Source organism: Mesoplodon bidens, assembly GCF_964165515.1.
Source record: "Mesoplodon bidens genome assembly, chromosome: 3".
Classification (NCBI taxonomy): Eukaryota; Metazoa; Chordata; class Mammalia; order Artiodactyla; family Ziphiidae; genus Mesoplodon; species Mesoplodon bidens.
The window spans coordinates 169,507,159-169,649,205 of record NC_138178.1 but is presented as its reverse complement, the minus strand read 5'-3'; the positions used below and the strand labels follow the sequence as shown (position 1 = coordinate 169,649,205).

At 50.0% G+C, this 142,047-nt stretch overlaps 2 protein-coding genes and 1 long non-coding RNA gene across 12 annotated transcripts; 2 read left to right on the top strand and 1 right to left on the bottom strand.

Annotated features, from left to right (window-relative positions):
- Window positions 1–9,009: 9,009 nt before the first annotated feature.
- GLRX5 (glutaredoxin 5) lies at window positions 9,010–18,269 on the bottom strand. The gene is made up of 2 exons (XM_081229813.1): window positions 17,911–18,269; window positions 9,010–9,649 (listed from the first exon to the last, which is right to left on the bottom strand). Exons 1-2 carry the CDS (start codon window positions 18,194–18,196, stop codon window positions 9,471–9,473), a joined length of 465 nt encoding a protein of 154 aa, XP_081085939.1. The 5' UTR covers window positions 18,197–18,269; the 3' UTR covers window positions 9,010–9,470.
- Window positions 18,270–18,644: 375 nt separating this feature from the next.
- LOC308614914 lies at window positions 18,645–30,862 on the top strand. 5 transcript variants are annotated; one of them, XR_014015461.1, is made up of 4 exons: window positions 18,645–18,781; window positions 19,012–19,215; window positions 19,953–20,138; window positions 22,101–22,613. It is a non-coding gene; the product is annotated as an uncharacterized lncRNA (long non-coding RNA). The 5 variants fall into 5 exon arrangements; XR_014015458.1 differs by lacking the exon at window positions 22,101–22,613 and adding an exon at window positions 30,272–30,862 and having other exon boundaries at window positions 18,648–19,215; XR_014015460.1 differs by having other exon boundaries at window positions 18,648–19,215; window positions 22,156–22,614.
- Window positions 30,863–34,793: 3,931 nt separating this feature from the next.
- On the top strand, window positions 34,794–133,927 carry SYNE3 (spectrin repeat containing nuclear envelope family member 3). 6 transcript variants are annotated; one of them, XM_081227850.1, is made up of 20 exons: window positions 35,066–35,130; window positions 36,289–36,337; window positions 59,761–59,820; window positions 74,124–74,281; window positions 83,659–83,831; window positions 85,122–85,431; window positions 94,178–94,339; window positions 96,981–97,328; window positions 99,730–99,866; window positions 101,278–101,452; window positions 104,888–105,070; window positions 106,009–106,152; window positions 107,028–107,162; window positions 110,564–110,725; window positions 110,861–111,033; window positions 111,480–111,609; window positions 113,121–113,282; window positions 115,174–115,323; window positions 116,314–116,352; window positions 127,250–133,927. In XM_081227850.1, exons 4-20 carry the CDS (start codon window positions 74,138–74,140, stop codon window positions 127,505–127,507), a joined length of 2,985 nt encoding a protein of 994 aa, XP_081083976.1. In that variant the 5' UTR covers window positions 35,066–35,130; window positions 36,289–36,337; window positions 59,761–59,820; window positions 74,124–74,137; the 3' UTR covers window positions 127,508–133,927. The 6 variants fall into 6 exon arrangements, with proteins under 6 accessions (XP_081083977.1, XP_081083976.1, XP_081083975.1 ...); XM_081227849.1 differs by lacking the exon at window positions 59,761–59,820; XM_081227851.1 differs by lacking the exons at window positions 36,289–36,337; window positions 59,761–59,820 and having other exon boundaries at window positions 34,794–35,130.
- Window positions 133,928–142,047: the final 8,120 nt, after the last annotated feature.

Sequence of the window (142,047 nt, the reverse complement as noted above, 5' to 3'; positions counted from 1 at the left end):
TGGAGAGATATACCATGTTCTTGGATTGGAAGAATCGATATTGTGAAAATGACTATACTACCCAAAGCAATCTACAGATTCAATGCAATCCCTATCAAATTACCAATGGCATTTTTTACAGAACTAGAACAAAAAAATTTTAAAATTTGTTTGGAGACAGAAAAGACCCCGAATAGCCAAAGCAATCTTGAGGGAAAAAAATGGAGCTGGAGGAATCAGACTCCCTGACTTCAGACCATACTACAAAGCTACAGTAATCAAGACAATATGGTACTGGCACAAAAACAGAAATATAGATCAATGGAAAAGGATAGAAAGCCCAGAGATAAACCCACGCACCTATGGTCAACTAATCTATGACAAAGGAGGCAAGGATATACAATGGAGAAAAGACAGTCTCTTCAATAAGTGGTGCTGGGAAAACTGGACAGCTACATGTAAAAGAATGAAGTTAGAACACTCCCTAACACCATACACAAAAATAAACTCAAAATGGATTAGAGACCTAAATGTAAGACCGGAGACTATAAAACTCTTAGAGGAAAACATAGGAAGAACACTCTTTGACATAAATCACAGCAAGATCTTTTCTGATCCGCCTCCTAAAGTCATGGAAATAAAAACAAAAATAAACAAATGGGACCTAATGAAACTTCAAAGCTTTTGAACAGCAAAGGAAACCATAAACAAGACGAAAAGACAACTCTCAGAATGGGAGAAAATATTTGCAAACGAATCAATGGAAAATGGGTTAATCTCCAAAATATGTAAACAGCTCATGCAGCTGAATATTAAAAAAACAAACAGCCCAATCAAAACATGGGCAGAAGACCTATATAGACATTTCTCCAAAGAAGACATACAGATGGTCAAGAAGCACATGAAAAGCTGCTCAGCATCACTAATTATTAGAGAAATGCAAATCAAAACTACAATGAGGTATCACCTCACACCAGTTAGAACGGGCATCACCAGAAAATCTACAAACAACAAATGCTGGAGAGGGTGTGGAGAAAAGGGAACCTTCTTGCTCTGTTGGTGGGAATGCAAATGGATACAGCCACTATAGAGAACACTATGGATGTTCCTTAAAAACTAAAAACAGAATCACCATATGATCCAGCAATCCCACTACTGGGCATATACCCAGAGAAAACCATAATTCAAAAAGACACATGCACCCCAATGTTCATTGCAGCACTATTTACAGTAGCCAGGTCATTGAAGCAACCTAAATGCCCATCAACAGATGAATGGATAAAGAAGATGTGGTATATATATACAATGGAATATCACTCAGACATAAAAAGGAACGAAACTGGGTCATTTGTAGAGACGTGGATGGATCTAGAGACTGTCATACAGAGTGAAGTAAGTCAGAAAGAGAAAAACAAATATCGTATATTAATGCATATATGTGGAACCTAGAAAAATGGTACAGATGAACCAGTTTGCAGGGCAGAAATTGAGACACAGATGTAGAGAACAAACGTATGGACACCAAGGGGGAAAAGCGGCCGGGGGGTGGGGGGGTTGTGTGATGAAGTGGGGGATTGGGATTGACATGTATACACTGATGTGTATAAAATGGATGGCTAATAAGGACCTGCTGTATAAAAAAATAAATAAAATTCAAAAATTAAAAAAAAAGAAAAAAGAAAAAGTGTCCAACCCCTGCACTGTATAGATTATTTTAAACAAGATAAAGTATGAAAAATGATTGGCACAGTTCCTGACCAAGGACACTCAAAAAATAGTAATTGGGTTGCTGCTGTGCTTATAACTGATAATAATATCAGGATTGGCATTAGGATCAGAACAGCATCAGGTCAGTGTCACCATAAGTATCCCATCAGGCTGCCTCCCAGGAGAAGCAGGAATCCCAGCACCAAGGGGAGGCTGGTGGAGAGATGAGCAAATCCTCCCCCAGCCAACAGGAAGTGCTCCCACTTCTACCAGGTTCCAGCAGAGGTGAAGTCAGTGGCCACTGGCTCCCAAGAGGTGGAAGAGGAAACATCTCCGGGCAGATGGAGTCTGTGTTGTGCAGGGCTGGGGACAGGCTGCAATTACAGCTATTTTTCAATACCTCAAATCTGTGCAGGTGAGCAAAAGTTAAAAAGGGAATCTGTTGACAAAATGATTCTGAAGTTCATGAGGAAGAGGAAGCTAGAAAGAATATCTAAGAAAAATTTGAAAAAGAAAAAACAAAGAAAAACATGAAAGATAAGTGATCCTTTGCCAAGAATTTTAGGTGATACTATCTCATTTCATCCTCATAGTAGTTCCATAAGGTAGAGACTGTTATTAACCCCATTTTAGAGATGACAAAGCTGAGTTCAACGGCGACAAAGGATCTCCAAGGATGACAGATTTAGACGCATCTATAAACTATACATGTACCTATATCTACGTCTATACTTGTGTCAGTGGTTTGAGAGGGCATTTAAATACAGATTTTTCAACCAGATTTTAGACTCTCTGCATTCCCCTTTGATGCCTCCAAAGCTGTTGCAGAAACCCCAGACCCCTGGGAAATGCTATGGGACTGATGACTGATTTCTAAGAAAACCTAGCTCACTGCTAGCAGAGCTGTGATCTCTCTAACAAAAACGGTTGACTGGAAGACATCTATTAATGGGGAAATGCTGCAATTTAATAAATAACCCCCCACATGAAAATTATTTCACACACACACACAGACTGTTTAATGCCAAGGGCCAAGAAGACCTGTGTAAATTCCGCAAGAAGCTTTGTTATCCTAAACCAGAGGCTGAGCCGTGAAGACTACATTCTAAGCCCCCTCTTGTTCCCGCTGTTTATTACCAGGGTTTAGACAACCTCAAAGTGACGGGTCAGTTATTTGGACCAGATGGCAGGATTGATCAAAGACCTCAACAGCATCTATGCTAATGAAAATCTATTCCACACACTAGTGGCAGTTAGGAAGCTGGGGATCACGCTGTGCAGGCTTCCAAGCCCCTCTCACAGGACTGGATTTGATGCATGATTCCTGGCCACCTTCTGATAGCACACGGCTCTCACCATGTACACACTCGGTGGGTCTCATGTCAAGTTTAAAAAGATGCCAAGGTTTACCTCTCTCGCTTCCTCTCCCAAACTCCCCACCACACCCATGTAAATGGGACCACTCCCCGTTGCTTGTGCATTTTTACACTATCGGTGGTCTCTGGTGTCAGGAAGCCCCACACAACAGAAAGGTCTGGAATCCCATGACTGGCACAGGAAATGTCAGTTCCCAGGCCATGGGCTTCATACTCAGGTCTGCTTCTCCCTCATCCCAGCACCTCCAATTCTACCGTCTAAATATCTCTCAGATGATGGGAATGTAAATTGGTGCAGCCACTATGGAGAACAGTATGGAGTTTCCTTTAAAAACTAAAAATAGGACTTCCTTGGTGATGCAGTGGTTAAGACTCTGCGCTCCCAATTCAGAGGGCCCAGGTTAGATCCCCAGTCAGGGAACTAGATCCCACATGCATGCTGCAACTACGAGTTTGCATGCAACAACTAAGGAGCCCACATGCTGCAGTTAAGGAGCTGGCGAGCCACAACTAAGGAGCCCGCCTGCCACAACTAAGACCTGATGCAACCAAAAAAAAAAAAAAGCCAGGATAATGGGAAATGTGCTTCTTGGTTCTCAGGGTTACAGCTTATGTGTAAAAGGAACTGCTGAAGTTCTCCTTCAGATTCCAAGTCTTTTGAGCCTGCCCTGGCTCAGGGGAGGGGCAGGGGTACCTGACTCCCAGCTGAAGGCTCAGCCCCAGACCTGGGGTGTACAGCGGGAAGAGGTCCCATCGCATAGTCTAGGGCTTAGGCCTTAGCATGGATGCCCCAGAAGGCTGGCTCATCCCTGTTGCTGATTACCAAGGCTCATTGTCAGTTTAGGACTAGACGGACCTACCAATAATCTGGAAGTATTATCTGCAGTTCATCACCTAACTTCCTGTGAACCAGGGGACCTATCAACCTCTTATTTCCTGGCAAAATGTATCCCTGTGAAAATTACTACTTGGGTACAGTAGAACTCAGCATCACAATCCTTGTTACTGATAAATTAGAGTTAACTCAAGGTTAAACTGTGTTCTTTCAAGCAGACCTCCACACAATAAAGCCTATTCTAACCTATCAGTTTAGTACAGACTTCCCACTGCATGAAATTGAAATAATGTTAAAAAAATTAAAACTCAGTGGCAATAAGTCCAACTATAGCCTTGGGAAAGTAACTTACAGGGAATTCTTTCTGTCTCAGGGCCCTCCCGACCCCAGCCCCAAGAACGGCTGAATAATGGGTACACTCCACTGAGATGATCAGAAACATTAGATCTTGTCATTGACCTTCAAAGATGAGTCTCCATGCTCTGGGGACAACCAAACAATGGCCTGTTAATAAATATGGACTTAGTTCTACTCCCTTAAGCCTAACAATGATGGTGAGTAATAGACCGCAATCAGGTCCAGATCTAGTCCAAGGTAACCATGGAGGTTAACCTATCTGGAAAGCGTATTATGGGCCTGGCTTTTGATGTGGATTCTCCCGTCTCACAACAAGCCTGACGTAGGTGACGTTCCCCACTGTCCTGTTGAGTAGAGTAGGCAAGGGAGGTTATTCATGTGTCTGAGGCCAGTCACACATCTGGGAAGAAATGGGATGGGAATCCAGGAAGTTTGATCCAAACCCAAGCTCTTAGGGGTTGCCCTGTGCTGCTACCCTGGTGAACTGTAAAGACCTAACACTTCTCGTGACTCATCAGGACAGAATGGAGAAAGAGAATCCTTTGCTTATTTTTTACATATTTTTCTAAGCACTACATATGCTAGGGATAGCGGATCCTCGAGTGAAGCCAAGCAAAAGGGCAATGACAATCTGGTGCCATGGGGACAAAAGGGAGGTGAGGGAAGGCCTTCTGTGGCAACCACCTGGGAGGTCTGTAAGTAGGGGAGTGAGAAGTAGAAGTAGTGTGTCTGTGGAAGGCCATTCTGGCTGCAGTCGGGGAAAAGGGCTTCGAAGCAAGGTGCACTTAGGCTTTCAGGCCAGATCTGTTCCCAGCTCAACTGCACAGCCCATGCAGCCTGAAGACCTGCAGTGACACTGCTCTCAGGAAACAGGACGGGATGCGACTTCCCACAAGTCCACCTGGGCCACGTTGTGGGTGGCTTGACAACAGCTCTTCCCCCTTTCACTGTTCCTCCCCTCTCCCTCAAATTAGCTATCGTATGGGACCCCCCTGGCGGTCCCGTGGTTGAGACTCCGCGCTTACACTGCAGGGGGCACAGGTTCGATCCCTGGGCAGGGAACTGCATTTGGCGTGGCCAAAAAAAAAAAAAAAACAAAACTCAACTGGATTAAGAAATCTATTTTTAAAAATAGCTATCAAATCAGCTCCTTTTGGTGTGACCATCCACTGGTATCTATTTTTTGCCCATCAGTGGCTCTCTGGAACCCACCTGGAAGCTTCCTTGCCTCTGGTTTAAAGGTACTCTAACATAACTTGGCCAGCACGAAGGTCGATCCTCTGAACCCTTAGCCCGATCTCTCCTGTCACGAACACCAAGGGACCCAACCTCTCAAGAAACAATTTTCCTCTAAATAACCAAGCTCATTAATAAATTTACAAGAGTTCTTTCTCAAGCTAGCTGCTGGGGCGTTGGTAATTACAGGGAAGCTTGAGGTCCCAGATTCTACCCAAGTCAGTTCAATAGGGACAATAACAAGAAACCAAGACGCCTTAAAACTTACCTGCTGTTCTAAAATACCTCCCAAACCTAAATGAAGTGTAATGACATTTATGTAACTACCACCTTACAAGACAAAAACTACCTCAACTCATACAAATGTTCTAAAATAACTTCATCTATTTCTAAACGGTCTAATAACACAGGACTGAAGTTGTGACATAAATCAAATCAAATGATACAAGCCAGTGTCCTGTAGTGGAAAGCCATGAAGTGGACCTTGCATTTTTAAATAAATGATGTGTGATATTGCTGTTCGTACAATGAACTTCGGTGTCACTGTTCTAATTCTCACAGTGAATTCTAATTATGCAGATCATTAAAGTTATTCAGACTGACATCAGATAGCATCTTCAATTTCCCAGTTGGCAGAGACTTGTCAAGCATAGAGAAAAAAAGTATTAATTAACTTTGGAAAGAACATTTCCATTTCTTGTAGAACTCAGTGATTCCTTAAACTTTTAAGCTCTCTGGAGACTGATTTGATCTCACTATGATTCGTAAGCATCTGGGTCAAATTATTCGCCTAGCAGCTCTCCCCTGGTGCTAATTCCAGGGAGGTTTCCTACATTGATGTTTCCCTACAAATAAGTTTCTTATCCTTTCATTTTTTAGATGAACCCTAAGGGGACATAGGCAGGTTTAAGGAAAAGCCGAAAGGAGCAAAATTATGGAAAGGTACCCTATTACACACCAGATGTGAAGGCAAGGGACAATTTTGCAGACTCGTGTGTGCCCCACGGCCAGGTACTCATCCACGGACAGTAAAAAGTGGTTTGTTAATGGTCTTCTTTCCAAAGGACAAGGTCACAGCCTCGGCTCGGCCACCACATGGCAGCTGCACAGGCAGCTCTGAGCACAGGGCTTCCTTCCAGTGCCCTCACTCTCAGTTGTAAAGCAAAGTGCTTCCAACAAGTGAGCTCCAACCTCCTCTAAGGGTCTGTGTAAGCTCTTAGCTTAGAGCAGACCCAAAAGGTATTGATGGGATGCAGTATACAATGCATGTAATATAAAACTTTTTTTTTGCCTCCGGACGCACAGGCTCAGCAGCCATGGCTCACAGGCCCAGCCACTCCGCGGCATGTGGGATCTTCCCGGACCGGGGCATGAACCCGTATCCCCTGCATCGGCAGGCGGACTCTCAACCACTGCGCCACCAGGGAAGCCCCGTGATATAAAACTTTTTGTGGCAGTAATCTGCTTTTCTTTTCCCTGAAGCCCTGAGGTCTGTAATTTATGAGGGGCAGTCCTCTCACTTGACAGGTCAGTCCCCACGGATGTGGGGATGGGCTACAACTTGCCTTTCTTTTCTCCTGGGAATCTCACAACCTCTGGGGGGAAGGAAGGAGCCAGGAGCTGTTAGCTACAAGACCACCTGGCAGGTCAGTCCTTACCCCACCAAGTCTGTCTGTTTTCAGAGCTTTTCCAAGTGGCACTCCTGTAAACTCAATAATCAACACAGAACAAGCCTTCAGAACAGCTCCGGGGAAATAAGCCATCCCTCTTTCCTTGCCATTTTTGCTCTTTTCATTAAAAAAATGCAGCTTCGGGTTTCCCTGGTGGCGCAGTGGTTAAGAATCTGCCTGCATTGGCAGAGGAAACGGGTTCGATCCCTGTTCCGGGAAGATCCCACATGCCGTGGAGCAACTAAGCCTGTGCGCCACAACTACTGAGCCTGCGTTCTAGAGCCCGCGAGCCACAACTACTGAGCCTGCGTTCTAAAGCCCACGAGCCACAACTACTGAGTCCGCGCGCCTAGAGCCCGTGCTCTGCAACAAGACAAGCCACTGCAGTGAGAAGCCCGCGCAGCGCAACAAAGAGTAGCCCCCACTCACCGCAACTAGAGAAAGCCCTCACACAGAAACGAAGACCCAACACAGCCATAAATAAATAAATAAATAATAATAAAAAAAGCAGCTTATTCTTACCTCTGCCACTGTAAAGATATGCTTCTAAATAAATGCTCTGTTTAAGCAAGCCCTTGGAGACGAATGAAGGCTTCTGGGGACCCAAAGGTAACACGGTGACCGGATGGGCTTTCTTCCCTCGAGTCGCTTGCTGTAAGGCTTACCTCTAGCTCCACCTCCAGCCTAGGTGGAGAAGCACAGTCTTGGTAAAAGACACCATGTACTGGAAGATCTTGGCTATGATTCCAATTATGTCCTTTTTTATAAAGGCCCCATTTTATTTTTTTTTAATTTTAGGTGTTTTAGGTATCTATTCTTTGTTTTTAATTTATTTATTTTATTTATTATTTTTGGTTGCATTGGGTCTTCATTGCTGCGTGCTGCCTTTTTTCTGGTTGCGGCAAGCAGGGCTGCTATTTGCTGTGGTGTGCGGGCTTATCTTGTTGCGGACCACGGGCTCTAAGCGCATGGGCTTCAGTAGCTGTGGCTCACGGGCTCTAGAGTGCAGGCTCAGTAGCTGTGGCGCACGGGCTTAGTTGACCTGCGGCATGTGGGATTTTCCCAGACCAGGGCTCAAACCATGTGCCCTGAATTGGCAGGCAGATTCTTAACCACTGCGCCACCAGGGAAGCCCAAAGGCCCCATTTTTAAGGAATAAAAGACTCATGAGATCCCATTCTTTGGACGGCTGCTAATGCTGCTCCCTGTCCAAGTGCAGCGCAGGTGGCCTAGCACAGGTCTTCAGAGAAGGCGAGTGGGGCGCCCCCCTCCAGCCTCCCCACCTCACTTCTCACCAGTCCACCCAAGCCTCCAACTGGATCATCAACATCTCTCAGCATTCACAACACTTACTTCCCTTCGAAAAATCAGAGTACAGCTTGATGGCAATTTTTGTGGCAAATTTAACATAAGAGTATGAATGAGAATCACTATTAATTCCTAAAATCAAAAGGTCAGAGGTGCTAAAAGTCCTTAACGACTGAATGTCTGTGTCCCCTCAAAATTCCTATGCTGACATATAACCTCCAAAGGGATGGTTTTAGGAGGTGGGGCCTCTGGGAGGTGATTAGGTCATGAGGGTGGAGCCCTCATAAATGGGATTAGTGCCCTTATAAAAGGGACCCCAAAGTGCTTCTGTGAGAACACAGTGGGAACACAGCTGTCTGTGAAGCAGGAGCAGGCCCTCACCATACACCTGATGTGCTACAGCCTTGATCTTGGACTTCCACCTTCCAGAACTGTGAGAATCAATATTTGTTGTGTATAAGCCATTCAGTCTACGGTATTTTGTTACAGCATCCCAAACAGATGCTGTATTGCTATTCAGATTAACAGCTCACACGTGGTATCCCTGGGTTGGCAGTTTATTTTAAAAAAACAACACCCCGGTTATCTTATTTTCTTCCTTGTCCATCGTTTTTCTTAACAGAACAAGTTACAAAAAATTGGGGATGGGGGGTATATGATCTTTGCAGACTGACATATTTGCAGAGGACTCATGAATAATAATGATGATTCAAGAGCTCCTAGGTTTACTCCTGAATCAATCAAAGAGCAAAGGACAACATAAGAAGGAATTGTGTTTACAGCAATCTTGTCGTACAACATTGATTATGACAGTGCAGTGGTTACAATTACATTCACGATAGGATATTCCTTGCTCAAACACCAGACATGCTAAAATCACCAGGCTGCTTACAAACTGGAGGAATCAGTGCAAACAGTCATCTGAAGAGCAAAAACCAGAATCGGGAAGGCTATTCTGGCAGTGAGATTCTGACACCAGTGGCTTCCTCGCGTGGGCCACCCTCACTTTGAGTCTTGATCTTTCTTTTCATCTAAGAGGGCGGAGCGGATCCCCAGCTTTTTCAGTTCTTCCACCAGGTCCCCATTCTGGTGCATCTGCAGAAGAATGTCACAGCCCCCCACGAACTCGCCGTTGAGGTACACTTGCGGGATGGTGGGCCAGTTGGAATAGTCTTTAATGCCTACGGGGAAAGAACATTTAAGCGTCATTTCAGTGGTCAAATACTTGTATGGCAAAATACATTTCTCTGCTCCTAGGGACACCCTGTAACCCTTCCTGGCTCCCCACCCCTGGGGGACCGTGTACTTGCTACAAAGAGCCTAAGCTTTAGAGTTGAATGGACCGCTGACTCTTCCAATTATAAACAGTGAGGCCTCCATCCTCTGTTTCCACCCTTATCTCACAAAGTTTTTATGAGAATCAGGTTAAATAAGTCTCATAAACTACCTGACACACAATCGACCCTGGATTAATGGCAGAGAACTTGACTGGTTAATGCAAGTGACACAAGATACACAAGGTTATATTCCCCATGCTTGTGTGGGCCACATTTTCAGCAAAACCAACAAATGAAAGAAATGCCACTCCATTCCCAAATGGACTACCGAACATGGATCCATCATGATAACTCACTGGCACGCTGGGCAGCCCCCACCTAATGTTTTCCGTGCCTGTCTCGGCTGGTGAATTGACAGACACTGAGTCATTGGCTTTGATATTTAATAATTCTTTTACCCAAAGACAAATCCCTCTCCTGTGGCTGGACTGTGGCCCTCATCCTATTCAGCCCCTCAGATGAGCTCTCCATGGGACAGCTGATCTGGCTCAGCACAGAACTCGCAGGGACTGAGTGAAATGAAGGAAAGGCCCAAAGCTCATGAAGGTCCACGTTCTGGGCCAGGAGCAGGGCCACGGGGTGAGTGAGACCCACTCCCTGCCCTAAGAGACAATGGCTTTGAGGACACACCGAGATGAAGTACGTTCGGGGACAGTGCAGCCATGGGGTGACTCTGTGCAGTGCTGGGTCACGAGGATGGTGGCTGTGAAGGAAATGTGGTTTCAATTTTAAGGCAGAAAAGATCACTCTTTTCTAAATTCCTCCTTACCTTTTACTTCCTTTTGTACTCAGAGGTTGAGATGAAGTATACTTTTTTAAAAGTACAAATAAACGAAACAGAAAAGTCAACAAATTCTTCAGGCAAAAGACAGTATTATACAAATTTTAGAAATCGGTCAAGTGGTGGTTTTTGTGTAAACAAACTAAAAATACAAAACCTTTTTCTTGATGCCCTATCATTTATTATCAGATGAGTTTTACCAAGTAAGATTACCAATATGAGTTATATTACAAATAACAGTCCCAAGACACCATGTGTTCTTCTCTTTTAAAAGTCACTGCTTTCTAAAAAACAGCAACTTCACTCTAAACAACAGCGCTAGAGGGCTCCCAGTAGAGAGCTTTATCTTTCTTCTGCAGACAGACTTCATGGATAGAGAAATGGTTACAACGTTATAGGCCCTGAAAAGCTCACTTCTAAGCCACTCTGGGTTTCTGTTTAAAAAGAAAATCAGCTAGAGGTTTGGAGGTTACCAATAAAGGGCAAATTCCATTAACCATCAGAATGTCTTTATACTTGAATACCCTGATGAATTCAAGTTTTTTTTTTTAATTCAAGTTTTTCATCACTCTGATGTTTGGTGCTACATAAACAATTACTTAGCATGTAAGCTGTATGTTTTGGATTTTTTTTTTAAACTCTATCCTCAAACACAGAGCCTATCAGAACTTAACTTTACGTTTCCAATAACACACCTTTTTTTACTTTATGATGGGAGGAGACTAAGAAACGTTTAGAATATGAACTTTTTGCTTCTAAACTTTCTTGAATATGTTACATTTATGTACATGAACCATTTATCTGCACAATATTATATCTGGGGTTTTTTTCCAATTAATAATACACTGCATTAAGTTTTTCATGGCAATGAATATCTACTGATTCTTTTGGTGAGTGCCTACAATTTTTGAAACACCCCAAAGGTGAAAACAAATTTGCCATCCGAGGGCCACCCAAAACCACATGTTTAATCCTAAAAAGTACAATTTTTTAAAATAAAATCTTTGTTGAGTAAAAGAATGACTTGCTTTCATCAATCGTTTTTATGGTACTACACTCAACCAAAGCATTAGGCTTGTCCTATTTTATGGTAGCACACTCAACCAAAGCATTAGGCAACAACTAAACATTACACTGTTGCAGACCATACATCCCAACTATAAGGGAAGGAAGGAAATCCATCCTAACCACCAAAACTACCAAAATAAGTGGGCTTTCCACCATCCTGAACATCCAACATACAGTCACATGCAAGGGAGGCTAACTCCTTCCAAACCCCTTGGCCTGTGACTGTCCTAATAACTTCAAGAACTCAGAAGAACCCACCTCAGAACACATGGCTTTCTGACAGCATCCAAGGTGCCTACCAGCGGATAGTTTATCAAAATTAAACTTAACTACTTCTTTAATTTTTAGATTATCAAGCGTTACAGGCGGCTGTTATCAAAGCAAAGCTCTGACATCTCTCCTAAAAACGATGCCATTTTCCATGTTTAAAAAGTCTGATTACAAGTTTAAATATTTAAGGAAGTACCCAAATTGCTTCCTACAGAGTGAAGTGAGAAACTTCCAGTAAGACTACATTCATAAATTGAAAACTAAAACAAATTCTATCAATTCACAATTAATTGTTTAAGCATGGCTAATTTTTCTCACCCTTTAAATTTTCAGCAACTGCAATATACAGTGATAATGCTTTTAGGTATCACATGGAATAACTCAGAATCAGAGAGCAACTCTTGAAAATTAGAAAATCATACCCAAGAATGAATTTTAATGATAACCATATTTTGTAGATGACAAACTGTGATTCAGTTTGGGACAGAAAATGGTGACTGCCAAATTATATAACAGGTAACACTAGGACTGGGAGTTAGGAGGCTGTCTTACAAAATCAGTTCTACATACACCTACTGCCCCACCAAAAAAATGTCATGTTCTAAAGTATCAAGCCAGAGGGGAGAAAATGTTATGGAAAATTCCTTTCCAGAACTTACAAAAGGTACTTTTCAAAATTCATGACATTTCAGAATATTGGACCTCGTTCCTGGTTTGGACAATAATCATAAGAGCGCCATGATTATAGTTCTCCTTATTCCCGGTAGATTTTCAGTACACGAGCTTCAGAGTCTGATGCAGGTTGATGCCAACTCTGCCACTTAACGAGGCTCTGTTCCTCGGGCAACTCATGTCACCACCTCCTGGAATCGTATTTCTCCATCTTCCTTAACTTAAGAGAATGATGTTAGCACTGCTTGACAAAAAGTAAACCGCGGTGCCGAGAGGGACAAGGCGCTGGTTTGGGGGTCAGCAGACTGTGGCTGGCTGGCTTGTAAATACAGTCTCAGATACATCTGCTCATCTCTCAACCTGTTTCCTTTTCTGTAGAACGGGAATAACTCTATGCCTCACATATTTGTTATGAAGATTAAATAAGATATAATTGGTGAAATGAATGAAGCTCCCACAGCACCAGGTGCACCGTGGCTACTCTCTCCACGTCAGTGTCCTCTACCCCACCCTCCACAGGAATGCTTTCCTGACAATGTACGCAACGGGGTAAACGAGGGAAAGAATGCAGGAAAAATACCAGTGAAGTATGCCATGCAATAATAAAAATACCATTTACTGAGCTAAGGGTTCCTGAGTTTCATACTCTTAAGTTTTTCACATATCTAATCTCATTTCATCTTTACAAAATTCCTACAAGTTATGTATAATTATCCCTATTTTACAGATGAAGAAATGAAGGCTCAGAGAGGTTAAATAACTTAACCAACGTCACAGTGCTGGCATACGGTAGAGACAGGATTTGAGTCCAGGTGTCTAGGAGTCTAAAAGCCAGGTTCTTGACCACCAGAGGTGGTTTCTGGCCGGGGGCTGGCATCTGTCACTCCCGCCCCTCCGTGAGCCCCACCTGCACGACACATGGATCTGCAATCCATGGGACTGTTCCACATCTTTAACATTTATAGACACAAACGGCGTTAAGCCACAATTACCCTTTTGCAATTTGCTTTTTGACTAAGCATCGGCTTTTTAGAGAATACATCTAGATCTAATTCTTTTTTTTTTTTAATTTTTAAAATTTTTGGCTGCGTTGGGTCTTTGTTGCTGTGCGGCTTTCTCTAGTTGTGGAGAGCGGGGGCGACTCTTCGTTGCGGTGCGCGGGCTTCTCATTGCAGTGGCTTCTCTTGTTGCCAAGCATGGGCTCTAGGCACATGGGCTTTAGCAGTTGTGGCGCACGGGCTCAGTAGTTGCGGCACGCAGGCTCTAGAGCACAGGGTCAGCAGTTGTGGTGCACAGGCTTAGTTGCTACACAGCATGTGGGATCTTCCCAGACCAGGGATTGAACCTGTGTCCCCTGCATTGGCAGGTGGATTCTTAATCACTGCGCCACCAGGGAAGTCCCTAGATCTAATTCATTTTAACCACAATTTAGTTTTCCATCATATGACTAAGCTACAGTTGCCTTCTTCAGTCTGCTGCTAACAGACCAAGATCTGTTCTTGCCCACTTTTCATTATTACAAGGAACACTGCAGTGCTCACCCTTACGTGCATCTCCTAGCTCACATGCAGGGGACAGTCTCTCTAGACAAAGGGGTGGCAAACTACAGCCTTCAGGCCTAAGCCGGTCCACATCCTTTTGTAAATAAAGTGTTGGCCCACATCCTTTTGTAAATAAAGTGTTATTGGAACTTCGCCCCGCTCATTCCTCTATGTGTTGTCCCTGACTGCTGTACACTGTAACAGCAGAGCTGAATAGGTGTAACAGAGACCACCAGGCCCCCAAAGCCTCAACTATTTACTCTCTGGCCCTTGACAAGGAAGCTTGTCGATCCCTGATGTAGCCTAAATACCCGCGAGTGAAACAGCTGGGTGTTCAGCTCTGTTCACCTTCAACTTGACTGGGCACTGATGGTCACTCCTTCCAAGTGCGGGCACCACTTTATACCCCCACCTGCAGCACACAACCTGCCCACCAGACACCTACGCACACTTGTTACCTGATTTTTAATGCTTACCAACGTCATAGTTCTACTATTGCCTTAAATTCCTTGATACTGGAAAGGCTGGGCATATTTTCAAATGCTTAATAGCCATTCAACAATAGGATGATGGGTATTCATTCAACAGACGCTGTTCCCGATTCGAGGAATACAGTGGTCATCTGAGTAGGCAGACATTCGAGTGTCTATAATGTTTTTAAGAGCAGGGAAGAGAGTTTATGATAAAATGATAAATAAAAGAAGCATTTATTTATTCATTAAAACATGCACTGAAAGCTCGCTTTCCATAAGCATCACACACAGTGCCCAGGGAGCCGCAGAAGACACGTTCCCTGCTCTCGGGAGGGCAAAATGCTATATATAGACATGGGTGATCTCAACTCTGTTAAAAAAGAAAAAAAAAAAAAAAACTGTTAGAAACTAGATCCAAATGTTAATAATAATGGTTTATACGGAATTACAGGGGATTTTCATTTTCTTTAGATTTTCAGTGTTTTCCACATTTCTCCCATGAGCACGTTACTTTTGCAACTGAAAGTAAAGATTAGTCTTTGTTAAGACCAAGAGCAGGATATGGTGACATCCATCCACTGTGACCCTATCCCTTTGTGGCCGTCTTGTGGGTGCTCCAGATTTTTAAAAAGGAACAAACCTTGAGGAAGGCCAAAACGCAAAGCTGCCTCAGTCACCTTGGTTCCTTGGGTCTCAGGCCTCAGGCTGACACCTCTGTGCATCATACTCCCTGGCTACATCAGGGATCGACAAGCTTCCGTGTAAAGGGCCAGAGAGTAAATAGTTTAGGCTTTGTGGGAGAGTAAATAGTTTAGGCTTTGGGTCTCCTGTTGGGAGACCAACAGGACCCTCTGACTTGGGTCCTTTCTAAAACTCAGCCTTCTCTGGCACAAGAAAACAGGAAAGGCCAATTTTGCAGAAGCCCCTATCCTGTTACTAGAAGTGACCTTGGGTCTGGGAAAAGTTCACAGACATATCTTTAGTTGGCAAAAGCATCAGACAGCCTGCCAGTCTCTCTTGGTAAACCTGAAGGTGTGGAGAGCAAAAAGATGAAGAATCTTCATGTTTTAAAGCCTCACGCTGGCTAAACTAATCCCCACTCTAATAACGTGCTTACACCACCCTGCCCTAGTCTAGAGGTTAATACTTACCACAAGGTTTACTTTTCTAGGCAACGAAAGACGTGTTAGGTTCAATATGTATGCAACACATTCACTAACTAAAAGTAATGGTCTGATGAAGCTCAATGGTCAAGAAATTTAAGGGTTAAATTCCTGTTGCTATTGTTTGAACACTTAAGAACAGAAGACTGGAAGTCAGATACATAAGTGCTCTCGGCAAACATTCCTGCTGTTACTTTCAGTTTACTGGCCATATTCCAGTATAGCCCATCTCTGGTTATATTTCAAAAAAATGTTTTAATTCAAGCATAGTTGATGTACAGTGTTTCAGGTGTACAGCAAAGTGATTGAGTCATACCATCTCTGGTTATATTAAACAGGAGAACAGAAATTCATAAACCAAAAACTCTCAAAACTTTAAGCTACGCAAGACACCAACAACACAAAGTCGTTTTACTAAGGACCGCAGTGGCAATTTGCAAGCGGCCTGAGGCAAGGTCCCAGCAGAAAGATTACAGAGTAGTTTCTCCTATCTTATCTTTAAGGCAGAGACGCCACTGCTGCTGCATGAAGACTGCAGATCACCCTGTATGTGAAAAAAGCCAGCAATTGGTAGCATTCCAGCAGTCCAGGAAGGGAGAAGGATCATGGGCGTAGCACGTGGTAATAATATTATATATGCCTCCTGGTAACTCTAAGCTGTCTTCACGCCTTGTTTCCACCCACCAAAACCGAGAGTTCTATAAGGATTAGATTCCATGGGAAAAAATACTTTTAAAACCATAAAGAGCTAATAATAAAAGAGTTGCCATTTAATGATGCCTTCTGAGTGCGAGATAAGAGGACAAGGCACTTTCTAAAAGTTTTATTTTCCCTTTTTTGCTCACAAAACCTTTGCCAAGTGTGGTTTCATTATCCTTATATTATCGAAAAGGAAAATGCAGTCATGGGACTTGCCTCGCGTTGCACAGCTGATTGGCCAAAGGAGTCTAACCCAAAGCCTTTCCCTGACGCCAGCCTGTCCCATCTCTGTTGGAATGCCTATGATTGAAACTTCAAATGTAGAAGAGTAAAATACAGAATTCTGAATGGAGACTACCATAGAACTTGAGGCCCTAAGACACTTTTTAGAACACTGTCACTAAACAACAGCAGGAAACTCAGGGAGAACTCAGTCACTGAAAGTCTAACTGGAATGCCACCCTTCAGGGGGTACAGGCACGGTCCCCCCTATGCCTCCACCAACCCCACCCACCCCAGCCAAGGAGCAGACCCGGGTGTTCTGGCCTCTCTCTCATCCCCCACTAAGATAAAATAGAAGAATGCAGGTATGGTTCTCAGCAAGGTGCTCATCAGAAAAGATGCTAGTTAACTGTACGGGCCCTCCATCCTCCCCTCTGGGCCACTGAAAAGTCAAAGACACTACTGGGTCTGCCCCAGACTCTGACTGGCTCCTGGAGCTCCAAGCTTGAGTGAGCTAGGGCCCAGGAGTCATTCCTCGTCCCTCTCCCCACAAGCCTCTCCAATCCCTCGCCACCACGAATCTCCCCCATCCTTGAGTATCTAAAAATAAATTTCACGTTTTTTTCTCCCACACCAGATCCCAACTAAGACCTGTCCAAAAGCTGTGTCAACCGCTCCTGTAGCAGCAACAGAGAACGGTCCCTGACACCCCGAGACTCGAGGCAAGACAGGCCAGCGTCTGAGCCCCTAGCCTCAGACAAGGGCAACCTCGACCCTCCCCCCGCCATCAACAGCACCTCTCCTTATCCACGAGACAGGGCAGCCCCTCAAAGTGTCCCCGAAGTGCCTACCTCTTAATGGCTCTTCCTGTATCCCTCTCTAGCCACTTCCCCAGCCCTGCAGAGCAGGGAGTCAGGCTGCTGACCACGCTCCTTGGATTCAGCCGAAGGGCACTGGCCCCGAAATGCCTTTTTCAGCTCAGAATGAGGACCGGGGAACAGCTGGGACTTACTCCATTGCCCAAGTTGGCCCAGAGGCCCAGATCCTCGAGATCCAGTTCAAGTCGGTCAGGCCCCCACCCCAGACCCGTGTGGAAGCTCGTGTCTGAACTCCCCTCGAGCCCCCGGACGGACCTTGCCCGACAGACCCTCGACCCCGCAGAGTGGCCTCGGCCGGTCGCCCCCCAGCCCCGCCCCCGCCCCCAGCCGGCTCTGACCTTGCCGGAGTTGGGGGTCGTCCAGCACGTTGTAGGCCGCGTAGTCACGGACACCGTGCAGCCGCAGGATCTGCACCACGGCGTTGCTGAAGCCGCACTGGGGCTGCTCCGGAGTCCCCTTTAGGAAGACCACCACCCTGTCCTTCTTCACCAGCGCGGCCAGGTGCTCCGACGAGCCGCTGCCGCCCGAGCTCGCCGCCCGCACGTCCGGGCCCCGCAGGCCGCCGCCCGCGCCGCGCCCCCAGCGGAGCAGAGCCGCAGCCGCCCGGCCCAGGGACCCGCTCATCCCCGCACGCTGGCCAGAGCTCTCGACGCCCAAGTACCTGGGGTAGCCAGCCGAAGCCTTCCCGGGGCCCGGCCCGCCGAGGCCCGGCCCGCCCCCCGGAGGTCCTCATTGGACCGGCGCCGAACAGCTCTCCGTGATTGGAGAAGACTGGCCCTCAATTGCTGGATTCCACCAATCATGTTACTCGTCCCGCCCCGACAGGTTGGAGGCGGTCCTTACGCCTGAGCCGCATTCTATCGCCTTACCATTGGCCGCCGGCAACCGTTTTGTCAGTTGATTGGAGAGAGTGGATGTCCATCAGGGTCACGCTCCGAGGCAAGGGGAGGCGAAACGAGAGGGAAGACGGCTTCTCTCTGAAGGGTAGATAGGCCTGCTGGGATGCTCCGGGAGGACTTGGGACAGGCGCTGGGCGGGGTTTCGCCGTTCCGCGGAACGCCGGGAAGGGGTCACTTCCAGATGAAGGTTCCGGTTCCGGTGCGGGCGGAGGTTGCGTTGCCGCGGCAGCGCGGTTGGCTGGCCGCTGGTTCTTGCGTTCCGTGTGGTGGCGGGGCTGGAGCAGGCTTGGATCCGCCGTTCCCGGCTTAGGTGAGCTTCCCGGAGCTTCAGTAAGGCCGCGGCTGTTAGCGGCGAGAGCAGGGACTGTGCCGGGCTCTGGCGGCCAGGCCCGCCCGGGGCTACGGCGTCGGGGCCTGGGCCGTGTGTCGCAGCCCTCTTGTGGTCCCAATGCCCCCGTGGGAGCAGAGGCCCAGACCCCTTCCCGTGGTTCCCGCCTCCGCACCGCGATTATTTCACTAAAACAACTTTGATTTTTAAAGTTTGTAAAGAGCTCTCGTCTGTGTGATCGGGGCTTCGCTGACTTTCCAGCCGACCTAAGCCCCTGGGCTTGGGCCCAGGAAAGGTTGAATGGGGAACTAAGAAAGAAATTGGTTCGTTCGCCAGACGTTTTCTGAGCAGCTGCTGCGTGCAAGGCACGGTGCCGGCGCGGGACCTGCGCCCAGAGCTTGAGAAATGAGAAGCAGGTACAAATCAATGTGAGGGTAGAGAGGAGGGAAGGGAAGCCTCCCTAGGCCCACTGCTTTCTCTGTTCTCCATTGTGCTTAGTACATCTTGACATATATTTGTTAGCTTGTTTATTGACTTCCCTCCCAGACTGGCAGCTTCATTCATTGCTGTATCCTCAGTACGTAGAACAGTGCTTGGAACCCAGCAGGGGCTCACATTGGTGGAAAGAATGATCCCAGAAGAGCGGGGCTCAGTGAAATCGCCACGTGGTCTGTAGTCTTGGAGCGGTGCTGGGTTGGTGGTACCCTAGAGCACACCAGACTTGCAGAGAAAGCATTCTCCAGAGGAAGCTGAGGCATGGCTGCTCAAGGGACAGCAGTACCATGTGCAATTTTCCTCTGATAGTTTCCGAGTACTGTTGCCACGGTGATAATGGCTGTGCCACGTCATTATCTATCAACCGACAGTAAGAGAAGCCTTTGCAGTCAGATGTTGTTTAACAGATGGAGTGGTTTCTGTTGGACACTAAGTACTGCTACAGATTACTTTCTTTTTAAACCCTAAGTATTTTAAAAGTTGTGGCTGGAGGTGACCTGGTTCTGCTTTGGAGATGCTCAAGTTTAAAAAGCAGAAAATGAGTACATGTGCTGCCAGCAAGTGAATCTTCCAAATAATCGTTCACCACGAGACTTGAGGCATGTGGGACCCAAAATTGATTAGCTTCTTAAAATGTCCTTTTTTTTCCCCCCTCCAGAGTTGTTGATTCCAGGTAAATCAGAGGAACAAACATCATACAGAAATACACAGGACAGTAATATACAGGAGGCGATGTGATGTCGAAGCTTAACTGTTGTTTCAAAAGTCCAGCATCCGGTGCACCTAACAGTAGGGGCTATATTATTTGCAAAGTCACCTAACTTTTACTCATACTTATGTTCTGGTAAGTTTGTTTTAGTTTTTTTTAAAAATAAATATTGGCAGTTCATTCCAGAAAACCTGAATTGTTTATTGCCTACTCTGAACTGTCTCATTCTGCTCTTGAGTTAACTGGAATAGGGAGAAGAATTTGCAAACTTATGATGTGAGGATCCAGAGACGTAGTGCTAATCATGGGGGGTATCATGTCACTTATCTAGTGTGTGATACTGGCTTTGCCAGTACAGCTGGCAGACATTTTATTAAATTGAGAAAATACAGCTGTCATTAAAGGTTAAGGGTAGTCCTTCAGCAGGAAGAATACAAAGCCTATGTTTTCCAAATTTATAATAGAGTTGCTGTGTACAGTCGAGTATGATGAGGACGTCCATGAAATGCAAGGAAAGCAAGTCGGGGCTCTTTGAGGGAGCTAAGTGGGATGGCTTTGATAGTATTGATCAAGGCCAGGAAAACAGATCATGTATCTAGACCAAAGAAATTGAAACAATGCACCTAAATTTAAGTTTTTAATAAAGCAACCTAAAATGCAAAATGTTGTATGTGTTGAACATACTGCTTTCTGTCTTTGACTTAAAACCACTCATCAAGTATTAGCACCAAACATCAGTGATTTAAAGAATCAAAGAAAATAGTGTTCAAAATATTTCTTCCAAAGCTCCCACTTCTTATATATGATGTGGCATTTCAGTTACGAGCTTTCTCATTAGAAATTCTGCAGTGAGAAAGTATGATAAAAATACACTTCTTAAACAGTTGTAAGAAATCTGCGTTTATGCTCAAATGCATTTGGGTGTTTTGAACATGGAAGTCACCATCTTTATCAGTTGTGATCGCCCATGTGGACATGAATGGGGAGGTAGGGGTGGGAAGTACAGGAAACTTAGGAGAATCCTGGGATTTGGGGTCACAAAGTGTAATTAGACCCCAAACTAAATAATCATACCATGTAAACATGCTGACTCAGGCATCCTAAAAATGTTTTTCTTCCCTGTGCTTATTTATAGATAAGGCTTTACTATATTTAGTAAAATTTCTCCTTTCTCCCCACTCCACCAAAAGCAAATTCACTGTTGAACCCATAATTAAAACCTTATAAATTTGAGATCATTTCTTCCTAGATATCAGCTCTAAATGAAGAGTCAGGATTATTGAACCTAAGTTGAAACTTTGTTTGAACACTTAGCGTGTCAGTGTTTTCATACCCTAACTTCAGTCCTAAAGGTCACGCTGCATTCTGACAGGGTGTGGTGATTGTGCATAGGACACATGACCCAGAAATGTCTAGGTCTAAGCTGGCCAGAGCATTCTGTGAGTGTCATTTTAAGAGAAAAGTGGCTGCAGGTGTTGCACAACGGGTTGAGCCACCAAACATTCCTGAGCTAAAATAGCATTTGAGACCCAGATTTCCATAGACCCAAGCTGAAACTTGAGACCTTTCTCCGTGGTGCCCCTTAGCTATTCAGTCATTTTAGAGCATCACTGCAACCCTGGAATTAACTTGATTCCCTAAAAAATAATTGTTATGTGTGAGAAACAGAGGTATTGCCCAGCCCCCTGAGAAAATTTTTGCTAACCTGTAATGCAAAGATAGAAATGCCTTTGCAGGGACTTCCTGGGGGCGCAGTGGTTAAGACTCCGCACTCCCAATGCTGGGGACCCAGGTTCCATCCCTGGCTAGGGAAATAGATCCCATGTGCATGCCGCAACTAAGAGTTCGCATTGCCACAACTAAGGATCCCACCTGCCACAACTAAGACCCAGAGTAACCAAATAAATATTTAAAAAAAAAGAAAGAAAGAAAAGAAATGCCTTTGGGATCTTCACTACCTCTATCTGACAAGACAGCTGGGTTTATAAATACTTCTCTGGCCATGGGAGTGGCCTCAGTTTTGCTAATCGCAGCTGTGGGCTCAGTCTAGAGTCAGGAAGGGAGACCTCATTCGGCCCCCCTTCCACTGTCACAAAGGTCCTGCTCTCCTCCTCTGGGTAAAATGAAGAGAAATGATGTCCTGTAAATTTAGTTCAGTCTAGAACACACTGTGGGAGGTACAGGTGAAAATGGATTCCTGAAGAAGCACTTACGAAAACCCTGGATGTCACAGCAGAGCCTGATTCTGTCTGGGATTTGGACTGTAGAGGTGGGAGGCCTGGCTTCAGTCCTAAGCATCACTTACGAGCTCTTGGATTTTCCTTGGAATTTTCTGCCCCTTACATCTTCCTCGTCCTGGATTTGTGGAAAATGCATTTGTGTCGTCTGCAGAAGGTAATGCCTATTTCACGATGTCTTTATCTAAGGATTGCAGAGTCTTAATGAATCACTTTGTACTCTATTCCTCTGCTCCTAGACATTTACCCCAAAAATACTGGCATGCATGTGTAGTACAGCAAACTGGTTTTGTGCACATGAATTCACTTGAAACTTGCATTAGCCCTAGGATAATAGTTCTCTGGCATTTTGGTCCCTAAATTAAGTTCTGTTTTCACTATAAGATCGCACATGCTGCGGAGCAACTAAGCCCGTGCACCAGAACTACTGAGCCTGCGCTCTAGAGCCTGCAAGCCACAACGACTGAAGCCCGCACGCCTGGAGCCCGTGCTCTGCAACAAGAGAAGCCACCGCGATGAGAAGCCTGTGCACAGCAACAAAGACCCAACTCAGCCAAAAATAAAAATAAATAAATTTATTTTTTAAAAAAAGAATGCATGGGCTTCCCTGGTGGCGCAGTGGTTGAGAGTCCGCCTGCCGATGCAGGGGACACGGGTTCGTGCCCCGGTCTGGGAAGATCCCACATGCCGCAGAGCGGCTAGGCCCGTGAGCCATGGCTGCTGAGCCTGCGCATCCGGAGCCTGTGCTCTGCAAGGGGAGAGGCCACAACAGTGAGAGGCCCGCCTACCGCAAAAAAAAAAAAAAAAAAAAAAAAAAAAAGAATGCATGAACCAGAAGTTAAAAAAAATGATTGTTAATAACATCTTTTGACGGACTTGAGCACTTTGGGTTCCTCTTTTTACCTTCACAAGCACTTCTTAAATCTTACTGTGGAATCGTAGCAAAGCCAGCAAGTCCCACAGAAAATGGAATATTCCTGAATTATCTCCAGGGTATGTATGTATTGGATACAGGTGTGATTTTTATGCTTTGTGAAACTAAAATGACAACAATTTCAATGCAAAACTCCAATGAAACAAATAACCCATAGCTTTTCACTTGTGAAAGTTTCATTCTCTTTTGTCCCCATGCTGCTTTTTCTCAGTGAGGCCTGAAGTCCCTGGCTATATATAGGCTTTTAAAATCAGACGTCTGCTGGACTTTGTTCTATTGAGAACTTTATTTCGAGGGAAAGAGCCCAAATCATATCTCCTGTCAGGTAATATTAAGAATTAAGTGGTAATCATAAAACATGTTAAGACTTAAGTAAAGATGATGAATTGTTGACTTTTCCTCAGCTGTCTGTTTAGTGAAAGATTTTAATGTTTTGTGTTATGTTTCTTTTTCTTTTTGCAAGCAGATAGATTCCATAATTCAAACTGTTATTACATTTCCAGCGACTTCTGAGAAGGCGCCCAGACCACAGAATTTAGAAAGCAAGGAGCCAGTACTGTTGTGTGTCACACTTGTTAGGAAGATTTATCTGTTGGCAGGAGTCTGTGTCTTTCTGATAATCACTGAGGTTGCAGCCAGGCGAACACTGAGAAAATTTTATTGTTTTCCTTTGAATGATGGCTAAGATGTATTGCCAAGGCCATAAATATTCTTTGAGTCAGAATTTCATTTCATACTTCAACCTTTGAGCCTTAACAATTTCAGGCTTCAAAATTAAATCTTGCTCTCATGGGAATCCACTGCTCTAGCCTACTTCAAAGTAGCTAGCGAAGGACCCCAGTTTCACGGATTGGGGGAGTGGGTTGGAAATGGGCTGACATTAACTGTTCATTTTCCTTTGCAGGAAAAAAACTGGAGGATTTAAAAAAATATTTTTTCCTACTCTTATGGCCAGAAAAATCCCACTTGCTAATTCTAAACTTTACACTTTTTGAAAGTGTACTCTACACTGAGATAGAATTAATTGATGCCAAATTTCTGTGAGCCAGAGTTTTGGAGTTTTAATAAAAGACTGTATTATAAACCAGTTACACTGTAAAAAAAAATAACTAAATAAAAAAAGGGAGGAGCATTTTGCATAGGCTGCACTTGCAAAATTGAGTCACCAAGAGAATTTTGTATCAGAAGCCTTGAGAAGGTGACATATTTGCAGGCTTTCTCCCCTCTCCAGACATCCAGTGACCTGCCCTTAGTGTAACTAAGCACATATGTCAGTCCACTTGGTGAGCTATTCCCATTGGTTCATCTCTTCCTACTGCTCAGCGGCAGCTCTGTGATGGTTCATGCATATCGCCGGCTGGTGGGGAACAGGGCCAGTAACACCCTCCTACCTGAAGGGATTTTTGAATCCCTTCTTGAAAAATAACCCATCTTTCAAAATCATTCTGTCTTTTGAGAAACTTGGAGCATTTCATAATGAGTCTCTGCCTTACCCCACAAGACAGGTAGGGGGCACTAGTCTATCTTACTTAGGAAGCAGGGGCAGCAAGAGCCAGTAAGTGCTGTGGGTGTCAGTGCACACAGTGGGAATTAATCCTCTAGCCGGTTTCTAGGAAGAGGTTCTCAGTTCCCATCCATGTCCTGTTCTTATTTTAGGGCATGGTTTACTCTCTCAGTTTTCTAATATTACAGCCACAACAGATTAGAAGCAGTAAATTTAAAAGGCTAACACTGAAAGCAGGAAGAAGCAATGACTTAACAGGTTAACAGGAGATTTTTTAAATTGAGAAGCAGATATTTTTGGATTTTCCTCTTTCTTTTTTTTTTTTTGAAAAGTCACATTCTGGAAGCGTTTGGTGTAAGCAGGGGCAAACATCCTTCACATGTCACAGTTCCTTGAGCATTAGAGCCTTTTGTAGTAATTCTAAATCATCCAGAAAAGGAAATGGTATTTCATGTGCTTTGGTTAAGAAGTCAAGGAAACGTAGCATATATTAGATTGCCAACAAAAATTATACAGACTCATGGCCTAAGGGGGTTGTGTTCAATAAACTTCAGAGGAATACTTTCTTCCCTCATGCCAGATAAACAGAGTTTTATTCTACTTTTTAAAAAAAAATATTTTTTTATGTCTTTATTTATTTGGCTGTGCCGGGTCTTAGTTGCGGCATTCAGGATCTTCGCTGAGGCATGCAGGATCTTTCGTTGCGGCACGTGGGATCTAGTTCCCTGACCAGGGATCGAACCCAGGCCCCCTGCATTGGGCGCATGGAGTATTAGCCACTGGACCACCAGGGGAGTCCCTATTCTACTTCTGTTATGTGTCTCATATTAGTCCATGATGAGCACTTAGAAATACTTAATACATTTAATTAGGTGGTGAGGTATTGAATAATATGGGCATAAAGTTGGGTTTTTGTAAACTGTATGAATCAGTTTGGGCTTGAGAGCTCAGCTAACATCAGGCCTGGAGACAGCTGCTCATAAAGCAGTTCTGCAAACCCTGACAGAGACAGTCGGTAGAGGGGCTGGTGTTTGAATTGAGTGTTCACGAAGAGGTAAAGAGCTGCTATTTAAAAGGGAAGGACAAAAAAAATTAAAGAAAAGGACATGCCAGGGAGAGGAAACAGCCAGGGCAAAGGCACGAAGGCGCAGGCATGCTCTGGGGACACACCAGGCCTTAGGATTTTGTCCTTGGGTTGAGAGAAGATCACAGAGAGAGTGTAAGCAGCAGAGCTCTTGAGAGATGAGCCTGGTAGGAATGTTGATGAATTGCAGGTGGCCCAGACTGACCGAGGGAGGCCAGTCCGGAGACCCCTGTAAGATGGAACAGTTCCCAGGCTCTGGCTTGTGTGCTGTGGGTGAAGGGCACCAGTGCAAGCCACATCCCATACTTTGATGGTAGGACTGACATCATCTGGTGACTGGCTGGATGTGGGGACGAGGCTGGGAAGGAGAGGGCGGGACTCAGGCTTACTCTCAGGTTCTGGCTTAGCTGCTAGAGCGAGGAATATGGGAAACACGGGGAGGAGGAGGGAGGGTTGAAGGGGTGAGTCCTGGGTTACTTCCTAACATTCTGTGTTTCCAGGAATCTGAGGGGCATCTATCTAAATCATTAGGTTATATCTGAAATATTGGGGGAGATGATTCAGATGATTTCCCTGGCGGGTCTGGACCTGATGGTAAAAGAGATGCGGGCAGGGAGAGCTAGAAAAAGGAAAAACCGGGCTTCCCTGGTGGCGCAGTGGTTGAGAGTCCGCCTGCTGATGCAGGGGACACGGGTTCGTGCCCCGGTCCGGGAAGATCCCACATGCCGCGGAGCGGCTGGGCCCGTGAGCCATGGCCGCTGAGCCTGCACGTCCGGAGCCTGTGCTCTGCAACGGGAGAGGCCACAACAGTAAGAGGTCCGCGTACCGCGGAAAAAAAAAAAAAAAAGAAAAAGGAAAAATCAGGGATGAAAGCTGGGGGCTGTGTGCAGTTAAGGAAGGACAGGCCTGAAGACTGGAAAGGAGGCGGGAGGAGAGACGAGCAAGCGCTTCCAGGAGAGAAGCCCCGTCAGGGCTGTCAGAAGCTGTGAGAGAGGCCAGGGAAGGACCCAGGTGTCCCCTGGGTTTGGCAGTGGAGGTAAGCGAAGCATGGCTGTGGGCTGGGCAATGAGGGCGTTCCCCGACCTTGGGCGGCTCCCTGAGCCTCTCAGAGCCTCTGGAACATGAAGGATCTGGGCCAGTGCATTTATAGTGTCTTCAGGCTGCTATTGGTGCGCGTGCACCTGCGTTTCAGGCCATCTTAGAGAGTAAACTGAGCAGACAGGGTCCAGTCCTTTGCCCAGGTTTGCCAGTGACACAAACAAACATTTCAGCTGGGATGATGAAACAGCCTTGATTGCTGAAGCAGGTGAACTAATCCCACGGGCGCAGCGCCAGCAAGGACCTTTGAAATACCCAAGGACACAGGATGTGTGTGCTGCTTTCTCTCCTGCCTGCTCGTGGGGGCTGCTTCTGTCTGCTGAGTACGGCTTTTGAAGAGCCAGGAGGTGCATTTGGTGGCACGAGCCGTTTTTCTCTGCACACCAACTCGACAGCATCAAAGAAGAAAATGAGGGTTAAAGTTCTGTAAGATTCCAGGCCAGGTGCCGGGGTCTCGCAGTGCAAGGACTTGTGGCGGTCAGTCCAAAAAGCGTTTGTGCCGCCTGTGTCTGGGGCCAGTTGTTTGCAGCAAGATTCTAAGGTTTGCTGGAAAGAAGCTCCTGCAGTGAAACGGCCTTCTCTGCTGGGGAAACACCAAGAATTGTCATCAAGAGCAACAGGTTTCATACAGGTGTGTGGATCCCTTTGACACAAGCCTCGCCCGTCCAGTAGCGGGGCCAGCCGTGCCCCAAGTGTGAGTTTCCCCCGAGCAGAGCCCAGCCGATTGCATGGTGATGGGGGTGGCACAAATGCCCTGCACCATTCTCCTGCCCTAACTTGGGTGCAGAGCCCCCGCTGCCCGTCCTGGGCACCCTGCCTATCACACTGAGCTGATAATATTATCACATGTTCAGAACAGCCAAGCCTGCCGAAAGCAAGGAGAGAACATTTCAGCAGATTTCAAAAACATATGTCTCCAGGGAGCAAAAACAAGAAAAGATTCCTCTTCCTTAGTGGAGACGTCTTCCTTAGCCACAGCCTCTTCCTGAGTTGGTCTGCCATGAACTTTGGTTGGCAAGCCTAGTCGTTGGAGGTTTCATTTCCCATGATAGCACACGTTTGCACAGAACTTCAAGTTCGTAGCACATTCTCATGGTCCTTATTCTCTGCGATCCTCATGACAGCTCCTACGGGGAGCCCAGGGCACGAACTGGCCCCATTTTGTAGATGTGGAGGGGTGGTGACCCGCCCTGCACTCAGCCAGCTAGGGAATGCCTAGCCCCGGAGGTACCACGTCAGGAGATTTCCATCCAATGAGCTTTTCACTCTGCCACGCCTCCCCCCTCCCCATGCCCCTCTCTCCCCGCACCCCACCCACCCCTGGCTTCGCAACACTGACATTATCAAGGCTGCATTCAGGTTTCAAAACAAAATCAAACAAGCCGGGTTCCTAGTGTGCCCCGTGCCATTGTTTCAGCCAAAACAGTGAAGCTGGAAAGCTGAGCAGCTGTCAAGGCTGTGACAGAAGAGTAATCACACATCTCACCTGTTTAGCACCAAGGAAATCTCTGAGCATGGCTGTGACTTCCCTGGTACAGAGCAGTTCAGAGAATTCAAAACCACAATCATCATACGAGAGGAGCTCAGCCAGCCCTGCGTGTTTCATGGTACAAGTGAAACTGAAGCTCTGATGTTTTTCTCACTGAATGTGCAGGTGATCAGTGTAACTGGAGGGCTCAGCCCTGCTGTTTACACACACACACACACACACACACACACACACACACACACACACACACACACACACACACACACACACACACACACACACACACACACACACACACACACACACACACACACCTCTCCAGGCTGGTCCTCTTCACACACACACACACACCCCCTCTCCAGGCTGGTCCTCTTCATTATGTGCAGACGTGGCCCCCTGCTATTGCTACCAGGCAGACAGAAGGGGCAGTGATGATTAATAAGAGTGTGGGCTGAAGCCAGAGTGCCTGGGTTTGTACCCCAGGGCAGTCACGTGATAGCTGTGTGATGATGAGCAAGTTATTACCCTCTCTGTTCCCTCATTTGTAAAATTAGATAATAGTAGCTGCCTTGATGAGGACTAAGTGAGTTAATATAAGTCAAGTCAGAGGACAGTGCTTGGCACACAGTAATCCCGTAATAGATGTTAAATATCATTATTATTCTCCATCATTCAAGATGTAGCTCACATCTCACCTTATCCACAATGCCCTCCCCCAAACACTCGAGGCTTCCCTCCGCTCCCCCGTTTCTGGATTCCACTGAGAGTCAGTTCTGTACCGTGCTGTCTAGCATCTGATGACCTGCACTGCTGTCTTGTTAGTTCAATGTTATTTCAAATGTTTCAGTCTTAATGTTGCTTCCCCAATAGATTGTAAATTCCTGATGGTAGGAACCATGTAGTTTGCTTTTGTTGAATTTCCACAACTCACAACTTCCTGGTCCTGGACAGTTACTAGACACTTCAACATCCTTGGAGTGTGTTCATCACTACAAATAGGAAAAATTCTGGTGGCGTGGTGTTGTATACAGGTACTATAACTAACAGTTAAAACTTAAAGCATAATGACTTACCTTGAACCAAAAACCTGTACTAAATGTTTATAGCTGTTTTATTCACAATAGAACCCAAGCTGAAAGCAATCTTGAGGTCCTTCAACAGGTAAATGGCTAGACAAACTATGATCCATCTAGACTATGGAATACTACTCAGCAATAAAGAGATATGAACTCTTGATACAGTGACAACCTGGATGAATCAGCAGTGAATTGCACTGTGTGAAAATAGCCCATCCCAAAAGGTTACACATGATTCCAAGGTTATAAATGATTCCATTTATATAACATCCTTGAAATGGCAGAATTATAGAAATGAGAACAGGTTAATGGCTGCCAGGGGTTAAGGAGGGGATGAGGGCAGGAGTGGGGAGCAGCATGAGGGATCCTGTGGTGATGGAAATACTCTGTATCTTGATGGCATCAGTGTCAATATCCTAGTTATGATATTGTACCAGCTACTTTTGCAAGATGTTACCATTGGTGTAAACGAGGTAAAAGGCACAGCGGACTCTCTCTCTCTGTATAATTTAATACAACTTCATAATCTACAATTACCTCACGTAATTTTAAAAAACCACTTAAGATGTTCCTTAAGCAAATGCAGAGAGAATAGATCGGCTTGCCCACTGATGAGCAGAATATAGCAAGGCTCTTTCAGAAGGATTTTATTTTTTAGGAATAAAGATGGCGATTTTACCTTAACATTTTTATTTCTGTTATTACTTATTCCTTGGACTATAATAATAGTAGTGTTTAATAGTCATGCTAAATGACATTATTATCCAGTACATCAAGATTCACATTGTTTTTTAAATTGGAAGGAGTAACTTAGAGATGATCTTTTCCAATTCTCTCATTTCACAGATTCAGAGACTCAGAAGTGACCCAAAGTTACACAGCTAATTAGCAGCATTAACAAGGGCTACAACCCAGTCAACCCAGGATCCAGTCCTGTGCTTCCGACGCACGTTATATTTTTATTTTATAAAAGCAGAATTCAGAAAGAGAAAGACAAATACCATATGATATCACTTATATGTGGAACCTAAAATATGATACAAATGAATTTATCTACAAAACAGAAACAGGGGCCTTCCCTGGTGGCGCAGTGGTTAAGAATCTGCCTGCCAACGCAGGGGACACGGGTTCGAGCCCTGGTCCGGGAAGTTCCCACGTGCCGCAGAGCAACTAAGCCCGTGCGCCGCAACTACTGAGCCTGTGCTCTAGAGCCCGTGAGCCACAACTACTGAAGCCCGCGCATCTAGAGCCCGTGCTCCGCAACGAGAGAAGCCACTGCAATGAGAAGCCCGCGCAGTGCAACGAAGAGTAGCCCCCGGTCGCCTCAACTAGAGAAAGCCCGCGCGCAGCAACAAAGACCCAACGGAGCCAAAAATAAATAAATAAATAAATTTATTTATTTAAAAAAAAAAAACCCAGAAACAGACCAACAAGCATAAAGAACAGACTTGTGGTTGCCAAGGGGGGATGGGGGAGGGGTGGATTGGGAGTTTGGGATTAGCAGATGCAAACTGTTATGTATAGAATGGATAAACAACAAGGTCCTACTGTATAGCACAGGGAACGATATTCAGTGTCCTGTGATAAACCACGATGGAAAAGAATATGAAAAAGAATGTATATATATGTATAACTGATTCACCTTGCTGTACAGCAGAAATTAACATGCTGTAAATCAACTATACTTAAATAAAATTAATTTTTGAAAAAGCAGCATAATTCGTGTATGTAGCGGAATAGCCTGAATTACTCCAGTTACCGTGCTTAGTGCTTGAGATGACTGCCATCCGGCAGGGGTGCCCCTACTCAGTTACTGGGTGGCAGCTGCCAGTGGGGAAGGCAGCCAACTCAGAGAGGTTGACAAAGCAGGCTGGTGGATCCGCTCACCCTACGAGCACACAGTAGGACTGGAGGGGGAAAAGACAGACCAACACTAGGAGAACTGGCAAAGGAGGAAACAAAGAAGGAAGCAAATGAGAGCAGAGCCAGGATGAGAACCAGCTGTCCACGTCCAGATAGGGATATCTCTGATGAGGCGTCACAGAAATGGCTACCCCAGTGCAAGCTTTTCATCTACGCTTAGCCAAGAGCACTAGGTAAGTCGTCACCAAGGCGGAAGCCAGGCTAGGGATGGAGAAATGGGAACATAAATTTCCAGAACACCAATTACCACTCTTGGACCCTGGGCAGGGTCCCTCCTTCCTGCCCTCTTGCCTCAGTTTACCCATTCGCACACGAGGGGTTGAATTAGTCAGAAGAGCCATTCCGGCTTTCCTTGTTATCTTTCTGTAGAGACTGAACACACAAACAACTAAGAATCACACAAACTAAGACTTGAGGATTGCTGTTGAAGCTAGCTAGCCAAGGCAAATGTGAAACAGACCTGAATAACCTCCCCAGGCTTTTTAAGTTGGCCCCTGCTTCCAGGTGAGTGGTGGTAGAGATGCTGGACGCAGGGAAGAGGCGTGGAGAAAGAACAGAAAAAATTTCACTCTTGGGGAGACTTTTTGAAAGTTGCACAAACAACCCCCATCGCCAAATGAGTCAGTTTCCAAATGGCATCATTTTAGGGCCTCCTTGTGGCTCCTTCTCTGGGCCACGTCTGAAAGGGAGGCTGGGTGGGGTTTCCCGTGCTCAACTGCAGAGATGACAGAGGGGCTCTCCCGCCTGCCTTTGCCAGAATGTTCTTTCCAGATAAGCTTTCATTTCCACTCCTTTCTGTAGCAGTGGGTAATGCTGACGACAAACTGAAGTTTTTATAGCCTTCCTACTTGCAAACTCCCCCATTCTCCCGCATTGTTTATTCAACTTTTTTCCCTTCCATATGGACTTAGTGCTTGAGATGACTCTGCCATCCGGCAGGGGTGCCCCAACTCAGTTACTGGGTGGCAGCTGCCAGTGGGGAAGGCAGCCGACTCAGAGAGGTTGACAACCAGGGTGGTGGATCCGCTCACCCTACAAGCACACAGTAGGACTGGAGGAGGAAAAGACAGACAAAAGACTGCCATAAAATGAACAAAAAGGAAGCTCCTGTTTTTATGGCAGGCTTAAGGAAAGCAATGGAGGACTATACTGAAAAGCACTAAGCCCTGTAAAACTCAAGCTAATAATAATAATAAAACTAGTAATGTCTGCATGGTATTTTGCAGTTTATAAAATATTTTTATCCCATGTATTCTCACCTATGAAATGTTATTGCTATCGCCATTTAACGGATGGGAAAACCAAGGTTCTAAGAGGTTACCCGGCTTGCTAAGGTTCCCTCAGTCAAGCAGCAGAGCTGGGCCTGGGATTTGGGTCTCTCAGCTCTGACAGGTGCTCTGTAGTGGGAGGAACAGTCCATCTCTGTACCACACTACCCTGTTCAGGCTACAGCCCCTTGGACACAGAATTGCTGCCCTGTGACCTCCTTTCGGGTGATCGTCCGAAAGTATGACTCATTCTTCTCCATATTCCCAGGGACTAGCACATAGTAGGTGCTCAGGAAATGTCTGATGAAAGACTGAATAGGGAATTCCCTGGCGGTCCAGTGGTTAGGACTCTGAGCTTCCACTTCTGGGGGCCCAGGTTCAATCCCTGGCTGGGGAACTAAGATCCCACAAGCCACACAGCTCAGCAAAAAAAAAAAAAAAAAAAAAAAAAAGACTAAATAGCTGTTTCCCAGGAACCATAGTGATCCTACTATCTCCAGAACAGTTCACCTGAGCTGGGTGCTCACAATACCAGGCACAAAACCATTCAAGAGAGGTTGTTATTATTAGACCCATTTAACAGAAGAGGAAGCCAAAGTTGAGTAATGAGCTGAAAGTCGTTAACTTGGGCGGTTTGGCACCAGAGCCTGAGCTCTTGACTCCCCACTGCATCAAACTGTCTCTCCCTGCAGGAAACTGACTTGAAGGGCCTCACCCTTTCAGGAGCGTTGGTGGATCCGTCTTCATCCTCGTGCAAATCACCTGACCTGTTTCTGTCACGAGAGAACTCAGGAAACTTTTCTTAATGACCTGGGGGGATCTTTGCAGAGATTTCACGAGCAGATACATGTGACAGCATTTGGAAAAGCAAAGCACATTATCCAGATGCCCAGTATTATAATAATTGTTGACCGCTGTCTGTACCTTCAGCTAGACGGCTGCAACCCCAAAGCCTGCAGCAGCATATCAGCTGGAGTCAGGATGATAATGACGAACATAACTGGACACCTAGAACAATCAAAGGGCAAGGATGAAAGAGGCCCTTTGTGTGTATCTCCTCTGACCCTGTGAATAATTACAACTTAGTGAATGGGTTCTGAGTTAAGGAAGTGTGGCTGACACTCAGGCATTCAGCTCAGGCTAGGTCTACCCAGCGTTTACTCTGAGCTTTGGCATCCTTCCACGTTGCCCTCCATTTGGAAAACACACACACACACACACACACACACACACACACACACTCTATTACTATCTGGTCCTGCTTTACAATTTAATCTTTCTCTTAGGACGCTGATTTCTACACTGATGTATTCAACAAACATTGATAGAGGGTTGGCCAGCCTCACTAAGGAACCAAAGAGGAAAACACCCTCAGGGAAGCGTTAGATTTGGGACATTTACTTAACTCTTCATCTGCAAAATGGGCGTAGCCACACCTGAATTGTGAAGACTGGAGTCCACGTGGTACAGAGTTCTGCAAGTTGTATCCTTCCAGAGCGGCTCTCATCCCCATCCAAAAGAGGCGGACCCGATCCTGCAAACCTGTGATTACTCGGACAAAGATCAGCCCTGAGGTGGGGGACAGTCCAAAGGCCTGAATGTGCTGGGAGCACAAAGGCGGAGGCAGATAAGATTTAGACATTCTGCTGTAAGGTTAAAGACTTGGAGTCCCTGGATCAGGGGTTTGCGAACGAGTGGGAGGAAGTGTCCGCTGGGGGGCGGGTCGCGCGGGGAGACCGAGGGGAGGCACGTTCTAGCACCTCGGGTTTGTAGGAGGTTGATTATGGGTAGGATTCATATTCCTCGTGACTCACCCCCCCATCGCCTCCCCTCGGCATCCTGGGGGTCTCCCATCCGAGCCGGGGGCGCGAAGATCCCTCGCACGGTGGCTTCTGGGACTGTGGGGTGGGAGGGGCCGGATGGGGCGCCCCCTCTGTCAGGCTGGCTGATAAGTGTCACTTCCTCCTTGGATTTCGCGCCTCCGGGAGGGGTGCCCCTGCCTTTGCCCCCATCTCGGCTCCTAGAGGGCAAGACCTCCCAGGCCCCCAGCCTCCTCCCCAAGGCTGGACGCACAGAGGAAATCCTCAGATCGAACTTTCCCCCGGGGCGCGGCAGCTCCGCGCCAACCCCAAGGATGAGACTCGGGCGGAGGCAGGCGCGGGGCGGGGCTCGGGGCGGCTCCCGAGCCGGAGAGGGCAGCCCCGGGCGCGGGGCCTGGGGTGAGAGTGGCGGCCCCCCACGGCAGCGCTCCTTCCGCCCGCCAGACTGGGGACGAGCCTCGGAGGCCTCCGCTGAGCGCGCGGAGCCCGGCGCGTCCCTCTCTCGCCCCGCCACCTTGGCGGGGCCTGGGGGCGGCTCCCTTGGCGCGTCCCCAGAGGACTGGGCGGGGCGGGGGCGAGTGTCCGGGTCCCGCCCTGGCCCCGCCCAGCCCGGAGCCTCTCCGGACGCAGGGAGGGGTAGGGCGGTTCGGCCCGGAGTGCCCGCGGCGCCGCGCTCCTGCAAGCTCCCGGCCGGGTAAGTGGCGCGGGGCCGGGAGGCCGGGACGGGGACCGAGAGGGTCGGGTCCTCAACCCCCCGGCCCAGCCGTGGCGCGTCCCCCAGGGATCGGGGTAGCTGAAAGTCAAGGGGACCTGGGGAGGCGCGCCCGGCGCGGGGGCGGGAGCTCTGGCGTGACAGCTGCGGGCGGGCGGGTATTTTTAGTTTAAACCCAACCATTTCCTGCCGCCTGCGAAATCCCCTAGCCTTTCTGCTCCCCAACCCTGGAGGTTAGGTCCCCAAGAAAAAGCCCGTAAGCCCCGGGCAGCGCGTCCGCGGAGGGCTGGGCGCCGCCTCCAGTCTTCGCTGTGCCTCCGCTTGGGGCGAGCGGACCTGTCCCTGCGGGCTCGCGCCGCCGCGTGTCCCCGGACCGGGCGGTAAACGCCGGCAGGAATACCCCCTCCGGGCGACCACGAGCTCGCTCCGTAGTGCCTGAGAGAGCCCAGAGCCCACGGTAGGAAGAGGAAGTCGCACCCGCAGGCAGGATCAGTTTCCTTCAGAACCCCCGGCTGTGCAGCCTTGCGCAAGCTTCTCAGCCTCTCTGAGCCTCATCCCACATCTCTAAAGAAGGGGAGAGTGAGGGCAGAAATCTCCTGTAGGGCTTGAAGGAGCCCCGGATGGATGCTGACTCCTCTTAGAATCTTCAGATCTTGACTCCAAACAGTGGATCTGGTGGACGTGGCCTGTTGGTCATCCCAGGAGCAGTGAGTGCCCAGCGCAGCCCACTGACCTCCGCTTCAAAACTCTAAGGCGGGGAACTCCAGCTGCAGTGGGGTGATAATAAATGTTATTGTTTTATCACTTTGGCCCTGAAGCTCTGGCCCAAGGCTGCCCTGGGACCCTCTCCCAGGTTCCTCCTGGCACTAATGAGGGGCCTTTTACAGCCAAGGGCTGCCAGTGGGGGAGCCTGATGTGCCCGGGGTGGAGGGGGGGTGGGCATGCCTCGTTTCACATGAAGGAGGGCAGGAGGAGACAGTGGGGAAAAGTGACTGTCCTCCCAGTAAAGGGAGCATGTCACAAAATTGTTGCCCTTCTGAGCTTGACAGGACAGCCTCCTTCATCCAGAGGAAACAGGTCCAGAGAGGGGGAGTGATTTGCCAGAGCCACACAGCCAAAAACAGAACTTGTCTCTTGAAGGGTCCAGCCCTGCCTCCTGCACAGCCGGGACAGCCAACAGCTATCAGAGGTCAGGAGCTGGGAGGCAGAGGGGGAGTGCACTGTGCCAACAGGCTGTTTTGCCCTGTTTCCTGTAACCATGCCCCAGCGGAGCTCTCTGACACGTGTGGGTCTGTGCATTCCTCAGGCAGACGGCCACAGCTGTGCCAAGCCTGCTGGCCCTGGGGCATCATTTGCAGCCAGAGAGGCCCCTTGGAGGGCAGCTGGAGGGGGTGTGGGCTGCAAGGGCTTATTTCTGGAACTCATTCCTCTCTTGTTGGGGTTCCTGAGGAGGGGACCTGAGGATTTGCTGGCGGCACTGAGGGAAGTGGTGAGAATCTGGGCTCAGGTTTCTGCCCCAGGGTGCAGGCTGGCCTCTGTCCCATGCAGGCACCCTTCAGGGGACGTTTGAGTTCCTTCTGTCTCCTTGGGAACAAACCTCTAGCCCGGGTGTTTTGCATGTTTTCCCACAGCCAGGGACCTGTCCTTGCCTGGGTGGCCACTCTGCCTTGTGATGCAGAAACCTGGGGTGGGGACTGTTGGGGGAACGTGGCTTAGCTACAGGGTGATCTCCATTCTGGGGAGGCAAGACCGGGCAGGTCCAGCACAACCTCCAAAGCGCCCTGGAGCCCCTGGGTGCCCAGTGGGCAGTGGGGCCTCCCGTATTGCTCAGCTGTTAGAAATGAGGGTGGACGTCAGATTAACTGTTCCAGCCCTACCTTAGCCTTTTCCCAGCTGTATGATCGTGGAAACATTACTTCACCTTTCAGAGCTTCAATTTGCTTCCCCACGAGACGGGATGACCATAGCACCCGCTGAGAGAATGAAATGGGACTTCCCTTCAACAGTGTTCTGTGCGGTGTCAGCCTCAGCACATGGGAGCAGGTGTCACAGTTTGGGGTGATGGGGTCTGGTTAGGACATCTGAGTTTCCTGCCCCTCAGTTCCAACCTCTCCCCCTCTGTCTTGATGTCCCCATGTCTGTCAAATGGCGGGTGGCCTTGATCATCTCCCTCCGAGCTCTTCTGGCACTGAAAGCTGGTCCTTGACCCAGGCAGAGAGAGATTTGAGAGGCACCAGCAGGGGACTCTGGGGGACTGTGGGCTCTTAGGCAGCATTTCCTGTCTCTCACCTCCTAGGATTCTGACCGCAGGCAAGGCTGCCACTCCTGGCCCAGGGACAGCTGAGGAGAGAGATTCAGAGGCCAGGAGTGGTGGAGTCAGGATTTGAACTCGGGGCTTTTTTTTTCTTTCCTTTTCTTTCCTCCCTCCCCTTCTTCCTCTTCTTCTTCTTTTTAATTGAAGTTAGTTGATTTACAATGTTGTGTTAATTTTTGCTGTACAGCAAAGTGATTCAGTTATACATGTATATGTATTCTTTTTTTTTTTTTTTTGGCTGCGTTGGGTCTTTGTTGCTGTGTGCGGGCTTTCTCTACTTGCAGTGAGCGGGGGCTACTCTTCGTTGCACTGCGCGGTCTTCTCATTGCAGTCGCTTCTCTTGTTGCGGAGCACGGGCTCTAGGCACGTGGGCTTTAGTAGCTGTGGCACGAGGGCTCAGTAGTTGTGGCTCACGGTCTCTAGAGCACAGGCTCAGTAGTTGTGGCACACGGGCTTAGTTGCTTTGCGGCATGTGGGATCTTTCTGGGCCAGAGCTCGAACCCGTGTCCCCTGCATTGACAGGTGGATTCTTAACCAGTGAAACACCAGGGAAGTTCTATATATATATTCTTTTAATATTCTTTTCCATTATGGTTTATCATAGGATACTGAATATAGTTCTCTGTGCTATACAGTAGGACCCTGCTGTTTATCCATTCCATATATAATAGCTTACATCTCCTAACCCCAGCCTCCCACTCCATCCTTTCCCTAGCCCCCTCCCCCCGGCAACCACAAGTCTTGAACTCAGGGCTTTTGACTTGATGCTCTTCACTCCACCACACTGCCTGTCTCAGACAATACAAGGACAGAGTTATACGTCAGTTATCAGGAGGACAGTACTGATGAGGCAGGATCCAATCAACATTAAGACATTGACATTTGCTGGAAGAAGTGGATTCCAAACTTTTTTTTTTTTCCCCGTAATATCTAAAAGTAGCCCAGCTGGATCACAGAGAGAGGAACCTGGGAGGAGCCGATGGAAGTTGGGGAGGTGTCTGTCCACCCTCTCAGCCCCTACCCACCAGCCAAGGAATCTTTGCTTCAAGACTTAAGGATGAATTCCCTGGCAGTGAGCAGCTAGGAAGGAGATGGGGAGACGGGCGGTCCTGGCAGCAGAAGCCTTGATTTTGTCATCATCAAAACAGACTTAAGGGCTTCCCTGGTGGCACAGTGGTTGAGAGTCCGCCTGCTGGGAACACGGGTTCGTGCCCCGGTCCGGGAAGATCCCACGTGCCGCGGAGCGGCTGGGCCCGTGAGCCATGGCCGCTGAGCCTGCACGTCCGGAGCCTGTGCTCCGCAACGGGAGAGGCCACAACAGTGAGAGGCCCGCGTACCGCAAAAAACAAAACAAAACAAAACAGAGTTAAGAGGCCCCAACACCTCCCTGTGGGGTTGCTGGGAGGATCAATGAGACAACTGGGGACAACACTCAGCAGAATGCCCAGCATGGTGGGGACACACCAGAAAGAGGCGTTATCATGGTTTTATTATTACTAATCCTCCTAATGTCGCTGCAACAATGTAGTGTGGCCTGCACCTCTTGCCTGGATTTCTAGGCTGCAGATCTGGCAAAGGGAATCCTAGCATACCCAGAATACTTTGAAAGACTCAGGGGAAGGCAGAGGCTGCTCAGGAAATTAGAAAGATCAAAACACAAGCACACTAACATGAGTTGATTAATATATATACATCCCATGTAATATATACATGAGATGTAAAATGGTGGCAGAAAGCAAGAAGGTGATTACCTTAAATAAAAGTCAAGTGTCACCTTGGGCTGGGGGGAGAGGAGATTGGGATTGAGAGGGTCATGGTGGGGGGGGGGCGGGAGTTATGAGGGAATTCACCTTGTAATTGTGAGTACAGGTATGTTTCATGCACCCCTCTATACCTAGATCCTGTTTCATAAATTTAAGCAGGTTTAAAAAAAAAAAAAAAAGGCAAGGGAATGATAATGCAAAATCAAGGTGGCCATCTTTGGTGGGGGAGAGGGTACAGGGTCAGCCTGCTCCATTCTCAGTGGGATCCACTGTTTCTGTGGGCTCGTGGGCATTATTTAAAAATATTTTTATGGGGGCTTCCCTGGTGGCACAGTGGTTGAGAGTCCGCCTACCGATGCAGGGGACGCGGGTTCGTGCCCCAGTCCGGGAGGATCCCACATGCCGCAGAGCGGCTGGGCCCGTGAGCCTGCGCGTCCGGAGCCTGTGCTCCGCAACGGGAGAGGCCACAACAGTGAGAGGCCCGTGTACCGCAAAATGTATATATATATATTTTTTATGCTTCATCACTTGCAAATAAAAAACATATATACATATACAATGTATATAATATGTAAATATAATACATATGTAATGTAATACAATATATATTCCATTGTTTATATATGAAATCATACATACAAACAAAATTAGAAGGTAATATAGAGCATTTTCACAAAGCTCTCTTAGCAAATCACACTCTTCCCAGAGATCCAAATGTTAATCTGCCTGGGTTTAAAAAATGAAACCAATACAAATCCTGTTGTATAACAGATACATGGTTTCTCGTTCAGTAGAAGTAATCTCCCTCTTCCGAGGTCATAACAAGAACGTGACTTTCACACTCTGCCATCTCAGATGATAAACAGGATTTTTTAAGGTCCTGGCCTCATGATTTATGCTTCTGAAATCAGAAGATCCTGACATATTTGAGCTGGGAGGAACCTCAGGTCCCCTGGACCCATCTGCTGGTTTTACGGCCGAGGGAATGTGAGGCACGTATTTAGAGAAGACAGTTCGCTCTGTGCTGCTACACGGATGTGACTCTCATCAGGACACCACCCACCACACCTGTGCTGCTACTCCTACTAGTACTACAAGGCAGGGAAATGGGTGGTCTATCTGAGATTAAACTGATACTATCCTTTCAACTTTAAAAAGTCAGAAGAGAACTACAACAAGCGGTGACCACAGCACTTCCAGGACGTACGCGGACAGAAACATACAAGCAGTGCCCTTCCTCCTGGAAGCCCTCTTAGGGTTCCTCCTACTCTTTGCAGGGCATGCTGGATATATTTATCAGTTATCAAAGCAATTTCGTGCCATGGATGTGGTGATCCCCAGTTTTCAGTCGGGGAAACAGGTTCAGAGAGGTTAGCCGTCTTGCCCCAAATCACATGACAGGTAATTGATGAGGCAGGAGTTTCACCCCAAGGGAGTACTAAAGAGACGAGAGCCTGTTTTAAGGGTGCTGTGTGTGAGCACACCCTTCACTCCTCAGACGCCGAAGCCCACCGTGGCCGCTGCTTGAACTCTAAGTCAAGAGTTGTATTTGAGATCTGGAAAGGGCTGACCCCTCCCAAGTGACATTTGCTGAAATAATGCAGCAGGGCTGACTCACTGGGGGAGACTCTTCCCTTGCTGTTGCAAAGAGCTGGCCTTTCTGTGCTGCTAGGAGGCGCCCTCATTCACAGACTTGTTTGACCTTCACCTGGGCGGGTCTCCGTTTCCTGCCCTTTAAAAAGGGAGGTTGGAATTAGGAGATCTCTAAGGTGCCTTGAAGTCTGAATGTTTCCTCTCATCCAAGAACCACAGCCTCACAGTAGGTATTTGGGGACCTTCAGTCTGGCCGCTGCAGTCTGCCCCCCTGCCCCTCCCAGGAGGGGTCAGGTCACTTAATCAGGTGATTCCCTGTTTATCTGCTTCCAATGCCCCTCCCCGCCCCACCCCCTTGCTCTAAGGATTAAGTCCCAAGCCTCCAGCCTGGGAGGAGGCTCATCCTGATGTTTCCCACCTCCAGACTGTGCTCCAGAGGTACCTCTGCCCAGCTGTTACCTCCCCACCAACACCTGGCTAGACATCACCTCCTCCTAGAAGTCCTCAACTACCGGGTCAGGGTTGGTGGTTCTGTTTTCATGGTCTCATTGCACTTTGCAAGTGATAGGTCGTTTTCAGTTTTCGTGTTGATTTCCTGCTAGAGTATAACCTCCTGGAGGGCAGGGATAGAGGATTATTCTCCCATCCCAACCAGAAAGAGCTTATTATTATTTTCATTATTATTATTTAGCGAAAAGGCTTTACGGTTTAAAACAGGATCTTACAAACTTGACGGGAGCTGATGCTCACACCACCCCTGAATGAAGCGGTCAGGGCACATCCTAATAATTCCCAGGACACAGAGGAGAAAGGTGACCCGAGGCTGGGGAGAGAAGGTGTCACACGCCTTCTCTCCCTTTGTGGCCCTCTTCAGGGGACTTTCTCCTTGGAGACCCGTCCATTTTCCTGGACTCTCTGGGGGCTGGCCCTGGAACTCTGGACACATCTCTCGGCCTCTCTGGCACTCAGACCTGCCGTCTGTTCTCTCTCCTGTTCATGCCCAGCGTTTGGTGCGTCTTCCTTCTTTCTCCTCCCACTGTGTGAAGCGTGCCTCCCCCAGGCCTTTCCGTTGCTGCTCCTTCTTTTCTTGGAAATCTCACCTCGAAGTCACAGCCTCCAGCCTCCACGGGTCATCCTGCCCACCCAGCAATGCCCATCCCATCCCCTGCCCCTCTCTACCATGTCCTTATCTCCCTGTTTTATTGTCTCTCTAGCACTTATCACTACCTGAAATTATCTTAGTTATTTATTTACAATCCAGTTTAGCTTGTCTCATCTACCTGAAAACTCCAGGAGGGTGAGATTGTTCTTCTGTCCCCAGGGCAGCCTGGCCATAGTAGCTGCTCAACAAGTATTTACGGAATGCAAGAATGAATGGATCAATGAATGAATGAAAATGACTAAGCTGATGGGCTGGATGGGATGCCGTGAGCCCCCTTGCCTGGCTTATCATGTCAGCTAACATCTGTTCAGCCCTTACTGAAGTTTCTCTGCATTTTCTCTCTTTATCTTCACAACTATTCCATGACGTGTGCTCTGATTGTCCCGTTTACAGTGAGGTTAACTCACCTGTCCTCAGCTAGCTCACAGTGGAGTTAAGAACTGAACTCAGACTATCTGACCCCAGAGCTCATGCAGGTCTACACTGGCCTTTCCATGCTGGGAGTGCCCTGGGCAGGACGCAGTGAGTCAGACCCAGGACTCAGGCCTCCTTACTAGGCTTCTAGTTCTTTCTGTGCAATCCTCAAAGGCTTTCACACTGCCAGGCCATTCCTCAAAGGAAATCCTCTCTGTGTGGCTAGTGTCATAGGGGTTCAGGAATGCCACCGGTTACCCAGAGCTGGGGCCCACCCTGGAGCACCCTGCCCTGCACGCGCCCTTTGCTAGCTTGGACCCAAGGATCTCCACCTGCGGCTGGCTCACCAGCTGTCCGAACTTGGTGACCACAAGCTGGTGGTTGTAGGTTGGATGTGAGCCAGTTGGGGTTGCCAGGTTACATTCCTTTCCTCAGAGCCAGGCAGCCATCGAGCCTGGTTTACGAAATTGGCCTGTTTATATCGGTTTGTTGATTTCAAACTCAACTTTGCTCAGAAATAATTTTAGAAAATGGATTTTTTAAAAAGTCCATCTTGTGGTGTCTCATCCCCATTTCCTTCTGGATAAAACCACCTGAATGCTTAAGTCTTTGCTCGTTGCTGCTTGCCCCCTTGGGAAAGGGAGGGGAGGTCCCCATAGTTCCTATATTTGTCCCCTATTGGAATCGGCTCCTGGCTGGAGCCAACTTTGCTTCGGGAGCCATAGAGGCACACGTTTATGCCAGAGATCTGGGCCCTTCCGCCCTGGAAGCTGCTCTCCTTGGGCAGCCGCATTCCTTCAGTGCGCTGACTGAGATGGACATGGCCCTGCCCCGGATGGGAGCAGTCTGGTGGGGGGAGGTGGATGCTTTAAACAGACTGTCCCATCCCAGGGACTATGGCTCAGCTCCCAGGTAGCTGGGAGAGGCCCCATGATGGACCCTTTAATTTTGTCCTTTTAGGCCTCAATTCCCTTCTCTGAAAAGTTGGGCGGGACACGCGCTACACTCTTCACCGAGCTTGGTATGTGTGAGCAGGTATCACAAGCCACAAAACCCCGCCTGGAGCTAAGGGATTGTTAAATGCTAGTTTAGCCCACAGAGCAAGCTGTCACCTGCCTTCCTATGCAAAGGACAGTTAGACCTTCTACTTTGCCTGATTTTTCTCTGCTCCTGGGCCTGAGGTGTGGAGCCGGCAGCCTGGAATGGTGACTTCAGACAGACCTGGGCTGAGTCCCTGATTCTGCCACCTGCAGTGTGATCTTGGCAAGTCACATAAGCTCTACGGGCCTGGACAACTCAGGGAGTCTGGTCACGCCTTCCCTGCAGAGCTGGTGTGAGGGGCAGATGTGATCACAGGTTTACGAGGCATTCGCAGCTCCAAGCAGGTGCTTGGTCCCAGTTCCGCTCTCTTCCTTCTCCAGCCTTCCCGAGCACTCCCCATTCCCCCGAGGGGCTCCCTAGCTGGGAGGTGACTTTGGTGACAATTTGGGTCACTTGGAAGGGAGCTCTGCACTTCCGCCTGCCTCGGCCCCAGCACTGGCACTTGTTGCATCCAGCGCGGCTGCTGGTGAGTCAGCCCAGGCTCAGGTGTTCTTGGCCGAGGCCCGTCCAGGGGGGGCGTGATGGGCTGGAGTCGACCCAGCCTAAGCCTGTCCCCTTTGGAGGACTCTTATTGGGGTATACAGCGTGCAGACCACATACCTCAGTCATTCGTTTCCTTCTCAAGGTCCCAGCCATCCCTAATGGCCAATGCAATTTTGTTCTTTCACAGAATTAAGTATGGGAAAAAAGTCAATGTCACCACTCCAGGCCCTATTGTCTGACTCCCAGTCCAGCCTGGGGTCCTTTTCAGTACAGCGAGGGAGCTTAAACTAGGTCAGAGCTCTGAGTTTGGACCAGGGGGCTACTCGTAACAGACAGGATGACTGTGGTGCACTGAAAGCACAGGTGACATAACTCCCTTCTGTCTTCCTCTCCATCTTCCTTTTGACTTTTTCTTTTTAATCCTTCTGATTATCCTATGTTCTCATAATCACCTGGGCACCGCCTTCGGCTAAAGGGTGAATCTCTGGACCTGGGACTGCTTATCTGTATTTTGTCAAAGCTCCCCAGGTGATTCTCATGCACAGGGATGGTTGAGAAGCACTGGATTTTGTGCAGAGACCATCTCCGTGCGGAGCTAATCTGGTCTGACACTCGCCCATCTCTCTCTATGTGCTGACCACCAGATAGAGATAAATAAATGGTGTTTATATTCATTGCATTTATTCCTTTTGATGTTCTATACATGGCAATCGATCCTCACCCTGGCTTTCTATTTAAGGTAAAAATAAAAAGTCTTCTCTTAAAATAAATATAAGTTTCAACAGGTTGAATTTCTTACAAACGAATGAGAAAAAATAATAGTGCAGGCATCCCCAGATGTGGCCCAAATCATGGATGTGATGATGCACAAATGGCCAAAGTGTGTAAAAACATGGAACTCGATGACTTCCAAGGGCCCCTCAAAGCCTGACATCCTGATGGATCCAAGGAGTGCTCACCATAGCTGCCCTTTAAACTCTCCAGAAGTGAAACAGAAATAGAATTTCAGGTGAACAAACCCTGCCTGACCGCAGCTGGCTTTTTCTGCTTGTGTCCCGGGGCACCTACCTATTATCACTGGAGAGTTGGCCTGGGTGCCTTCTTTCAGGGTGATTGTGAGGTTCCTGTTGTCTTTGAACTGTCTTCTAGGGATTCATGCCATGGCCCGCCCTGGGGAGGGTGGAACCCAATCCAGGATCCAGGTATGATTCCGGTACCGTCTTGAAGGGCATGCGTAGGTGGCTCCAACAACGTCCCTGACAGTGCTGGGAAGACCTCACCTTAATGACAAACACTACCTACGTGTCTCTAAGTAAGGGAACTCCAGAGGGAAAACTCTGCTGAAGACACGGCTCTCGGCATTTGGAAAACTTTGCCTGATCAGCCCATTCCGGATATCAGGGGCTGCATACTATTATATGTCCTGAAAGGAGTAGTAAGGAATCTTCTGGATTCCCAGACCTGGAAGAATGCTATGCTGATAGGTAGGGTTGGGGTGAGGTTTTTCCCTTGAGCTGATAGAACAGAGGTCAGCAAACTTTTTCTGTAAAGGGACAGATGGTACATTTTTTTTTTTTTTTTTTGCGGTACGCGGGCCTCTCACTGTTGTGGCCTCTCCCGTTGCGGAGCACAGGCTCCGGACGCGCAGGCTCAGCGGCCATGGCTCACGGGCCCAACCACTCCGTGGCATGTGGGATCCTCCCGGACCGGGGCACGAACCCGTGTCCCCTGTATCGGCAGGCGGATTCTCAACCACTGCGCCACCAGGGAAGCCCAGATGGTAAGCATTTTTGTCTTCATGGACCATTTGGTCTCCATTGCAATTATTCAGTTTTTCCGTTGTATCTAGAGAGCAGCCATAGACACTTTGGAAATGAATGGGTGGGCTGTGTTCCGATAAAACTACTTGGGGACACTGGAATTTGCATTGCATGTAATTTTCACCCGTCATGAAGTATGACTCTTCTTTTGATTTTTTTCCAACCATTTAAAAATGAAAACATCCCTCAGCTAGAGAGCTGTACAGAAACAAGCAGTGGGCCACGGCTTAGCAGTCCCCTGCTCTAGAAACCTTCTCTGCAGTGGAGGGTGGACCTTAAAGATGTGGGCAAGTCACTGTTCTAATCATTTCAGCTCTTACTAACAGAGCTCTGAAACAGGTCTGAGACTCATGTCTGTCAGTTAAAATAGAACCTAGTATTAGTTACTGTACTTAGTTCATTCATCAGCAAATATTAGGTCTAGTGGTGAAGAGGGAGGGAGAACACTGGTCCTGGGCTGGCTGTGGAACCTTGAGCAGATGGCTTAGCCTCTCTGAGTCTCAGTTCTTTCATCTGTAGAGGCAATAATAGTGGGGCCGATCAAATCAATGCAAGACAGTTCACTTCTGGCACATAGCACACCCTTCACGAAGGTTAGCTATCTCCTCTCCCTTCCACAGAGTTCAAGAGTACAGGGATGTTTTATCCCTTTATCCAGCAACCCTGCCCAGTAGATCTTATTTAGCACTTTATGGAGAAAGAGACCCAGAGAAGTTACAGAGCTTGCCCAAGGACACAAGCTAGTAATAAATGGTAGAGCTTGAAGACTGTGACTTGAAAGACCTAGCTTTCTCTATGTGATGCCCTTGCAGACAGCCAGACAGGAGAATAAATCTAGTTTCTCTAGGGACTTGTGGAGGTGGTTAATTTAATGATCTTTTCCTCTAGAGCCAGGCTCTTATAACTCTTCCATGCTGTGCCTCAGATTCTTGGGGAGACCAGCATCATTTGGGGGACCTCACAGCCCTCTAGCAGTTTGGGGAGGCACCAGGCTGAGGGGTTTCTGTGAATATTTTAGGGGGAACTTTGTTGTTCTGCATGGAGCTCTGGTTTAGAAGCCCCAGCGTGGAAACAGGCATCTGGGCAAGGTTTTAAGTTTTTCTGAGTCCTCCTGGGAGAGAACGTCTGTGGTGTGTGTCTCTGCAGGGCTAGTAGGGAGGGTTCTAGAAGACCGGATTTAAGGCAGCTGCTTTTGAATAATGGAATCATCAGGATCTTGGGAAATAAATAACAGAGGTGGATTCCTGACCAGTTTGACGCCTTGGTTTTCTCTTCTGTATAATGGAGATGGAAAAGTCGTCATTAGCTGCCTGTTTCTTGAGCCCAGCATGTGTGTGTTGGACGCCTACAATGGGTCTCACTCTGAACGCACAAAGGAAGTCTGGGGAGGAAGCCTGACCTTAGATAGGGGAGGCCTCGGGAGGTAAAGCTCAGACAAGGGAAACAGTGAAGGGAACAGAGAACCTGCAGCAGCCTGGGAAGGTGGCCGAGCCAGTGTTTTCTGCGCCCCTGCACTTGTCTGAAGACTTAATCAGAGAAGGGGGGAACACAGGCATTAGACCCACCCATGCTGTGCCCTCTGTTCCCACTCGGTTACCCCGGGAAAAGCTGCCCTGGACACTGGCTGCTAAAAACCCAGCCCTCACCTGTGAGTGGCTGAGAGGTTGGCGGGGGAGGGGTGTTGGGAGGGGACATGAAGGTGGAAGTAAGTGTGACCAGCTGTTCCCAGTTTGCCCAAGACTGAGGGGTCTCCTGAGACACAGGACTTTGGGAGCTAAAACTGGGGAAGCCCCGGGCAAACCAAGACACTTGGGTCACCCTAGTTAGAGTCCTGCCATCCTGACCGTGGCCCTGGGCAGTCTGGGTCACAATGGACAGTGTAAGAGGGGTCATCTGCCCCCTGAGCCTCGGTGCCCCCTCAGACTTGATTGCCCCTCCTCTGAGCTCCCAGAGCCCCTGTGCATGAAGAATCACTGGCTCTGCTGTCCCCCGAGTCTGTGAGCACGTGAAGACAGAAACCACCCTGTCCTCGGGCCAGCCTCTGCCTGTCCCTGAGCACAGAGCGGGTAGTAAATGCTGTAGGATGGAGGAATGAGGGTTGAGGGCCTCCGCCTTCATTTCCTCCATGCTGGGGACAAATTACTCAGGTGCCAATTCATGCTTTGCTACTTTGCACATGCTGTTCCCTGTCCTGCATGCTCTTCCCTCCCTTGGCAGTCTCTCGCCACGCTGTGTCCCCTCTGAGCTGAACCTTAACTCTCTAACTGGCCTTCTCTGTTCGTTCGTCTTCCCCTCCCACCCCCGACATGATGAGCTCCTCAAGGGAAGGTCCCAGCTTAGTATTTTCTCTGCTGCACTTGGCACCTGTAAAGGTTTCTTGAACAAATGAGTGGCGCTGAATATGTAGAGCAGTGGTTCATTCATTCACTCCCCAACTCCTTGCCGAGGGACTATCGCATGCCAGGCACTGTTCTAGGCAGAGGGACGGGAGCAGTGGACACGACTGACAAAGTTTTTGCTCTGATGGAACTTACATTCTAGAAGGTTCTAGAATCATCTAGCTTCAACAAGCAAGCAATAAGTAAACAGACCATATCCGAAGGTCACATGCCCTGGCCGGTTGCTGCCAGGCTGGAGGCTGCAGTTCCGTGGAGGGGAAGTGATTCAGGCCCAGCACGTGTGGCTCCCCTCCTGTGGATGCAGAATGGACATACCTTCCCCTGGGTGGTGGCGGCCCTACTGTTGAGCGCGGTCCGCTGGGGAGGGTGACATTTGCCTTTCATGCAACTCTTGTAGGCCATCAGTTCTTGCAAGAAAGTCCACTAAAGCTAACATTGTGCAACAGGAGAGGAAAAACACATTTTAGGAGGTCATGTGCTGTTTGTGCCGGGTGTGGGAGGCCCCCTGCGTCTGACCCCGGCCCCCTGGGCGGGAGTGCAAAGAATGGTGCTCACATGCTGACTGCCCCTCTCCCCCAGCTGCGCGGGTGACCTTGCTGGGCAGCAGCAGGAGGACCATGGGCTTTGCTAAGGGATTGTTGGGGAGCCCAGATTCCTCCAGGAGGAAAGGGATTAAACTCCCTCCCATCAGGGGGATAAGGAGGGGGATGCGCTTGGTCAGCTTCCAAGTGCTGCACACAACAGTGAGCTGTTGTCCGCTGGGACTGACGGGGAGCTCAGCCCTGGACACAGTCCCCTCCGGGAGGGAGGAGCGGAGTCCGGCAGGGCCAAGTGCCCCATGCCCGGGAAACACGCTGCTCCCCAGAGCCCCAGGTGGCATCTCCCTGCTGCCTGGGTGCTGGTAGCCCCTGGTCCTGAGGTCCAAGGGGCTTGGGTGGCATCTCTGTGTCTGCAAGGACGTGACTCACCCCTGCTGGTGACCCCCTCATGTTGCCCCCCACCCCAGAGAGCAAGGACTGAAGACTTAAATCCGTCCCCAAGGCCGGTGCCCTTGGCTTCACACAGACACATAGTAAAACTGGCGTCTTGAAGCCTGGGAAGGAACTGGCATGTGCTAATTATAATCTGCACAGCCTGTTTACGATTGACCTTGGACTCCAGGGAGGTGAAGGCTCCCGGGGGAAGTCTTAGTGGTGCTCTGAGGCTTCCAGATATCAGGCACGGCATCGAGATAAGGAGGATGGACTCTTTCTGGATGGCTCAGTGGATACCACCTTGCAGCTCCAGCAGAATGCGGACAGTTTTAAACCTCTTGGGCTCTGCTAAGGGACTGTTGGGGAGAACAAGGCAGCAGGACACCTTCTGTATGAACTTGGGCAGGTCACAGAACCCCTTTGGACCTTGATGTCTTTATATAAAGAAGACAATCATTCCTACTTAACAAGAGGTGAGAGACCTCAATAAGCTGTGTAAACACCTAACATGGGGACTGACACCCGGTTCATGCTTAACAGTGTTAGTTCCCAGCCCGGTACGCCCTGGAAAATCCTGGAGGGCTCCCTGGAGGCAGTGGTGCCAGAACTGATGAATGAATGTGGGCAGGCAAAGAAGAGCAGAGGGGGGAAGCCACATGGTATGTACAGGGAGCCCCAGGGAGCTCTGGCTCAGGAAGAGGAGGTGGGAATCGGTGGGAGGTGAGGCTGCAGAGATAGATGGAGAAGGACCTCAACTGTCCTGGGACACATTGTGGACTTTCTCAGGTACCGGCCGTGGAGCCTTGGAGGGATGAAGTCAGAAAGGCCTTTGACTCAGAACCCTAAGTGCCCCTTTCTGCAAAAAAAAAGAGAGGACTCTGTTCCCTCTGCCTCCTCAAGACTCAGGGCCCAGGGGCTCAGGCCCCAGGAAGAAGCACGCTGGGCCTGAGCCCCTGTGGGGACGTGGGTCTCCCCAGGGGTTCGGTCAGTGCAGCCCCAAGACCTCCCTTGCTCCGAAAACTCCCATTTGGAACAAACCCTGCCTTCTTTAGGCTGTTCTTCTCACAGCTGGGGTGCCATTTATTAAATGAAAGTGGGGTTCAAGTTGTTCTGTATCCTTTTATAAACCAAACCTGAAAACCATAGGAGAGTATTTTTCTTAGGTGAGAAGTAAAGCGTGCTGGGTTTTCTAGTCTGCCTTGATCCTGGTGATGACACAGATCCAGGGTCAGCAAGATCCTGTCTGTGTAGGTCCTATGGGTCCTGTAGGTCTGAAAGGCACGTCTTTGTATTGAGGGCCTACTGTACCCCAGGCTCAGCGCCAAGCCTTTGTTGTTTTGTTTTGTTTTGCTTTGTTTTAAATTTAATTATTTATTTTTGGCCTTTTGTTTGTTTTAAATTTATTTATTTATTTTTGGCCGCGTTGGGTCTTCGTTGCGGTGTGCAGGCTTTCTCTAGTTGCGGTGGCTTCTCTCTTGTTGTGGAGTATGGGATCTAGGCTCGTGGGCTTCAGTAGTTGTGGCACGTGGGTTCAGTAGTTGTGGTGCACAGGCTTAGCTGCTCTGCAGTATGTGGGATCTTCCTGGACCAGGGCTTGAACTCGTGTCCTCTGCATTGGCAGGCGGATTCTTAACCATTGTGCCACCAGGGAAGCCCAGTGCCAGGCCTTTGTATGCTTGTTGGTGCCATTGGTATCCTCACTTTACAAACAAGGAAACTGAGGAACAGAGAGGTTAATAAACTTGCCTGGGGTCACACAGCTAGTAGATAAAGAAGCCAGATTCAGTCCCACGCTGGCCATACTTCACGGACTACGTTTTCTATACAACCTAATGTGAAAGCTGGGCTTCCTAATTCTAACTTGTTTTAAAAAGTCGAATGGAACTGTGAAATCTCTTAATTTGTTATTAGAATGTATGCAGCCTTAAAGTACTTTAATTTTTTAAAAAACTACTACTACCACCTTAAAGAAATTGACATTTAAAAAATGTGCCTATGATTCCAGTGCTCTAAGAGAACGTTCTACTTTTTCCTGTGTTCCTTTCAATCTTTATCTTTTTTCACACAGTTTTTGTATAATTTGCACAGCAGGAGTTGGCAAACTGCAGCCCACAGCCCAAATGCCACATGATTTTGTAAACAAGGTTTTATTGGAACACCGCCATGCTCATCATTTACATACTGTCTATGGCTGTTTTCACGCTACAACTACAGATTTGAATAGTTGTGACAGAGACCATCTGGCTTACGAAGCCTAAAATATTTACAATCTGACCCATTCCAGAAAAACTTTTCAACCCTTGGTCTAGAGGGCAAAGAGTTTTAATTGAAGTATAGTTGATTTACAATGTTGTGTTAGTTTCTGGTGTACAGCCAGGTGATTCATTATGCTTTTTCATATTCTTTTCCATTATAGTTTATTACACGATACTGAATAGTAGTTCCCTGTGCTATACAGTAGGACCTTGTTGATTATCTATTTTATATATAGTAGTTTGTATCTGCTAATCCCAAACTCCTAATTTATTCCTTTCCCCCCTTTCCCCTTTGGTAACCATAAGTTTGTTTTTTATGTCTGTGAGTCTGTTTCTGTCTTGTAAGTTCATTTATATCATATTTTAGAATCCTCATGTAAGTGATATCACATGCTATTTGTCTTTCTCTGTCTGACTTACTTCACTTAGTATGATAATCTCTGGGTCCATCCATGTTGCTGCAAATGGCATTATTTCATTCTTTTTTATGGCTGAGTAGTATTCCACTGTGTGTGTGTGTATGTGTGTGTGTGTGTATGTGTATATATATATATATATATATATACCACATGTTCTTTATCCATTCATCTGTCGATGGACATCTAGGTTGCTTCCATATCTTGGCTATTTTAAATAGTGTGCAGCGTGCTCTTTTTTCTCTTCAGACACAGCATTATTCCATGGTGTTAATCATCACGTTTCTCAGTGTAAATGGCCCAGGATATTCCACGGGATGGATGTCATCAACTTTCCTTAACCATTTTCTTTTTGCTGGACAGTTAAGTGACATCTTTTTTTTCTCAATATTTATCTAAAACACTTATATAGCACCTACTGGTTACCAGCACTGTTTACCAGTATAACTCACTTAATCAGATCAGTGATAAGAAGTTCATACTATTATTACTTCCATTTTACAGATGAGAAAGTGAAGTCAGAGGAGTTAAATCCACTTGGCTGAGGCCTCATTGTTTTTCAGCAGCAAAGTTAGGCCTGAATCTGCTCAGCCAGTTGGCTCTAGAGTCTACAGTCTTAGCAGCTGTTAGGAAGTGTCCTGGAAGAGGCAGGCCTTTGTGACCGTGACTGTGTGTGTGTCGGGGGGTGGGGGGGTGGGGGGGGTGTTCAGCGCAGTGACTCACCAGGAGTGAGCCCCACCCTGCCCAGCCCAGCCTAACCACCCAACATCACCCAGATTTGGTTAGTCTCTGGTCCTCCTTGTTACACACCAGGCAGCTACAGCCATGTGACCACAAACTTTGTTTCTTTGTGGAACACAGCCCTGAAAAGAGGGCCAGCTGCTGATGCTGAAGAGAAAAATGAATTCTCCCGGTCAGAAAAAGACCTCTTGGGTGGGATAATACAAGAGTAGATGAGGGCTCTGCTTTGTGGCCAGGGGGGTACAGATCTTGCTCAAATGTTAAATCAGTGATAAATTTGCACATGTTCTAGTTGGACTGAGAAAAAAACAAAAATGTGACATAACTGTCCAGCAAAATGGAAATGATTAAGGAAAGTTTGTGACATCCACCCCAGGGAATATTCTGGGTCATTTACAAGGGGAAATGTTAATAATTAACACCATGAGTCGGGTGTAGCACTAGTCAGGGGGCCTTTGGGAAGCTGATGAGACCTGCAGACGTTGCCAGGAGAACAAGCATACACACAGGATGCTGCATAAGATTTCAGGAGGCTCAGGGAGCCCTCATAGCCTAATCCAGGGGTCTTACCCGTTGTCGGGGAGGGGGACAGGTTAAAACCCCTGGTCCACAGAGACATTTTTTTTTTTTTCGGTATGCGGACCTCTCACTGTTGTGGCCTCTCCCGTTGCGGAGCACAGGCTCCAGACGTGCAGGCTCAGTGGCCATGGCTCACGGGCCCAGCCGCTCCGCGGCATGTGGGATCCTAGCAGACCGGGGCATGAACCCGTGTCCCCTGCATCGGCAGGCGGACTCTCAACCACTGCGCCACCAGGGAAGCCCCTTGGTTTTTTTAAATAAATTTATTTATTTTTGGCTGTGTTGGGTCTTTGTTGCTGTGCGCGAGCTTTCTCTAGTTGCGGTGAGCAGGGGCTACTCTTCGTTGCGGTGCGGATTGTCGTGGCTTCTCTTGTTGCGGAGCATGGGTTCTAGGCATGCAGGCTTCAGTAGTTGTGGCACGTGGGCTCAGTAGTTGTGGCTCGCAGGCTCTAGAACTCAGGCTCAGCAGTTGTGGCCCACGGGCTTCGTTGCTCCGTGGCATGTGGGATCTTCCCGGGCCAGGGCTCAAACCAGTGTCCCTTGCATTGGCAGGCGGATTCTTAATCACTGCGCCACCAGGGAAGCCCTCACAGAGACATTTTGAAAAGTGAATTTAGTGAGTGCTCCCCACGGGACACTTGTGAGGTGAGCTAGTGGATACCAGAAGGTCTCAGGTCAAGAAATGCCGCATTGTAGAGACTGGGGGGGTGGGGGGGTGTTGAGAAGACTCTGAACACTGTGTCCACCTTCCAGCAGAAGGAAGGGAGCCTGGGCTGTCAGGTGACCCAAGGGCACAGGATCTGGTCCGTCCTGTTCACCTCTCTGACCTTCAGCACCAACCACAGCATCTGGTACAGAGCAGGTGTTGCAACAAGATATGTCATTAAATGAATGAGGCGTCTCCCAAGCTCTGGGACAGAGGGAAGCTGGGCCTGGTGTGGCTCTGGGTTAGAAGATGAGATGGGCCCCTCTCTCTGCCTGTTCACACGGGTCCTTAGAGGGCACACCCTTCATCATCACCTGGCCTGGCGGCTGGATGGAGTGAGAGGCACAGAGAGGGAGAAGCGAGGGTGAGCTGGATTTTTCTCGGCCGTCTGTTCCCGGAAGCCCAGGTCGGGCCTCCACAGCCTGGTTGGTGCCCCATGTGGCCTGATTCATTTCGACCCATACACTGAGAGGCCTGGCATCACTGGGCCCATCGCAGCCCCGCCCAAACTGGGCATGCCTCTCAGCTAGTCCCCCATCTCAGGCACGCTCTCTGCAGAGGACTTGGCCTGGGCACCTCGTCAGTCTGACCTGTAGGGGTTCACCTCACCCCCGCCCCCGGCCTCTGCATCATTCGGCTATGGGATGGGACATCCTGTTCTGACTCATAAAGGAACCCCCCTTCTTTTGCCTTCCTGACTCACTTCCTCCTTTTTGCTGGCCATCTTGCAGCATGGCATGGGTGCTGGAGCCCAGCAGACCTGGGCTTGCCCCTGACTGCACCTCAGTAGCTGTCTGACCTGGGCAGGAGAGCTGGCCCCTCTGAGCCTCAGTTTCCTCATCTGTAAGGTGACGCGGTCGTCCCTGCCTTGGTGGTTGGTGGTAATGGATGCACCGCACCTGCCCAGCACCTGGAACCCAGCAGGTAACCTCATACGTGGGAACTTTGGGTGGCATTTTCCCCAACCCACAGGGGCCTCCTTTGGCATACAAAAGTTAAGACTCATGATGACCTTGACACTCACCCAGGGCAATCATAAGGTCACAGATGACCTGGGGTGGGGACAGGGTAGGAGCAGGCAGAACACTCGTTACCCACCAAACAGTGTTGGCTGGGGTGTGAGGCTGGGTGTGAAGCTGGGGGCTTTGCTGGGAGGGGGTCATGGGGACGAGCTTCCAGGGCAGACACCGTGGGGACGGCCGCTCCCCACAGCTTATCAGGTATTTGCACATTCAGTCAGCAGTGGAGAAAAGATCCTTGGACTTGAACTCTGGTTTCTTTGTGGAAGAGCAGGTTTCCAATAAAAAGAATGCCTTGGGGTTAAACGGCACTTTACAAAGCATTTCCTAGCAGGTGATTGAAGGTTCCAGGTTGCCTGGACGCTTTTCAGTGCAACATTGTTTCCAGACACTTGGTCAGGCGCTGGCCTCCCTGCCTGTGGGTCTGTCACTGATCAGAGCAGGCCCCTCCCTTGCTCACAGACCCTCTCTGGTTCCCTAGTGCCCACAGAGGGGAGTCAGTGCACCCCTCGGACTCCCCTGCCTGCCTCTCCGTCACAGCTTCCTTTAACAATTCCCAAGCCCACGCTGCAGCCTGAACTTGGCGTTGCACTTTCCCAGCGTCTGCTTCTGCTGGTCCAGCAGCTTGTTATACCCTTTCCCTCTTGTCGTCTTATCCAGACCCTGCTCAGCCTTCCATCTCAGTCAGTGTGTCCCCTCGTCTGTGAACCCCTCCCTGGATCCCCTAATCAGCATCATTGCTCCACTCCCTAGACTCCGAGAGTTTCTTGTGTGCCGCTCCAATTGCCGCCTCAGAGTCTGCGGTCACGCAGACCGTGTTTATAACCCGCAGCCTGCGCCTGGCTCACCGCTGTGTACGTCTGGATGTTAAAGCCGACTGGTCTTGGATTTGACTGCTTACCTCCTAACTAGTAGCTCTGGGACCTTGGGCAGAGCACGAAACTGCTCCATCTCAGTGCTCTCGTCTGTAAAATGGGACTGAGTATTAAGACCTGCCTCTCACTGGCTCTCCCCTGTCATTTTTGTGTCTTGAATTCTTTTTGTCACTCAATGTAACATAAATCTATGTCTCTGATCTCTCTCTCTGTAATTGTCCGTAATGTAAAACAGAAATATTGACATAGTTTTTGGATATTTTATGTTCTTAATATTTAAGGACATTTAAATTATTTTGTCTTCAAAAAAAAAGACCTGCCTCTCAAGTATAAAAGATATTTTTATTGTTAACTCAGCAAATGCTGTCAAATTGAATTGAGTAACTTCTCACGGGGGTGGGTCTGTTTCTCACAGGAATGGGTGCTTAAGTTAGGTCTGTTTGAATGGCCCTCTTCGTTTGGAGATTTTGATTGTTTCTTTTACAGAAAAAGTTTCATTGAGATATAATTCACAGTATACAATTTAAATGGGTGCATTTAAAGTGTACAATTCCATGCCTTTTAGTATATTCACAGAGTTGTAAAAACATCACCCCAGTCATTTTTAGAGCATTTTTCCTACCCCACCCCAAACCTGCACAATCCCCAGTCCACCCATGCACCCACCCCAGCCCTGGGCACCACCCATTTCCCTTCTGTCTCTACAGACCTGCCTGTTCTACACATTTCGTATAAGTGGAACTATACAATATGTGGCCCTTTGTGATTGGCTTCTTTCATTTAGCATCATGTTTTCAAGGTTCTTACATGTTGTAACCGCATCACTACTTCATTCCTTTTTATTGCTGAGTACTATTCCATGGTATGGATGTAACATATTTTATTTATCCGTTCATAAGTTGACAGACATTTGGGTTGTTTCCACTTTTTCGGCTCTCATGAACATTTGTGTATAAGTTTTTGTGTGGACATATGTTTTCATTCCTCTTGGAATATACCTAGGAGTGGAATCGCTGGATCATGTGGTAACTCTGTGTTTAATCATTTGAGGAACTGCCAGGCTGCTTTTCAAAGTGGCTATACTTTTTATATTCTCACCAGCAGCATAAGAGCGTTCCACTTTCTCCACATCTTCACCGATACTTTGTTATTGTCTGTTTTTTTTTTTTTTTTTGTGGTACGCGGGCCTCTCACTGTTGTGGCCTCTCCTGTTGCGGAGCACAGGCTCTGGATGCGCAGGCTCAGCGGCCATGGCTCACGGGCCCAGCCGCTCCGCGGCATGTGGGATCTTCCCGGACCGGGGCACGAACCCGTGTCCCCTGCATCGGCAGGCAGGCTCTTAACCACTGCGCCACCAGGGAAGCCCTGTCTGTTGTTTTGATTATAGCCATCCTTATGGATGTGAAGTGGCATCTCCTTTTGGTTTTAATTTGCATTTCCCTGATGGCTAATGACGTGGAGCATCTTTTCATGTGCTTATTGTCTATTCGTATGTACGTCGTCTTTGAAGAAATGTCTATTCAGATCTTTTGCCAATTTTATAATTGGGTTTTTGTCTTTCTAGATATAAGTCCCTTAGTGGGTAAATGATTTGCAAAATTTTCTTCCATTCTGTGGGTTGTTGTTTCACTTTCTCGATGGTGTCCTTTGAAACACAAAAGTTTTTAATTTTGATAAAGTCCAGTTTATCTCTTTTTTTTCTTTTGTTGCTTGTGCTTTTGGTGTCACATCTAAGAAATCAGTGCCTAATCCAAGGTCAGGAACATTTGCACCTATGTTTTCTTCTATGAGTTTTATAGTTTTGGCTCTTACAATTTGGCCTTTGATCTATTTTGAGTTAATTTTTGTATATAGTGTGAGGTAGTGGTCCAAGTTCATTCTTTTGCATGTGGATACCCAGTTGTCCCAGCGCCATTTGTTAAAAAGACTTTTCTTTTCCCATTAAATTGTCTTGGCACGCTTGTTGAAAATTAATTGTCTGTAAATATGGGAGTTGATTGTTTCTTATCTGTGGGTTATTTTGAAGAAATGTAATGCTTTCCTTCAGAGGCAGAGATGTTTTTATACCAAGATGAGTCCTGGCCATAGCTCTGCCACTGAGCTGCTGCAAGATCTTGGGTGGGTCTCTCGCCTTCTCTAAGCCTCAGTCTCCCCATCTGTAAAATGGCACAGCTAGATTAGAGGATTCCCGAGAAGTGGTCCAATTGTTTTTGTTGTTGTTGTTGTTTGTTTGTTTGTTTTTGTCCGAGTTGCACGGCATGTGGGATCTTAGTTCCCCGACCAGGGATCAAACCCGAGCCCCCTGCAGTGGAAGCACGGAGTCTTAACCACTGGACCGCTGGGGAAGTCCTGGTCAAGTTTTTACATGTGGAAATGTAGGGGGGTTTCCGCCGTACTTTTCACTGGCTCCTGGGGGTGTCCCATGAGGCCTAGCCCTGCAGCCTGAGATCTGGAGCCCGTCTGAAACCTGTGGGCAGTTTCAGGAGCTCCCTACCCCGGCCTGGCCCCATGGGAGCCAGCCCTGCTTTTCCAAGAATGCTAGTGTTGTGTTCACTTAGTAAGCAACACCGCCATCCTCCTCCATGCTGGCTGTGCTCCAGGCCTGGGTGTACAGAGCAGATGAGACACAGCCTCTGCCCTGGAGAGCAACAGTCTAATGGGAAGACAGACACGTCAACAACAGTCGTGGAGCTGAGTGGCGTGTTCTGGTTGGCACTGTGTCCCAAGGGCTGCAGGTGCAGGGGGAGGGGGGCAGATGGCAAAACTCGGCTGTGCTGGTAGGGCCCCAGGCCTGGCCCAAATGTGAACGCTTGCTCTGGGCAGTATCTGAAGAACGGTCGGGTGAGCAGTGTAGTATATTTCACAGCTCTTCCACGTGCCGTCCAGCAGCAGCTCCTTCTTAACTCGCATTTAACCAGCCCTAATGCACTGACCAGGCGACTACTGACCTCTTGTCTCCAGGCAAGGCGCTGTGGTTAAGGAAAAGGCTCTGGAGCCAAGCTGCCCGAGTTTCAATCCCTGCTTTGCACGCTTTGGGGAAAGTTATTTAACATCTCTGTGCTTTGCTTCCTTATCTTCTAATATGGGGTTTTATAGTAGCACCTACCCTCTAGGAACATGGCCTGGCACAAGGAACCAGCTCTTATTAAGGTCTCTGGTTATTACAGGTTGGAATTGTAGCTTGAACAGTGTAGCACTGACCCCAGTATGTTAGGCCCGCTACACAGTTGGTTGTTATAGCCCATGGCTATTACACGGTGTGATGCAGTAACATGGTACAATTAGCCTATAGGTTGCCTGAGGATCATTACAGTTCTGTGCCTTTGAATAAAGCAGAGCTTCTCGGCAGTGTATATGTCCCTTCCTAATAGCTGTTCTGTTAAAAAAAAAAAAGCCCGGAGGTGAATCGGTTGTGCCCCTTCCCTTCAAAACAGTCTTCCCATTTAAAGCTCCCCCATCTCAGAGAGGAGGAAGTCAGGCAGAAATTCTGGCTCTCATTTGACCAAAGAGACTGGTTTGGAGCTGGTTAGTGGCAGACCCTGCCCTGGACCCCATGCTCCCTAATTCCAGTTTGGGGCCTGCTCTGCCCCCAACCCATGGCCTGAAGGAAGACTCTGATTTGGGGGTTAACAGAGTCTGTGCTGATGTCCACCCTTCCCCCATCCCTGCTTTTCCCAAGTTTCCCTGAACCTGCAGCTTATGTATATTGAGGACCAAATAAGACTGGTAAGATGCTCCTTCTGGCTCCACACGTATTCCTTTTAATAAAAAAGACCAGGGAGTTCCCTGGTGGTCCAGTGGTTAGGACTCGGCACCTTCATTGCCGGGACCTGGGTTCAATCTCTGGTCGGGGAACTAAGATCCCGCAAGCCACGGGGCATGGCCAAAAATAAATAAATTAATCAATTAATTAAATTTTTAAAAAAGACCAGAACTAACGATTATCAAGTACCTACTCAATGCCAATGGGGGTAAATATTATTCTTTATATTTTCCAGATTTATCTATCTGCCCATGAACATTTGTGAGCACCTACTATGTGTCAGTATCTGTCTCAGGTACCTTGATAGCAGTGATCAAGATGGGCAGTTCACATTCAAATGAGAACAGCAGGCTGAGTTCAGTGGTGCTGGACTACTGCTTCGGAAGTTGTTGATTTCCATCCTGGATGCTGGGAGACCCCATGGGAGCCACACGAGTTGTTGAGCAGACATCCAGGTCCCTACTGAACCAGGGTCCCACAGGAGCATGGATAAGGGCCCCATGGCACCTCTCTTTGGGAGCTCCGAGAGCCCCACGCACACGTGAGGGACTCCATCTGTTTATCTGTTTTTACACACTCTTGGCTGTTGGTTCAAGGAGTCAGCTGGCAGCGCCCTCGAAATTGGAGCAGCTTCCTGTTGGCTGAGTGTCTCCCCATCACTCACCTCCTTGCTCCCTTAGCCTCCAGCCTACCGGGCCCTCACTGAGCACGGTAGCCTTAAAGGAGGAGGTGCCTGGGAAGTGCTGAGGGCAGTCTGGAGCTTAGTAACTTGTCCTAAAGTACAAACGCAACAGGCAATCAGATGGTTCGCCATTAGGGACTGCAAATTAAAACCACAATGAGATTTCATTACCCACTGGTTAAAAGGGCTAAGATTAAAAAGACTGACCATAGAGGGCCGTGTGGGAACGGGAACTCTCATCCACTGCTGGTGGGAAGGAAAAGTGATGTGGCTGCTTTGGAAAATAGTGTGGCAGTTTCTTAAAAATGTAAACATACACCTACCATCTGATCCAGCCACTCCACTCCTAGGTATTTTAATTTTTTTTATTTTCTGTTTTTTTGGCTGCGTTGGGTCTTCGTGGCTGCGCGCGGGCTTTCTCTAGTTGCAGCGAGCAGGGGCTACTCTTCGTTGCGGTGCGCGGGCTTCTCATTGAGGTGGCTTCTCTTATTGCGGAGCACGGCCTCTAGAGCGCAGGCTCAGTAGTTGTGGCTCACGGGCTTACTTGCTCCGCGGCATGTGGGATCTTCCTGGACCAGGGATCGAACCAGTGTTCCCTGAATTGGCAGGCAGATTCTTAACCATTGCGCCAGCAGGGAAGTCCCACTCCTAGGTATTTTTGCAAGAGAAATGAAAGTGTATGTTCATACACAAGTGTTTAGAGCAGCTTTATTTGTAATAGCCAAAAACTGTCCATCAGCGGGTCTCCACATGCTATGGGATATTACGCAGCAATGGAAAGGAATGGACCATTGATGCAGGCAACAACGTGGGTGAATCTCAAACTAATTATGCTGAGTGAAAGAAGCCAGGACCACACCACCCGCCCCCCATATATATATATATATATATATATATATATATATATATATATATATATATAATTCCATTTATTTAAAAATCTCCAGAAAATGCAAACTAACCTCTAGAGACAGTAAACACATCAGTGGTTGACTGGGTCAGGGTGTGGGCAGGAGGGAAGGATTAGAAATGGAATCAGGAAACTTTTGGGGTAACGGATGTGTTCATTATCTTGATTGGGGTGATGGTTTTGTAGGTATATATGTTAAAACTTGTCGAACTCTACAGTTGAAATGTGTTTATTGTTTATCAATTTTACCCCCAAATAAACCTGTTAAAAACAAAGGCCACCCCATCTCCAGTTAATCAGTACGATGAATCTGACCCAGTTAATCAGTAAGATGAATCTGACCCTGCCCTCCTTCAGAGAACTTGTTTGTGTCAACAGATACGAACAGCAAAGCATGAACCGTGAGGTCAAACTTCTGGGTTCCGTCTTGGATTCGTGGCTTCTCACCTTGCCTCCCTAAACTCCAGTTTTCTCACTGTGGGATACCTTCCTCCTGGGGTTGTTGGATGGAGAACATGGGAAAATTCAGAGTGTTCAGTAAACAGATAGTAAGTGGTAACATGCACTGGGTCCCGTGGGCACCCGAGGGAGGGAGGAGCTGTTACTATGGGGGGAAGGAGGCTGGAAAGGTTTCCCCTCTGAGTGAACTGAATCTTGAAAGAACAGGGAAGAGTCTGCTAGAAGGAGGTGTGAACTGGGGTAGGGGAGGCTCACCAGGCAGAACTAAGCTAGGGAAGCAGCATTCAGACTCTAAGCTTCTAGAAACTTCAGCAATGTGGTTCAGCTGGCGTGCAGGGACCAGGGGCAGGCACCCTGGTGAGTCAGGGCTGTAGGTTAGGTGGGAGCCTCATCCTTGAGGGTCCCTGAGGAGTCCCCTTCATCCTCCAGGCCAGGGTTTCTCAAATTGGGATATGAGGAGGATTTCTCCGGAGACCGTGAGTTTTTTTTTTTTTTGGCTGCACCGAGCGGCATGTGGGATCCTAGTTCCTGGATGAGGGATCGAATCCGTGCCCCTTGCAATGGAAGTGTGGAGTCTTAACCACTGGACCTCCAGGGGAGCCCCAAGACCATGAGTTCTATGAGAAGTTTTGAAATTTTTATCTAATAAAGACAAACAAAAAAATTAAAACCCTGTATCTTGATGCAATGCTTTTGAATACAAAGACGTTTTCATCTAGTAGAAAGCGCTCATTTCTGAAGTCCTTCTTGATAAGAGTGGTTCTGAAAGTATATTATTGTGCAGCCATAATTTTCTTTTCTTTTCCTTTTTTTCTTTTCACAGCTATATTTTCTTTAATTGAAATATAGTGGATTTACAATGTTGGGTTAGTTTCTGCTGTACAGCAAAGTGATTCAGTTATATACGTACATTTTTTTTTTTTTTTAATGGTACGCGGGCCTCTCACTGTTGTGGCCGCTCCCATTGTGGAGCACAGGCTCCAGATGCGCAGGCCCAGCGGCCATGGCTCACGGGCCCAGCCGCTTCGTGGCATGTGGGATCTTCCTGGACCGGGGCACGAACCCGTGTCCCCTGCATTGGCAGGCGGACTCTCAACCACTGTGCCACCAGGGAAGCCCTATACGTACATTTTTTAATATTCTTTTCCATCATGGTTTATCTCAGGGTATAGAATATAGTTCCCTGTGCTATACAGTAGGGCCTTGTTGTTTATCCATTCTATATATAATAGTTTGCATCTGCTAACCCCAAACTCCCTCGGCCAGCCTCCCTTCCTTGGCAAACACAAGTCTGTTCGCTATGTCTGTGAGTCTGTTTTTGTTTCGTAGATAGGTTCATTTGTGTTATATTTGATCCCACATGTAAGTGATATCATATATTTGTCTTTTTCTGTCTGACATCACTTAGTATGATAATCTCTAGGTCCATCCATGTTGCTGCAAATGCCATTATTTCATTCTTTTTCATGGCTGAGTAATATTCCATTGCATATACAGGTATACATATAGATATATGTACCACATCTTCTTTATCCATTCATCTGTCAAAGGACATTTACATCTGTTCATGTGTAATTCAGGTTTGAGGGCCACAGGAGGTGTGTGTGGTCATTGTGGTTGGACCCGCTCCCTTGGGCTGTGGTGCAAACAGTCCAGGGAGGGGGCACTGGTTCCATGGGAGATGCTCAGGAAGGTAAGGCAGGTCTGGTGGGTTCAGGGGTGACTGTTGGAATCACCCCTCTGCAGGGAAGATTCCTACCTGAGCAGAAGGTATGAGGCTCTGGGGGCCTGGCATGGGCCCCTGATTCCCAGGGTCAATAAGAGAGAGGCCTGGGGAGGAGGTATGAGGACATCTGTCACTGCCATGCCGTCACGGAAGACGCTGCCTTGGGCCACTGGGGAAGGGAGGGGAGGGAAGGCGCAGGGACAAGGGGCCAACATCCATCCTGGAAGCTCCACCCCCTTGGCCAGATCTTCAGGGAGGGGCTTTGGAGGCTGGAGCAGGACCTGGGATGGGCCTTGCCACATGGCAAATGGAACCCTCTCTGGTGGGACAAGACCTTAGAGATTTCATCTACAGGGTACTTGGGAGTGCGGCTGGTGCTTTCACTGCCAAGGCATGGGGTTGGGCCACGACCCACAGTGTGAAAAACCAAAACCAACCTAAAGCTCCCGTTTCCGAATCAGAGGTAGGCTGGGCAGCGTTGATTGGTCTGCCCAGACTCACGCCTGCGGTCCGCAGCACTCGGTGTCCCACCCAGGCCTGGACTAGTCTGATGCCTTGCCCACTGCTGCTCTCTGACCCGCAACTGATGGCCAGTCCCTGCCTCCCTGGCCTCTGATCGCCCCTAGCCACATGGCCAGCAGCCGGCTGGGACTACATGACCAGGGCTACTGGTAGGATGCTTCTCAGAACCCCCTCAGGGAGCCCTCCGCTTTGCACCCTCTAATTGGCTGCCCTCGCAGCAGCCTGAGCCAATCACACCTGGCCCAGGGAGCCGAGGCCCCGCACCTTGGAGCCACCTGCCTTGCCCAAGGGATGCCCCTCTCCTCTCTGGGAGGTCGGGCCTTCTGTACCCGATTCTCTTATAGTTGCACTTTGCATTCTCTCCCCCTCCCAGACATCCACATTTGACTGTGCTTTGCAAGGCCAGCGTTTCCCGGGTGGAAATCCCAGTGTCCTCCACACTGTGCCTTTTGACGGAGAGCTTGGGTTTAGTTAATTTCAGAGTGATTGGAAATGTTGTTTTATAGTCAGCTCTCTGGGAAAGGAGGTGGGCCAGAGCGCAGTGGGCTTTCACTACCAAAGATGGCAAAGCTGATTTGAGAACCCCTCTCAGAGCACTTGTCTTGAAAGCAGTCCCCTTTGTGGGGACTCCTGGCCTGTCCCCTTTGTGGCTAGAATTGTAAAGTGGACCCCAGAACCCTGTTCCTAAGTGGGGTTTCTTGTATGAACATTGACAAGCCCATGGACAGAGGGTGGGTTGTGGTGCCCTGTGGTTTGTGTGGCTTTGGTTCAGTCCCTTCATCCTTCTGAGCCTGTGGTTATCTCTGACAGGATAAAGCCCAGTAATTGTTCCCAACTCCAGATTCAGCAACCTGGGAGGGCTGTTGTAAGATTAAATAAGATGGTGTGAGAGTTCCTGGTCCAATGACCCATTAAGATGCTGCGGAGAGTGCCGGTCCCTGCTTCTTACACACTTTGCTCTCAGAATCACCTTCTGTGAATGCCAGATAAGAGAGCATGGCCCAGGACCCTCCTGGCGCTCCGAACGATGCTCTGAGCTGTGGCTTCTCCATAACATTATCTGCAATAAGTAAACAAAAAAGAGTTCCCAGAATCCTCTTGGAATAGGCTTTGGGATTAAAACCAGCTGCCCGCTTGGGTCCTGAAAGCCCATCTGTGTGTGGGAGAGCAGTGGGGATGAGTAAGCGTGGAAACTGTGTGTGGCAGAGCAGGAGTGAGTCACCGGAAAGGCGAGCGTGTCGCGGCAAAGGGAGTGTGCCCCGTGCCGGGGCGCTGTGTCCGTCTGTGGTGTGGGCCCCTGGCCAGGTTGGGGCGGCAAGCACACTTGCCTACAGGGCCTGCCGTGGGAGCTGGGGTTTACTTGGGTCTGAATCCTGAAGGTTCTGAGTTCTAGAGCAAAATGCCAGGGGGCAGCTAGGTTGGCAGAGGGCCAGGGTGGCTGCACACCGTAGGACTGAGGCGGCCCGGCAGCCGGGGCCTCAGTTTATTAAATCCAATTCTAGGTTCTTGAGTGGAGTCCCAGGTTTACACCCTGCGGTCACCTTCCTGGAGCTTAGATGCTCATAGGAGACGACCCACAGGAGGTGTGAATGGCTCTCGGCTCTCAGTGGGTTCTGGGTGGGGCGGGGGGGCGGGTACGGGCGGGGGCGTGGAAGCCGGGGAGCACCGTGGTGTCTAAGAGCAAAGGCTCTGGCCTCAGGCCATCATGTGTTCCAGTCCTGCCCCCGTTATTTAACATCCGTCTGGCTTTTGAGCAGTGTTCTTAGCATCATTGATCCTCAGTTTTCTCAGCCATAAAATAGGGATAAGTGACTCATTAGTCTTCGTAGGATAAATGAGTTAATAGCTGTAAGCCCTTTATCACGGAGTCAGGCCCGTACAGAATGCAAGATGCACGTGGGCTGTTAGAATTATTATTGTTAATCCTGGATCCACCACTTTCTGGCAGGCTATTTGCTTTACTGAGTCTCAGTTTCCGTCATTATAAAATGGTACTAATGGGCTTCCCTGGTGGTGCAGTGGTTGAGAGTCCGCCTGCCGATGCAGGGGACGCGGGTTCGTGCCCCGGTCCGGGAGGATCCCACATGCCGCGGAGCAGCTGGGCCCGTGACCCACGGCCGCTGGGCCTGTGCGTCCGGAGCCTGTGCTCCGCAACGGGAGAGGCCACAACAGTGAGAGGCCTGCGTAGCGCAAAAAAAATAAAGGTAGTAATAATGTCAGCCACATAATAGTCACTCTTTGAACCTGACTTTGCCCCTCTCTTTGCTTGGGAGGGGTTTGGTGTCGTGTTTTAGGGGCATTCCCTGATGGGGTTTGGTTAGGTCTTAAGCAGGATTCTTGGAGTGTCTAGATCATTGAATGGCACGTGGTATTAGAGTGTTTGCGCATTCCCAGAGAATGTTTCACATTGCCTTTATGGTGTTGGAGGGGCTGGAGCAGGGAGCTGTCCCAACCTGGTCCTTATGGGGTGTCTGCCCCTCACCACTGACACCACAGAGCCAAGTAGGGGCCTCCATCCTACAGCCTCAGCTTCCCAGGCCCAGGAAGGGGAAGGGAGAGGACGGAGGGCTCTAATCCCACTGCCCCCAGGACACAGGGTTCTGAGCCCTGATTTGTTTCCCGTGCACTCCCCCTTAAGGTTAACCCGGCAAATGGTCAGTGTCAGTGCCAGTAACTTGTCCTTTGTCCTGCAAGACTGGTCCCCCCCACCCCGCCCCCCAGACCAAGTTGCAGCTTGGCCCATTGCTCAGGCAGCCCGGAATCAGGGCAAAGGGAGCTGGTGTCCTTCTCCATCTACAGATGGGCAGCCTTTGCAGTCCTGGGCTGGGAGACCTTCCTTCCCGTCCTCTGGGTCACAGGAGGGTTGACCCCTGCGGGCTGCATCACTCAGGTTCCCCTGTGCTGGCCCAGGGATTTCGCCCACAGCAGCCTTTCCACCCTGGCTGGGGTGATGCTTCCCTTGGGGCTCCAGTTCCTGCCGCTTAGAGGCTCCCAGCCCGGGGCCTGGTAACACCACCTCCTCCTTTGCCCCCTCCAGCCGAGGTGTGGAAGTAGCCGACCTCTGGGTTCCCTTTTGTCTCCTGGCAGCTTCTCAGCCCCTTCACCCCCGTGGAGCCGGGTCCCTCTGGTTCACAGCTGGACTCAGAGTGGATTCACTTTGCCTGGTTGAACCCTGTCCAACCGGAGTCACGGTCTCTGGGCTTTGGAATCTGACAGAACAAAGTTCAAATCTCAGTGCTGCCCTGATGGCCCTGTGCCCTGGACACTCCAGCCTCAGTGTTCTTGTCTGCGATTGCGGAAGGTGACGGCAGCCCTGCCCACTGAGCACTGGTTCTGAGCAGGTGCCCGATGAGTCCCCCAGTATTCTGAGAGGAAGGTGCTGGTCGGTGGTGGTGGGGGGAGTTCTTCTGAGGTCCCTCTGCTCATCAGCCGAAGCTCTCCGCCTGAGAGGATGCCCTGCTGCCTTACCTCTGCCCCGTCCTGTGTGACCTACCCTCAAGGACCAAATGGATGACTTGTAGACAAGTGCTTAGCACGGACGTAGGCCTTTCATCATGGTGGAAATGTCAGCACCCTTTTCTCTTCCCTGGTTGGCTTTTTTTTTTTTTTTTTCAAGTCTACATCACGTTTTCCGCCCCCATGCATCCAACCGCACACTGCTTTATGGCACTTCTGCCTGTTCATTCACCCTGAGGCTTCCTTGTGACTCCAACTGAGCTCTCCCCTTTTGACTCGATGGCTCAGGCCTGGAGCTCAGATTCTGGAACCTTCTTGGCCTCCCCTGAAGTACAGCCTCACAGTCCATTTCTGGGAGAGCTGTGTCCCCGGTCACCTCCTGTGGACGCGTCCGTCTCCCAGGCTGGTGCCTTTTCACCCGCGATCCAGCTGAACACATGCTCTTTCTTGTGTCTGCTTCTCTGCTCTGTCATCTGCCCCGCCCTGGCTTGTCTGTCATCAAGGAAAAAAGATCATTTCTCTTCTGGCTGTCCTTTGTGATAACCACACAGGACGCTGAAAACCAAGGCTGCTTCCTTTCTAACCATCTCCTCCAGCAGACCAGCGCCGGCCTGAACCAGAAAGGGCCTGCATCCTGTCTCTGGTTCCTCAGGGACAGCCCAGAGGTGCACCTGGAGCCCCACTCCCTTGCTGCCTGCAGCAGCACCCCAGGGCTGCTACCCAAGAAGGGACTTGGAAATGGAAACAGCTTTTCAAAAAATGCCTGAGCACGTTTTTTTTTTTTTTTTTTTTTTGCCAAAATGTTTGGAAAATGCATAGTTCCATTTTTTAAAAAATCCTGTGTCCAGTCAACCAATCCAAGAAGGACAAACTCATGGACGATGAGAATTCCCCCCTCCCTCCCAGAGAGGCGTGCCTGCCATGCTTGCACCTGCAGCCTTCCCGCCTGGTCCTTGGCCTCGTGCAGCTGCCCGTGTCTGCACTGACCCCCTCCCCCCACCCTGCTTCCACCCACCCCCTTGGCAAGGGCTTCCCTTCTGCACCCACCCCAGCCAGCGTGACTCGCCTGAACCTCAGGATCAGTGTTGTCACTCCCACCTGAACCCATGTTGGCTCCCGATTGCCCCCAGGGACCAGCCCAGCCTCCTGGACATGACTCTGGGGCTCTGATCTGACCCTTGCTTCCTTCATTGCCTCCCCCCATCCTCAAGCTCCAGCCTCCCCATCCCCCAGTGTGTCGAGAGCCTCCCCAGTATCCTTTCAGCGCCTCCCACTCAGCTTGTGCTCCCCTCTCTCAAAGCTCACTTTGGCCCCCTCACTGGACACAGAGCCCCATGGGCCAGAGCCTTACCTGGTTCGTCTCTGAATCCTGAGCACCCAGCAGCTGTTAAGATGCACAGATGCATTAGTCTATGGCTAGTAACCCCCATTCCTACCCCACACCCACCTTTGGGATGGTGTGAGAGCCTCCATCTGGATGCAGGTTTCTATAGAAGGAAAGCCCTCCGCCTGACCCCAGAGGAATTTGGGGTAAAAAAAGAACTGCTTCCAAGTATGGAATGTGTTCCAGGTGCTGGGTAGGAGGTTTTTTCATTAACCAAATCTAGGTGTTGTCCCCATGCCATGGTCTGCATATTTATATCCCCTCAGAATTCACGTGTTAGAATCCTGACCCCCAATGTGATGGTGTCAGGAGTTAGGGCATCTGGGAGGTGATTCTAATCCTGTTCTAATACAAGGGTGGAGCGCTCATGAATGGGATTAGTGCCCTTATAAAAGAGACCCCACAGAGCTCCCTAACTCCTTCTTCCTTGTGAAGATACAACGAGAAGTCTGCAACCAGGTCTTCCCTGACCTTGCTGGCACCCTGATCTCGGACTTCCAGCCTCCAGCACTGTGAAAAGTAAATTTCTGCTGTTTATAAGCCACCCAATCTGTGATATTTTATTATAGCAGCCCAAACGGACTAAACCTCATTTCCAGGTGAGGAGATGGGGACTCAGAGAAGTTAAGTGACTGGCCAGATGTCACACAGCTCGTGAATAGCGGGCCCAAGACCACCAGGACCAATTACAAGTCCTTCTGTCCTCAACATCTGTCCACTCCCAGGACACATGCCTGTGGGTCACTTAGCCAGCTCACTTTGCCTGCTGGCCGCTGTGGCCCCCTGCAGCTGCTGGTTACAGCCTTGGAGCATCTACAACTGAAGTGGGCAAACTGTGGCCCATAGGCCACATTTGGCTAGTAGTCTGTTTTGGTGCAGTGAATGTGAAATGGGTTTTACATTTTTTAAGGGCTGTGAAATCAAAGAAGAATATGCAACAGAGATGGTATATGGCTTGCAGAGTATAAAGATAGTTACTACCTGACCCTTTACAAAAAAAAAAGTGTGCCCACCACTGTATAAAAGGTCCCCAGGACCACCTCCTTTGGAGTTTCCATGCGGCCCTGCGAGGCTACTCACCTCGGCCTGCCTTAGAGGGGCCACGATGCTGGAAGGGGTGCTCTGAACTGGCTGAGGAGGGGCGTCCATGGGGAGAGAAGGGGACCAGGGCCCAGACCAGGCTGACAGTCTGAGGGCGGAGGCTGGTGCACAGGCCCCAGCTGGCGTGGCTCACAGAGATCTCAGTAATATGGACCCTTCCAACCCACAACCTCAAAGACCCTCAGAGACCCTCTGTTCAACACTCACAGTGTGCAGATGGGGAAACTGAGGCCCAGAGAGGCAAAGGTGTGCTCAGGGCAAATGTGCAGATTCCAAGCCCAGGGCTCTTTCTCCTACTTTCCCTGTCACATTTTGGAAGGCTTCCCGCCCTGCTCAGCCCAGTACTATGGGTCATTTCCTTGGCTTATTTGTTCCTTCATTCGACATTAATGAAGGGCTGGTAACTTGACTCTCCAGCACTGGGGTGCAGAGGTGGAAAGGCAGCAGGAGAGGAGGTGCCCTGCCCAGAAAATATAGTTGGTGGTCACGATGCTCTGGGGTTCCACGCCGCACAGCAATGCTTGGGGGAGGGGGCTCGCTTCTAGAAGAGGGAACAGAGGTCTTTGTCTTGGCTGTGTCAGAGAGGAGCTAAGAACTGCACATCTGCCCTGGGGTTGGCTGTGAGCAGGCATGGGAAGACGCAAGGCTGGAAACAGGGTCACGCTCGGGGCTTGGGGGTCGGTCGGAAGACTGCTGCAACGTATCTTTTAAACAGGGCAGTGGTCAGCTGGATTTGTGTTTTAGGCAACCCGCTCTGGTTCCCTCCCGGAGAAGGGATGGGAAGAGGGCCGGAAGCTTGTTGGAGTCGATTGAGGAAACGGAGGGAAATCCATGATGTTCCTGGTGAGGGATGCTAAGGAGGGATGTCTTCCTGGTCCGTAAACCAATTGTGAGTGGGCTTTGCTTGAGCTGCTCATGTGCTTTTTAACTTTGAACTTTTAAACTTGTGTAAGGAAGCAGGCTTTCCTTTTCATCAGTTGTGGATTCTAACCCAGGTCCATGGACTGACGGGGGCTATGGATAGAATTGCTACTGACCTCTCACTGATGGCAATTTCTTCAGTTATGCAGGAGGCAAAACAAAATCAAAGCCTACTCTGTTATTAGCAGTGGCTGTAACTTTGTCACATATATTTTTATGTTGTACTGCAGTCATTGTAGATTTCTTGACATGTATTTTATGCCCATCAGTATTTCAAAATTCCAGTAGTTATTAGACCCATTGTCATTAGATCTTGTGATTTAATGTGTTAGTAAGGTAGTGTGTGGGGTATGTGGGGGGTGTGTGTGTGTGATGAATTCGATTTTTGATATTTTGATAACTATGTTTTAATATGATTGGTTTCCTTTGTAATTCTTGCTGTTTACTCTCGGCATTTAAAGACTTTATTCCAAGAAGGGGTCCACAGTAAAAGTCCATCCCCCTCCCCTCAAATCCCCCACCCTGGTTTGCAGTTCATCCACCTGCAGCCCACACAGGCGTTCAATGTGCAGCCTCTCTTCTGGAAGCTTCTTTTATTTATTTATTTATTTATTTATTTTAATTTTATTTTTTTATTAGTTTCTGCTTTATAACAAAGTGAATCAGTCATACATATACATCTGTTCCCACATCCCTTCCCTCTTGCGTCTCCCTCCCTCCCACCCTCCCCATCCCACCCCTCCAGGCGGTCACAAAGCACTGAGCTGATCTCCCTGTGCTCTGCGGCTGTGGAAGCTTCTTGAGGCAGAGGTGGTGCCCACTTATTTGCTGCTGTGGTTGTAGCATCTGGCCTAGCTAGGAGTGCGTGTTTAATTCCTCTGTGTTTCACTGACCTGGAATGAAGTGGTTTGGTAGAACAGGCCAAGAGGCCCTGGTCTCCTGAACTCTGCCTGCAGCTTCACCAAGCTGACAGTTAGTGGTCCCCCATCCGAGGTTAGAAGCCCCCATCTGACGCTGATCCGTGGGTCTGAGGTCCACCGGAGTCCCGCCCCACCCTGCCGGACCCCTAGTGTTCCATTTGAGTACCTTGGGGTCTCCAAACCGTCACACCTCCCAGGCCCTGGGCATTTCCAACTGCAGGAAGGGTTCTCCAAACCTCGCTGCCTTAGGGTGTTTAGAGCATCCACGCCCCCTCCGCAGCCTGTCATCTGAAACTCTGGCAGCTAGTTTCGGCTCCTCCCATTCAACGCTTTGTAAAAAATAAAAGCTGAGCTTTTGGAAGCCAATCAAGTCACACACTAGACGAGAGATTAAAGCCACAATGAACCAATTTAAATGCCTGCGCATTCTAATGTGCTTTTCAAACGAAACATTCAAAGGCAGGGAGTGGCTGCAGGGAACGTATTAAGTTGTTAGAAAAACATCAGAACAGCTCCAGAAGAAAATTGGGAGACTGAGCTCTGAGGACCTGAGGTCCCAGAGGGAAGCCCACCCTGGGTCACCCACTCCCTTCCCCTCGCTGGTGACGTCCTTCCCCTCTCCCAGCGTCCGTCGTGCAATCTGATGGCAGAGCTGCCAGTGCAGGGGTGGAGGTGAAGGGCGGGATGCCCAGATTCCCAGTCAACGCCTGTTGCACAACCAACTGATGATTGAGAAAAAAGGGCCAACAAACAATTCCACCAATGTTAAGAAATTATTTGGGTTTTTTTATTTTAAAGTAACGATTGCCCTTTCTGGAAAATTCACAAAATGCCTAAGAGGAAAAATAGGGAAACAGAAGAACTTCCAACTGTGATTCCACCAACCAGACAATGGTCCTTAACCACGTGGCCTCCAAAGACACCATGCCAGGAAAAGAGAGGCCCGAGGTCACGTGGGATGCGTCTTCAGCCACTTGCCCACACCCCTCTCTCCGATTCATCACGTGGGCATTGGTTTTTGTTTGTTTGTTTGGACCACTTCACGTGGCTTGCGGGATCTTAGTTCCGTGACCAGGGATCAAACCCATGCCCCCTGCAATGGAAGCGCGGAGTCCTAACCACTGGACCGCCAGGGAAGTCCCTACATGGGCATCGTAATGGCGAGATTTCCTAGCCTTTTTCTAGGAGCATGGTTTTTTTGTGGTTGTTTTGTTTTGTTTTTATTAGCTGTAGAGCCGGGGCTACTAAGTATAAATTTTGTTGCATTTTTTGATATCATCATTAGAGCCTAAGTATTCTCCATCCCAAATTCATTTCAAGCCTACTTTTTACTGGCTGCATAATATTCTGAAGTGCAAGTGTGTGATACTTTCCTTAACTAATTTCCTATTGTTGGGCATTTGGGTTCTTCCTAGTTTTGTTTTGTTTTGCCTTTTTAACAAATGCTGTGGTTGGTTTTGGGTGCATGACACTTTATACCAACGCTGGGCTATTTCAGCATCGGCAGAGGGTTTACTCTGTGCTAGGCATTGTGGGAGATTGGAGGATAATCTAAACACAATCCTTTCACCTAAGATGCAGATATAAATAACTTTAATCCAAAGTCGGTTATAGTTGCCATAAGCAGACAACTAGAACCGAAATACAGAAGAGTTTCTCCTGGGCTTAATGGGATTTTAAGAAAGTTACATGAGAAAATCTGAGACCTTGTATCCGCAGCTAGAAGGTAAGGGAAAGAGAGGAGGGGACGGGATAGCAAAGGAGTTGGTTTAGCTGGGAGACCTATGCCAGGGGGCGGGCATCCCCGAAGGCAGTGGGTCTCAGCTCAGATGCTAGGTCAGTTGATTGTCAGTGGCTGCCAAGAGGTAGGTGGTGCGTAGCTCAGTGGAAACACTTAGCAACAGCTGCCAGGGACCCAGGTTTTGTGCAGAAGTAGCCACAGGACACCTGGCTCAGTGGGCCATCCCCAACCTGAGATATTAATTTCAGGTGAGATTCAGGGGCTGGCGTCAGCCTGGCCAATGCCCCCAAACCGTGTTTCTTAGGTTGAGGCTTTTTAATCCATTCAGACCAAGATTCAGTGTCTGTCACAGACATCTCAGCCTGTGTGTGTTTTAGGATCCAATTTTGGAGGGGTTTCCAACCAAAAAGACAGGAGAGATTTGGCCCTGAGTGCCAAGCTAGCGTCACAGGGGAGCAGGGAATCTGAGACAAAGAGACTCTTTGCCAACCGGGCACCCTGGGCCCGCTCTCCCTGCCCAGCCCCCGGAGAGGCCAGACCTGTTTTCCTTCTCAGCCCATTTCCAGTCCTTTGGCTCTCTGACAAACACGAGCGCCTTTGGTTGTTGACACCGCAGTCGGAGCATCAGGAGGGTGCTGGGGGTGGAGTGTGAGCCCCATTCCCAGGGTTGGGCTCCCCGACCCTCGCCGCCATCAGCTGGCTGGGGCCTCTCCAGAGCTCGCCTTCCCTCCGCCCTCCTCACCTGTGCACCTGACCTTGTGTGGTCCTGTCTTCAGCCCCTGCAGGTGCCATGACTCAGCAGCCGCAGGAGGGCTTCGCCAGGAGCATGGGGGCCGCCCAGGAGTGGATGAAGGCTGTGCAGAAGCGGCTGCAGATCAATGACAACACCCAGGGGCCCCGCGCAGCCCTGGAGGCCAGGCTGCGGGAGACCGAGGTATGCAGAGACCATGGCCTTGGTAACCCTGTGGCCCTGGCCCGGTCCCTCCCTCTCAGGCCTCAGGTTTCCCAACTGTTGCATGGCAGAGCGGACTAGACTGGTGTTTCTCAAAATCTGATGTCTTTGAATCTCCTGGGGTTTAAGTGCAGATTCTGATCCAGGAGCTGGGGGTGGACCCGAGATGTGACATTTCTGACATGCTCTCGGTGACACCTTTGCTGGGGGTTCTGGGATCACACTTTCATTGTAAGGGTCTGACTCTCCCATCCTGGAAGGGGGCACCGTGCAGCCGGATGGTCCCCACCCCCAGGTGGCCCAGGCCCTGCTTCCTGCACCTTCTCTGCTTCTCTGCAGCTGAGGCCCCTCCCTTGGCTTTTATAGGGCTAGAGTCCAGCTCTACCCTGACCTGGCACAAGGCAGAGGCTCAGTGCTACCCTGACCGGAAGTGCCGATGCCCAGTGCCTGGCCCAGCACTGTGGTGCCCCCCACCTGAGGTCATCTGCTCTGGGCCAGGGGCCAGGGGCCAGGGGCCAGGGGGAAGAACTCTAGACTAAGAGTCAGAGACCTGGGTTGTAGTCTCCATGCTGATCTAAAGTGCTGTGTGACCTCGGCCACATCCCTGTCCCTCTCTGGGCCTCAGTTTCCCACCTGTAAGTAAAGCAGTTGACTTAACGTCTCTCAGGTCATATCCATTGGGATATTCCACAATTCTAATTTATCACCTAACAATGGTTGCTTTATTTAAGGGGAGGCTTACCTCTTCCTGCACAAACTGCCCCCCCAACAGGCTAGAAACAGAGCTGACCCCACGCCCACTTCCCTGTGTCTTGTCTTTTCTTTCTTTCTCTTTTTTTCTTTTTTTTTTTTGAGCTGTCTTATTGATTTTGCATATTTTATTTTATTTATTTATTTATTTTTTTTTTAGAGCACTAAATTTTTTTTTATTAGTTTCTGCTTTATAACAAAGTGAATCAGTCATACATATACATCTGTTCCCACATCCCTTCCGTCATGCATCTCCCTCCCTCCCACCCTCCCCATCCCACCCCTCCAGGCGGTCACAAAGCACCGAGCTGATCTCCCTGTGCTCTGCGGCTGCTTCCCACTATCTATCTACCTTACGTTTGGTAGTGTATATATGTCCATGCCTCTCTTTCGCTTTGTCACAGCTTACCCTTCCCCCTCCCCCTATCCTCAAGTCCATTCTCAAGTAGGTCTGTGTCTTTATTCCCGTTTTACCCCTAGGTTCTTCATGACATTTTTTTTTTAAATTCCGTATATATGTGTTAGCATACGATATTTGTCTTTCTCTTTCTTCACTTACTTCACTCTGTATGACAGACTCTAGGTCTATCCACCTCATTACAAATAGCTCAGTTTCGTTTCTTTTTATGGCTGAGTAATATTCCATTGTATATATGTGCCACATCTTCTTTATCCATTCATCCGATGATGGACACTTGGGTTGTTTCCATCTCCAGGCTATTGTGAATAGAGCTGCAATGAACATTTTGGTACATGTCTCTTATTGAATTATGGTTTTCTCAGGGTATATGCCTAGTAGTGGGATTGCTGGGTCATATGGTAGTTCTATTTTTAGTTTTTTAAGGAACCTCCATACTGTTCTCCATAGTGGCTGTACCAATTCACATTCCCACCAGCAGTGCAAGAGTGTTCCCTTTTCTCCACACCCTCTCCAGCATTTATTGTTTCTAGATTTCTTGATGATGGCCATTCTGACCTGTGTGAGATGATATCTCATTGTAGTTTTGATTTGCATTCTCTAATGATTAATGATGTTGAGCATTCTTTCATGTGTTTGTTGGCAGTCTGTATATCTTCTTTGGAGAAATGCCTATTTAAGTCTTCTGCCCATTTTTGGATTGGGTTGTTTGTTTTTTTGCTATTGAGCTGCATGAGCTGTTTATAAATTTTGGAGATTAATCCTTTGTCAGTTGCTTCATTTGCAAATATTTTCTCCCATTCTGAGGGTTGTCTTTTGGTCTTGTTTATGGTTTCCTTTGCTGTGCAAAAGCTTTGAAGTTTCATTAGGTCCCATTTGTTTATCTTTGTTTTTATTTCCATTTCTCTAGGAGGTGGGTCCAAAAGGATCTTGCTGTGATTTATGTTATAGAGTGTTCTACCTATGTTTTCCTCTAAGAGTTTGATAGTTTCTGGCCTTACATTTAAGTCTTTAATCCATTTTGAGCTTATTTTTGTGTATGGTGTTAGGGAATGATCTAATCTCAAACTTTTACATGTCCCTGTCCAGTTTTCCCAGCACCACTTATTGAAGAGGCTGTCCTTTCTCCACTGTACCTTTTGCATATTTTATTGAAAATATCTAATGCTCTTTTTGGAAGTGGACAGTTAAAACTAAGAATTGATATCGCCTTTTCAGGGCCAATGGCTTAAGTGTCACCACACAGTATGAAGGAGAACCCAGGGTTTGCATTTTAAAAGTGGGGAAACTGAGTCTCGGAGCGGTCTGGTGACTTGTTCAAGTTGAAAAGGTCTCTGGGGAGGACACTCCACCCTGGAATTCTGGTCTTCTGACTCCTCTTCAAATGTGCTTTCTGCTTCCCTACAGCATTGTGTGCTTCTGTAAAATCGTGCCTGCCAGCGTCAGGGTGCAGGGTGCTGTGGTTTCTCAGGCATTCTCTTTAGTAGAACAGCTCACTGGACTAGAGAGAGGACAGGCTTTGGAGTCTGGAAGTCCTGGGTTCAAATCCTAGCTCTGCTTCTTGCTGACCCTGTGACCCTGCTGGACCTCTCTTCACTTCCCTTCTAGAATAGGTGAAGCTCATTATGTCAGGATGCTGACTTCAAGAAGGTGGGTCACAAGCTGCCTTGAGGAGGCTTTTGTTGCTGATGGATGTTACCACAGAGAAAGCCCTGTGCTACCTGTGAGGCTGGATGTAAATGACCTGAGTTGACAGTGACAATGGCACACTCTCTATTCCCCATCCCCCACCCCCAGTCCCCTCCAGTGTTTTCTGGCATTTCCTGTCATCCCAGTTGCCCTCAGAATAGTCCTTCTCAGTCCTTCATTGCTCGGACCCCAAAGGATCTGAGACCCTCCACTTTGAGCCACGTTTTCCATCAGCCTCCCCTGTGCCAGGCCTCGAACCCTTGGGATGCCAGGTGATGGTGCCTGGTCCCTGCCCTCAGGGAACTCCTCCCAGGTAGGCACAGAGACACCCGCTTGTCCCGGTGGGAAAGGTCCCCCATCCCTGCTCGGCCTCCCTCTTGGTGCGGCACCATCCTAGCACGCACCACCCTGGACCACTTGTCCTTTTATAGTAACCATGAACAGATACTTGATGCAGCTGATGAGAGCCCTACCTAGGGGACCGTCACGGCAGAAAGGAGGGATGACCACTCTTGAGTGGCTCGGTCAGAGGCTTCTCAACTGGATGGTGAAGTGAGTGGAGAACCCAGGGTACATGGGGAGCCCCGAGGAGGTCATGTCCCCCCGGTCTAGAGGGTCAACAGAGGCCTCTGAGGACAAGGGTCTTTACTGCTGAGGCTTGAATGAGGAGGAGTTAGCCAGACTTGGGTTGGGGATCCAGGGGGAGGGGAGGGAAGGGGCTCCAGGCAGAGCGAACAGAATAGGAAAATCACTGGAGGTGGGCACAGCTGGGGGCACATGTGGGACACCCCCGATGTTGGTGTTGGGACAACATCAACCATCAGGGAGAAGCAGAGGTCAGGGCCAGAGAGGTGGGGAGGGGTCAGTGGTTCCAGAGCCTGGAACGGGGAGCCAAGGAGGACCCCTCCTCTGTAACAGAGTGGGTGATGGGTTGGAGATTTGGAAGGTCAGGGGCAAGCCTGGTGAGGAGAGGAGTTGACAGCCAAAGCCCCTTCTCTTGTCAGTCTTGGCCTTTGTCATCCTCGTCATTATTATTGTCACCAATTTTCATTATCAAAAGATGACTCTGCCCGGTCACTGAGAGAAGGGAGCTGACATTCATTCAGCAACTATTATGTGCTCAAGCCTGTACTTTCAGCTTTCATGTTTAGTTTCCCCAAAGCCCTGTGATTGTGGTGTATTGTCCCCACTTTTCCATAGTGAAATGGATCCCTAGACACAGTGATGGGCCAGAATGAAAGGAATGGATCTTGTTAGGACTTGAACCCAGGGCTGAGTTCAGAGCATCACTGGCCGCTGTCCCCGTGTGAGGTCCTGGGGCAGTGGACACCCTATGCTCGGGTTCACGGCATCACGGGGACAGGCATGCACATAGTCCTGCAGCCACACAAGTATGTACGAGGTACATCCCTAACATGGGTCGCATGAAATTATTCTCCTCCTCTAAAACCTTCTGTGGCTCCCCATTGCCCGCGAGAGAAAACCCAACTTCACCTGGCATCAAACGTCCTCCACTACGTATCTGCCACAACCCTCTTCTCCAGCCTCAGTTTCCCCCTCCAGCCGACCTCCCAGGCACACATCCTCTCCTGCTGGCGGAAAACCTCCTACATTTCCTATCACCAAACCTTCGTGTGTGCTCTTGCCTCTAGCTGGAATGCCCTCTTGTTCGGGTCTGGGTGTGCATGTGAAATGAAACACCCCCTTGTCCACGTGTCTTTCTTAACCCCTTCCCCCAGCCCCAGCCCCAGCTCCTGGCAGCCCTGCACAGCACTTGCTGTCTTACGTGCTAATCCCTTTGGACCTTGCACCATTTGCTGGCAGCTCGTTACCCCCTGGTGGTGGGTCTGGCTTCGTTAGGCGAAGGCAAGGGCGTCCCTTAGGAAGAGCTGTTGGCAAGGCCAAGGTGACCGGGTTCCGGAAGCCGAGGGAGCACTTCCATCAGGTGAGCCCTCAGGGATTTGGCCTGGAGCCTAGGTCAAGGGAGCCGTGTCCTGGGTGCTGCACCACCGTGCTCTCCTGTGGGGCTCAGACCCGCTCGTTTTCTGTGTGCTTTGGTGTTTCAAAACCGATTTTGCACTAAGAAAACATTTCACCCTTGTCCTCTGGTGAAAGGGGGCAGCTAGAGCCTTCTCCACCTGCTGGCCCGCGGGACATCCCCTGGGGCCGGGGTCCCCCATGCGGTCCCTCCACCAGCTCAGTGATGCACGTCCCAAGCGCCTGTTGGCTAGAGTGACCAGGATATGAGTTCTGATCCAACTCTGAAGCTTAGTAGCTGTGTGGCCAGGAGCGGGTCCCATGCTCTCCTGCCACCTCATTTTCCCAGCTGTAAAGTGCAGGAAGAACCCCCGGCAGGGGGGGCGGTACAAGAGAGGCCTCTGGGGACAAGTGACTTCACTGCTGAGGCTTGAATGAGGAGGAGTTATCCAGGATGGAGATCCAGGGGGAGGGGAGGGAGGAGCCTGGGGGAGGAGGAGAGCTTGGGGTCTGGGGCCTGCAGGCCTGAGTTCGAATCCCTGCTCTGGCTGTGGCCCCTGGGGAGAATTTCCAGTGCCTTCTGAGCTTCAGCTTTGCTCCTGGGGAAACTGCTAGTTGCCACCTTGCAGGAGCGTGGGAGCATTGAGACCAATGACTTACTGGCGCACTTGGCAAAGGGCAGGGCACGCCGGCAGAGCCAGTGGAGAAGATTGTCTCTCGTGGTTTCGATGCAGGGACACCAGCCTGTGGACTCTCCCAGCCCATGCCGGTGCCCACGGCGGCTGGTCTCCCAGGTCGCAGCATCTTGTCTCTTTGCCCTCCTCGGCCCTGCACTTGGGGTCTAGGCCAGGCTGCTTCCTTACTGGTTTCCAAGCCTCTTTATGGTCAGAGACATGCCACATTTCCTAGGACTGGGCTTCCAAAAGCCGGATGCCCTGAACACGCGTGTTTTCCTAGCTTTGCTGGCTCAAGTGTCTGCTCAGCACTGAGGCCTGGTGCCACCGCCACCTCCTCATAAGGCCCTCTTGGTTTGCCCACATCCCTCCTCAGAGCTCCAAGTTTGGGGTCTCTCATGGCTCTTTTACAGTCATCTGTGCTCTTGTCTGCAGACCCCCTTACAGCCTGCAAGCATCGGGCCATGTTTGTTTTCCTCCTAGATTCTAGTACCCAGCACAGTACTCAGCATAGTACCCAGCACAGTACCCAACACAGTACTCAGCTCGATACCCAGCATAGTACCCAGCGCAGTACCCAACACAGTACTCAGCTCGGTACCCAGCATAGTACTCAGCACAGAACTCAGCATATCACCCAGGACAGCGCCCATCCGGCAGTGACTGCATTGAGGGAAAGCCCTGACTCACCACATTCCTCCAGGATTCCTGACCTGCTTCTCCTCCCTGCTGAGGTTTTCCCTCCACCCAACCCCCGCCTGACTTTTGCCCTCACTGGCTCCCTCGAATCAGAATTGCTTTGTGGCTACAGTTCAATGACCCCCTTCCCAGCTGGCTCGTGTCCCTTGCCAGGCACTCCTGGACTGCGTCCTTGCTGGGGTGGGGCTGTAGAAGAACCACGCACCAGCCAAAGAGCGGAATCATCGGGGCAGAGAAGGAGGGTGGAATCTGCTTCTCGAAAGTTGGCTTTGCCGGCTCAGCCCTAGCCTCTGGTCCCACAGCAGACATGCCTCTGGTCGATGTTTTGGTCTGGGGGCAGGGGTTTCTGCTTCAGGCCAGGTGGGGCTCATGTTCTGCCGGCCTTTGGGACTGGCCAGTTCTTCTCTCGTTGCAGGGAAGCAACAGGCTCGCTCCCCTGCAAAGAGCGGTGGGTCCCCCCATCTCCCATGTTCCCCTGGTCCAGCCTGCGCCTCCCTGGCCAGGACTCAGGAGGGCAAAGGTCCAGAGGCCTGGAGGAGGTCACACCATCAGGACCCTGGACTTTGGGAAGGGGCCCCTGTCCTCACAGGGACTTCCCAGGCTTGGCTGGTTCCTTGTGAGTGTGGCAGAGAGAGACTGAATTTAGTTTCTTCCCCAAGCTGCTGTCTTCATTCACGGAGCTGGATTCCGACTGAGGTTAAATTGGGCAGCCCCTATAGAGGAGGCCTCACTAACTGCTGCAGAGAATTGTTCTGCAAAGCTAAGGTTTCTGTGGGTCCCCGGTGCCCCCATGGGTAAAATTGGAATCACCCTGGTGCCCATCTTGCCAGCTTGGGGCTTGGGCATGGGGTCTACTCCACAACTCTGGGTGTCAGAGACATCAGATCCTGAATTATTATTATTATTTCTAATCCAATTAAATCTCACTGGATGGCAAGAAAGTCATCCTCAGCCACCCTGGGGGACCCCTTCTTCTGAGTGGTGTGAAATGTTCTGTGCAGGGGGTGGGTAATCTCACTCAGCCCAGAACATTCCACGGTGGCCCTGGGTCTTTGGTCCACATGCGTCACTGTGGTGCCTTTGTCCGCCACTTTGCTGCCCGCTGCTGAGCGGGACTTGGGGTCCCTGCTGGGCGCCTGCTGTCTCTGTTACCTGTTAGGGTCCGGCCAATCCTGCTGCTCGGCCCAGCCCTAAGCCCCAAACCAAAGCTCTTTTCGTCTCTGGGGGAACCTCCCTGCGCTTCACTCTACCTGCTCTACAGAGCACAGAGACAGCCCTTGTAAGGAGGTTCTTTAACCTCACTCTGATAACACGCGTAGGCAGGGAAGTCCCTCTATACCAGGGGTCCCCAAGCCCTGAGCCGGGGACCGGTACCCGTCTGTTAGGAAACTGGCTGCACAGCAGGCGAACGAGCGAAGCTTCATCTGCTTCTCCCCATCGCCCGCATGACGACCTGAAGCATCTCCCACCCTGCCACCACCCGTGGAAACACTGTCTTCCACGAAACCGGTCCCTGGTGCCAGAAAGGTTGGGGACCGCTGCTCTATACTGTCATCGTTGCCATCATCATCGTTAACCACTCTCATATGAGATAACAAAAAGGATTGGGACCATTGCCCATTTGCACGTGTTGGGGGAGGGTCTACATAACTGCTCAGTGTTTATAAAGTACACTAACACTTCAATGTTCTAATTAGTAGTGTTTTTGAAAAGTAATATTATAAACCTATGAGGCAGACAAAGCAGAGATTGTTATCACAACTCTGAGTGACTGAATGACCTGCCTGGGACCACAGAGCTATCAGCGGGGCAGCACTGGACACGGCAGGAGCCCCTCCCCGACCCCACCCACAGAGAAGGCTCAGACGGCCAGCCCACTGGGACATCAGTCTAGGAAAACTGACTGCCAGCCTTAGGGGGACAGGCTGGGGAACAGCTGGAGCTTTAGGCAAATGCTGTGCTGTCGGTAAATATAATGAGAAGGTAAGCAAAAGGTAGTAGTAATGGTGAACAATTCTGGAGTGATGGAGGGGATGCAGTGTGGGCCAGGCCATGTGCTAATGTATCTCAATGTTACTATAACCTTGGGTGCTGTAACCATTACCTTCCCCCATTCCATAGGCCTGGAGAGTTTAAGTACCGTGACAAAGGTCACACAGGTAGTGGGGACTAGCCCTAGAATTGGAGTCTAATCTTATTTTGACTGCAGAGACCAAGCTTTAGTTGCCAAAGAACTAGAACAATAACAGTGAATAATGACAATAGCTAACGTTACCAGATAACGTACTATTTGCCAGGCGTTGTGTATCAGCCTTGGTCCTCCAAGAAGCCAAGGCCAAGATGAGATTAAATATGCGAGACGTTTAATAGGGAACCACCTGTGAGAGAAAGTGGGACGGGAACTCTGGGTGGCTGGGAGGGACATGGTCAGTCCAATGCAGGTCCGACCCTGAGTCCGGGAGACCAGGGAGAATCTTGGGATGACGGGTGCCTCTCAGGGAATTTGGCAAGGCCGTGGGGCATCCCGAATCAGTCACCCGTCAGAGGAGCCCAGTGTCCTGTAGTAACGGGCCTGCCTTCATGCTCCTGTTTGGTCACTGGTGGGAACAGCTGAGGGAGCGAGGCCTTGGTGCCAGCGGCAAACTCAGAGATAATTCCGAGCCTCGGCTGGGGACCTGGGCCAAGCCCACTCCCTGCAGTGGGCCTGAGAGGTAGATTCTCATGGCGCCACACACTGGGACATGCACTTTACATGCATTTTCTCAGTTAATTCTGAAAAAAAAAAATATCTGAGACCTGAGTACTACTGTACACCCACTTTACAGACAAGAAAACCAAGTCCAGGGAAGTAATGAAACTTTTCTGGGTTCACGCAGCTGGAAACAGGCCCGTCGGGGAAGGGAGGGCACTCCTATCATCAGACAGCTCCGGACAGTTCTGTGCTGATTAATCTCCATCGCTGCTCGCTCCCACCCCAGAGCCCTTGGCAGCCTGCCCAAGGTCACAGGAGAAGGGGCAGGGGCTGTGATTCGAACCCCAGCTCCTCCGGTCTCAAAGTCCTGCCTCTTTCCACGTCTTGCCACTGTCTTCCCAAGGCTCTGTCTGTTGGCGTGTTGTCTAACTCCTGGGAACTGGCTTTGTGTCCACAACAGAAAATATGCCAGCTAGAGCCAGAGGGCCGCATGAAGGTGGACATGGTGCTGCGGGCGGCCGAAGCCCTCCTGGCATGCTGCCATGAGGACCAGAAGCCCGCGATCCTGGCCCGGCTGAGGGACGTCAAAGCCCAGTGGGAGGAGACGGTCACCTACATGACCCACTGTCACAGGTAGGGTGGCTGGGTACCTTTCCAGGCCTTTGTCTGCAGCTGCTGCCCACCCTCCGTGCCCACCACCACGCTGGCCTGGGGCCTCTGCCCAAGGGACGTTTCTTCGGTCCTGGGATTACTGGAAACAGGATGCTCTCTTGGGATATCAGTCAACCCTGCCTGCCTCTTTGTAATTATAATCAAGCTTAATGAGGATGATAGACAGTGGGGGCCCATCGTGTTTTGCCAACAGTTAATTCTTGGTAGACTTGCCGAGTGTGCATCCTTCAGCAGGATGGCCAAACGGCCCTGCAGGGTAAGAAGGCCTGTTGCCTTGCTGGCACTTTAGCCCAGATTCTCTGCTTGTACCAGGGAGCCAGGTCAGGGGTGGGGGCTTTGCCTGACCTGGGATCGCCTCTTGCTCTGCTCGTTACTTGCTGTGAGGCCTTGGGAAAGTTACTTGACCCCTGAGCCTCAGGCGCCTCATCTAGACAATGGGTATAATCAAGTGTTTCTTGAAGGTTTTTAGGAGGATGGCGGGGGAGAGCAAATGTCAAGGGCCAGGCACAGCGCTTGGCACACAGGAGGTCCTCAGTGGGCAGGAATTGCCAGCACCTTGTCCGTCTTTATGAAACCAGAATGTTGAGTGGACCAGGGGGACTTTACACAGTGTTTTCTGCTTTTCAAACGCTTTCACCTGGAATTCCAAACGAAGTAGCTTGATGTTGGCTGGACCAATAGGGCCATCTCCGTGTCACAGATGGGGAAACTGAGGCGGGTGCAGAGGCAGGGTAATGCAGCGAGCTCGTGGCACACCTGGGACCCATGCACAGGCCCCAGCCCTCTGTTCCCGGTGAGCGGTGACGAGCCCACAGATCCTATCGTACTCTGCAAATTAAGAGCCACACTCCCCATGGCAGTCTTCTCGTGACTGCTAGTGGGCACCCATGTGGTAAGAGCCAGGGTGACTGTGTGTGGAGTCCCAGCACCAGAGAGAGAAACAACCGGGGGCATCGTCATGCGTCACTAATAGGAGTTTGGGGCTAGAATTGGGGGTCCTGGTGGCTAAGGGCATCAGCAGGCTGGGGGTTCTCAGAGCAGGTCTGGAATCTGAGCCACCCTGATCGTTAGCCCCGTGGAGCTTGTTTCCCAGACGGGAGGGTCTTGTCTATCAGGACTGGGGTGAGACCCGAGAGGGTGTCCTCGCGCCCCCTCCCGCACTCCCCCAGTACCGGGAAGGGGGCAGCGGCACGGCCTCCCCCACCGTGAGCCTGGTGGGGGGATGCTCATGGCCGTGGCCTCTGCCTGCAGCCGTATTGAGTGGGTGTGGCTGCACTGGAGCGAGTACCTGCTGGCCCGGGATGAGTTCTACCGCTGGTTCCAGAAGATGACGGTGGTGCTCGAGCCCCCGGTGGAGCTGCAGCTGGGCCTGAAGGAGAAGCGCTGGCAGCTGAGCCACGCCCAGGTGCTGCTTCAGAACGTGGAGAATCAGGCCGTGCTCCTGGACCGGCTGCTGGAGGAGGCGGCCTCCCTGTTCAACAGGATCGGGGACCCCAGCGTGGACGAAGACGCGCAGAGGAAGATGAAGGCCGAGTACGACGCGGTGAAGACCAAAGCCCAGGTGGGTGAGGGCAGGGGGCTGTCTTCACCCCTTCATCCGGTCATCTGCTCCCATCTACCCATCCAGCCCCTTGTTTGCTCCCTCGCCATCTATCCATCCATCTACCCACCATCTACTATCCACCCCCCCGACACCACTCACCCACCACCATCCACCCATCTCCCCACCCTCCTATCCAATGTCTCCCCACTCACCCATCTATCTCTCCTCTAAACTAACCACCAAATCCCTTATTTACTATCTACCCACTCACCACTCCATCCACTCACCTACCCATCCATCCACCCATCTCCCCACCCTCCTATCCATCTGTTTACTCACTCACCCATCTACCTCTCCACTAACCTAACTAGATCTCCTATTCCTCTCTCCAACCACTTAATCACCCACCCGTCTATTCATTCACCTACTCATCAACCCACCTATGTACTCTTCACATACCCATGTACCCATCCATCTCTCCACTATCTACTACCCACCGTTTACCCCTTCACCCACTTATCTACTCACTATCTACTTGTCACCCATCTCTTATCCACTCACCCAAGCATTATATAACTCTCTACCTGTCCATCGTCCCCCCACCCATCCACCCACCCCTCCACCATCCATCCACCCATTGACACATTATCTACTATCTGTTTGGCCAGGGTTGCTCATGCTTAATACACATGTGGGCACTTAGTAAGTGTGTGTTGACTGACTGACGGATGGACGTTGAGGTTCGCTTCCACCCAGCTCCCCTCCCCCTCCCCCTCCCTCCCTCCCTCCCTCCCTCCTTCCTTCCCTCCCTCCTCCCGCCCTTTAGTCCTTCTCCTTTGCTTTCCTCCTCTGCTCTCTTTTGTCTTTCCCCCGGTTCCTCCGCCCATTCTTTGTCCCCATCCCTCACCTCATTCTTGCCTTGGTTTAAACAGTCCATTGAGTTATTAAGTTCAGTTTTGTTTCAAGAAATTGTTTGGTTTTGTATTATATCTGTCATTCATTTTTTCTTTCTTTCTTTTTTTTTTTTAATTTACTTATTTTATTTATTTATTTTTTGGTGCATTGGGTCTTCGTTGCTACACGCAGGCTTTCTCTAGTTGCGGTGAGCGAGGGCTACTCTTCGTTACGGTGTGTGGGCTTCTCATCGCGGTGGCTTCTCTTGTTGCGGAGCACGGGCTGTAGACGCACGGGCTTCAGTAGTTGCAGCATGTGGGCTCAGTAGCTGTGGCTCACGGTCTCTAGAGCTCAGGCTCAGTAGTTGCGGTGCACAGGCTTAGTTGCTCTGCGGCACGTGGGATCTTCCCGGACCAGGGCTCGAACCCATGTCCCCTGCATTGGCAGATGGATTCTTAACCACTGTGCCACCAGGGAAGCCCCTCTTGTTTTCATTGTCCTTTTTCTCTTAAACTTTGCACTCCTCTGAGGTACAGATTCTATCTGTAGTCATTTCAATCATACACATCTTAGAATCGTCCGGCTGCTCAAGTAGCTGAAGTTCCTGGCCTGATGCTGCCGTCTGTTGGGTCTCCTGACATGGTGGATCGTTTCCTTGGAGACTTTGTAATTCTGAGCTGTGAGCTCATCCTATTTGGGGCCTTATCTGCAGAACCCCATGGTTGGGCCTGGCCCTCAGAGAACTTGTGTTTTCTTCAGCCAGGCTGCCATGGGAATTTACCATCAGGATTCCTATTGAGTGTCACTGAAATGTTTTGGGGGTTCCTAAATCAAGTGGGTTCTCTGCACTGGAACCCTAAGCCAAAATGATGCAAGAGGCTCCTGGCTCCATACTCTGAAAGGTGACTATCTTTTCATTTGCCTTTTCAGCCAGAGGCCAGGCTGAAACACATATGCTTCTGTCTTGTATTGCACTGGTGGGGAGGTTTTTTCTCTAGTTCACCCTTTGACAGAGGGGGAGTCCCCTGAGTATTCTGCCTTTTTGCCGTGGTCTCTGCCCCTCTGGGCCCAGAGTCTTACCTCCTCCTCCAACCTGAGCATTAAATCCAAGAAGACGTCAAGCACACATGTGGGTTTAGCATCCTGGTTTCCATAGCATCTTTGCGTCTGGTCCACGGGATATCTCTTACCGCGGTGTGTGCAGTGTATGCGTGGTTCTGCATTTAAATGACGCTTGTTACATTTTATCCAGCATTTCTGGCTGGCTACGGTGGAAGGGTATTCAGCTCTCCCATGTTGCTGGAGGTGGAAGTCTCCTGGGTCCTTCAAGTTACGGGAAATGGTTCTATAATAAGCAGAGATCTGAGAAACCTTGAGTAGGAATAGGACGCTGGCCCCAGAATGCTTGGAAAGGGACCTGGGTTCCAGCCAGGCTCTGCTGCTTCCCAGCTGTGTGGCCTCGGGGTGCTCACCCTACCTGGAGCCAGGTTGTAGGACTGAATGAGTTTGCACGTGAGCTCTTTGAAATTGGCGAGCATTTTCCCAGGATAAAGGATGACTTGTGTTCTCAGTAGCAGTGAGAAGAAACAGCCACAACAATGGTGTCTACCACGCAGCAGGCGCTAGGAGCCGTTCATTGAATGAATGAGAACCCCGCCCCTGCAGCTGGGAGGCTCAGAGGACAGGCAGGCGGGGTGGAGCTTGGCTCTCAGAGATGGAGCCAGCTGGCCCTCCCTCACTGCATCCAAGTGGCTAGAGCCTGCTTAACAGCAATTCTTGCTCCAGGTCTGCCCCACGGGCTCAGGCAGGGGAGGTGCCTGGCCCATGGCCTCCTTGCTTCTGTGACTTTACAGGAAACAGGTGCTTGTGTCAATCAGCAGAGAGTGCTTTGTGCAGGAAATGGAAAGTGGTTTTGTGTGTGTGTGTGTGTGTGTGTGTACACGTGTGTTTATGGAAGGGGCATGCCTGGGGCACTGGTGAGCACCAATTCTAAGAAATGATCACCTCAGAGGTTCTCATCGTCCCTCCAGGGAACCCTCCCCTCACTGGATCCAAATATTTATAGAAATCACAGCTCTTACCGGCGAATGCTGTCTTTTCCAAGTCCCTTCATGTCTTTGACCTTATTTGATCCTCCCAACCTTCTTATGTGGTAAATAGAGAAGGTGTGACTGGGCCCTTTTTTTTATTATTTTGACTTAAAAAAATAATCTACAGATAAATAACAAGGTCCTACAGTAGAGCACAGAGAACTATATTCAGTATCCTGTGATAAACCACAATGGAAAAGAATACGAAAAAGAATGCATATATCTATATAACTGAATCACTCTGCTGTATACAGAAGAAATTAACACAACATTGTAAATCAACTATACTTTAATAAAAAAATAATAATAATTTAAGGGTCAGATACCACTGGCCCATCAGAAAGAACCAGAAGTCCTAGGCGACTCCCTATGTGGGCTCCTCCTTTGGTGGTTGCCCCGGGTCCTGGGTGAGTCACTGCACCTGTGTCCATCAGGGGAGGTCAGGGGCCACCAGAGCTCCTGTGGGTCCAGCTCAGAAAGTGGAGGCAGTGGTACATGGGAGGTTTCGAGCCCCTGGATGAGGGAGCAGGTTGTTTCCAAGGGTTTTCCCGAGGCGGAGCCCAGCTGGCAGCATCCTGGGGGCAGGAGCTTGGGGGCTCTGCCAGTGATGGAGGGGTGGGGGGAAGTTGCCGCCCTGGCAGAAGCCCTCGGAGTTGCCAGACGGGCTGGTGAATTTTGACCTCAGTGTGGAAACTGGTGGGTGTGCAGGGTGACTGGACCCTATGAGAGAAGGCAGTTCAGTTTGGCCTTTTGAGCTGTTGGCTGAAGCTCACAGACACTTGTTTTCTCCTCCTGGCTGCCAGAGGTTTGGGAGCTGTGTTCTAACTCACAGGGAGCCCGGTTAGCTCTCGGACTGGGGTTGGGTGTAGGGGTGGTGAACGGGGAGCTGTTTCTTGTCTCTCCCAGAGCCAGCAGTAGAAGATTGAAAGACGGTAGGGGGGAAAGGCCAGGGCAGGCCCCTACAGAGCTTCTGAAATTATACTCAAACTGTCATGTGAATGTGCATTCTGTTGGTGAGAACAGTCATAGCTTCCAGATGATGCCATGACCTTCAGAAGACAGAAGCTACTGAGAGGGGCAAACTTTTTTTTTTTTTTTTTTTTGTGGTACGCGGGCCTCTCACTGTTGTGGCCTCTCCCGTTGCGGAGCACAGGCTCCGGACGCGCAGGCTCAGCAGCCATGGCTTACGGGCCTAGCCGCTCCGCGGCATGTGGGATCTTCCCGGACCGGGGCACGAACCCGTGTCCCCTGCATTGGCAGGCGGACTCTCAACCACTGTGCCACCAGGGAAGCCCAAGGGGCAAACTTTTATATCACCCTTAGCAAGGGTCCTCATTAGTAAAATAGGATATAGCTTCCCCAACATCAGCCTCCCGGGGCATACCCCATACTGGGCCTTCCAGCCCCAGATGAAAGGAAGACACTCTGGCTCCACCCTAAGCAGGGTGAGGGATACTGCATGTCCAGTAGCCCTCAGAGATTCTTGGTGGCCCGGATGCCTCCTGGTCAACTGCTCTGTACATTTGATGAAGGTCTCACCTTGCACTAAAGTCAGACGAGAAAGCCACCCTGAGGCAGGCAACTGAAATCCTCCCACCCCAGTGAGAGTAGGAGAGCCCTGCAGAGATCCCTAGAGGTCCAGGCCTATTCTCAGGGTGGGAAGGGTCCCTGGGATATTGTCTTAGTCTGCTTGGGTGGACAGAACAGCATACCATAGACTTGGTGGCTTAAAAAACAGGAATTTGTTTCTCACAGTTCTGGAGGCTGGGAAGTTCGAACTCTAGGTAATCAGCAGATTTGATTCCTGGTGAGGAGCCTCTCCTTGGCTTGAAGATGGTGGCCTTCTTGCTGTGTGTTCACACGGTGGAGAGGGAGGGTCAGCAAGCTCTCTGGTGTCTGTTCTTATAGGGGCACTCATCCCATCGTGAGGGCCCCACCCTCATGACCTCATATAACCCTGATCACCTCCCAAAGGCCCCGCCTCCAAACACCATCACATTGAGGGTTAGGGCTTCATCGTGTGAATTTGGGGAGGATGCATCTCAGGCCATAGGAGATACGGTATGTATTAATATCTCAACTTTCACCAAGGAGAGCCCATTTCATTATTTCTCGTGCTGGTTAACAAGCCACTACTTTTGCCTCTCAAAATCCAGTTTCGACTTCCAAGATGTTAATTAGCAAGGCCTCTGGTGTTGACAGGAACAGGACCACAGAAGCACAGCGGGGGTCACCTCTGGACTGTATCCTTCGTGACCACCCCCTGAAGGGAGATTCTTGATCAGGAGAAGTGGCCAAGCCCGGGAATGAGCAATGGCACAGCCAGCAGAAAGCAATTGAAAGTCAAGAATAGACAAAGCAGGCTGGTGGCCAGTAGGCAGGGCCTGCTTGTTTACTTCGCCTGATGGTTTTTAATCCAGTGATTCTGTTTTCTGAAGGGTCAGGCAGATAGTAGCATCCTCCTCCTCCCTGCTTCCCTCTGTGGCTGTGTTTGTTTGGCATCTCGGCCAGGAATCAGAGCCCTTCCTGCAGCCCTTTGCAGAGGCACAAATCCACGCCCGCCCTTGTTAATTTGGTTGGGTTTTGACATTCCTGCCAGCTCTGCCCACACAGATGGTTTGATTGTTTGGTGTAAAGAGAGGAGGTGGAACCCTCTCCCATTTGTCACCCACATTCCTCCGACGTGCCCTGCCCGGCCATGCCTGAATTGTGTTCTGTGATCTCGTTATGCCTGGCACAGAGCGCGGCTGGGTGCCTGCCCTGCTCGGCCGCGTTCCTCTCCTAGCACGCCTGCTCACCATCACAGAGGCTTTTATTTACTCTGGATTTCCCCCAGTGCCAGCACCTCATTCTTCACACGCGCAGAGCCGCCGCCAGCTGGCACTTTTATTGGAGAGTTTGCCTCACTACAGCCTTCATCACCATCAGTGTCAACCAGGGGCCCAGCCCCTATTCTCTGCTTAGTATTCTTTTTTTTTTTTTTGCGGTACGCGGGCCTCTCACTGCTGTGGCCTCTCCCGTGGCGGAGCACAGGCTCCGGACGCGCAGGCTCAGCGGCCATGGCTCACGGGCCCAGCCGCTCCGCGGCATATTCTTGACCCACTTTGTTTCATAAATGAATCTTCTCGTGGATGGAGGAAGCTCGGGGAGGATTCTGGTGGATGCAAATAATCCTGCGGGGACGGGAAGCCAGCAAGGGAAACGTGAAGGGGATGGTCACTGTGCCTTGGTCCACTTTCTGAATTCAAGCAGCCCCGTGTTTCCCATCTGTCAAGTGCTGATGTTGAAGCTCTGAGCCTCACTCCCATAAGTGAGAGGATTCTCAGCTCTTCACTGAAGGACTTGATCTTGTGCCTTGGTTCCCCTGTCTCTGAAATGGGGATATTTTCTCCTACTTGGCATGGGTGTTGCAAAGGTTTAAATGAATTAGTGTTTCTAGGTTTGGTGAGGGGCTTCTCCATGGGAGGGGAAGGCACATACAAAGAGCCAGGGAGGTTTTTCGAATCCACGTGTCCGTCTACCCTTCCTAGTTGAGAATTGTTGGCTTAGCCTCGTAGAAGGTCAGGACCCTCCTGAACATGGCCTGGCTCCATGGCTGAGAGCTGAGGTCAGCAAACCACTGCCCATAGGTTCAATCCAGCCCAATTCCTGACTTTTTTATGACCTGTAAACCAAAAATAGTTTTTATATTTTTCAATGGTTGGGGGAAAATTAAAAGCAGAATATTTCATGACATGTGAAAATGATAGGAAATTCGAATTTCAGTGTCCATGATTCATTTGATTGGAATACAACAATTCTTTATGTGTTTGCCTGTGGCTGCAACTTGTGTGCTACAATGTAAGTAGCACACAAGTGGTTGAGAAGTTGCAGCGGAAACCACATGGCAGGCAAAGCCCAGAATATCTACCATCAGTGAGAAAGAGAGATTCTGCCACCTCCTGGGCCTGAGCAGTGGTTTGGGAGTCTGAACTTGGCGTTTAAATCTTGTCTGCAAGAGTTATGTTACCTCCCAACACCCATTTGGATACTTGCATAATGGGACAGTTTTGGGATCCTTGTGAAGATATTAAATACGATAATGCTGGTCTATTTCCAGGTACATAGTAGGTGCTTACTAAATGAAGGTCCCCTGGTTCCTTTTCCTTGGCTCTCCTCGGAGAGACCCCTCCACCGGCACACACCCCGCACTTAATTACTTCTGGCCACTCAGGAAGCACTTAGTCTCAGAGCCTGCCCTGAGCGGGACCAGGGAGATGAAATTAACCCCCGTGTCCTTAGGGAGCGCTTGGTCCCCGTCAGATGACAATTCTGTAGACAAGGCTGGGGGAGGGCCACAGCCTGGGACAGTGGGCAAAGCTTCAGAGCAGGTGGGGCCTGGAGATGAGCATTGCCACGTGGGCACCCCTCACTTGGTTGGGTGTGACAAGAGCAGAGGGACACAGGTGACAATAAACAATGTCTCAGAGTTCTCAAGCTCTTACTAGCTGCCCGGGGCTCTTCTGGGGTTGTGCGAGCCCTGACTCATTTAATGCCACGCCACCCTGATGAGGCAGTTACTGTTATCAGCCACACCATACGGACTGGTGAATTACAAGCTCGAGGGGGGCCAGGGTCAGGCCCAGGCAGTGGGCTCCCAAGCCCAGGGTCTTGACCGCTGGTCTGCAGAGATGCATCGTGGGGCCCTGCCCTTGACCACCAGGCTACAATGCTTGGACCTGGGCCTGGGGGCAGTGGGGAGCCGTGGAGGGGTTTAAAGAGATGGTGCTGTAATCAGGGGTGTGTTTTGAAAATCAGAATCTCTAGGCACACAGTAGGTCTTATAGCAGGGACACTGTTATGTCCCCAAATGTCACCCACCCTCAGGACCCCATCTTGCCCCTGTGTGGTTAGAGCTTCAGTGGGATTGTCTGAAAATAGAGGCAATTCCAACACATGCAGGCAAATCACCATACTCAGGGGGAAATGGGGGGCAGCCTGCTGTTTACCGTCGTACCCCGTGGACATAGTCGCAATGGAGCAGAGATGCGTTGGCCCAGCCTTGCCTCCCAGGTTGGAATCTTGGTGCTTTCCTAGCCAGGTGACCTTGGGCAAGTCATTTCACTTTCCGTGCCTTGGTTTCCCCATCTATCAGACTGGGATAATAATGGTACCACCGGGCTTCCCTGGTGGCGCCGTGGCTGAGAGTCTGCCTGCCGATGTAGGGGACGCGGGTTCGTGCCCTGGTCTGGGAAGATCCCACATGCCGCGGAGCGGCTGGGCCCGTGAACCATGGCCGCTGAGCCTGCGCGTCCGGAGCCTGTGCTCCGCAATGGGAGAGGTCACAGCAGTGAGAGGCCCACGTACCGCAAAAAAATAATAATAATAATAATGGTACCACCTTATGGGGGCAGTCAGGAGCGTTCAGTGAGATGATCTTGTACACAAAGTCCTTAGGGCAGTGCCGGCACCTTGGTAAGTGCTCAAATGGTAGTGTTATGTAGTTGTTACCACGGCCCCATCTTGAGTGCCATTCCTAGGACGTGGCAGGAAAAAAAGCCCACTGTGTGGCTGACAGGCCCAGTGCTGACATGTTTTGGTCTCCAAAACCAAGAATTTCTTGGCTGATTGCCGATAAGGTCGAGAAGAATGTCTGGGATCTTTGTGTCCAGCGAAAGGGCTGAGGGTCAGTTGCATCCCAAACTCCCCCCCCACACACACACACTCAGGCCTGGGAGGCCAGGGGAGGGCAGCCTGGGCTGGGGACCTTTATGGCCGGTGACTCTCCTCCCCTCCCACAGAACAGGGTGGACCTGCTGGAGCACGTGACCCAGGAGCATGAGCATTTCCAGGTGAGCGTGGACGAGTTCCAGCTGTGGCTGAAGGCCGTGGTGGAGCGGGTGCATGGCTGCATGGGGCGCAAGTGCCAGCTGAGCACCAAGGACCGTCTCTCGGCGCTGCAGGTAACCCCGGCAAGTCTCTGCCCGAGCGGGGAGGGAGCGCTCATGGCTGGTGGGTCTCTGTTAGAGTTTATTTAATAGGATGGGGCTGGGGGGTCCCAGGAGATACACACATCCCTGTACACAGACCCTACCAGAGGAGAAGCATGGGATGTGGTGTAGATCCCATGCTTGGGGCCTCGGCTGCTTTATGGACATCTCTGAGCCAGCAGGGCATTTGGAGACCCAAGGCCACAGCAGCATGGTCTACACCAGCTGGGCTCAAATGGGGGACATTGTCCATGTCTGGAGACATTTTGGGTTGTCACAACTGGGAGTAGAGGTACTCCTGGCATCTGGTGGAAGGAGGCCAGAGACGCTGCTAAACATCCTACAGTGCACAGGACAGCCCCCGACAACAAAGCATTATCTGACCTCACATGTCAATGTGTGAAGGTCAGGAACCCTGATGTAAGCATCAAACCTGCAGCGGGGAGAAGCTGGGTCCACTCTGGGCTTCCTGACTTGCTGTGATCTTGAACGAGCTTCCGACTCCCTCTGTAAAGTGAGTGGGTAGATTATCTTCAATAATTCAAGGACCGCTTTATAATTTTTGATACAGCGATACAGCATCTATACCATTTATTTAATATTTGTATTTAAATTGACTCTCTTTTGAAAAAACCAATGAACAGTGACCACAAAATATCTTCTATGACGTGTACAGTTTCCCCACTATCTGAAAATAGTGTTCCTATGAAACTGTTCATGAGCCGAAATGGTGTAAAGCAGAGAAGTGGGACTTCCCTGGCGGTCCAGTGGTTAAGGTTCTGTGCTGCCACTACACGGGGGGCGGGTTCGATCCCTGGTTGGGGAACTAAGATCCCACATGCCGCGCAGCACGGCCAAAAAATTAAAAAGAAAAACAAACAAACAGAAAACAAGCGGAGAAGTAATTACCTTTTCTTGCAAAAGCTAAAATCCTCTTTGGATCTCTTTCAGGTAGCGAAAACAGGTACTAATGTAGGTCTTTTGTAAAAGCAAAGTGATATAAATTGAACTTTTGAAAAGTGTGGGTATCTGTAAAAGAATGTTCACAGCAACCTTATTCATAACAGCCCTAAACTGAAAACAACTCAGATTTTTATCAGCAGAGTATTGGATAAACACATCATAGACTAGAATATATGTACAAAGGCATATTAGTCAATAAAAAGGAATGAAGTTCTGATATACCTGACAGCATAGAAGAATCTAAAAAACATTATGCTGAGTGAAAGAAGCCAGTTTCAAAAAATAACATAGTCTATGATTTCAAATAGATGAAGTTCTAGAATCTTCTGGGATGTTAGAAATGCTATATTTTGATAACAGTGTGGACTGCATGGGCATATATATTTCTCAAAACTCTTTGAACAGTAACACTTAAGATCTATATATAGATTTTCTCAACTTACAGTAGGGCTATGTCCCGATAAACCCATCGTAAGTTGAAAATATCATAAGTCGAAAGTGCATTTAATACACCTAACCTACCAAACATCATAGCTTAGTCCAGCCTACCTTAAGTGTGCTCAGAATCACCTTCCATTAGCCTAAAATCATCTAAAACAAAGCCTGTTTTATAATAAAGTGTTGAATACCGCATTTAATTTATTGAATACCATAGTGAAAGTGAAAACCATGTTGGTTTACACTCTCTGCCACAGCCCAGCATCGCGAGAGAGCATCGTGCTGCATATCACTAGTCTGGAAAAAGTTCAGAATTCAAAATGCAGGGCTTTCCTGGTGGCGCAGTGGTTGCTAGTCCGCCTGCTGATGCAGGGGACACGGGTTCGTGCCCCAGTCCGGGAAGATCCCACATGCCGTGGAGCGGCTGGGCCCGTGAGCCATGGCTGCTGGGCCTGCGCGTCCGGAGCCTGTGCTCCGCAACAGGAGAGGTCACAGCAGTGAGAGGCCCGCGTACCGCAAAAAAAAAAAAAAAAAAATGCAAAATGCAAAGCACAGTTTCTACTGAATGCATATTGATCTCATACCATCGTAGAAAAAATCGTAAGTCGAACCATTTTAAGTCAAGGACAGTCTGTATTGTACTCCATGTAAGTTGCACTTCACTAAAAAAGTGAAAAAAATATTTTGAAGGTATTTTAAATAAAACAGACAAAAGTGTTTATAAAAAATTTTTTTTTAATATTAGAAGGCAATGAACACTGAATTAAAAAGAAACTTTATGGCATTGTCATAAATGGAATACCAATACTCATTCATAATTAGCAGATAACCATACAAATAGATGTAATGAGGCCAAATGGCATCGTTAGGTTCTATTTGCTCCATACTTTTGCCAGCTGAAGGCTTCAAGCCTGCGGCTGCCTCTGTCTCTCTTAAAAAAGCAAGATTAACAAATGTCAGAGAGTGTTAAAGACAGAGAAGTACCCAATGGAGACTTTCCCCTTCACTTAATCAAATGGCTTATAAATGACATGGTAAAGGAATTACATTCTGAATGTTATAAAGGCAGACAGTCCACCCCTTGGAAAGGTGCCTTGGCTCTAGCCTGGGAATAGGAATTACCGTTTGGCATGATGTTCCCAGCGGTCCTGAAAAATGCAACACATGTTTTCTTTTTCCCTCGTGTTTCTCTCCCACCGCCTCCCTGCTTTAGGACATCGCCAGTGACTTTCCCAGGGCTGAGGAGTCTTTGAAGAGGCTGGAGGAGCAGGCCGGGGGGGTCATCCACAACACCTCCCCTTTGGGCGCAGAGAAGATCACCAAAGAACTGGAGGAGATGCGGAATGTTCTGGAGAAGCTGCGTGCACTCTGGGAGGAGGAGGAGGGGCGGCTGCAGGGCCTGCTCTGGTCCAGGGGAGCCTATGAGCAACAGAGGAGGCAGCTGGAGGCTGAGCTGGCAGAGTTCAGGAAGGGCCTTCAGAGGTTAGCGGAGGAGGACCTGGAACCCGCGGCCAAAGCAGGGACCCAGGACGAGCTGGTGGCCCGCTGGAGACTCTACTCGGTAAGCAGTGTTTGGCAAAGCCATGGCCCAGTCCGGGTGCCATGTGTGCCTCGGGGCATCCTCTGTGTAGTGGGAGGATCACACTGAGTCTCAAGCACACTGGCTCTGGTTTTCCTGGATTTTTGATAATCTCAGTTCCCCGAGCATAGTAGACAAATTGGTTATTTGTACCCATTTTCTGGGTGAGGAAACTGAGGCCTGGAGCGATTTCCCCCCCCCAACATCCCCAGCATCACATGATGAGTTGGTGGGTAAATAAGAGGTGGATCGGCTCCAAGTTTGCCATTCCCTTGCCTGATGGTAGGATGTGGGGAGCACTTTCTGAGCACAGAACAGGGAGTGTTAGGTCAGAGGCAAGGCTCTCAGTGTAGAGAAGATGAGGAACAAGCATAACCAAGGCTCTTAGGAGACCCAGCAGATGATTCCCATCCTGGGGAGCGTGGGGGCATTCCAACCCAGACACGGTGTCCAGTCGGAGCACCCTCCCCCTTCCCCATCCATGTGCACACTCACGAGAGGTTTGACTTGAGGACAGAGAGATTTTTCAAATAAGGATTCACACCCTTCTGCAGTCCTTTATTTATTATATTAACTCCAAGGGCTAGCCTGTCAATTCCGTTAGGGGAAATATCTAAAAGGAAAGCCCCTGGGCCCTACCTCCACTCCAGGTTGTTCTGTTTTTTCCCCTCTTCCTTCTAATGTTTGCTCATACGCAGAAATATGTGTGTGTAGGTGGAAACAAAGCATCCATGCTCTTTAGCATCACTCAGCCTTGTAGGAGACCAGGTGCACTGCAGTGCTCACCTTTGTACACAGGGAGTTGTTTCCCTTGTCGGATTGTCTGCCTTGGCACAGGGTAGGGGTGGTGTGGTGCAGTGGGGAAGGGCGGGGGCTTTCGGATCAGGCTGCCTGGGTTCGAGTCTTGGTTCCTCTCCTTGCCGACTGGCTGGCTTTGGGAGAATTACTTTTTTTTGGTTTTTTTTGGCCACGCCGCTCGGCTCGCAGGATCCTAGTTCCCCCAACCACGGATTGAACCCCGGCCCTCGTTGGTGAAAGCGCGGAGTCCTAACCACTGGACCGCCAGGGAATTCCCGGGGAGAATTGGTTTAATCTCAGTTAAATGTGACATGGACGTGATGATAATAAGACCTCTGCCTTCCACATTCCTTATGAACGTGTGAAAACAAAAGTGCTTAGGACAGCACCTGCCAAGAGCATCGGGACTCAGGGAACATATGGCTCTTACCAGGAGTTCTAGGTGAGGGCCAAGGTCAAAGCAAGCACACTGGCAGGGGTGGGGTGTGGGGAGGGTAAGGCCTGGAAAGCCCTGCCAACACCCCCCTGTCCCGACAGCCACCCGGCCATGCCCGGCTATGCTTCAGGGAGCCTTTCCCGAGGCAGGATGCTGACCACATCCCTACAGGCGCTGCCTGTCCCACCCGATTCAAGTGTCAATTATGACCAAGATATGACGAACCGGAAATCAATGAAGGGGAATTTCAGAACTTGTTCGAAGATTTCTGTTCTTACACTAGCGTTTATGTAGTGAGAAGTGCTCCCGCTCTGTACTCGGTGCCTTGTCAAGTGGGGGTGGCCCCGTTTTACCACCGAGGGACCGGGACCGATCCAAGCCTGCGCAGCTGGGAAGGGCTGGAGGTGGGTTTCCAGGCCAGCCTGTGTCCTGCCAGAGCCCGTGCGCTTTTCACTCCCCCACCCTGCCTCCTACTGAGCATGGGACCAAGCCAGAGTCAAGGTCAAGATCAAACTGCACATTTCCCAGGATAGCAGGAAAAGGCCGCATCCGAAGTACCTGAACGTGGTTGAGTGGAGTGGTCGGGCATGCTGGGTGGAAATATCCTCGTGCCGACAACAGTAACGGGATTCACAGAGCATCTTTAGGGCACTGTTTCCTTCAGTGCTGAAGGGGCAGGTTAAGGGCCAGAGGGCCCGGCTCCAATGTCAGGTCCACTGTTTCCCCCTCTGCAAGTGTCAGAAAACTCCTGGCCAGAGTTTCCTTGTGTATAAAACGGGGACACGGAGAATTACTGTCTAGGGCCATGGCGAGGCTTCAATGAATGGGACCACAGGGCACTCAGCACGTCATCGCTGTTCCCTAAGTATCAGTTATTTGTATGATTAGGTGCTAGTCCATGGCAAGGCTGTGAGGTAGGTGATGATAAAGAGAAAAACCTGCCCATCAAGAGCAAACGTGTTTGGGGTCACGGAGCGGGAAAGCAAGGGAGCGCAGGGGCTGAGCTCTCGGGGCCCCTGCCCCTCCCCTGGGGGACCGTGTTCCCCCAGGCTGGCCCACCCCCACAGAATATGCTCACCCCGGTGCACACACACCGCCATCCCATCTCGGAAGCTCACCCGGTCCGTCGGGTGTTGTCTGTCGCTGCAGGCCACGCGGGCGGCGCTGGCCGCGGAGGAGCCTCGGGTGGACCGGCTGCAGGCCAGGCTGAAGGAGCTCATCGTGTTCCCTGAGGACCCGCAGCCCCTCGCGGACAGTGTGGTCGCTGCCATCCAGGAGCACCAGAGGTACCGGGTGGGCCGAGGGCGGGCCTGGACCCCATGCTCAGGGCCTCTGCCCATCTGACACCAGCTGGAGGGGGGGCTTGCACCCTCTTGCTGCCTGGTGACAAACAGTTCTTGCTCTTATCAACGACTGGCCATTATAGGGTCTCACTGGGCTCAGGTACTGACCCCTTTTCGAAGTATTTTCCATTCTGCTTCCAGAAAGAGGGCCTGAACTTTGCTTTTTTTCCGTGCTATGTGGCCTCTTTGCTTATTTCCATCATGTCTCCTTATGCAGCTTCGCATGGGGGATGGGTTCCCTATGTAATGGTCCAAGGGGAGGGCTTTTCACTAGGCCAGCATTGTGCCCTGCTTGCTGACGGCAGTGCTGATGTAAGCACTGGGCGTGACTTCAGACCAGCCCCTACCTCCCTCTCCGCCCATGGGTTCGGGCATGGCTAGGTCTCCAGCTTCTTAGCCCAGCAAAGACCAGCAGGTCAAATATCCACCCTGTGTGGAACTGGGCACAGTGTAAATTCAGAATCGGTACCTATTTTTACTACATGAGGCTCAGAGGTGTTTGGAACACAGCCCAACTGTCCCCGTCCCTGTAGCACTTCTCATCCTCCTGCCTCTGATGCAGGGTTTTCCTCGAGAAGGAACTCAGGGGCCTCCTGCCTTGCCAGGGGACTCTCACCCCACGGTGTGCACAGGCCCTACATGTGTACATCCAGAACAAGGGCCTGGATCCTCCACAAGATGCTGAGGTGGTGGTGAGGCTGAATCTCCTGTGCATAAAGCGGGCCGTGGGACAGGGTGGCCGAGGTCTCCCTCTCCTTCGTTGCTCTTGTGGAGGTGGCAGGTGCTGGTTATCTATGACTGGGTGCTAGACATTATACCTGTACATATATATATATGTATTTTTTGGAAATGTAGTTGATTTACAACGTTTTGTTAGTTTCAGGTGTATAGCAGAGTGATGTGGTTATACATATATATCGATTCTTTTTCAGATTCTTTTCCATTATAGGTGATTACGAGTTATGGAATATAGTTCCCTGTGCTATACAATGGACAGTATATTGGAAAATTTATTTATATCCTACTCAAGAAAGTAGTTTGTTTTGCTTCCGCGAGGTGCCTGGGGGCAGGCAGTACCAGCCTGGGGGCTCCATAATTCCTCTTCCAGGCTTGACTCTTTCCCTGGTCCAGAAGCTAGGCTGCAAGTCTATTCGAGGACTGGTTTCCCTCCAGTGCCCTTTTATCTGGACAGCATAGGCCTCAGGGTCCCGTGGACAGCCCAGCAGTCTGTAGAAGAGGAGAGTGCCCACCCTGGGAGCAGCACAAGCCGGGCGCTCTGGGTTCTGGGCAGAGGCCTTGCTCTGGTACTGACCCGCTCTCTCCTCTCTCGGTTCCCCCTCCACGGTGCTCACAGCATGAAGGCCAAGAGCAGCAGGCTGCGCAACGCTGCGGGCGTGGACCTGTGGCGGCATTTCCAGCGGCCTCTGCAGGAGCTGCATCTGTGGAGGGCTCTGGCCCAGAGGATCGTGGATGTCACCGCCAGCCTGCCAGACCTGCCCTCCGTCCACACCTTCCTGCCGCAGATTGAGGTCTGCATGGCTCTGTCGGGAGGGCTGATGGGTGCAGCTGGGGGAGGCCACCAGCCAAGCATAGCATTTTAGCCGCCCCCGCAGGGACAGGCGTGTCTCTGAGTCCTCCAGATGTCTGGGTGGAGCCCACTGTACCCTGTCTGGTGAGTTCTAAGTGCACAGGAAATGTCAACACTTGTAGTTATCAGCGACAAAAGTCACCCTCAGTTCTTGGGAAGAAGGTGAAGCCTGGTGCCTGGTGTAGCTCCAGGACTCTGCACCGATCTCCGCTCAGCCCTTCTCTTTAGGGCCCTGCTGCAGGCAGTCCTCTGGTGGAAGCCTGAGCAGTGCTGAGAAAGAGCAGGATGTCAGGCCATTACCTTTACTGTGTGTCAATTGGGATGCATGTGACAGGTGACAGGAAACCTGATCAGTGGTGGCTTAAAACACAGAGACAGGACTTGCCTGGTGGCACAGTGGTTAAGAATCCACCTGCCAAAGCAGGGGACACGGGTTCGAGCCCTGGTCCAGGAAGATCCCACATGCCGTGGAGCAACTAAGCCCGTGAGCCACAACTACTGAGCCCGCGTGCCACAACTGCTGAGCCCACGTGCCTAGAGCCCGTGCTCTGCAATAAGAGAGGCCACCGCAATGAGAAACCCATGCACCACAACGAAGAGTAGCCCCTGCTCACCGCAACTAGAGAAAGCCCGTGAGCAGCAACGAAGACCCAATGCAGCCAAAAAAAATTAAATAGTTAATTAAATAAATAAACAAACAAACAAACACGGAGACTTTCAGGTCATCCCAGAGCTGGCTTGATAGCTCAGCAGTATCTTCCAGGACCCAAGCTCTTTCCAGCTCTAAACCACGTCTGCCTTCATGGCCCCAAGGTGGATGCCCCCATTGCAAGTGTGCATCCTCACTGTGTATTTGAGCTCATGCTGTATAGTTGTATATTCAGATATTTTCAGTTGACACATATGAACTTTTTCTCAGCAGCCTTTAAAATGGTTCAATAAAGCCATCACTTTAAATGGCTGCAGAATATTCCATTTGGAGGCATGTCATTTTTTTTTAACGTTTCCGCACTTCGATTGTTTAGGTTCTTTCCAATTTTCATTGCCATAATTAACATATGTTGATTATCTATGTACATGGATTTTTGTTTCCATTTCTACCATTCTCCTCATTTTACTGATGAGGGACTGGGGCCAGGGAGAAGTTAGGGAGCTTGTTCAAGGTCAGGCTGCTCCAGAGAGCAGAGCTGGGGCCAGAATGGTGGGTTCTAGACTCTTGTCTAATGTTCTTATCCCTGTCTTCACTCTGGCTCTTGAAAATAGGTTTGCGAGGCATTCAGAACACTTATGATCATCTGACTGTTGAGAAAAACAAATGTCCCAGAGGGGAAGCCACTTGCTCGATGTGACACAGCCATTAAGTGACAGAGCTGGCTTTGACCCAGACCTGTCTAACTTTCCCCACTGCGTCACAACTATATTTCATCCTGTCCTTCCCACTAAGGCAGAAAGCAAACCGGGACCTCCTTGAAGCAGGAGAGAGGTTCTGTCTTTCTAGAGTGTGACCCAAGACTCCCAGTGTGGGAATTTCACAGAGCAGTGGGTTGGAACACGTGGGGCCAGGACTTTGGTTTATTCACGTTTGGACTCTGTTTGCTGGCTGGGAGTATGTCTTTCATCACTCCTACCGGCCCACCTGGGCGGGATGGATTTCACAGGCCAGGGCTCAAGCTGCCAAGCTCTCTCTTTTCTTGACTCAGCTCCTGCATCTAGCCTCAGAGCAGCCTGTGGATCTGCAAAGCTCCAGCCAAAAGCTGGGCGTGGCTGGTGTATTAGTTCCCTGGGGCTGCTGTAACAAAGCACCAAAAACTGGCGGCTTAAAACAACAGAAATTCATTCTCTCAAAGTTCTGGAAGCTGGAAGTCCAAAGTCAAGGTGTCAGGAGGGCCTTGCTCTTTCCAGTGGCTCTAGGGGAGAATCCTCCTTTGCCTCTTCTAGCTTCTGGTATTTGCTGGCAGTCGCTGGTGTTCACTGCCTTGTAGGTCCATCACTCTGATCTCCGTGTCTGTCATCACGTGGCTATCTTCTCCCCATGGGTCTTCTTTTTTTTTTTTTCCACCATATCTTTTTTGAAGGACACAATTCAACACATAACAGTTGGTTAAATAATAATGGCTGAGAAGATCTGTCTTTTATCATGTGTTCACTGTGGGTCCTGCAGTATGTTAAATGCTTTTTAGGCATTTAAGCCCCACGGCAGCCCCGTGAACTAGGGTGTGACTACCCCTAATTTACCGATGAGGAAACCGAGGCTTGGAATGGCCCAAGTTCTCCCAGTTAGTATGGAATCCAAACTCATGATTGCAACTCCCCAGCCTGAATTCTTAACCCTCATGATATTGTGTCTGAGTGGGGTGGAAAGGGGGTGAAGGTGCCTTCCTACGGCTAGAGGCTTGACCTCTGTGTGGCTAATTGCAAACCACACACCTGGGCTGGGGTCCTAGTCCTGCCTCTCCCAGCCCCGTGCCCGGCTCAGCATCTCTGTAACATCATCAGATTCAAATGGACTCTGGCCAGCTGAAGACCAAACCCCTGGCCTCCAGGGCCCCTGCGCCCTCAGTTAGAGAAGCAAGAAGTATTTGTCCCCAACAGCTTGTTGATCAGCAGGAACCTGAAGCGGGGAACAGGCTTTGGGGGCAGGAAGAGTGCATGTAGGCTGGGAATGTGGTCAGGGGAGGCTTCCTGGAGGAGGTGGGGCCTGGGCTGTGCAGAGTTCAGGCTGCCTGCTTAGGAGCCGGCTGCCCATTACACAGGGCTTCTGAGTCCCCTTTTCCTCCCCTCTCTGCCCAGTGAGTTCCCACACATCACGACTTCACTCAGGTGCCACCTCCTCTGGGAAGCCTTCCAGAATTTCCTCTGATCATGATCCCATAGGCCCTTAGCCCCTTCGAAGGGTCCCATACACCAACTGGGGGATGGCCCACTGCTGTCGGTGATAGAGGATCACTGAGTAGAGGATCGGGCTGGTTAGTTTGGGGTTCGGCTGCAGTGTGGACGGTCGATTTCGGGGGGCGGCTGGGAGGCAGCAGGCGGTCAGGAGCTTCTGGGGTTCAGGTGAGCAAGGCTGAGGGTGCACCACAGTCAGTGATGGGGGATGGAGAGGGGACGGATCTCCGGGACACGTAGGAGGTAGAATTCTCGCTCAGGCTTTGGTAATAAGATGGATGTGGAGGTGAGAGAGGAATCAGATTGACCCTGACATTCAGGGCCTCCTACCGCCTTCCTGCCAGCCCATTTCTCCTTACGTTCGCTGCTTCCTTGGAAACCAGCACCAAGGCCCAGCCTCCTGAGCAGGCGCAGCCAGAACAGGCACGCTCCTGGCCCCGTCTCCAGCTTCATCCTGCCCTGCAGTTCACGGAGGCCCTGTCTCCCTTAGGTGGCCCTGGCGGAAAGCTCCCACCTGAAGGAGGAGCTGACGATGCTGCAGCTGAAGAAAGACCTGCTGGGCGGCATCTTTGGCCAGGAGAGAGCCACGGCCCTGCTGGAGCAGGTGGCAACTTCCGTGAGGGACAGAGACTTACTGCACAACCGCCTTCTGCAAAGGAAGAGCAAACTGCAGGTGAGCCCCGCTGGCGGCCCTCAGCCATCGACCCAGCCCTCCAGGAAGGGTAGCCCTGCATCCTGACCCCAGCTCTGCCTCTGGCCACCACGTGGCCCTGGACATATCGCTTTGTCCCCCACGACCTCAGGCCCCTCATCTATCATCTGGGTAGGATTATGGCGCGATCCTTCTCACCTGTCGGCCTCCCACCTCTGCCCCCAAATTCCCTTCTTCACTGATCAAGTCGAACTGTCTTCTGCAGAGAGCTGGGGACTGTCAGATAAGAAGACGCAGAGAAAAACACTTGTAAACTTTAAACCACTGGAGAGCTGGGAGCTAGTATTATTAGGGACACTTCTAAACGGCCACACGAAATCAGAGACATAACATGGGATGTTGTGGCCAGTTTCTTTTAGGCAACAAATGTTTGCTGAGCATCTAATAATGATGATGATGAAAGAGATGGTCTCTGGGGCACTGACCAGGGGCCTGGCACCTGCTAAGAGCATTACATCCCTGGTCTGATCTAATCCACGGAGCAAACATTTAGCAAACATCTGAGGGTTTGCGGGGCAAGTGGTCTCTGTTGCAGCTTCTCAACTCTGCTGCTGTAGCATGAAAGCAGCTGTAAATGAATGGGTGTGGCTGTGTTCCAATAAAACTTTATTTACAAACACAGGCCCCTGGTGGGACTTGGGGTATGTGGTAGGGGATGTAGTTTGCCAGCCCCTGTTCTAGAGGCAGACAACTGTTAGGTGAGGACACTAAGGTCCTCAAGGAGGAGAGTCAAACACCCTCAAGGGCTCCAGGAAGGCTTCCTGGAGGGGGCGGCACCTGAGTGAGTACAAGCCAGCCAGAAGGCTGGAGATAGAGCAGCTAGTCTGTGAGTGTCAGGTTGTACCACAGGGAGCCTGAGAAGAAAGCTGATTGGTGTGCTGCCTGTTCTGTCTCCGCAGAGCTCACTCGCTCAACACAAAGATTTCGGAGCGGCTTTTGATCCCCTGCAGAGAAGGCTCTCAGATCTCCAAATCAGGGTCCAGGCTGAGAATGGGCTTCAGCGGGACCTTCCTGGGAAACAGGCCCAGCTTTCGAGGTTGCAGGTAAGAGGTCTGTCGGGCCTGAGTCACCTCTACTCAGGTACTCAGCTGTGCCTAGAAGCAGCCCCCTGCAGTAACAGTAACCAGCAAAGCAGCAACCAGCCCGAGCCAGATATTTAGACCCTCCCTTGAGAACTGACCTTTCATCTCAAATGAATCTCTGCTGATATACCCGATGGTTCCTGGCCTCAGCAAGGCCTTTAGCACCTCCAAATGGCTGATTCTTGAGCCTAACAAAATGATAGGCTGTCCTTTTGCTTACTCCATGGCTCCAATGTCTAACATGAATATTTACTTTTAAAGTTGCTTCACTAAGTGTTCCTAATAAGTCCAGAGGCCTTCAGTTAAATAAATGATTTGGGGATTAAGAATAAATGTTTGAAAACACATGGACTGTACGTAGGCTGATCATGAATAATTGTTGGCTACGTAAGGAGCTTGCTGGTTTTTAAAATGCTCATGAAACAACAATTATCTTTTTAAAACCCAGGCACAGCTCACACATAACTGGGAGTGTTCTTTGGAAGGTATTAAAAATGATGCATTTGGGGCTTTAAAACTAAAGCTGAGATGTGATTTTTCCTATTAAGAGGTGGTCATCAAGTATGAGTCCAGACCTGAGTTTGTCCCCCAGAGATGCCTTCTGGTCTTTAGCAGTTTATTTTCATGGTGTCTCAGAATATTTTCATCTCATTTTTAAAATTCTCACCAGTCCTGAGAGTGGGCCTGTCAGACAGCCATATGGTGCAGCGGATGGAGAGGGGGAGACCCACGGTCCCGGGACCCTCCCGGTCTCTCCCACTCGGAGCCCCCGCCCTGATCAGCCTCCACGAGGAGAAGCAGAAAGCGCACTCCACTCATTCCTTCCTCTCCTGCAGGGGCTACAGGAGGAGGGGCTGGACCTGGGGGTGCAGGTGGAGGCCATGAGGCCTCTCGTCCAGGGGAACTCCCACCACCAGCACAGAATGGACCAGCTCTCCTCTGACCACCAGACCCTGCACAGGTCTCTGGAGGTAAGGGGCCAGCGGAGGGTCTGTGCTGTGACAGAGACGTCTGACGCTCCTGGGGACTTTCTCCCTCTTTTCTTCCTTCGCTCCTTTTCTTTCTCCCTTCCTTTCTTCCCCTCCTCATTCATTCAGGGGCACCTCAATTACTGAGCACCTCCTGTATGCCAGGCAGTGTTCTGGGCTCTAAGGATTGAAGCAGCACGAGCAGGACAGCCAAGGCCCCTGCTCTCCTGGGTTTAAGTTCTGGTGGGTAGATGGACACCGGAGTCAGCAAAGCACGGACCAGGCTGCACACACGCAGCAGTCCCCGTCACGTTTGCTGCGGTAACGCCAGGTTGAAAGGTGGGTCCTGGTGGCCGTAAGCCCCGTATGCAGTGCCCTCTAGTGGCCACCTGGATCTTGCTGGGGTCCGCGCAGGATCGATGCCCCTTTGGTCGTGGGACAGCCAATAGGTGTGGGTAGTGGGATGGCTCCTTCAAAACTGGCCTGAGGACAAGTTGAAATGCAGGCTCCAGCCCCACCCTGACACTGATTTAAATGACGTCCTGGATCTGCATTTGTAAAAAGTGCCCCAGGCGTGCAAAGCCAGCTGTCTGGCAGCCACAGCTCAAGAACGCTAGTCTAAGGCAGGGCTCTCCACCCTTCCGGACCCTGCATGCCCTATGTTAATAACAAATATTCCTGACATCTTTGCAACCCTGGAATTCATAGAGTTATGTGCACAATTTTAAAATTTAATATAAGGCTTTTTCTATTATCAAAAAGAAATAAAAGGAGAGTAATTATAACAAAATAATGCCTTCCGGAGCCTGTGCTCCGCGATGGGAGAGGCCACAACAGTGAGAGGCCCGCGTACTGCAAAAAATAATAATAATAATAATAGATAATGCCTTATAATAACCTATAATGGAAAAGAATCTGAAAAAGAATATATATATATATACATATATATGTACATATAACTGAATCACTTTGCTGTACACCTGAAACGTTGTAAATCAACTATACTTCAATTTAAAAAGAAATAAAATTTATTTTTAAATAAACCACTGGTGGCGCAGTGGTTAAGAATCCACCTGCCAACGCAGGGGACACGGGTTTGAGCCGTGGTCAGGGAAGATCCCACATGCTGTGGAGCAACTAAGCCCGTGTGCCACAACTACTGAGCCTGCGCTCTAGAGCCCGTGAGCCACAGCTACTGAGCCTGCGCTCTAGAGCCCGTGTGCCACAGCTACTGAACCCACGTGCCACAACTACTGAAGCCCACACACGTAGAGCCCGTGCTCCATGATAAGAGAAGCCACCACAGTGAGAAGCCCGTGCACTGCAACAGAGCAGCCCCTGCTCGCCACAACTAGAGAAAGCCCACGCACAGCAACAAAGACCCAGCGCAGCCAAAAATAAATAAATAAATACATTAAAAGAAAAAAAAAAGCCCATGTCATACAGTAACCTTTTAGGAAAATAAAATAAAATAAAATAATGCCTTTTGATGAAGTAGGTGCTCCAAAAAGGCCACACCAAAGACATCGGAGGTGGTCAGACCGCACTCGCTCTACTCAACAGCTACAAATGCCTCTAGTGATGAGAGTACTGGAGTAAGACTCTAAGCTCGGGTCACGATAAACAGGTTTTTCATCTTTGTGGACATAAGTAGGACATGAGAAAACCTTGCGAGGTGTGGAGTAGTTCTGCATTGTTGGTCTTAATGGAGGCATAAGGTCTGGATGAATGCATTTAATTCCATTTAATAAATTAACAGCATGTGATCTCAAGGTTGGGGCCGGGAAAGTAGAGAAATAGGTAGGAATCACTGTCCTCGCTCTTCAGGGATCTGCAGAGCCCACAGAAGCAGCAGACATCAGCTTTCATGCCTACATCCAAATGATGAGCTAATGGATTGTCATAATAATTAGAAGAAGTATTAGCTGAGCATCACAAGGCTTGCAAAATGGTGATATTCCATTTCTCTCATACTTCTTTCTTTATTGTTTAAATGCTTCTTCAAAGAAGTATTGCCCTTCTTTTATTATTTTGGTGCTCGGTGCTTTTTAAGTCTAGTAAGTTCTAATAAGTTCTTCCCCCATAGCCCAGGAGATCTTCCTGTCCCCCTGGGGGGCACATACCCCACTGAGCAAGGGGGTTGGCTATTGAAGGCATTGCGTCTGACGTTGGTGCACAGGGGACAGGAGGAGACGGTGGTAGTGACAGTGCAGGGAAGTCCCCAGCTTCTAGTGGCAGCCAGTGGTGTCAGCCAGTGTCTGGAATGCAGGAAGGCAGGCCCTACAGTGGCCCAGCAAAGAATCACAAGGACCTAAACTGAGAATCACAGCAAGAGAGGGGACCACAGACCCTGGGGTCTGACTAGCCTGTGGTGGGCTGAGAGGGAGGGGCTTCGAGGGTCTCAGGCTGGGTGACCAGGAGGACAGAGAATGGTTACTCTGCTGGATACAGCCCCCACCTTTTGTGGAGACAGAGATGAACAAGGTCCCAGAGAGCTGAGCCATGACTGACTCAGGAGAGGGGAAACAAAGCAAGACCATTTTAAAGACTTTTTATCGAAGTATAATCATACAGAAAAGTGAACATCTAATTATGCAGCTTAATGCATTTGTAAAAACAAAAAATCTGCGTTACCAGCACCCAGATCACAGCACAGGACAATACCTGTCCTCGTGCCCCCTCCAGTTGCTGGCTGACACCTGCGAGTAACCCTGACCTTCGACTTGGCATGGCATCGACTGGGTTTGCCTGATTTTATACGTTACTTCAAATGAGTCAGACAGCATATTTCATTTTGTTTCTGGCTTCTAGGTCTCCACATGATGGCTGTAAATCCATCCATAATGTTGCACTAGATTGTTGTGTAGATTGTTCATTCTGGCTGCGGCGGAGGTGAAATAGTCCATCCTGTGAACGTACCTCAATGCATTTGTCCATCTACCATTGACAGGCACTTGGGTAGTTTCCAGTCTGGGGCTCTCACAAGTAACAGCACACACGTGCCTTTTGGTGAAGCTATGTTCACATCTGATGGGTTACATGCAGGAATGAAACAGTTGGGTCATAGGGATGCCTGTGTTGGGTTTTAGTAGATACAGACCTACGGTCTTCCTAAGTGGTTGCACCCGTTTATGCCTAAACCCGTGACGGACGCGAGCTCCCATCGCCCGTACCCTCACCCAGACCTGGTACTTTCCATAAAAGTAGGACAGGCTTATAGGCACTTTAAACCAGCGTTGGTCTTTCTGGGGTAAATTCCTTGCTCTGTGCAGAAGAGAAGACCAACCCCTCATGTTCTTGGCTGGATGGGGAGCCCTGGGGGCCATCCTCCCCTGGGGCTCAGGCAGGGCTGAGGGTCCTGCAGGGTGAGGTCTCAGCCTGGGTCCCCCGGGGCTGTGCTGCAGGACCTTGTGGACACGTGCCGGCAGAGCGTGCGGGAACATTGCACCTTCAGCCACGAGGTTCTGGAGCTGCGACAGTGGATCTCCGTGCTCACGCAGAAGCTGGAGGCCCACCGCGTGGACACGGGCCCGTGGGATGCCCAGTCCCGAGAGGTCGATGTCGAGGTAAGAGGTCTCTCCCCACAGAGAGATTCTGTCCCCTGCATCCCAAAAAAGCAGGTTTGGGGGGCCAATGCTCTCATACTGGGGAGCAGAGACCCCCTCCCCATTACCTTACTCGTGTGTGTGTGTGTCCTTCAGAAGCTGCTGGACGAATTCCCGGGGAAGGAGGCCCAGCTGCCCCTGATTGAAGCGCGCGGCCGGCTGGTGATGGAGAAGTCTTCTCCGGAGGGGGCTGCTGCGGTCCAGAAGGAGCTGCAGGAGCTGGTGGCGTCTTGGGGGGCCCTGAGGCTGCTGGGGGAAAGCCTGCTGAGGTGAGAGGGCTCCCGGCTCTGCGCCAGGTCTCGGGCAGCCCCCTTCCCAGCCAGGGAGAGCTCAGCCACACTCCTAGAAAAGATGGCTGGGGTCTGCGTGCCAGGCGTGGTGCCAGCTGCCTCCGGGCATCTCGAGGCAATTCTAAGTAGAGACACTAAGAGCGAGGAAACGCCTCAGCTTGGGAATTAGCCTCCTGCCCCTCCTGCTTGGGCCTCACCTGCATCGATGGGTATATGCACCTTGATGACAGTAACGTGAGTCTCTAGCAGGAAACTGGAGATGCAGGTGCCCTGGGGAGGTTCTGACAAACCCGAAGGACAGGCGTGGCCTTGTGAGGACCAGAAGTTGGCTCCCACAGCCTGGTGCCCTAATTCTGTTCCTTCTCCCGTGACCCGGGGAGTCCCCATCCCATCACCACATTGACTGGGCTGGTTTGTCTTCTCAGCCTCATCAGAAACCAGCAGCTGCAGAGGATGGAAGTGGATTTGGGGAAGAAAATGATTTTCACCAACAACATCCCAAAGACTGGGTTTCTCATCACCCCCACGGATCTTATTTTCCGACACCACCGTCAGGTGAGTCCGTCTAGTGGGGCTTCCGGGGAGGGACCAGATCCTGAGTCAATTGATGGTTGGAAGCTGTCTCCAGCAAAGTCCCTTCCCTGCCTGGGGCCATATGCTCATCTCAGGACTGGACCATGTCCCATCTCAGGTGAGCCTGCCCGGTAGTGGCACCAGAGCTCCCTGTGCCACTGGACAGAGGAATTCTGAGACCCCAGACCCAGGGGTCCCCACTAGGGAAGGTCCCAGGCATCCCTCGGGCAGACAGGCCCTCACCCCCAGAAACCCGGCTACTGCCTTTACAGGAAGAGTGTCAAGGTTGGAAGCTTTCTGCTGACCCCAGATGCAAACTGAAAGCACACAAGATGGGTATTTTTTGTGCCCTAAACTGTATTTTGTAAAAAGATCTAACCTATCTACATTGTATCATCCATCCCTTCCCTTGACTGACTTTAAAAAATGAAACCACATTGAAAAGAAATCCATTCCTTTTTCTTCAAAGACAACACGTCCATTCAGTTGTTTTCCCATTCATTCTTTCACTTCCCCATCCAGAAAGCACTTCTGACTGTTACTATGTTCTCAGGACTGTGCTTGGAGCTGAGACACAGCTGTCAATAAAACAGAGACACTTCCAACCCTCAGAGAACGTAGAATCCAGTACAGAGCTTTTCAGATTGTCATGTGCCGCCAGATCGTGTTAAAAGGCAGATTCTGATTCAGCAGGTCTGGGCTGGGGCCCGTCACTCTGCATTTCTACAAGCTCCCAGGAGATGCTTAGGCTGCTGGGCCTCGGAGCACATTTTGCAGAGCAAGGAAATGGGAACCACAAGGCAATAGAGTAAGGGTTTACAGAACACGCGTTTCTCAGAGGCAGAGGGGCCAGGCGCTATGGCAGCCTGTTGCAGAGTGATGTGACCTGCGGTAGCGAAGCCCTCCTGGGAGAAAGGAAATGTCGGGGGATCCTCATGGCTGAGTGGGAGTCAAGGAGAGGAGTGGAGGGGGTGCATCCCACGCAGAGGAGGCCACGTGTGCAAAGACCGAGGGAGAAAGCACCGGTGCCAGGGGCCGAGACGTCTGTTGGCTCTGGCTCAGATAAAGGGGCAGGTGGCACGGTCTGCAGAGCCAGGCAGAGCCGGAACCTGAGGCTCTCAGGCCACGTCAAGGAGTGAGAGGCCACTAAAGTGTATAAGTGAGGCTCAGCTGAGTGGCTTGCATTTTAGATAGATCACTCCGGCCGCATAGCCTGGGGGGGGACAAAAGTGGCGGAAGGTGACCACTGTTATAGACCTCCTGGTAAGGGATGATGCTGGCTGTCTCCAGGAGACCAGGGAGGTGACAGTGAGGAATGTCCTTGGCCCCTAAACATGGCCACATTGAGTAGAGATGCATTCCTCATCCCCCCCGCCAGGTGTCTCTTATCACCCTTTGGGCATCCTCAGCTCCACCCCTCTGCTCAGATGGAATCCCCAGGACATGTGGCTAGTGGACTGTTTTCAGAAACTCTGATGTGTGCCTCCCCGCAGACAAATGTGCTTCAGGAGGAGGAAGGCAGCTGTGAAGATTTCTCCCAGCTCCTGAGGAACTTGGAGCACCGGTTGCAGGTGGATAATTCCAAGTTGGTTAGAATCATCGCCATGAGAACTGCCACCACCAAGGACCTGAGGACCAGAGAAACAAAACTACAGGTTTGTTCCCAAGGAAAGGCCCTGTTTCCGAAGGATTTGCCCCTAGAGATGTGCTTGTCGCCAGGGAGTTCTAAAAACAGGAGCACATACATAGCTCTTGAGCTCTTCTGGCTTGTGTATAAATAATAGGTTTAGGGATTCCCTGGTGGCGCAGTGGTTGCGAGTCCGCCTGCCGATGCAGGGGACACGGGTTCGTGCCCCGGTCCGGGCGGATCCCACATGCGGCGGAGCGGCTAGGCTCGTGAGCTGTGGCCGCAGAGCCTGTGCATCCGGCGCCTGTGCTCCGCAACGGGAGAGGCCACAACAGTGAGAGGCCCGCGTACGGCAAAAAAAAAAAAAATAGGTTTAAAACTTTTTTGCCTCAGGGCTTCCCTGGTAGCACAGTAGTTAAGAATCTGTCTGCCAATGCAGGGGACAAGGGTTCGATCCCTGGTCCAGGAAGATCCCACAGGCCACAGAGCAACTAAGCCCGTGCGCCACATCTACTGAGCCTGCGCTCTAGAGCCCGCGAGCCACAACTACTGAAGCCCGCGTGCCTAGAGCCCGTGCTCTGCAACAAGAGAAGCCACCGCAATGAGAAACCTGTGTGTAGCAATGAAGACCCAACGCAGCCAAAAATACATAGATAAATTTGTAAAAGAAAAAAGAGAAGAAGAAAACTTTTTTTTTTTTTTTTTTTGCGGTACGTGGGCCTCTCACTGTTGTGGCCTCTCCCTCTGCGGAGCACAGGCTCCAGATGCGCAGGCTCAGCAACCATGGCTCACAGGCCCAGCCGCTCCACGGCATGTGGGATCTTCCCGGACCCGGGCACGAACCCGTGTCCCCTGCATCGGCAGGCGGACTCCCAACCACTGCGCCACCAGGGAAGCCCAAGAAAACTTTTTTGCTTCAAATATTTTAGGAGAACCATCCATTCATTCATCTATTCATTCAACCTACTGCTGTGGTCCCCAACTTGGAAAATACCACCACTAATCACAATTCTTTTATCGGTTAACTCTCGCTATGTAACAAGCCATTCCCACAGTTTGTAGCTTAAGAGAACAACTGTCTATTTAATTCATGATTCTGAAGTTTGGCAATTCAGACTGAGGTCAGCTGGGCAGTGCTTCTGATCTTGGCTGGGTGCCCTTATTTGTAGACCAGCAGGGTGGCTGTCCTCTGGAGTTTGGTGGGCTATTCGAGATGATCATGAGGTGCACCACACATCTCTTATCCTGCTGCAGGGCAGCCTGGGCTTCCCAGAACACAGGCAGGGTCTGAGAGAGCGAGTGGGGGCATGCAAGGCCTTTTCAGGCCTAGGCTGGAAACTGGCACAACATCCTTTCCCCTGCATTCTGTTGGACAAAGAAAGTCACAAGGCCAGCTCAGATTCAAAGGGAGAGAAAATAGACTCCATCTCTTGATGGGAAATATTGCAAAGTCATATTTCAAAAGGCGTGGATATGGCAGGGGGCTGGAGGCATAATCCATCTACCACAAATCTTTCTCCGTCTCCCACATCGAATTAGTCGCCAAGCCCTTCTTGATTCCACCCCCTGGGTTTTTGTTGTTTGTTTCCTCACTACCACTGTCTTAATCTAGGCATTTATCATTTTTGACCTTGACTCTGACAATAGCCTCCAAGCTGGCCTCCCTCCTTCCTGTTGGGTCCCCATCTCAGTAGTGGCTCATTCTGTAGCCAGAGTGACCGTTCAGAATCCTAAATATGACCTTGTCTTCCCCCAGGGAAAACATTTCAGTGTAGAGTTCAACCTCCCGAGTTTATCACGCAGGGCCTTATTCTGTTGGCTGCCTCTTAAGTGAAATCTGAATGGCTTCTCCTTACCAACCAGGTGGGACCTCCTCAGCCATTTGGAAGGCACACATGACCCTGTCTTTCTCCCTCTAGGAGCTGGAGGCTCGGGTGCCAGAAGGTCAGCATCTCTTTGAAAACCTCCTTCGTCTCAGGCCAGCAAGGGGGTCCTCAGATAAGCTGGAGGATCTGCGCTACCGGTGGATGCTCTACAAGTCCAAACTAAAGGACTCCAGCCACCTGCTTGTAGGTGCTAAGGATGCACAGGTCCCAGGCCCTGGGGAGACATAGCTGGGCCCGCATCCACTCTGCCCCATGCCTCCACAGACCAGGCTGAGGGGACCACTCAGAGAGAGGAGACGGAGACTCATGGGTCCTAGGTGCTTGACTTGCAGTTTGTCATTTGGCCCTCCTGCCACCCAGTGAGGCTGGAGCTCCCATAACAACAGCTTTGCTACTTACCAACCTGAAACCGTTACGTGCATCGTCCCATTCAGGGCTTACAGCAGCCGGAGGAATTGCATCTCCAGCCTTCAGAGTGGGGCTGAGACTCTGAACCGTTAAAAAACTCACCCAAGTTCACATGGCTAGGAAGGGGCAAAGCCAGCACCAAACGCACCCTGGTGTTGGAGGCATGACAGCGGGAACGCTGGAGTCCCCCTCCTCCACTAACCTGCTCTGTGACCCTGAGGAAGCACCTTCCCCCTAGGCGCCCCCAGGTCTCACACAAAACAATAACAATAGCTAAACTCATAACAGCCTTTATTGAATGCTATGTCCTTACGGCCTTATAATGGAGGTACCGTTATTATTCCCTGACAACTGATAGGGAAACTGAGGCACGGAGGTTAACCCAAGGACAGGGTGGCTGGCCTCCTGGAGCCCTTTAGGCCCTCAGGCCCCAGACTCCAAGCTTTGGGGGCTGCAGCTTTTCTGGCCCTGAAACAGCCATGTCGGCCACTAGGTGTCACCCCAGCCCCAGCCAGGTCAGCATGCCCGTGGCCTTGGCTCAGGGCTTCCCAGACAGGATCCCACCTGGGCCCCATGCGCGTTAAAAAGCTCATTAACTTGAATCACCTGCTGGTTCAGCCTGTCCAGATGACCAGAAGTTTTAAAGAAACACTCCCCTGACAAAATGAATATTCCATTACAGGCTCTGCTGGGATTTAAGCTTCACTCACTTAACTTCGTTTTTTTTTTTTTTTTCCCTTTTCCTCTCCTTACCTAAAATACCAGATGCAGAGTTCTCCAGGGGAGCCGACTGGATTCCAAAAGGTACGGTGTCCGCCATCTGCTCCACACAGCTAGAGGGCAGGGCGTTTGGAGGGTTGCTGGGCCTGTGACGCCGGACCCCTGGGCTTTCTGGAAGGTTCCATGAGGTCTGAGGGACGTTTCTGGGGAATCGGCTGTGGGCTGCACTGTGCTGGGCCCCGGGGGTCCTTGCTCTCAGGGATGCACAGCGTGTCCTCAGCTGTGACGGGACACGGGGACGAGTGAGCAAGGACACTGCTGTGACCGCAGTCGTTAAACTGGGACGGTCCCAGGAGACCTGGACCATTCCCGGTCACTGGACCTCGCGGCCACCTGAGTAGTAGACGGGCATCCGGGAGGGACAAAGGGGGAAGGGGTGAAGCGCTCAGAGCCCCTCCCGCGGGGCTTGCAAGCCAAAGCAACGACAGTAACGGCAGGAATCATAGTCATGATGAGGAATAAGAATTATTACTCTAGGTGCTACGTGTTGACCGTCCAGTGTGTGCCAGGTTCTGTGCCAAATCGCGGTGAGGGCGTTTCACTTAACTGTCCCCTAGACACCCAGCAGGCATCGTTACCGCCATGTTAAGCATAAGGCAAACAAGGAAAGGCAAGATCGGAGTGACGCGTCCAGTCAAGGCGCACGGCTCCTGAGTGGCCTCTGGCCTCTGCCTCCTAAGCCTACACGTAACCATCCACGCTGGGCCTTGGAGAAAGCGTCCCTGGGGGCTGGAGGCTCTCCCCACTTCTGGAAAAGTCCAGTGTAAATTGGTGTCCCCAGTGCCACCTTTTCTGAGAGCACGCTTGTTGTCCTGACAAGCGCTGGCTCATGACGTGAGCCTACACAGCACACTCTGCTCCAAAGAGCCCCGGGGCCACGAGATCTCTCGGGCCCTGCAGTCTGTGTTCCCAGGGGCTCTGTCTACCTGGACTTCTTGGTCTCCAGCTGGTGTTCATGTCTCCATCTGTGGGACAGCAGGTGTCCCCGGGACTGGCTGGGGCAGTCACAAGACCAATGCTGCGCTCTGGGCCTGGCGTCCACCAGCTTTGCGGCCTTGGGCAAGTTGCTTTGACTCTTGGGGCTTACTTTCCGCATCTGTAAAATGGAACCATCAGTGCCGACTTTATTTACTTCATGAACAAATTTTGAAGATCATGTGAACTGTTAGTTCGTTCTTTAGAGGAGACCTAGAAGCCCTGGTTTCCCCCCTAATTTAGAAGAACAGAGGGCCTCCTCCTGAAGTAGGGGAGCACATCAGGAAGGCAGGGGGGTGCACACAGCCCAGCCTGTGACTCCTGGTGGCACGGGGGGCTCAGGTGTCTCCAGCTCCTGCTCTTTAAGGCTCTCTGGTTGGGAGCCCCCATCTATGTAGCTCCCAGGCCAGAGTCCAGGGGCACTCATGTCTGGGTCCTGTGGTGTTTTTGAGTAGGGGGACGCTTGGCTGGCTGACACCAGTCCTGCAGTGCAGACTCAGGTCCCTGGCAGCCTGAAACTGGGTTCATGTGGAGTGTTCACAACCCTAGGTTCATTGGCCGGTTCCTCATTCGTTCATTTCACAGATATGTACTGAGCACTGAGTGTGTACCAAGCACTGTTTCAGGTACTTGGGATAGCTCACCAGAGCAAAGGACTGCTCGGGGAGTGCTGGGTGGAGGGGTTTGGGAGAGAGGCTCACACCCACAGCTGGTGTTGCCCGCACGATGTCGAGTCTCTGGCCAGGGACCACCCAAGGACAGCAGTAGCTTGAGGTCTTTAGAGCTACAAGGTTGATCTTATCTATTCCTGTCCCACGTTGGGCACAGTTTCGTGGGATATGCAAAGCAGGCAGACTCTAAATGGCTAAAAGAAATCTGTTTATTCAGGCTTCATTTCAAAACAAATGGATGTGTGAAGGTTTGAGTTTGGTGCTGGCTGGCTTTTGAGCTCATGGGTCTCAGCCCCCTGTGAAGAAGCAAGCAACTCAGAAGCCAACCTACAGAGGCCATCTGGGGCTCCTTTTTATGAGCTTGTTTCAGCACAGATTTCTGGGTCCCACATCCAGAGTTTCTGATGCATTAGGTCTGGGGGGTGCCTAGGATCTGCATTTCCATCGAGCTCCCAGATGACACTGATGCTGCTGGTCTGGGGACCAGACTTTGAGAACCGCTGCTGTACGCTCTGGATCTGAGTCCAGGATCCACCATTGGTGTGTGTGACCGTTGGCGAGTCACTTAACCAGGGTTTTCCAAGGAATAAAATGCGGGTCTGCTGAATGAATAATTCTTATCGTAAACCAGCAGATTCTTAATTGCCATGTAAATGAGGACCGAGGAGAGGTCTGCAGTCACTGCCTCTGCTTCGCTTCCTGATGGCAGAGGGACAGTGCCCTTCTGGGGGGAGCAGTGGGGGGGGGTCCGCCCGCTGGTGGGGCTCTGGTGTTGTTTGGCTGGGAGGGGTGCGCACATGCGTGTGTGAGGCTCTGCACATACACACGCAGGTCTGCACATACACGCAGGTCTGACACGTAGAAAATAGGTGCTGTTTTCCGAGGTTGTAATCTTGCCAACTTAAAAACATTCCATATATTATTTTTAGTCCAAAGGGAAGGGGAAAAAAAAAAAAAGAAAAACCTGCCCCAAAGCTAATTATTTATGAGCAGTTGGCTCTCGACACTTTTTTTCTCTCCACACACCAAGCCACTGAAAGCTCCAACTACATCAGTGGCTTCAGCCTGCTTGTTTATATAAACAGAATAATTAAGATTTATTAAATTTGCAGCTGCCTACACACTTGCCAGCTCAGTGCCACCGGATACATCTGCTTGAAGCAATCAGACACATGAAATGTCATTGCTTTTCGAGCTGCTGTTGGGCTGTGAGTCGACTAAATTCCTGCGCTGGTGCAGGGAAGTGTCCTACCTGAGACAGCCTGTTAGTTGAGGAGCGGATTTGCCAATGCTTGGCTTTGCCGGCGTGCACTAGGCAGGGCCACATGCCCGTGTGCAGGCACAGAGAGCGGATTCCTCCCGGGCATCCCATGCTGTGGCCTCTGGGAGATGGGTCCAGACGGTGAGAGACTCGAGAGTGGCATTTTATTCACTTGCCCATATTTCACAGGTTTTAGGCTCACAATTACTCACATTTTCACCTCTCTGGAATGGGGGTGTCCTGTTACAATCTAGTTTTTCCAGCGAAGACTGGGGCTTACTTTTTTCTGCCACCCGGGACACTTTCCACCTGAGATTTCTTTAAATTAAAATCTCTCCTTGGAGGTTGAGTTTTGTTTTCCATTGGACCACACTGATTGTGTCCATTTAGATGACCCACCTCTGGGAGCTCTGGACTGAGGTTCAAATTCTCAGGGTAGACTTTATTTGCTGCCCGCACCCAGTGCCAAGATAAGACCTGGGATTTCCTTGCTTCCCCTTTCGGTGGGGTGGGATTAACCCTCGGTTCCCCCTGACCCTGAAGGCATAGCCCCGTGTGGCCCCGGCATTATGTGGGATCTCCAATCAGATGCTCCCATCTTTTTTTTTTTTTTTTTTTTTTTTGCGGTACTCAGGCCTCTCACTGCTGTGGCCTCTCCCGCTGCGGAGCACAGGCTCCGGACGTGCAGGCCCAGCGGCCATGGCTCACGGGCCTAGCCACTCCGCGGCATGTGGGATCCTCCCGGACCAGGGCATGAACCCGCGCTCCCTGCATCGGCAGGCGGACCCCCAACCACTGCGCCACCAGGGAAGCCCTAGGGTTCACTTTTTGTGTTGCACATTCTATGGGCTTTGACAAATGTATGATGACATTGCAGTGTCGTGCAGAATGGTGTCACTGCCTTAACCTTCGCCCAGCTCTTCCTCTTTATCCCTCTCCCCTCCCCCAGAGCCCCAGCAACCACTGATCTTGTTACTTCTTTCACTTAGCAACATGCACTTGAGTTTCCTCCATGCCTTTTTGTGGCTGATATTTCATTTCCTTTTACAAGGAATAACATTCCATTGTAGGGGTGTACCATTTACAGTCTTCTATAGCCTTTTCTGCAGTCCAGGATCCAACCTAGGATCACACGTTACGTTCAGTCATCACACCTCTTTAGTTTCCTCTAAGCTGGGACCAGTCCTCAGTTTTTCCTGACCTTGACCTTCTTGAGTACAGGCCAGATATTTTGTGGAATGTCCCTCCCTTTGGGTTTCCCCAGTGTTTCCTTGCTCTGCATTTCTGGAAAGCACATCCCAGAAGTGATGCTGCGTTCTTAGCGCGTCTTACTGGGAGACATGTGATACTGATACACCCCCGTACTGGTGATGCCGATTCTGATCACGTGACGAAGGTGGTGACTGCCAAATTTGTCGCCTGTGAAACTGCTCTCATGTCTTTTATAATTCATAAGAACTAACTGCTCAGAGACCCTAGAAATACAGCGCCTCTTTCTTACATGGTCACATCCACCGGGTTCTCCAGGGCCTCTTTCCCTCTCACGACTCACTCTCTCCCCAGCAGTTCCTTCCTGCCGTGGCTTTGTTCCCCGACTCTAGGCCTCTCTCTCTCTCTCTGGTCCACCTCTGGTCTGGGTCTCCTTCTAACTTCAGTCCCAAGGTCCAAGCCTGTGGGATGTTTACCCGGGAGACTCCTCGACTCAGCGTGTCTAAAGCTGACCTCACTGTATTCCCTGTGTCCAGCCAAACCCCGGTCCCCATATCAGCAAAGCATCCTCACTACCCAGTCTTCCAAGCTGGATGCCTCTGGGTCACCTTAGACCCTCACTAACCTTGGTTCTGTCCTAGACTCAGAAGAGCCTGGTCATGGATGGATCTCAGATGAGGAGAGATGAGGGAGGGAAGGGAGGGGAAGGGGGCCTTGTGTCCGTATGTCTGCTGCTGAGCGGGGCCCTGTCCTCTCTTTTTTTTTTTTTTTTTTTGGTGTTGGGGGTAGGAGTTTATTAATTAATTTATTTATTTTTGCTGTGTTGCGTCTTCGTTTCTGTGCGAGGGCTTTCTCTAGTTGTGGCGAGCGGGGCCACTCTTCATCGCGGTGCGCGGGCCTCTCACTATCGCGGCCTCTCCCGTTGCGGAGCACAAGCTCCAGACGCGCAGGCTCAGTAGTTGTGGCTCATGGGCCCAGCCGCTCCTCTGCCCTTCTGTGCCTGGGTGGGAGCTCTCCGCCGCCTCTGAGCACACCTGGGGAGTGAGTTTGGGCTCTAACTAACTCAGTGCTTCGGCACCAAGAACTTAGCGACGAAGATATTCAAGGTGCTGTGGGCAGGACCCAGCCCAGGATCTGTGATGTCCTGAGACTCCCCGTACCGGTCAAGGAGACGCAGCCCCCTGCTGGGGGTGCTTGAGGAAGGCCAGTGGGAGCAAGCCAGCCAGCACGTGGCTTGGCATCTATCCAAGGGACCTTCAGGGACTGAACTCATTGCCAGGTGAGAGTCTAGTGACGGGCATCAGTGCTGGTCCATCTTGAATAGCCAGAGAAAAGCTGGCCCCTGCCCATCACCTTGAGCTCTTGGCGCTGGCCCGGAAGCATCTTCGTGCTGGAGAATGAGACCGAACTAGCTTCTGAGAAAGATCCTGCAAGCCCAAGTGGTGTTGCCATGGGACTTCCATACCCAGGGCCCTGGGTCAGGGTGGGACCAGCTTCAACAGAGGCCCAGGGGGACTTTTGTCATTGTTGCTGCTGTTACTTATGAGAAATGCTGCATGGGATGGTGGGAAGAGCCTGGCTGTGGAGCTGTGCTGGCAATTTGAGCCTGTCTGTGTGACCTGGGGCTGGTTATTTCCTGTGGGCTCAGCTTCTTCCTCTGAGAAATGGGCACAGGGTACCTCCCAGAGCTGGGCAGGAGCTCAGGAAGCCCGTGAGTGAGGAGACGAGCTGAGTGCGGGGCTGGGGTGTGCTCAGTGTTGTTCATTAACGTGTGGACCCAGATGTTCTGGGGGAGCCATCAGGACAGCGTGGACGGTTCACGGACAGGCACCGAGGGAGGGAGGAGCAGATGGCCAGATGCACAGGAAGGGAAAGAGCCTTTTATTCACTGTTTCATTCTTTCAGTAGCTATTTATTGCACATAGCTGAAGATACAGCCATGAACCAAACTAATGTAGACCCTAGCTCCAAGGAGCCAAGGGGAACACAGACTTTAAGTGGTAACCCAAAGGAAAGGTATGGGTGCCATGAGAATGTGTAATGGGCCTTTTTTTGGTTTAGAGGCAGAGAAGGTTCCCCTGAGGAAGCGACTCACAAGTTGAGATTAGAATGATCAGTAGGAGCTAACCAGGTGCATTAGAGAAAGGAGGGAAATGGGTCTTCCAGCAGAAGGGATAACCTGTGCAAAGGCCCTGTGGCAGGAGGATGTGAGGGCCTTTAAGGGGCCAAGAGGTGGCATTTAGGGAGAGCAGTGTCTTCCTTTCTGATGGGGCTGAGGAGGTTGATAGTGTCTGATTCTTGGCACCCTGGGTGCAGGGGGAAGCTTAAGGGTCTAGTAGAAGCTGCCCATCTGCCCTGGGCAGTTGGAGGAGTAAAGGAATGAGTATTTGCCAAGGACCATTGGCATGTTGGCTCATCATTTGCATGTTGAGCGTAAGCTACATTGCCCTATTCATCCTTATGACTCTGGCAGGCAGGTGTCAGTCTCCCTTTGCCTTGACAGATGGAGGCACTGAGGCTCAGAGAGGCTGAGTGACCTGTCCTAGGTCACACAGCTGGGAAGCGACAGGGCCAGGGTTAGAACCCAGGACTCCAAGCCTTTTCTTTCCCCCACATCCTTTTTCATCAATGGCAGAAGATTAAATCACATTTACTGTGATAAACTCATCTTGCCTGAACTCCTCAAAACTGCAGAGTCTCAGGTTCGTGGGAGATATTGGAGGACTCAAGCATTTAATCACCCTCCACAAATCATTTATTTCCTCCCCACCATCATGAGCTATCAACGCTCTGCTTCCACACCCTAAGGAACGGGGAGCTTATCACTTCCCGAGGAAGCCCCTTCTCTCTTTGGATAGCTCTAACGGGTCAGAACACACGTAGCACTTTCTATGGGGAAACTGAGGCACAGAGAAGCTGCCAGATCTGGGAAGAGCTGAGATTGTCAATTTCTTTGTTGTCTTCTTAGACAGTAGTTCATGCCTATTTGTGTGTGTGTGCGTGCACACATTTGTCTTCTAAGCATTTGAGAATCGTATAAAAGTGTGTCTTCTATTTTAAAGGGCATTTTAGAATTCAGGTCCCTCAAAACGAAGATGTGAGCTCTGTGTGAATAGACATGGGGCAGGCAGCAGGACTCCTTGAAAAAGATCACCCCTTGTCAACACTTGTCAATGCAAACACGCTTTGGACCTTCAGAGTTGTTTTCCCCAGCGGATCGTGGCCAAGGCACAACTCCTCACTTAAATAAGCAAAGTGTTAGCTCTGAGAAAGGAGAAGCAAACAGGACCCTTAGACACAGATCTCCACCTGGGAGACCACTAATTACACGTTTTCAGTTGTGGTGTGAACCCAGGCTAGGGGGGGCCTGCATGTTGCCTCACCCTCTTTCCCTCTCCTGGGTGGGTCAGAGATTTGGAATCGGGCAAAGTCAACATGAAGTGTCAAAGAGTCAAGTTAAGGGCTTCCCTGGTGGCGCAGTTGTTGAGAGTCCATCTGCCGATGCAGGGGACGCGGGTTTGTGCCCCGGTCCAGGAGGATCCCACATGCCGCGGAGCGGCTGGGCCCGTGAGCCATGGCCACTGAGCCTGTGCGTCCGGAGCCTGTGCTCCGCAACGGGAGAGGCCACAACGGTGAGAGGCCCGCATACCGCAAAAGAAACAAACAAACAAAAAAAGCAAAGAGTCAAGTTAGAGCCCCCAGAGACTGAGGCATTGCTACATGAGTCAAGTAGGTGGGTAAGAGCACGTGGCAGCTAGGTCTGACCCAGCCTGGCAGCTGTGGGAAGATCCTGTCTCCTCTGTGGACATCGTTCAGCTATTTAAATGACACACACACAGACACACACACACACACACACACACACTCTCTCTCCTGAAGTCACTGCTGAGATAAATGCAGCCAGCAATGCTTCTCCATTGTGTGGGTTGTAAGAAGTCTGTTTTTACAAAATCAGTGTCTAGGGCCTTTGGTGAGTGAGAACACCTGAAGTTGGAGGCATAGGGTCAAGTGTTATCAACCTGGAGGGGATAGTTGGGGCAGGAGAGTGGGTGAGATGACTCAGGTATGAGAGGTAGAGAGAGAGAAGTGCTCAGGTCAGAACCTCGCAGAAACACCTGCATCGTTCCTCTCAGCATCATCCCCACCACCATCAGCATCACTATTATCACCACTATCATTATTATTATTATTATTATTATTATTATTATTATTATTTGCGGTACGCGAGCCTCTCACTGCTGTGGCCTCTCCCGTTGCGGAGCACAGGCTCCGGACGCGCAGGCTCAGCGGCCATGGCTCACGGGCCCAGCCGCTCCACGGCATGTGGGATCTTCCCAGACTGGGGCACGAACCCGTGTCCCCTGCATTGGCAGGCGGACTCCCAACCACTGTGCCACCAGCGAAGCCCACCACTATCATTATAATCATCCTCACCATCATCATCACAATTATCATCATCACTATCATCCTCATCCTCATCCTCACCATCCTCCTCCTCCTCCTCATCACCATCATTATCATCACTTGACTTGGTACCCTGGAAAGTGAACCTTTGGTTCTTTAGGGAGCCAGTAGGTATATTCTATAATAATAGTACTAGTAATAAGAGCGTATATACTTTTTTTTAAAAAAGTTATTTATGTATTTATTTACTTATTTTGGCTGCACCAGGTCTTAGTTGCGGCACGCGGGATCTTCGTCGCGGCATGCAGGCTTCTTAGTTGTGGCACATGGACTCTTAGATGTGGCATGTGGGCTTCTTAGTTGCGGCATGCATGCGGGATCTAGTTCCCCGACCAGGGATCAAACCCAGGCCCCCTGAATTGGGAGCACGGAGTCTTTACCCACTGGAACACTGGGGAAGTCCCAAGAGCATATATACTTTTTAATTGGTGTATAAATGTACTTTGCTTTGAGTCCTCACCACAACCTGGAAAATGCGGGTAGGTGTTTTATCCCCATTTTGCAGAGAAGGATACTGAGGCTTAGAGAAGTTATGGACATAGCTAGTGTGTGACAGAGTCTTCCCTGGAGCCCAGTCGGCCAAGCTCCTGAGGACTGGGCCCCTGCCCTGCACCATGCTGTATCTTGACTGTGGGGCCTCCACTTTACTGGGTGGCTGGCTCTTGGCTGTGCACTCCCGTGACGTTGCAACCCAGCCAGTCCCTCTAGGATTTAGGAAATGTCCTTTGGCTGCTTTCATGGACGTCGCAGCAAAGAAACCCGTTAGACGTTTGACTTGTGAGATTGGCATTCAGGTGATATTGAGGGTGTTGATGATGAAGATGTTGATGAGGAACAAAGAGAGGAAGGAAACGAAGAAGAAAGAGGAAGAGGAGGAGGAGATGAAGAAAGTGATGGTGAAGAACACAATGATGAACATGGTGGTGATGATGCTGATAATGGTGATTATGGTGGTGACGGTGGTGACCATGATTTAGATGGTGATCATTTTTGTTTTCTTTTATTGTTATTTTTTCAAACCCTGTGTCAAGGGCTGATGTTCAGTGGATTGCAGCAAGGGAGCTGCTCTGCTACTTATGAAACGCTGACCCTGAAGCAGGTCATCTTCAAATGGTTTACATTCCCCATGAATGTGTCTTGTAATGTGTCTTGTAATGGGTGAGGAGGCAGCCCCCTTTCCACCAGCACCCCTGTTTCCTGGGAAGAGAAAACTGGGGCACGTGGTGGGGACAGAGGGGAACTGGCTATCCGAGGCCAACTGGAGCCCTGCAGTGCTGCTGTATGGTTCTGCCTGAACGGGCTTCTGACTTAGAGGTCTTTAGTCATAATCCCACAGATGGTAGCTTCATCCCATTGGCCAAACACATGCACCAAAGATGGTGATCATAGTAATGATGCATAATAATAACGGCAGCAGCTTTGAGTACCTGCTGTGTGCCAGGCTCTGTCTCATTGAATCCTCACGACAACTCTATCAGGTAGGTGCCATTATTCCCCCTATTTACAGATGGAAATCTGAAGTTTAGCGAGGTTGAGTGACCTTCTTAAGATTCACACCCAGGACTCTTATAACCTGGCAAAGATTTGTGTAAGCATGGACAAAGCCTGTAACTTTTTTATCCTCTTCCTCTCTGAGCGGTTTGAGAAAACTAGAGATCTTTGTTTCTGGCAGAACTGACATTAGTCCCACTTCACAGATGGGAAAACTGAGGCCGATGCGGTTGGAGAGTCCACCCGGAGCCACTGCTGCTCCTGGATCATCCCAGCCCTCTCCTCCCGAGCCCACTCTCCTCCAGAGCCCACTCACATCTCCTGCTTTGGTTCTGCAGACCCAGCGGTGGCGAGGGCTCGGCTCCCTCTGCCGGAAGGTGTGCTGCGTGGCGCTCCCCCTGCAGCTGCTGCTGCTGCTCTGCCTGTTGCTGCTCTTCCTGCTCCCCGTCAGGGAGGCGGACCGCAGCTGCACGCTGGCCAACAACTTTGCCCGCTCCTTCACGCTCACGCTCCGCTACGACGGCCCCCCGCCCACCTAGCCCCCTGGCGGCGCTCGGGGGCCTTTCTTCTCCAGACTTCCATGTGCCCCAGGCTCCTCCGGAGGATGCTGGGGAAACTGGAAACAGGGGCAGGCCAGAGCCTCCCGGGCTGCATCCGTGTAAATACTGTATTGATATTCCCAGAGCAAAATTACTTTTTATACAGTGTCGTCTTAGTCTATTTATACTAAACATGTACTATGTGGGACTAGGGAATAATGCATAACATTTTTGTATGCTCTCTATGTAAATGCTCAGTATGTATGATTTCATATATGACCTCTATTTGTCTTTGGGAAAATTCCCAGCAGTGTTTTTGTCCAGTGGGATCTTGTGGCATTTTGGCCTTGGTCTGCAGTCAGCCCTGGAAAGCAGGAACAATAACAGGTCGCTTTTATGGCCACCTCCCATCCAGAAGCCAAGCCCTACACCCAGATGTCCATGAAGAGGACTCTGAGCTGTCAGCAGAGAAGAACAACACTGACCCTCATTCAGAGCCCAGTGACTCTTACTTTAGGTACAATGAGAACAACCATGCTTGTCTAGTTTTTAGAACGGCAGCAGATTAGATGCTGTGGGTTAGAAGCAGAAAGGGTGCTGATCCCAGGCAGGCTCAGTGGCAGCAATGAAAAGTGACAAGTGATGGAGTGAAATTAAGGGAGGAAAAGAAGAACTCCAAAGAGCAGACCCAGAACTAAGAAAGCACAGCAGGGGGCTTCCCTGGTGGTGCAGCGGCATCGGACGCGGGTTCGTGCCCCGGTCCGGGAAGCTCCCACATACCACGGAGCGGCTGGGCTCGTGAGCCATGGCAGCTGAGCCTGCGCATCCGGAGCCTGTGCTCCGCAACGGGAGAGGCCACAACGGTGAGAGGCCCGCGTACCGCCAAAAAAAAAAAAAAAAAAAAAAAAAAGAAAGCACAGCAGAATGGGGACCTCAAGGAGCCCGAATAGCCCAGACCAGTGATGAAGGTCCATGGCCAGGACAGTGTGTCTTCAGAGAATGTTTAGATCATGCCATGTGTTCTCTGCTCTGTTCAGGGAGAAAATGAAGGAGAGGAAGCTTGTTGTTAGGCTTTCCCCACAGAATGATGAGCACATTCTGTGTGTAGCACCCACCTGACAGTGCCAGGGAAGATGTGTTACCCCCGTTGCTCTTATGCTGAGTTTTCCATCATCTACGACTCAGGCTGAAGGGACAAAGGGGAGCGTCTGCCACGCCAGGGGCCAGAGATCAAGGGTCCAAGGTAGAGAGTGGAGGTCCGCCGTGGAGCTCAGCCTGTCTGAAGGGCTCTCCCTCCTCCTCCCAGAAGGGACTTTGGAGAGAGGTGGGTCCTGTGTCCCACACATGTGCCCACGAGGGACCCAGGAGCCAGGCGCCCCACCAGGCCCCCTCTGCAGGGGCTTCGCAATCGGGCCCATGAACCACCTGGGCCCTGAGGCTGGAAGTACATTCCTTCCTCCCCAAGGAATTCTGGAATGGTTCCTAAGTGCTTCATAACTGGATCATATTTTCCCTAAATCAACACAAAATTTTTCTTTTTAAAAAATGCTTAGTTCCCACTCTTTACAAATTGATTTTGTCTGTTCAGCTACGCATAGGAGACCAAGAGGGGATTCCTCGGGCCTTTGAAATCACAGTGTTATAGGCCAAGAAAGACCTTTAAACAGAGGGGAAACCGAAGACCCAAGAGGGTCCAGACCCCCAGCCCGTGCCGCTGCCCCCTGCTCTCTGGAGCACATGGACCCGTCCTTTCTAGCACAAGCCCAGCCTCAGCACAGCTCTCAGCACAGGGACCCCGGCGTCCCTGTAACTAGAAAGAGCTGGACATCCACAGGGCGGGGAAACAGCGTCACCGACAAGGGCTCTCAGCGCTGACTCAGAAAGCACACTTTTCTCCAGATATTTAGAAACCAAGCCACAAAGCCGTTCTCCACAGGCGATCACTTTACTGGAAAATCAGGGGCTGTGTGAACCAAGACCTCAGGCCCAGGCAGCTGAGCCCAGATGCCCACTGGCTTGCGTTGCTCCAGCCCAAGAAGGCCAACGCCGTGGCCAGGGCCTCTGAACATCTCCTCTCCCACTCTCCCACTTCACAGCGAGCAGGCAGCGGCCTAGAGAGGGGAAGCAACTTACCCACAGCCACACAGCAAGAGGTGTCCAAGGCCAGAGCTGAGCCTGGTCGCCGCTAACCCCAGGTGGCTCCCTGCTCGCGGTCGTCCCATCCCCCCACCCCTATCCGTAACTTCAGAAAGAAAAGGCTCGAAGGATGTAAGCACAGTTGTGTCCTGCGTGTGGGCTTGGGGGAGAGGTGTAACGTGTGGGCTGGTGGGTGGGAGTGTCTGCATATATTTTTAAAACTTTGACAGTGATGCCATAGAGCTTGTTTGCATAACTTTTTTTAAAAAAGAGAATTGATATTTTCATTACTTTCATATAAATGCGGTGCCGATATGATATAACCATCATTTACTGGTGCTTTTCAAGTGTCATCTCTTGCTTAAAGTGGGTGCAGACATCTGTGATTTTTATGACTTTCTAGCTTCCTGAGCACCAACCTCGAAGAGCTTTAATGTGCCTTTTGAGAAGGGTGTGGCAGTGGGACCTTCGTGTGTTTATTTTTCCTCTGTCCCCCAGAGTGAGAGAGATGGTAAGAAGTGTGAACATCACTGCCCAGCCCAGGGGTGTGTGCATGCGTGTGTGTGTGTGTGTGTGAGAGAGAGAGAGAGACAGAGACAGAGAGAGAGAGACAGAGAGAGGAGAGAGACGGAGGAAGGGGGAGGGGGAGGAGGAAGAGAGAAACACAGGTGAGCCTGGTCAAAGCTGCTGTAACCCTCCTTAACTGTCTCCCCTGATGAGGGACACGCCTGCCCCAGGCTGGCCACGTCTGGGGCAGTGGGGAGATGGGGAGAGGTCCCTGCTTGCTCTGTGGATCCCGAGATGCCAGCGGCTCCCTTTGAAGTCTGTTACCTGAGTGTCTCTCACTGGTGGCAGCACAGTGACCCCCAGCAAAGCCTCTTGTGTTCCCAGCCCAGTCGGGAATGCACCCTAATTCCCTCTCACTTGGGAACTCAGTTAATGGGAGTGGCGTCTTCTCTCACCCCAGTAGGATTGTCACCCGTCTGGGTCAGCAACAGAGGAGAGGTGGTCGGGCCATGAGCTGTGAACGCAGGCCCAGCATTAAATACATGGGACCTGCTTTTCAGGACCTTTCCCAGAAGCCCCACCCAGACACTTCTGTCGACATCTCACTGGTCAGAACTGTCACATGGTTCCTCTGCATCTCTCAGGAGTCTGGAAACACATCCTCCAACAAAATGGGCATCTCTTAGTGACAAGGAGGGGTCGAGTGGATTGGGGTGGCACTTAGGTGTCTCGGCCCCAGTCATCCTGACCCTCCGTGTCTTGGTCTCCTGCTCTGTCAGCAGAATTTGGGGGCGTTCATCACTGAGGGGTGAAAATGACCTTCCACCACTGCCCCCCACCTGCCTCCCCCGGTGACGGGGGTCCCTGAGTTTTTCAAGTCCCTCTCCCTCCCCAAGGTGTCACAGCCATTCCCTCCACACTCAGGATACTTCTAGGTCCACCTTCTTGCAAGACTTGGGAACAGGTAAATAAACCAAAATAAATCAAGTGCCCCTCTTGGCCAGAGCGTGTGCAGGGGCAGCCCTCCACGCGCCACCCGTCCTGGCCGTGTAAGGCTCAGGGATAAGCTTTTTTTTTTTTTTTTTGCGGTACGCGGGCCCCTCACTGTCGTGGCCTCTCCCGTTGCGGAGCACAGGCTCCGGACGCGCAGGCTCAGCGGCCATGGCTCACGGGCCCAGCCGCTCCGCGGCATGTGGGATCTTTCTGGACCGGGGCACGAACCCACGTCCCCTGCATCGGCAGGCGGACTCTCAACCACCGCGCCACCAGGGAAGCCCAGGGATAAGCTTTTTAACACTTGTGTGTCCGCATCCAGCCCAGGAAATTTGTAGTTGCTTTAATTTCTTCTGGAACATGAGTTACTCCCGGGTGCAAATCCTGGAAAGAGAGGCTCTCTTGAGCGTTTCCAGGCTGCCCCCCTCCCCCCCATTTTCCAGCAAACCGCTGAGGCCTGGAAAGGGAACGTGGGAGGACACAGCCACAGGTGGCTCCCAGCGTCCGACTGACGGAGCCTCCAGCAGAGGAGCAGATTCAGAGGATTTAAATCATCATTTCTCCCTCGGTTTCAATTACAAGAGAAAGGCCTTCTATTCGTCAAAGCAAGCAGAAGGGGGCATTCATTTTTAAAAAGAAATTAAAAAGACAAAAGCTCATGGTTTAAAAACAGATCTTAAATCAGAGCACCCAGAGCCTGAAAGAACAGTCAGCCAATTCAGCATCCTCCAGTGCCTGCCTTTTGGTTGCCCTAGTAATGTGACAGCTGCTTACAGGTTGGTACCCAGCCAGCTTGTTCAGACAGGCGGCGGTAATCATACAGAGGAACCTCAGTTTCCCCGAGGGTCCCAGGCTTCCTTTCAGGAATGCTTACTCCTAAGCTCATCAACCAGAGCACAGGGTGGCTGCCCCTCTCCCTATTCTGATGGAAATGGGAGGGAAGAAACAAACTGAGGACCTGCAAGATGGCCCTGACTCCTTCCAGAGCCCTCACCGTGGGACCATGGTCTTGTTTTTAGATGCTGAAACCAGAGCACAGAGAGGGTTAGCAACCTGCCTAAAAGCAACCGGCTTGTGCGTGAGTGGTTGATGTGGGGCTTGTACCCCGGGTTGATGGGCTCCAGGCCTCTCCGTGGAACTCCAGCCTCAGCTGCTTTTCTTTCCTTGGCAGGCCTGGGCTGCTGCTACTTTGGCAGCCGGTTAGCTAGTTGAGGGTAATGTTCCAGAGGAAGGGTCGCAAGGCTTCTTTCTGAGGCCCACTCCCCCGGAGAGCTGACAACATCAGGGTGATGTGCCGGGGGACAGAGACGGGGTGCTTGCCATCCCCTGGAAAAACAGAAATAGACCTCCTCTTGCAGGGCAGCTGGAGGGCAGAGTCGGCTTTGGGATGTCGCGGCCTGTAGAACAGTTCTGAGTCCTTCCACTGGAGGAAAAAAGAGGCATTTCTCTCCAGAGGCAGTGGCCTTGCATGTTCTAGAGTTTTACAGGCGAGGAACAAGTGGACAGAGGAAGTTTTGTGTGAATGTGGTGTGTGTGTGTGTACACATCTATGTGCATGTGTGCATGTGTGTGTATGTGGACTACGTGTTCATCTCCACCCAGAAGCACAGCTACGCAGCCCTTGTTTCCAGCCCTGGGCTTCCGGGCAGCAGATACCACCAGCCTGTGGTCTCTGGGACCCTCAGGGTGACCATGCTGGACCCAGGATGTTTCCCCTGGTTCCAGCATTTTATGCCTCTTATGGAAGCAACTGGTTGTTCCCCCTGCTGTTCTTCCACACAAAGGGAAGGTCAGCTGACCCCCTGAGGTCTCTGCCATCTGGAAACTCCCTCAGGCTGGTTTGGAAAACGATGCCCTCTCTTTTTCTCTGGCTAGCATACAACCTGCTCTTAGAGGAAGACTTAGCTAAGTGGGTCCTAATTTGCCCGTTTCTCTCTTGCTCTGTGTGTCTGTCTGTGTGTTTTAGAAACCAGTGATGTTCAAAGATGCCAAAAACCCAGGAAATGATAATTTAACAGCTTGCGGATAAATATATCTTGATTTCTGTCCCTTTTTCTGCTCTCAACCTCTGTTTCTTAAAACATTTATGATCTAAATATATGTGAACGTGCAGTTACTAGCTCTACATTCTCTTTTCATTTATGTTTCATTTTGTAGGACTCCACTGAGGAAGTGTCAGCTTTTATTCTTTTCATTTGCTTATTTATATTCATTCATGTTTTCTTTTAGAACATGTTTAAGGCAAGATTTGAATGTATACAGGGTCAACACAGTAATGGTGAGGGTAGAAATAACCTGTTTATTGATGTACACAATCTATTTTTAACCAATAAATGGATTGGCTAGTTTTAAAAGATGCCTCCAGAATCAAGAAAGAGAGAGAGAGGGAGAGGGAGGGAATGAGGGAGGGAGGGAGAGAGGAAGAAAGAAAGGAAGGGAGAAAGAAACTAGTGGTGTTCATAGAATTTGTTGAGCACCTAAGGTACCAGAAGCAGGAAAAATGGCAAGTTTCCAATACCAGCTTTGGAGGAATGACCACTTTCCCCTCCATTTCAAGTCCAAAAGACCAGCCCTCTCATCCCAAAGCAGGTGAGCCCGGTGGATTGGTTAGTTTCTCTCGTCACCCCTCTAAAGGGAGGGCTCAGGAACCAGAAGGCACCACACCTCCTCAGAACCCCACCTGGAGGCATCCCTGCCTCCCTGCAGTCTGTCTACCGTCAGTCAAGTCCACAGAGGCCAAGTCAGCCCACCTTTGCTCTTGAAGACTTGGTGACAGTAACCTAGTACTGGCCAGCTAGCTATTCATGTTGGCTGGACTGGTCTGGTTAATGCACGGTGAACCAGACGAGCGCATGGTGGAGTGTGTGTGTGTGTGTGTGTGTGTACGTGTGTATGTTTGATGCTGTGTCCGTGGGCTTTGTTGTCAAAAGCAAACTAAATTTTTGTCATTGTTTAAAATGTTCTATTATGTAAACAGTAGACACAGGGACCATATCCACTCCCATCATATTATTTGTGATTGTAAAACACACATTTGCAATAAGTTAAGCTTTCTGGGAACGCAAGCAGAGTGGGAGCCAAGTGAATGTCCTGGAACATGTGTGTATTATCTTGGTTCATATCAAGTCCAAAGCCGGCCGAGAGCCTTCCCTGCCTTCCCTGCTTGGGAGGGAGGGGCTCTAGTTTCATGTCAGTGCTGTGTTTTAAAGTCATATGAAGTTTTCATCCCCTTTCTGTTGTTCAAGTTGGAAGTAGCCATGTTCTCAAAGATGGTTTGACGTTTTTGCTATTGCTTTATGTTTTCTAAAACGTACCTACTTTATGTTTGGAAATAAAAATCTCTATTTTGGCCTATGAAACATTGTGTGGTTTGGAAGTTCTTTTTCTGAGGTAAAAGGGTTTGTCTGAAGAGATTATAAGGAGAAAGATGCCATGTGGCTAAGGCCGACTCATTGTTCAATTCTGACTTCCGGGCAGAACGGAGGCCTGGTTTTTTCAGGGGTTGAACTCAAGGCAATAGTGTCTCTCAATCCAATGTGAGCGTCAAATCACCTGGGAAGCATCTTCATAAATTTTGCCAACATCTCCCCAGACTTCCTGGGTCACAGTCTCAGGGGTGAGGGCAGGCCAAGCAAATTTTGGAAATTCCAAAATGCGTTCTGAGTAGAGAGATGGTCCCAGACAGATCCAGGCAGCGGGGAGGTAACAGGAGGCCCGTCTGACACTTTGCTCCCACACCCCTCCCCAGATCAAAACCCCACTGTGATGGTTTGTTTAACAAACTGCTCTTAGGTTTGGGGATCTGGTTTCCCAACCGACAGTGCACTGGAAGCTGCAGCAGAGGGGACAGCAGAATCAGGAGAAGGGGAGTCCCATGCCCAGGTTCGAGGAAAGGTCTAAGAAACCAGCAAGTGAACCCAGTTAATGAAGGCTCCTAACTAGGGCCCTGGCTTGCCAAGAAAAGGAAAATTTAGGTCCAGAATCTGCTGACAAAGGCACGGGTGTGTACTCTTCAGTCTAGAACACGTTCCATGAGAAGGATTTAAAACAGAAAGCCTCTGCCTCTGGCATAATTTATTCCCCAAATTAAAAAAAAAATCTGCCATTGTTTTCATAATGCATATAATACTTTTTCTAATCTGTTATCTTAAGAAAACTTCCTCACCTTTTGGGAGGAGAGAGAGAAGGACACCTCAGGCGAGAAGTGATGTGTCTGCGATCCCTTACTCCTAAGATGCTGGGATAAGGTAGAACAAGCTTCTAGACTCTGCCGCAGCCTAAGCGGCATCCAGAACTGAGTGAGAAAGACTTGGAACTTTCTAGATTCAGGATCAGGTTCCACTGCACATGCCCTGGAGTTCGACATTGTTGAAATCACCAGCTGAGGTTTTTTTTTCTTCATCTTAACACACCTTACTTTATTATTTTTGTGTGTGTGTGATACGCGGGCCTCTCACTGTTGTGGCCTCTCCCGTTGTGGAGCACAGGCTCTGGACGCGCAGGCTCAGCGGCCATGGCTCACGGGCCCAGCCGCTCTGCGGCATGTGGGATGCTCCCGGACCGGGGCACGAACCCGTGTCCCCTGCATCGGCAGGCGGACTCTCAACCACTGCGCCACCAGGGAAGCCCAACACACCTTACTTTAAATTTATGTTTTCTTTTTTAAAAAATGTGTGTTGAAATATAGCTGATTTACAATGTTGTGTTAGTTTCAGGTGTCTAGCAAAGCGATCCCATTATAATACATACATATATATACACACACGCATATATTCTTTTTAAGATTCTTTTCCATTATAAGTTATTACAGGATATTGAGTATACTTCCCTGTGCTGTACATCTGAGTATTTGCCTTGGTGGAGCAGCTCTGCAGACAAAGATCAAAGGATCAGACTGCAGCAAGAACAGCGTTTGTTTGCTACAAGGCATTGACAGCTGGAAGAAGGGAGTCACCAGGCATCTCAGGACCATTGACTAAAGTCTCAGCGTAATAATACCGCATGCCCTCAAAGAATCCTTGTAGTCATATGGCCAGGGATACGGAGGCCCCTCCCTCCTAATTAGTTGTCCAAAAAAGTAAAGCATATCCTCTGAAGGAAGACAGAACTTTGCCCCTTAGGTGAATATGGAATTGGTCATGGTGTTGCTGATTTTAAGCTTTAATTCGTATAATGGAATAGTGTGCCGGGCATGCATCGTCTATAGTAACGAAGCACTGTGTACCTGTTTATTTCTACAGCAGAGACATCAAATCTTGGGTCAGAAACTTCAAGTGTTAAAACACTGACTCAGTGGGAAAACTAGATTCAGTCTCCTTCGTTTCCATTTCGCACCTTTGGGGGAATCCAGCCCACTGTGAAAGTTATATTAAACACACACACGGTTTCTAAATCTTTACAGAGCTCTCTCTCTCCTACTCCTGGCTGGGTGATTAACTCATTTTTATGACTATGAATTTTTTTTTTCACAGCCCGGCATGCTATGGAAGTAATTATCTTACCTCTGTCTTCATCTGTGGCTTCCAAGCCCAGCCGTGACATGTTTAATAGAGACTCATCATCTTTCGTGGAAACCCCTTGGTGGGAACATTACTCAGCTACCTGGCCTTGGCCTTTTCTGTCATTGTCTCGCCAACCCTGGCTCCAGCCGCTCCTGCAGTGACCTTTCTCCACTCTGCTTCCCCCAATCATGCATCAAGAGGGGCCACTTGTTTGGGGGCTTCCATCGCTGGGATTTTGTACGGCCGTTGCCCTCTGGCATGCATCCTGGTCCCTGCTCCCGGCTCCCACTTGGTCTTCACTGTGGCTTCTGCTGTCAGTTTCTAACAGCAGGGCTCCTCTACCAATGGGCATCAAGGGAAATTGTTCCAAATTGTCCTGCCCCACAGCCCCTCTCACTTGGAGAGTGCGTGGTTCCTGTCCTCGAGCATCTGCAAATAATGGAGGCCCTTCTGCTTTGGAATGAGGTGATGGGAAGGGAAAAAGTAAAAATTTTTTAAAAAGGAAGCCAAATGGAATTTGGTATCCTGGACTGCATCCTAGAACAGAGGACATTGGCCAAAAACCTGATGAAATGCAAATGAAGTCTGCAGCCCTGTTAATAAATCTGTGCCAGGGTTAATTTCTTGGTTTTGACAAATGTCCCATGGTGACGTGAGATGTGAGCCTTAGAAGAGATCCGGTGAAGGGTGTACGTGAACTTTGTGCTCTTTTTGCAATTTTTCTAAAATTATTCCAAAATAAATTTTATTTTTTAAAATATAGATTTTTATGGCCTTGGAAAAAAAATATGAGGGTTCGTTTTTGCCCTTAGCTTGCCCCCTTAAAATAGGGATGAATCTGTTCTAGGAGCAGGATTGGAGTCAGTCTGATCTATGTTTGGCTCCCAGCAACCGCATCTCCAAGGTAATGGACCTTGAGAAAGTTCTTCAATCTTCCTGAATGATTCAAAGGGATGTGGTTGTGAGGATGAATGAGACAGTACTGAAGAGCTTGCACAGGGCTTGGCACCGAATAAACACAACAGTGGGAGCTATTTATTCAACTCCCATCCCAGCGGCTTCCTCAGTCATGCTAGGCAGGTTCAGAAGAAGTGTCTTGTTTTAGCCATCCAAACTTGGAGTTTCTAGAATACTTAGTCTGATCCCAAAGTACTGCCTTGCAAGCACTGCTAGGGGTATGGGGTGTCCCCTGTGGGCTTGCAAGTGTCCTGGGGATACTTGTTGGGGGAGATTCTAGAATCAGTCAGGGTTCAGTTGCAGACAACAGAATCCACTCTAACTAGTCTGAGAAAAGGATTTATTATGAGGTATTAGGTGGCTTACAAAATTGTTGGAAAAGATTGAAGCAGTAGGCTGCAGTCTGAGATTCCAGGAATGACTCTGGCCCTACGGCCACTCTGCCTCTTCCATGAGGGAGAAAGGGGCCCTCACCATGGTAAGAAGCTGCCAGACCAGGCAACCGCTGAGTGAAGAGTCTCATTGTCTCCATGGCCATCCTCAGCAGCAAAACAAATACCCGATGTCAGGCTGTCTTCTTGGTGCTTCCCTTCCATCCTGAGAGTTGTGCAGGAGAATCTGAGTGGGTGAAATCTAGGTCACATTTGGAATTGGCAGCAAAGGGGTCAGGAAATGTCATTTTAGCTTTACCCTTTCTGCATTACAGGAAGGCATCTTGCAAGGAGTTTAATGAGTGATGAATGAGCAAAATCCATTCGATGCCCCGCAGTCCACCCCTCTGGAGACTTAATATCTGTGCACACTCCCATTTCCATATCTAAGCTTCCAAAGAGAAACCACAGCACAAATAATAAGATCACATTCCATGTAATGGAGCTACCTCTGTACAAACAGATGCATGCATAGCAACGTGTCACTAGTCAGCTTTTTTATTTCTATGCTCTATCAGTTTTCTTCAGTTTCATTCACAGTCTTGACTTGATGTCCTGAAGTCTGTAAATTAAATTAAAAGTTTAAGCACCCCCATCTCTGCCACCATGCCCACATGGTTCATGAGTGGGCACAGGGGTAGCTGGGGAAAGAGACTGTGTGACGTCCGTGGGCTGGACTGCCTTGTCCACCTATCAGGAACCTCTTCTGCCTGGACAGACTTTTGGTGAAAGTTTCTAGATACCACCCACACTCTTACACCCGAGATCCACTCCGAAAGGGCTACCCACAAATCTCTTCCTCAAGCCTCTTTGTTATCAACCCCTCATCTTATTCTTTTCAAGCCCTTGATCATCCTTAAGTCAAGTTAAGAATTAAGGAAAGAATATTTAAGTAAAGAGTATTATTGAACTCCTACCAAATATCAGGTATAAATGTGAACAAAACACTAACTTCCTGCCTTCCTGGAGCTTACTTTCTAGTACAGGTTGCTGCCCACCAATCCATGTAAATCTGTACTCCCAGCCACTTCTCCCAGGCAAATGGACCACAAAAAGGTGCAGCTGAAACATGTGTGGGGGGGGCTCTCCCTTCCTCACTACCTTTCATCACCAGCCTTCAGCAGGGTTATAATCCTATAGAACTATACTTCTGGCTGGTTCCATCATATCATCCAAGGCCAAACTCTTTACTCCAAAGATAACTGGTCATACGGGCCTCCAGGTGAGGCCATAGGGGTGTGGGTTGAGGGAGAGAGGGCTGTGCAGGTGTAGGTGCCCTGGGGTGTGAATCACATGTGCATTAGGCTCATAGGGGGACCAAATTGGACAGTGGGAAAGGACTTCGGGCCTGGGCACTCATCCAGCAACTGGGCAACAGCATTGGGATCAGACATTGTGTGATGGATATGTGGGACAGGCAGCTGGTGGGCTCATGACCACTGGAGCACTGCCTCGCCATGGAATTTCTCTCCATTGACTCATCTAGTGCTGCTGAGATGCAGCCCTTCCTCTGAAAACACTCCATGGTAGAGTCTCCTACACCAGGGGCCTGACCTCCCAATTCCAAAAGCCAATCTGTGACCATTGTTTTGCACCTTCTCACGCAACGCCCACCCTTCTTCTTTGTTCCCTGTTCCCATCTCTCTTCCACTGGCTCTGACCCTGTGGTCTTTGGTCCCGTTTCTGGTTCCATAAATTCAGATTCGTCTGTCTATGTGTTCTGATGCTTATATCCTCCAAAACAGGGGCTAGCCTGCGAGTCAATTTTGGTCAATGATTTTTAAATTTTTAAATGGTTATCTGTTTAAATGGTTCTGCAAGTACCTACATAATATCTTCAAGTTTGTCTCTTAGCCTGTTAAAGTCTAAACTATTTCCCATTTGGCAATTTAGAGAAGCATTTGTCCACTCACGCTTATGGTGTTGCTTGCACAATTTCCCGCCCAGCCACTCCTCGTATCTGAGCTGTTCACACCTGCCAATCCCACCCAGGTCCTTCTGTAAGACCAGCTCCCTGTCAGGCTGGCCCTGACCCCCCTGAAGGGGATCAGGGAGAAAGCACATTGGATCAGCCATCAGGAGAAATTGCTTCCAGCCCCGGCGATGGCCACCAACTTGCTTTGTGACTCTTGGCAACTCAAGCTGCCTCTCTGCTCCTCGGATCCCCTCACTGTCAAGTGGGGATTTGGGTGTGAATGGTTCTGGAGATCGCCCATGGCAACCTCTTCAAACCATCCTTCACATCATCACAAGGAACACACACGGAGAGAACAAGGCAGCATGTAGGGTCCAGAACCTCCGGAGGGAGCCCACGATTCATCCTTCATGCCAGGGCCCTGGACGATGAGCCACGCAGGCACATACACACACACACACACACACACACTTGCACATATACGCCACACACACCTGCAGGCAGCATACACATACCACACACGCACCAAACACATGCCTAGATGCACACATACACTCACACCACAAACAGACACATACAGATGCAGACACATACCACGCACAGAGGCACACACCGCACTAACAGATGCACAGACCCACATGGACACACGTGGCTTTTCACGGGTCGTTAAAGTGGGAACCCCACTGCAGTTCTGGGGTACATCCCTGATGGGGGGCCCTCCTTGACTCTCAGCCCAATTAAGTCAGCTCTTCAAGAAACCAGAAAAGTAAATTTGGGGCCATTTCTCTGTTCCGGATATTGTGCATAATTTGAGGATTACTCTGGGCAAGGAAAAGAGAATGAATGGACTTTTGTCTCTTTTTTTAAAACTGGGCTTGAAAAGAAAAACACTGCTGTGTGGATTAAGGAGCGCTTTGGTGGGCGAGGTCCGGAGGGTTGGGTCCCGGAGCAATCAGAGCCATGAGCACCTGCCAGCTTGCCTGCTGGGGTCGGGGAGGGGGTCAGAAACGCAGGGGCTATAAAGAAAGAGATTGCATTTAATTAAAGAAACATCTTACAATCATGATTTTGCTGAAAGGTATGTCCAACCCCAACCAAAGGCTCAAGGGGCCAAACACAAAACGTGTAGTCAGGTTGCTAGAAAACCTCCAACAAGTTATATTTTAACCTGTGTCAAAACCCCAGTTGATGCAGGAGTTGGGGAAGTGAGGGAGGGAGGCCTTTATTTCATGGGTCAAGCATACCAGGCTTAATAAAATGAAATAGTCACATTTTGCTTGACACCTTTACACACATTATTTGGTTCTTCCAAAAGACGTCAAAGGTATTATTGTGTCTAACCCCGAAGACTATTTATTGGGTGTAGAAGAAAGAACAAGACCTTAAGGTTAATAGGGCAGAACTGGAGAATCTTGGACAAAATCTCTTAGAGGTATCTGATAGGTTACTTGAATGCCTGCCCAAAGCACTGTGTTAAGAAGGGCTCTGAGGGTGTAATTAAACAAAGAGCTCCGAGATCTCATGGGGAGGTCTGCCATGGAGGGGTGAGGGGGGTTGGTTATGGGAGGGGATGGAGGGACTCACATTTGCATTCTTTTCTTAAGCCTTCGTTTCTTTACCTGTAAAAGCGAAGGGATTGCCCTCAATCTGGCCTCATAAACTCACGTGCATGCAGAATCCAGACAGGAAGCCCAAGTGAGAGACTAAACAAAGTGTAAAAGAGATCGTGAAGGAAGGTTTTGGGGACGCTGTCCGGTTGTTGTCATGTGGGTATGCAAGCTTTGGGTCCCTGAGTCTGACAGTTTCGAGATCATTCAAGATTTCAGATTTTAGTGTTTAAAAAGAAATACAATTTTTAAGTGGCAGTTAATCTGAATACTTAAAAAAATATCTGTGCAAACTGTGTGTGTGTGTGTGTGTGTGTGTGTGTGTCTTTCATCTGGATGCGGCCCCAAGACTTCACTTTGCATCCTTTGGTCTAAATAGTCCCAAAGATTCCTTTTAGTTCAAAACTTCTAAAAGTCTGTGTGGAATGCAGATCCACAGACCACGTGCATGTGATACATTTCTCAGTGGACCCATTGTTCTAAATCTGGTCCCTCATCCACTTGGCCTGAGATCAATTTGAGCACCTACTACGTGCCCATCACCAAGCTTTTACATACATTATTTCACTCAAGCTTTACAATGGCTCTTCCAGCTAGCTCCTCTCTCATTTTTTTGACAGAAGACACAGGCTCAGAGAGGTTACACATTTGCCCAAGGTTTCACAGCACAGAACAAAATTAAAATTTACTCCTTGGTGATTTTTCAAGCTTTTGGGTTTTTTGGGTGGAAATTCCCCGACGTGGTCAGCACTAGTGGAAAAACACTCTTGGATAACTAGCACAAAGCTAGCAAGGACTTGAACCCAGTGTCGAATCTGGATGCACTGTGCATTTCCTGTGCTCTGAGGATTGTAACTTGATCCTCTTCAGTGAATATCCCTGTAGGCTTTATCTGGGCTGGGCGGGTACCAGAGGCCCCTGGGCAAGCAATCCCTTGGCTGCCTTCCAGCCCATAAATTGTCCTAAATGGCCTCCTGGTTTTGGCTGTTGGTGGAAGGTGGGAGACATAGGGAGGCCCTGCAAGGCAGTATCTTCCCCATCTGTTCCACATTACGATGCTGT

What these genes read in the sequence shown, in the direction of transcription:
- GLRX5 (XM_081229813.1), bottom strand. Translation starts at nt 18,196, where the DNA reads ATGAGCGGGTCCCTGGGCCGGGCGGCTGCGGCTCTGCTCCGCTGGGGG. An exon ending in CGACCCCCAACTCCGGCAAG is followed by an intron (nt 9,650 to 17,910) that starts GTCAGAGCCGGC and finishes CTTTCCCCGTAG; the next exon opens with GCATTAAAGACTATTCCAAC.
- SYNE3 (XM_081227846.1), top strand. Translation starts at nt 59,931, where the DNA reads ATGCTGGGAGACCCCATGGGAGCCACACGAGTTGTTGAGCAGACATCC. An exon ending in CCTTCCTGCCGCAGATTGAG is followed by an intron (nt 101,453 to 104,887) that starts GTCTGCATGGCT and finishes TGTCTCCCTTAG; the next exon opens with GTGGCCCTGGCGGAAAGCTC. An exon ending in CTGGGGGAAAGCCTGCTGAG is followed by an intron (nt 111,034 to 111,479) that starts GTGAGAGGGCTC and finishes TTGTCTTCTCAG; the next exon opens with CCTCATCAGAAACCAGCAGC.